The sequence below is a fragment of the Bombyx mori genome, chromosome 1 (assembly GCF_030269925.1).
Source record: "Bombyx mori chromosome 1, ASM3026992v2".
In the NCBI taxonomy this organism is placed as follows: domain Eukaryota; kingdom Metazoa; phylum Arthropoda; class Insecta; order Lepidoptera; family Bombycidae; genus Bombyx; species Bombyx mori.
The window spans coordinates 7,283,576-7,412,186 of NC_085107.1; the positions used below are offsets into that span (position 1 = coordinate 7,283,576).

Genomic DNA, 128,611 nt, shown 5'->3' on the forward strand with positions numbered 1-128,611 from the left:
GTCTATTGTCACTTGTTTTGGGCATATTATGCCGTATATTTAGTAGTAGGTATGTTGCTACATGCGAACTTCACCCTTGTCTCTTACAAGAAATACAAGAAATTAACGGATAAGTATTTTTGCGCCGTTTATGTACTGATAATTGTAAACTACCAGTAAAAAAGTCGACCACAATAGATATAGAATAATTCAAGATATTTTCCATGGTTATGATACGCTGATATGATTCCCAACGCCTCTTTGAAGATCTACCAGAAGATACCAGTCCATTATTTTTTTAATGAATACTCTTACATAGATAATTATTATTTTGATAGTCGATAATTAAAATAACTACCATACTTGACCTTTTTTATTTTTTAGGCAATGTTTATTATTTTCCTAATACTGTGGCAGATAACCTCCCGTGTTATTTCCGCGCCCTCACCCGCCGAGGCCGGCGGAAGCACTCCTCCCGTTCCGATTCATTTCTGGTTTTCGCTACTCTTTTGTCTTAAATTGTTTTTGCAACTTGTCCTTTCCTTCCACCAAGAAAACGTTTACTTATCTTTCGGCTTTAAGGAGGAAAAGAAAAAAAAATTGTATTAGCTTTAAATAATTAACTTTTGATCGAACTCACTCAATGAATAGTGATTAGGTAAATGTTTAGGTTTTATCTCGTTTATGAACTCATAATTTACAAATACAGCTCTATAGACTTTGACCTTCTATAAAGTAATAACTCGAAGCGAAACCTTTTTTTTTTCTCTTTTAAATAAGTAAAAACTTTGAAAGTTCGGATTAATACTAAAATACCGTTTTTAGATGGCACGGCTATGTTGATATGTTTCTCTCTTATTTCTTATAATCATCAGCTCATATAGGCTCTTTCAATCTTCGCCACTGTGGCCAGCCTTGTGCAACCCGCATATAGCGGATTCCAGCTACCTTAAGCAAGTCCTCAGTCCACTGAACTCACGACGCTCAGTCTACTCACGCTGTGTTTTTAGTGTGCGGTCGCTACCCGAGAGCTTTCTGGCCTCAGCCGCCACTTATTCTTCCTATGATGGCAAATGCAGTCAAATGTACTTTGCCCACTACTACTTCAAGCTCGTAATGTCGTTATCTTTTGGCTATGTCGTTATCTTGATTCTCGTGCGAATCTTCTCATTCCTGGTTCGATCGGACAGAGATCGCCTATTTTTGCCACAACCATTTGAAGGGCTTTAGTTCAAATTGCTAGCGGCAATTACGTGGTGTTGAAAATTTTTTTTAGCCACCGCTAAACATCAGACAAACCTACTACTACTATCCGTCCCTGTTCTCGTTATCTGGGGTCGGGTCTCCTCACTCTACGGCGCCAGGCTGATCTGTCCTGGGTTGTCGGTTTTGGCAATTGAGATTTCTTAAGGTCTCCTTCGATGTTTGACCACCAGGTCGATGGCGGGCGGCCTCTACCTTTCTTTTGTTCTGGCAAACTTAATAACATCAGACAAACCTATTTTGTAATTATCATCCATCTCTAGGAGCTACTATTGCTTTGTGTATTATGTCAGCTTTAATAGTAAGCTTCAAGTTAGCGGACTCTGCAAATTGATATGCTATTAAAACTTTTCTTTTCTGGTTTTAAATCATGCACTATATTTGTCATAAGTTAAGGAACTCGTAAAGCTATCTGATTAGCGTTACAATTTTTGTTAAGTAAAAATACCAGTTTGTTCACTAAATGTCTGTCAATTGTCTAATATATATAATTATAACTGGAAATCTACAAGAACTGAAATTTAACCACACAACTTTTGAATTGTCACTTATACTCGTAATGTTTTGCAAAAGCTTGTGTTCGTGAAAACTAAATATAAATCATACAAATATAGTTTGTAACATTAAGTTTTAAGTATGCATGGTCAGGATAGTCTAATTTTAGAAAAAGCCGTGCTAAAAGACGTAAGTACTACATTAGAGTGTATTAAACAAATAAACAATTGCAAACTAATCGACTGTCAGTTTTCATTTGTTCTATTCGATCCTCTACGCAATCCTATCAACGCTAATGTGATTTTACCACAAGCGGTGATTTCGAGAGAGAAACGCGCAGTCTCGTTATTGGTATTTCAGTGTTTAATCAGAGTGGTCGCAATTCGAACCGTTTCCCGACGTACGTTATTGATACGGGAAACCTGGCGATGTGAGCGCGCAGATTAAAACGCGAATGAGTTTGACGTATCCAGGATCCCACACCGGAGCACATCAGAGGTATCTCTAGCTAAGTATTTACTGGCAATAATCCCGCTTGCATCCCCCCCCGCGCCCCGCTCAAACACCCGTACACCCACGGACTCTGGGTCTCCTCATTTCGTATGCAATTTTATTCATTATTTGTAATCTACTTCAATCGAATAGGGGTCCCGGTATAAATCACTTTTAGGATTTGCTCAATAGGACGTATGTAGATTGACGCTTTTAGTGTGGTATTTAAATGTCTGTGACGTGCAGGGACGCTAATAAAGGCCACGTTTCCACGAAATCGGTATGTATGAGCCCGCACGACGCAAGAAACTCATTTGACTTGAACAAATAACGCTCGATTTTCTTTTATTTTCTTATGCGCCTTTTAAGATGCCGATGCGTCTTCCCGTTTAATTTCAATCTGTCGTCGAGGCTGTGGACTTGTGCGAGCGAATGACGCTTTATAACGCCGCAAATCACACGACCGAGCGCTGAAATCAAAAGAATACGATATAAATATATGTCGGGACGGACATGTGGTAATAATTTATATAAAATTCCGATGAATAAAATCGTGAGTCGGTGCTGCGGGCTATAAGTGTATTAGTAGCGCTATTTAGTTTTAAATTTACCGTGTTGTCACATTAATGATAGCAGCATGATGGTGTAGATGTGTCAAAAACGAATATTTATAAATTAGTCTAATTAATGGTCACGGTGTTTAGTGAATCAGCACCAGTAGGTAACATGGTTTTTTTTTATTGCTTAGATGAGTGGACGAGCTCACAGCCCACCTGGAGCCCATAGACATCTACAACGTAAATGCCGCCATCCACCTTGAGATATAAGCTCTAAGGTCTCAGTACAGTTACAACGGCTGCTCCACCCTTCAAACCGAAACGCATTACTGCTTCACTGCAGAAATAGGCAGGGTGGTGGTACCTACAAGTGCAGACTCACAAAAGGTCCTACCACCAGTAATACTACCACGTTTGCTATTTTTACCACGATGCAGTCGTGAATTTCGGTTGGAATCGCGAGACGGCCATTTTAAAATACTAATGAAGTGTTCAGCTCATATCTTAAGTTAGATATTACTGACTGAAAGATACCTTCATGTTAATACATATGTATATTAAATTTCTATGCATTCAATACCTGGTTGCTTAGAAATCGCGGCTGGCTAAAAGATCGTCCATCTTAGACACTCAATAGGATATAAAGTCAGTGTTCGTTAGTGGCTTATAATAAAATATAATAGCTAACCACGTGTATCACTTGAGAAGAATAGGACCGGTTGAGCTGAATTATTTGTCATTATTTGCAATTATCAAACATGAATGAAACAAATAATTGAGTTTTCCAACGATAGATTTTCATACAAATAGAGAAAGTCAGTGCAGAGTGACTGAGTTTCGGCGAACCTATAGATATCTCCTTACGAATATTGGCTGCGACGAATCTCGCAGCTTAGTTTCAATGGTAGAATAGCTTGTAAGGCCTTCCTCCAAAACCAAGCTATTAATGGAACTCATAGATAAGATAATTCCAATATTGTATCTAGTTTTAGTACGTACGATCGCTGTCACGATTATATAAGAAGATCGGCTATTCCGCCCATACCAAGTCAATGCTAGTAGCAAGTTCAGACCAGTATCTCATTTGAACGTTATTTCAATAAAATGTTGACTATGGAGAATATTTTTAAGATGTCTATCTTGCAAGAGATATAGCATTTTATGTTGTATATCCATTTGACATTAATTCGGATGAGAGCACATTCGGCCAGTTGCGAATAAAAAAAAGATCATATAACAGTGTTTTTCTTTTATTGCTTAGATGGGTGGACGAGCTCACAGCCCATCTGATGTTAAGTGGTTACTGGAGCCCATGGACATCTACAATGTAAATGCGCCACCCACCTTGAGATATAAGTTCTAAGATCTCAGTATAGTTACAACGGCTGCCCCACCCTTCAAACCGAAACGCATCACTGCTTCACGGCAGAAATAAGCAGGGCGGTGGTACCTACCCGCGCGGACTCACAAGCGGTCCTACCACCAGTAAAGTGTCTACATAAACTTAGCTTTTGCTTATTGTTTTACTGTCAACGGTGATAGAGTATGTTGGAAATACCTGGTACAGTGAAACTGCTTCGTACTAAGAACGAAATACTAGTTTAAGCCTCGTTTTGAAGTAGGATTTGTCATACCCCGTTGAACACTGAAGAGGCATTTTAAAGCCGGACGCTCCGTGGAAAAATAAGATCTTTTTAAATGCACAGTGAAAACCTTTTGAAGTCGTCGTTGCCTAAAGGATAAGACACCTGGTGTATTCGTACTGTATACCAATATTGAAATCCCGCATGTATTTACTAAATTTTTAAATAAAATACGTGCCTAGGTTTGCGAATGACTTCGAGGTCATGAATGATGATAACAGAAATTAAGCCGTCAAAAACCATACCATGTAGGTAATTACAATAAAATTGAGGCATAAACTTCGAATCTTAAGGAAAGAGCGTCAGTTACATATGTTGTCACGTACATACCTGCATAGTACATACCATTTGCACCATGTGGGCTGCGAAACTTTTTATCCCGTATATTGTGCGTAGGTCAAAAGAAGATGGACGAGATCATTTCAAACGATTGCTCAGATCACTTACCTTTGTACAAAACATAGAGCGTATTAATACTAAAGCCGTTAAAGATGTTCGGGCCTCATCTGTCTCTGTCTAACGGAAGTAACTCGCATTTGGGAACCGTAGCCCAGAGTTGAGAGAAGAATTCCATTCGTGACGTCGCGCTTATACTTTTTTGGGGTAGTCGTGCTGACCTTTACGGAGCATTTTTGTTCGAACTATGTTGATCCATTCTTTCCTGTCCTCAGCGCAGTGAAAAGCGCCCTAATTCCGTTTTACCGTCCAAACCACGTCGGTACTGAGCACAAAATTGATGACGCTTGCAGCGTGGCCCGTGCAAACTAATTAGCGTGGTTTGTTACAAGTGTTGACATACCTTGACAGTTCACGGACTGACGTACTCGATTTGCATGAGCGCCAACAAGGCGGCCACAAACAGCTGTTAGGCCTTGAATGCGTAAAGATAACTAAAGCCTTCAATAAGCGAAACATTTAAAAATAATTTTTTGATGAGATATAAATTTACTAGTGGAATTGTTATCTTTCTGTGTACTGCTACAGCGTAACGTAACGCGAGCCCGTGTGAAGAGTGAGATAGCGATAATAGAATACTAGAACTAGAACTACTCGAATTCTTGTCTCGATATGAGTAGCGGTATAGAGGATGGTTGGAGAGCTTTGATAACCGTTCGATTTAATGTGAATGAAAATTGAATTGACCGAGAATATTCAATAGAAGATATTGATTTATGGTTTCATGACATTATTAGAATGTAGAGTGTTCTCACTTAGTTTTACAAATTCGAAACGACTTAAGTGTCTGTCTACAAGCGTGAGTTGAAACTTTATTCGTATTTTGAAGGAATACTACGATCATTAGGTACGATGCCACGCTATGAGCTTTTTAAAAAAAAATTGGAAACACATATCGCTCAAATGGGACGATTGTATGATTCACACATTTGGGTGATTCTCTGCTACCTCGAACACTTAGCAACATCAGGCCTATGTAACTGTGCATTACTTGAACTAGACGGTTTTTTTTTTTATAACGCCATCTTGTTGTTTATTTAGAGCGGTTAGTTGCCCTCAATTAAGAAAAATAGTAGTATTAATCACCAATAGATGTCGGGAAGAGTCATAAAGTTGATAATTGAAAACACGAATAAAACAACATTTTCTGAAAATAAATCGTAGGTAGATCGATTTATCGCCCCCGAAATCCCCTGTATACTAAATTTTATGAAAATCGTTGGAGCCGTTTCCGAGATTCAAATTATATATATATATACAAGAACTGCTCGTTTAAAGGTTTATTATAAGATAAGCAATTAACGCGTAAAAATGATCTTCGCGCAATCCGACGGATTTTGATTTAATCAATTTCATTTAGAATCTTAAAGAAATTGAAGATTTTAACAAAACTTCAAGTCGCTATTGACTCCGTGAAAGGATTTCTGCAGCTACAGAAAGGATGATCCGATCCCAATCCTTTTTTAGACGCTGGCTTTCTTAGATAACACCATCCAGACGCTTCCAGAATAATCTTTTCAGTTCTCATCCTTTTTAGCACATAGACAAATGGACTCAGAGACTAAACCAAAGAACAAAAAACTGTTAACAAACTAAGTTTACGAGGTTATTCTCTTCGTAGTAGTGCACCAAGAAAATTCTGTTTTGATTTTAACGAAGCTTGTGTTAAAATTGTGTGTTAGTATTATTACTATTGAGATCAGCCGTTCTCAAATATGTGTATTTTGCGAGTTTTTGCGAGTGTATTTTGCAGTGAAATTTTAAGATCATTTTTAAATTCTTAACTATATAAATTTATTTTCATTCGAGTTTTTTTTATTATATTTATTTTTATACGAGCTCACAGCCCAGCTGGTGTTAAGTAGTTACCGGAGCCCATAAATGCGCCACCCACCTTGAGATATAAGTTCTAAGGTCTCAAGTATAGTTACAACGGCTGCCCCACCTTTCAAAACGAAACGTATCACTGCTTCACTGCAGAAATAGGCAGGGCGGTGGTACCTACCCGCGCGGACTCACAAGTGGTCCTACCACCAGTAGGTAATTACGCAAATTATAATTAAGCGGGTTTGATTTTTATTAGATGGAAGTCAATCGTGAATATTTGTTGAGTACGTATTTCATTAGAAAAATTGGTACCCGCCTGAGATTCGAACACCGGTGCATCTCTTCAACACGAATGCACCGGCCGTCTTATCCTTTAGGCCACGACAACTACTAAAGGCTGGGTGTATATGGTATATGTATATGGTAATAATGAGAGCTCATAAACAAAAAGCAACGCTGTCCTCCGTAACGCCTTCTAACTGGAGCGATTGACTAGGTACTTGATGCGGCAGAAATAGGCTGGGTACGTCCGGACTTGTTATCCAGTCGAGAAGTATAAGAAAGCGGCCAAAATCATTGAAGTTCATTTTTTTATTGCTCACATGGGTGGACGAGCTCACGGTCCACCTGGTGTTAAGTGGTTACCGAAGCCCATAGACATCCGCAACTTAAATTCCGCCACTCACCTTTATATATGAGTTCTAAAGTCTCAAGTATAGTTACAACGGCTGCTCCACCCTTCAAACCGAAACGCATTTCTGCTTCACGGCAGAAATAGGTAGGGTGGTGGTACCTACCCGTGCGACTCACAAGACGTCTTACTACCAGAGTTCCTCTAAACGTAATACAATGCCAACAACATACCATTTTCAAACTGAACACTATTACTAAAAACTTAAAACACATAAGCTAAAATATATTGCGAGATTAAATCATACAGGTATGTAGTTTTAATAATGTCTGCAACTTGTGAACAGCTAAGATAATACATCGTATTATTATGTTAAAATACACGAAAATCGTTATTGTACATTCATAACTACTTATTTTTTTACTACTTTTAATCTCTTGAACGCTAATTCTTCAGGTGTAAATTTATCATAATTTACTTATGTAAATCAAATGCAATGCTGTGTGTTATTATCAAATTGCATTACTCGTGTCGTGGTGTTTTTGTTTGTGTTGTAAAATACGTTTGGCAAGTACCTAATTGCAGTCAATCTTATACTTTTAAACGAGCAATTCTTGTATATATATATATATAATCTGAATCTCGGAAACGGCTCCAAGGATTTTCATAAAATTTAGTATACAGGGGATTTCGGGGGCGATAAACCGATCTAGCTACGATTTATTTTCAGAAAATGTTGTTTTATTCGTGTTTTCCATAATCAACTCTTCCCGACATCTATTGGCGAATGATAATACTATTTTTCTTAATTGAGGGCAACTAACCGCTTTAAAGACACAACAAGATGGCGTTATCAAAAAAAAAAAACGAGCAAAGCTCGGTCATCATCTCGTTATGAATTTATAAGGCAATTACAAAAAAGCGATTTGTATTCGTGTTTGCATTCTGATCGGCATGGGTGTAAAGGAAGTTCCATTGAAATCATTTCAGCGATAGTTCAGAGCGACTAAGTAGGTATGCATAATAATATGTTCATACATGTTTTAAACAAATCACAAGTATATCCTTAGTTATCAGTTTTATTTTTTAAAGGCATTGCATTCAGAAAAAAATTCCGTGCTAATTTGGGAAATCTGGTCACCCTATTTTGTAAAACGACTAAAATAAACATCAGCCTAAGTTCAAATGATGAAATTGTCATTGTATTTGGTTCAATCGTTGTCAATACTAATTTGTGTTAGTGCAGTAACACATACATATTATATAGGTTAACACTATTATAAATATATCCATATCTTGGCGCATTTTCGTTTTTTTCTGTTTTTTTTTTATTTATTTAATACCATAAATTTACTAAAAATAATTCTTCTTCATTGTGCCCGTAACACTTTACGGCTCAGGGTGTTTGTACGGTTTTTAGAAATTTTCATTAATTAATTTAAATTATTCCTTTAATCGCGATAATCGCGTCTACGCCTAATTTATAATTAAACGTGTAAAGAACATTTTTTGAAGAGCAGAAGCGAAAATCAACAATCAACTACTAGCATAGTATAAATAGAGAACAGTATATCAGGAGTAGATCTAATTTCGAGAACCCTACCTAGTATGAGTACCTAGTATGTCCGTCAATTCAAGTTATAGTGGAGGTACGCGACCCAGCTAACTTTACTGATTACCGATGCAGTCCCATCCTCTCCTTAATTATGTACACCTTTCCAAATTCTTTCAGCCACCACTCACCGTCTGGGAACCGCCATCTTACCAACTTATACCGTAAACTAATCGAGCATTTCGCTTAGACGGATTGGATATTAATTACAACTAGGATATTAAGGTATTGTAACTATTATTAATAGGTAGGATTATCTAATATGTATTTAAATTTGTTTAAGAGTTCCGCTAGCTATTAATAGTTATATTAATAAATAAAATCGTTTATTAAACTAGTATTATTAAGTTTTAGTCAAACCGCCATGTTGTAAGCAGGGTACCGGAAGACGTGATTTGTACTCGCTGGAGGCGATTGACCACGCGCTTTTTCTGATCTTTACATCGTGTACAACATAGAAGACATCAAACGATAATTTTACAACATAAAATTATAGCCTTATCGTATCATGGTAGACCTCTACTAGCTTCTATTCCGATACATATCCGTTTAATCGGATATTAATCAAATGAACTAATAATCTGATTTTAAATTTTATACACCACGATAAATATCAATACCTCTATTCCAGTAAATAATAATTCAAAAAACGAGTTCTTATGATGCGATCACGAATTTTAGGATATAAATCACGGTAGTTTTTTCCGTATGTTTTAGAAACTATTTAATATAATAAAAATATAATATAATTTACATAATAACAAATATAAAATAAAATTTTAATTATTAAAAAAATTTACATAATTATAGTTATGAATTGTCTTTATACTTAAGACATATTCAGTTGTGAAAATGTTTGTTTTTTTTTGTTACTTATACTCCGTTCAACTTGTCTTCCTTTTTATTTATTTATACAATTTTAGTTGAATTGCTACTGTTGCTATGTATGATGCGGAAATGTGTTATTTTTTATTATATTAGTTAGATAGGTGGACGAGCTCACGGCCCACCTGATGTTAATCGGTTAAAGGAGCCTATATAGAAAGTAAATGCAGCAACCCAATTTGAGAAATGAGTTAGGTATAGTTTATAGCAGAAATTTAGAATATTAACTTAGAATATAATTTAAATTTAGAATAAGAAATTTGTATCAGAACGGCTGCTCCATCCTGCAAACCGATATGCATTACTGTTTCGGGTTTGATTCTTATTACACGATGTGATTACCGCGGAAGTCGCTCGTATGAACATTTGTTATGTTTTTTTTTATTTTTTTATTGCCCTTGTAGGCCGACGAGCATACGGCCCACCTGATGGTGAGTGGTTACCCTCGCCCATGGACTTCAGCAATGCCAGGGGCAGAGCCAAGCCGCTGCCAACCGCTTAATACTCTCCATAAGCCTCTTTTAAAGAAGGACATGTCATAGCGCTCATAAAACACCGTGGAGGGGAGCTCATTCCATAGCCGGATGGTACTTGACAAAAAGTGCGTACTACATTACAAAAAATTGGCACCAGCTTGCGGGATTGGAATATCGGTACAGTTGCATTGCTCGATAGGTACAAGCATACCGACCGCCGTATCTTTTAGACCACGACAACTTCGAGTTATAATAAATGATCAAAGAACTTTCTTTGTATAATTATCGATCTGTTTCGGTTTGTTTACACGATATGATTACCGTGGAAGTTGTTCGTGTGAAAATTTGTAAAGTGCATATTACATTACAAAAATTTAGTACCAGCTTGCAGGACTAGAACACCGGAAAAGTTGCATCGCTCCATATGTACAAGCATACCGACCGCCGTATCTTTTAGACCACGACAACCTCGAGTTATAATAATTGAACAAATAAACTATCTTTGTTTAATTCTTTGTATAATTATCGATGTGTTTCGGTTTGATTTATTTTAGTAAGAATACTTTATCCAAATTTCACGAAACTTCTTGATATCTTTTCAATTCAGATTTTATTTATACCTACTACTGCTCTTCTCGTCATCGACATTCGGCTGTAATCACTAACGCCTAAAGATATATTCATAGTCTTGTTACATTCTCTATCTAGTTTTGTTATTGTGAAAAAAAGACGACGGCTCTCAAATTTAAATTGAAATTCGTCAACAAACGAATAGAAAAAAATTGGTTGAGAAAAATAGAGCAGAAAATAGCAACTACTCAATACCTTTTTTTAATATACTTCTTGAATTATTTTATTTACCTATAGCACTAAAGCTATTGCCAAGCTAGGTACTACTAATTTAGAGAAAATTTTAAAATTAGTTGATAAACAATGGAGAAAATAGTATTCGAATGTCTATTTATACATAGGTAAAATCTATCCGTAGAGTGGATATTGCCACCAGAGCTTTGCTGAATTGCGTAATGGCAGATCCACTCTTCCGGTTGCAATGCATGACTGTGTTCCACGGAAATAGACAGGGATTAGGGAGCCTAACGGCACAGACTGACACCACCACTTACCAACAGTAATAGATGTTACGAATTCAATTCGATAATGATATGAATTTTTACAATGTGCGCTTGTTCGTCAATAAATACCATTTACGTGTTTACTTGCGAAAATCGGTAGGTACTTGCACAAAGATATCGAATCCATGTCGAATCGGTGTGTATAAATAGTCAAAGATAAAACTGTTCGCTATGTATCTTTTCCTCTTGAATTTGTCAAACAATTTTAATTGAATATAAAAGGAAAAATTAAATAATCTAGGTTGTGGCACCAGTAGCTACGATCGAATTTTGACCGTTGGGCGGACAATATTGATTTTTTTTAAGGAACGGGCTTAAATTTTCGAATCCTTTCTACAAATGGATTGTAGGTAAATAAGTTGCTAGAATCGTATTTAAGCAATTATGTTGCTACTTACAAAAAAAAAACTATTTATACAATGAATTAATTTTAAATAATCATTTAACCGCCTAAACTAGTATAGGCATCTTTTTACGACTTGCGCTGCTAGTCTGTTCAGAGTAGTTTATGGGAGAGATTTTTATTTTTGTAAAAAGACTTTACGAATTAAACTTAGACAGGATCGATGATCAGGTCTTATGCATAGGAGGTCAAGTCTCACCGAGTCTCTTTGTGATTTGTACCGTGTTTCTTGCGGAGTGCTCTGTAGGTACCTATAGCTTTTTCCTTTTTTTATTGTGACACATGATATCGATGCGTTCATCCCTACTACTGCTATTTAGCAACATAGAAAGGCTGCGTTCTTCAAGATTGGTTCGCGACAATCATTTTAAGACGCGTTACCTAAAATCAACTCCCTTCTGTTGTGTTCTACATATCTATCATTAAATGTACTCCAAACATTTTTTTTCTCATCAGGCAGCGATTTCGCTGTGCCTATAAAGTATTCAGTGTTTATGGGAGACGGAAACCACTTAGCATCAGGCCCTGATGAGTTTGTCATTTTTGATAACAAAAGTAAGACTATCTGATTTGTTATTATTAGATTGTTTTAGATAATTCAATTCGATTATTTAATTGATCGTAACTTGCAAATATAATCGGGAGGAATTAAAATTAAAACAAAATAAACATTCAAAACGAGCTCCCGTTTTTCCCCTACCTAATCTTTAGTAGCCTAAGGGGCTATTCTGACTTCGCATGGACCGGTAGGTAAGCTCACGGGCTCAACATGAGAGAGTTGCTAAGACTGGCCCTAGCTAGAGCAGTGCTTCGTTGAATCTACTACTGGATCGGAATCGCGACCCACTGAGAAGATCCGGCGAGAAACACAGCGGGTGAGCTCTCACAATAGAACCAGAGTAGCTCTTAAAATGATGATCGCTAAATTGATATCCATGCTTAATGGGTAACATCCTATGTATAACAATAACGACCAATTTGACTAGTTAGTATTTACTGACACCAAAGTGCGTTTTGTAAAATTTTCTGACAGAGATGTTAGCTGGCAAGAAATGCAACTAATATCGTTTATAGGATAATTATGTTATCGAATTTTAAAGAAGTTTACCTATTTAAAAATTTGAAGTTAACAAATTTCTCATACAAATTGTTATCTATTAAATTAGCGTCGAAAAAGATGCAAAAGCTTTGTAATTTGTGAATTATTAATTTTTTTTATTAAACTTCAGATAGATTTTAAGAAAATCGTTCTAGAAAATCAACACAATCGTTGTAGATTAACTTAGATTGAGCTTCTTGGTCGTTTTTTGTTGTACGTTCATCCTAATAATCTTTTAGGAAGTAGCAACTTTACATCTTACATTATCATATTAACGCGGTGCTTTACATTAACGGCTTTATTGAAGAAGTAATGAGTTTAAGGATTAAGGTCAGGGCTTAGTGATGGACGGTAGCGGGGAAACGAGATTGCATGAACAAACGTCTGATTTCTCTGCGAGAGTGCTATGAAGTGACGGCTGGCCGGCGTCGCGCGCCGGTCGACCCAATTGGTCCAAAGTTGCCGGCCCGCCCAGGGGAGGGGGCAACGCACACAATCAAACCTTCACCTAAGATAATTTATTTTATGTTATACCGTTTGAATATTTTATATCTGTGTGAGTTTTTTCGGTCGGTATGCGTTCAGTGTGAAATATTCGCGCGATAAGAAACAAGAGGGGAACAGATCGATCGAGGACGTTGCGCTTTTTATTTGGTTACTTGATACGGTTATTGTCATTGTTTAATTGTGAATTAGCCTTAGAAAACTCATTAACGAGGCATCCTATATTACAACTCAGACTTAATTTAACCTATTATAGTGCTTACGTAATGCTTTAATGCCTATTACGAGAACTGCCCTATTTTTTTATTTGAAAAGTAGAATAAGTTTAGTTGCTGAATATAAAGTTTAATATTAAACAAAAATTCAATTACATTGTTGTTAAAATATCAATATCTCATTAATATGACTTGATATTGTGATTTGTTAATTGTAAAATAAAAATAAATTCTTCCCACAAAGCATTTAACAAAGAACACATTTCTAAAGACGACTATTTCACTACGTTTGATACTCAAGAAGTAAAACGTATAAAGCACCTTCCCAGTAGCCAAAACAATATATATTCAGAGACAGACAAGCACAGGTTTGTACGCAATACCAAGACAGTTGGGTGGAACACATTCAAAAGACGCTTAATACTGTCACCGCTAACATGTTTCCACCGCTAAAGCGACCCCAGTAATATAAGCTATCGAGTACACAACAGGCCACAACCGTTGATTCGACAACTATAGCTACCAAACTACGGTTCACATGTATGAAAAAAATAAAAATTACAAATGTCGTGGTTACCTTTAATCAAATGCAAAGCTATCATTAAGTCGACGCTTCGGCAAACTCGCTCGCCGTGCGCATCGTCACTGTTAATTATCACAATATATATGTATAAAATGAAATAAAAGAGACCGCTTCGTACCGATACTAACATAAAAAAATACGAGAAAAGAAAGAGAAGCTTTAAAAAAGAAAGGAGTGCATCTACCCCCACTTCGGTTGCCCCCACCGCGTCGGGCCGCCCCTACGGCGGGTGCCACCCACCGCACCGCAAAAATCGAGAGCGTCGACGGCGGCGCGGGGTCAAACGGCGACGCTCGCGTGAAAAGAAGGAGCGGTGTGGCAGCGTCACGCACACAGAGACGAGCGTGCGTGTGCGCGCCGAGAGGGACGGCCGAGGGGAGAACGAGACGGCGGCGCCAATTACTATCACCTGGCGGGCAGCTACCGCATTACCCACTGCCGCCGCGCGCGCGACCACGCGCCCGCTGCAACACGCGGCTCGCTCCGCTCCTGACTGCCTCCCGAGCCTCAACCGCAATCAATATTCGCAACGCCGCGATACCAACTATTCTTCGATCACACGATACGTTCCCTCGCTCCGTGGATGCAACGCGGACGACCGTAGCCCGCGCCCGGGACTAGTGCCACCGCACTACAAAATGCGGCTGTGAAGTGTGTGCGGACAGTGACTTTGCGCGAAACGTGATTTATTTACAAGTTCTCCAACAAGTTTCAAAGTGAAAAATGACGTCGCAATTCGCCTTCAGAGGATCGCCCCCGAATCAGGTAATTCCGAAAATGTTTCCACTTTGTTTTGCTCGCAAAATAATTCGGAAATGGCAGAGCGATGGTACAATTCATTAAATTTTTTTAATGTTAAGTGGTATGTTTTCTGGTAGCGGACACGGTATTATAATGCTCTCGGTCATTTTGTTAGTAATCAAATAAGACTAATAATAACTACAAGAAATTTTTAAATAAATAATAGGTAATTGAACATACAATCGCTGCAAAGTCGCGTGGATTTTAACGGAATAACTTGAATAATGAAACACGTTTTTTAATTACGGTAATTAATGAGATTCTATATTTTAATTAGCTTTATTAGGGCCCAGTATATAGGCTAGCTTTATTTTTTATTCAATTACATTATACAAAACTTTAAATAAATCGGCAAGCTTACACAGTAGTTAGTATCTTACTAGTCTAATTTTAATAATAAAAATATTATAAATTAATAATACGATTTTTAATTTATGAAGACGTTCAGTTAGTTTAAAACGATAATGGACACTACAATTTCGTCGTCATACTAAAGAAACACACATTGTTTGAATATGAATGAAGCATAAGTAAGTCTCCTTTTACATAGTAATTTATTGAGGATAATAAATTATCGATGTCGTAAGACTTTTAAACTTGTAAATTATTATAATAACGTTTCGATAGAGTGAATCGAGTGCCCGCCTCGATCTTAAGAATTAAACTTACATTACAACTTTCGGTTAAAAAAACTTAAAAGCCCATTCTGGATATTTAATTATCTAACGCCATTGTTTAATGTTGTTAGTATAGAATTGTGTTTTACATCATCTCTGATATTGTGATGGCTATACAACAATACGGATAATCAGCTCTTAAAGTGCACAGTCTTAGTCCTATTCAGAAACTATTGATACCAATCGTTATTGCATTTAATGTAATGAATACCTAGTATTTTTAACGTTTACGAAAGATATGAAGACAAATGACAGTCTGCATTTAAATATAAAACAGTTCATATCAAAATAAAATAACATTTTGTTTTACGATACAATACTGCGTAAGTGTTATTTAGTTACTGTCGTTTTTTTAATTAACATTTAAATTTAAAAAGAAATGTATTAAACCAAATCAAATCGATTGTATGTTAAAAATAATTTTCATTTTGTTCACTTTTTCAATTAAATATACACGTAATCTGATAGTAAGGGATTGTAGACAAAGTAATGGCCTAATTTAAGACAAGCTACATTTTTTTTCGACTCTATATTGCGTTCGTGAACATAATTCCACTGCCCCGTGTTATCGGATGTTAATTTGATTCAAATACTCAAAAAAGGTTCCGTCTGAATAGTTACAGTTTGTGGATAGCGTCACTTTAATATAAAATCATATTCGAAAATTCTCAACATTAGAGATACAAGGGTGACCATAATTTAAAATTTTCAAATACAATTACAATTACTTACAATTACAAATGCATTTACAATTTGTAACGTCTCATACACATGCGACAGCTTACTGAATGCAATAATTTATTTACAAAATATTTATACGGGCAGACAAAATGACTAGATATATACAACTGTCGAAAAGCTGTTTTAACAAAATGTGCATCTGATATAAAAAAAAAATACATGCGATAAAAACCAGAATATATATCAGCGGATCTTTTATTTTCAGCGTACTTAATATTTGATTTTCAATGAATTATTTGAAGATTATTTAAGGTACGAGAGTTAATTAACGCAACTGCATATATTTTTCCGACTATTACTTCTTTACGTTAAAAACTGTATCATGTTCATAAAGCACCAAGTAAAGAATTCTAAGCAAATTAATTTGCAAGTTATTAAAAACAACACAACCGATTTTTTCTTCATAATAATAATAATATCCAATAATTTAGTTGACGACAAATCTGTTCCCACAACCTTGCGAATATAGCATTCACTATTACTAAGTTAAGTAGTGTTAATGTAATTAGTTTGTTAATGTAGTTAATGTAATTGTAATGTAATTAGTTTAATTTTTTGGAAACTCACTACGTCAAAATAGTAGCCAAATATTTTTAAAACTAATACTCGTTTACAGACCTAACTTAAAGAATTCAGTGCAATCAACAACATTATAACTGCACGTGACTATTTTAGTATTAGATAATAATAATAGATCAGTTGTAAACTTATTTACAATGGTAAGTGATAAGTCGACTTGCTAAACTTGTTTTTTTTTTTGTAACTCTATTAAACTAATTGGTTTCTCTATCGAGTGCCATAAAATGTAGTATTTCAAACGACAGAATTGATGGAATAGAGTGATGTGCGTGGTGCTATTAAATAAAAATAGCTTCGTGAAGAAATGATGAAAGGCGATCGCATGCAGCAGAGATGCGAATGTTGCGATGGATGTGTGGAATAACGAGAATGGATAGAATACGAAATGAATATGTTAGAGGAAGTCTGAAAGTGGCACCTGTGACAGAGAAGCTGAGAAGTGCGCGTTTGGGATGGTATGGACATGTGATGAGACGAAATCAAAATGAAGTTGGTAAGAGAGTGTTAACTATGAATGTGGAAGAATATAGTGGAAGAGGTAGACCTAAGAAATGGATGGATTGCGTGAAAGATGATATGTGTAAGAGGGGAGTGAGCGAAGAAATGGTATATGATAGAGGAGTATGGAAGGAGAAAACATGTTGCGCCGACCCTAGGTGACTGGGAGAAGAGCAGGAGAATGATGAGCTTCGTGATCAAACGAAAAAGAGCTATTAGTTTTGACTGTTACTAATAAATAATACTTTTGTTGTTGAGTAGGTACTCTCGAGTAGGTACATGCAGTCCGAGAACTTTGTAACAAATTAAAAATGTTTCCTTATCTTAACATTCGAAATTCGTTATACGATATTATTACACTTTAATCGTTCTAAAACAGTAATAGACAAATTCGTATTCAAGAGAAACGAGTTTATTATAATTTTAGCGTTTTAGTCACTGATAAGAGGCTGTTAATATATTTTAAATATTGAATACCGCATTAATAGTAGTAGTTTATTACGATTTTTTTTTTTTGAAAAACCAATCAAAATTGAGTATTGTGAAATGAACAAAAAAAAATCGCGGTAATATTTTAAATATGGCAGGATATTTTGGGCACTGACAGGTCACCCACTAGCGGCCTGCTCCGACTACGTTCGGGTCGGTAGGCGAAAGACGATTTTAGGTATTTTTTTTACATCTTGGGTTACATTAATGGAGTTTCAGTAAGGATCCCTAATTTTTTCAAAAAAGATTATAGCCTATGTCATTCGGGAATAGTGTAGCTTCCAAGCAGTGAAAGAATTTTTCAAATCGGTTGAGTAGTTTCGGAGCCTATTCGATACAAACAAACAAACAAATCTTTCCTCTTTATAATATTATTATTAGGTATAGATTTTTTTACACCTTGGGTTACATTATTAGAGTTTTAATAAGGATCCCTAATTTCTTCAAAAAAGATTATAGCCTATGTCACTCGGGAATAGTGTAGCTTCCAGACAGTGAAAGAGTTTTTTAAATCGGTTCAGTAGTTTCGGAGCCTATTCGATACAAACAAACAAACAAATCTTTCCTCTATATTAATATTAAGTATAGATTTCTGCGTCTCAAGAACAATGGCGACGTTTACTATGTCTGAGCCGCTTGTCAGTGAGCCGTGAAACGGAAAAATAAAACAAATATATTTCAGGTGCACATTTTTATTTTATAATACTATTTATATCTAATCTAAGCAATAAAAAAAAAACTCTTCTTTTGTTAATTTCCTTGATCAATCACAATTTCAAGAACCTTTCTAAATTTCGTGCCACCGACGCTCTGTACTTTTAAGAACTGCACTAGCCGTTGTAATTATAACGCGGTTGAAAACAAAATGTCATTAGAATTGATGGTTCGAACAACTTAGCATATCCAAAGGAAATCGTAAACTTGAAATAGCCGAGAAGCACATTTAACAGTTTGTAACTTGTAAAACTCTTTTAACTAGTGATCCCGCAGTAGTCGAAATTCGACTATAATTAATTGAAATTGTAAGTTTGTACACTATTATGATTCTATTTTCAAAGACTATTATTCTATAATCACAAATTTTGTCAAATTAATAAAGACAAACAATATTTAATTTAATCTCAATTTGATCACAGACGTCAAGAACAAAGGTTTGACATTAATAAATAATATGCATGCGCGTGTGCGTCAAATACATGGTATGTAGTGTGTGTAATGTTTTCTTTATTGATTTAATGTATATTTTATTCATTATTTTAAAAAAATATTAACATTGTGCACTTCTTCTCTGTATTCTCTATAAGTGTGAAAAATTTCATACTCCTCCGTCCGCGCAATTTTCGTAAAAAGGGATACAAAGTTTTTGTTCACGTGTTAATATATAGATATATCGTTTACTTTTCAAATGTTGTATTCACAAAGACGTTTTTTGAGTGGGAGTTTGTGACTGATAATATCTAAGTACGCTTCATTGAGATAAGCGGATGAACGAAACGCGCGCTAGATAATAAACGATGGTAAATTAGGGGTGTATTGTGAGCGAGCACGATACAACTCTCGTCTGACTCTGCCGTGAAACCAGTAACGGTGTTAGAGTGGCCCAAAGATCTGTTTCTTTAAGACGTGCGACAATCATCACGTCAATATCACTGTAGGCGCTGGTAATCGCTCTATCGTCGGTCAAAATTTGCTACTCATTTTGAAAATAGAACAGATTGGCCTGCAAAAACAATGGACTTTATGTATGTATATTTGAAGACGCAACGATACACGAACTGAAGCAAAATTTAATGATGCCTCAATTAAAAACTACGTGCCTCAAGTGTTAAATTAATTTAAATTAGACTAATTAATGTAACGAATAAAACTATTGGCAAACATATAAAAATCATTCAACTAGATTAAAACGATAAAAACAAGATATCTATTTAATTATAAATTACCTATAGGTAGTTAGTGAATTAATGTTTTGCTTCTTCTTCGGTCGGGTCTGGTTACCCGATAGGTTTCATTTTTCGAATACCAACATTATTTAATTTCACGCAGAAACTTCTAATGCGTTCAAAAATTAAAACATTCGGTACTGCACTTTATGTTGTAGTTGTGAGAGTTTATTTTTCAAAGACTATTATGAACTGGTTGGTACCTTCGGCGACCGTCGAACCAATTCAGCTCAGGAATCGCAAACTGTAATTTGATTTTGAAATCAGCAAAACAGTAGGAGAAAAACGAGTTCAGATGCACGAATAAAATGGAAACCCTATAATGGTTCGTGTAAAATCTCATAAAGGTCTAAAAAGTACGTATACTTTGTTGTTCTTTCCGTTTGCATAGCATACATAATAATTAGAATTGACCCAGAATTTTTTTTATTATTTCAATTAGCATTGTAGAAATTGATCTCCTATCCTACGATGGTATACGTGATAGCAGGAATTTACTATCAAGCATTACGTTACAATTGCATCATCAAACATCACTAGGGAATGAGATGAAATTAATAAGTTAGTAACCTGAAGTAGTTTTATAGAAATTTTGATTCAAAACTGATAAAATACACCGTGAATCACGTTACATTATCATACGTATTTTTTCAATCGAAGGGTTGTATAATATAACGCTGACTTCTAATTCATGTCTCAAGGTATATGATGGTATTGACATTGTGATATCCCCGGTACTTAACAGCTAATCGAGCAAAAGCTCGTACATAAATACTATGAATTAAAATAATAAATAAAAACATTCGCTATCAGTACCCAAAGACTATGATTACAAAACCACATTTAATAAAGTCAAATTCGCTTTTACGATTTAACCTCGCGATTTTACGACTCGCGAACTCGCGGTGAAAATAAGTACCAAAATCGCATTAATCGAAAGAAAACCTGAAGTTCTAATTTTAAACTAATTTTGATGTATGTCGTTCCCTAGTATACGCGTATCTCTTCGATCAATAATAGTACTAGATTCCTTTCTCTGACGAAAGGATCTAAATAAATATATTTTGCAATGGTAATTAAACTTTATGTTTAAGCATTAACGTTTATAATAAACTGGAGTCGTTAACATTATTAAACTTTTTTCTAAGAAATGAAAATGTTTTCGTGTCTGCAAACGTGGCCACTCGGGCGTCTTATTTTTGTTCCTGATCCTTAATCTAGTACTATTATTGATCGAAGGCGTATCTGAAGTTATTCTTTAAATAAGTTTAAATGTTTGAACCACGATCGTATTTCTGTATTTGGCAATTAAATTTAAAAACCTAAATTCGTTTAGCTTTTGTAGGCTTTTACTCGCACGTAGTCATTGTTGAACATACCAACATACCAAAAGATATCTTTTAAATACCATGTACCTACATGTAAAAGTCAGCTCAATCCATTAATGTATTTCCTTCCATAGCACAGTAAAAGATATTAAACAGGAAGGCAACATAACAAATCTAATCATTATAACTTATTGTTGCAATTTTAAAACAATACTATAACTATACTATATAACTATACGATATGCGGTAGGCAGCGGCTTTTGCGGTAGACAGCGGCTTGGCTCTGCCCCTGGCATTGCTGAAGTCCATGGGCGACGGTAACCACTCACCATCAGGTGGGCCGTATGCTCGTCTGCCTACAAGGGCAACAAATAAAAAAAACTCAAATTCACATTAACACTAGTATTATTAAGGAGAAATTTATTACGAACAAGGTTAATTTGATTTTCTAATTTTTACGTACATTTATTCGAGAACATTCCTCTGCTGTCTAAATATTTGAATACACAAATTAAAAACGTTACTAATTTTATAATTAATAAGGCGTTTTATTTTTTATAAACATAGCCATGCAATGCAATTATAAAAAGTAATTGAATGCTACACGACACAGATCACTAATACGGGTTAAACGGCCTGATAAAAATTGTATTTAGTTGGTACAGCACATATTAATATAATACTGTTACTGTAAAATTAGCGATTGACGATTGAGAGTGAAAGAGTGGTTTTGATTTTTTTCAAGGGCTCCAAATTAGAATAAATTACAGGTTTCAATTAAAATTAAAAAACTCCTCCGCAATTTACTTAGTTAGTAATGGTTTTACGCTTTCTTTTGTTTCATGAATTCTTTCAATCATATTACCGGACGTAAAATAAGAAAACTTATTTGATGCTGTTCTCTTGAATATAATAACGTAACGGCGCGAATACACATAATATAGAGTTTAGGTAGAGCTTTTAATAGAGGTGATGAGTTGTTGGCAGAGTTAAAGGCTTTATGTAAAAAAGGTTAAATTATTCATAACGGTACTCCAACTAGACTTTTTATTGTAGTTAAATTCACAATGGCTTAATATACTTTAAGTATTTTTTAACATCAAATACAGAAGAAAAGTTAGGTTCCAAAAATATAATTAGTAGTTAAATTCGCCTAAATATATCAGTAATGCTAAATACTGGAACATTTAAAAGCATCAAATCTTTTGAAGCGTCTCACAGCGTTCGATATATGGCGGAGAGAATTCATTCCCCTCTCATTTTATCGTATGGAGTTAAATCGATATTTGAAAATTCATTATGATTGAACTTAAGGTACGTAATAAGGATAAACAGCATCATTGATGATTATTCCAATTGACATACATAATATAAATATAGTACAGACGTTTTTGTCGCCACTTAAATAAAATATAAATACTCTTCATAGACCAAGAGGTTCCAATGTACATTTAAATAATGTGTTTATGGCAAACGCTTTAGTTTATGACAAAAAAAAAACAAATGACTATTTACCAATACCGATTCAGTATACAATTAAGCACAATTAATTAGCTAGCAATACTCGTACGCGGTTCTCTAAAGACATCAGTCGCTAAATCAACATCAATCATACATTATTTAATTCAATTGACTTCTGAACACTATCGTCCTACAAATTAAACAAAAAAAAACTTATATTGTTGCGTATATAATTTAAAAAATGAACATTATCTCTCGAGTGGATGTGATTCATTAATAAATTATTAGGTTGACTGTCACCCTTATTTGTAGTTCGATAACGGCTTATTAAATTTCGTACACGGCGGTCGTAATATAGCGCCAATCGAATTTATCTAATAATACAATTCGGTAAGCTATAATTAAAATACTGAATCCTAAGTAAGTAGGCATGCCAATGTTAATAAAGATAATATTGTTGGAATGAATCGGGCGGCGTTCGGACGTGTGACGCGAGCGATCTACTTTCGCTATCTCGTTGATAAGAAGGACTCACTTGGACTCACTCCCTCCACTCATAGGGGATTATCCTCATTATTTCTCAGTTTCGTAGCTCACGTCTCGCCGGCTGTTACTCCATGTTACATTCGGCCAGAACACTCGCAAGTAATCTTTCTCGGCGCACACAATTAAGGCTCCCTTTTTCTTACATGTTATAATGGAACTGCTATGAACTTTATGTCGCTTAATAAGAGTTTGTCCGTTTGCTCTTTTTAATACGTTCAAGTCTCCGTTTCGTTCATGGTACGTTTTTATTTAAATAGCAATTAAGTACAAGAATGGGCTGTAAACGTTCCTGCGTTGTATCGGGCGTTTTAAATACTTCTCACTGGCTCCAGTTCAAGCTTCATCGTATTATGAAACAAAATCGTCACAATAGCCATACATTATTGACACACACGGCTTGGAGTGTTGTTTGTTGTTTCATATATAAAAATTCTTGTTTTTGAATAATTCGCATTCGTATCTTTTGTACTTGTAATAAATATCCATGGGCATATTATTTTATTATGAGACATTATATTGTTTTTATAGAGAAAACCATTTAACGTAACTATATCGAAATAGAACAATTAAAATCAAATAAAACAATTAGATATTAATCACACAATAAATGTTGAAGAATTATTTTTCAAAATTTTTTTAACGCAAAACAAAACAAAAATGTTAAACCAAAAACCGATTCTCAAATTCAAAATTACACATTAAATTGTATGCGTTCGAATTAATTGGCTCGCATTTCGCTAATCACATACAGTTGATGAATCAAAACGATCGTCTTAATAGTAAACGATCTCAAAACAAACCTATTGTTATCTTATAGAGTTTTCATTCGTTACATCTTAATTGAAATAAGCTCGAACAAAAGCCGACAAAGTTGTACTTATTCACGACGTACGAGCCTCGTCTGATTCTGGAGTTTCAAATTACAGTTAAAATATTATGTGAGTGCGGTTCGAAGTCTCTGAACGATTGACCATTACACAATTGTCGTGTCATGGAAGTGGAAGGATAATCCAATTCACATACACCACGGAACCCTATCATTTAACTGATGTTGAGTGGTAAAACGAGTCTTTCATAGACTCAAGTAAACTATTTTTTAATCCTTCCAATGCCAACTAGATTCGAGCCCATTTAATCCGTCCAATCCACAGCCAAGCTCTTGTTCAGCCTTAAAGAATTTTCTAAGCTCAACATAACCCATTTCTTGATTTTTTTCTTCCTTCCAACAAACCTGGAGCGTTGCAGAATATAAAGGTAATAAAAGAATTATAATTGCTAACTAGGTCACTTTAACAGAAACCTTATTTCATACATTAACTTTCGGATAGGATTTAATTAATAACACTCTACGTCGTTGATATTAAGACAGTTCATTGTAACAAAAAAAAAACTGGCACTGAATACGCTAGCCTAGCAGGAATTATCGTATCCTATGATGAGACGCAGCACTTTTCAACATCATTAACAACGCTATATAATGCAGCATTAAAGCGCTGAGGCTCTCATTGTGTGCTGATGCCGTACGATTTAGTTACCCGCTTTTCCTATTCATACTAAATTTACGATAGTCATTTCTATGAGCGTTAGAAATAATCGGCCTTTTCTTGGCCTTCTTTTACTGGTGGTAGGACCTCTTGTGAGTCCGCGCGGGTAGGTACCACCACCCGGCCTATTTCTGCCGTGAAGCAGTAATGCGTTTTGGTTTGAAGGGTGGCGCAACCGTTGTAACTATACCTGAGACCTTAGAACTTATATCGCAAGGTGGTGGCGCATTTACGTTGTAGATGTGGCTCCAGTAACCACTTAATACCAGGTGGGCTGTGAGCTCGTCCACCCATCTAAGCAATAAAAAAAAACGAGTATCCACGAAGCGTTTTCGATATATAGTTCTCTTTCTCGACTGCTGTTAATACGACTAACCGCAACCAGTTTCTTTGAGACGGTACTTGATCGCCGAGCCCCAACTTGTATCAACCATACGCAGCGACTTTACGAGGTTCATAAGTTCACTTATAAAGTGGCTGGACGTAAATCTGACGGCATAATGAAGTTATAGATAAAAGTGTGCGTTAATTAAATCAAGTCTTAAAATGTACATCTCTTGAAACGAGAACGATTTTTATGGATCGTGGACGTCGAAAGTTTGTTCGTTCGATGCGTGATTTCGGAAATTCGTTATTTTTGTACTTAGCCGTCTGTGTATCTTAAGGAATTCGTTTGGAATGTTACTCTACAAACGAGTCAGGTTTATCTATTGATGACAACTATTAACTTTAATCGACAGTAGAATAAGTTTATGCTCGGAGATGCAGAAAAATCGGGATAATTAAAAACGCTTGGTATTTTAGAACAATATATTTTGCGGTTTCACTACATAACAGTGCTTCTGTTTTATTGTTATTTAAAATTTTACTCGGGATAAAAATACAATGTAGAAAAGCTGCGATAAAATTTAAATAATTAATGTACGAATTATACTAACAGTCTTTTATTTGGGAGCACTAACATGGTTTTTAAAAATTATTTTATATGTATAAGTTAAAACGATTAAATATAAGAGAAATGTGATTTTTATTGTTTTGTTTTAATAAATATGAAAATTATCAAATTTTTTCTAATAAGCAAAGGACAGATAGACAAATCTCTTAATTTTATCGAACTGTATGTAATAGGTTTGAAAGTCACCTATACATTGATAGCTAGAAAAGTTTTAACGAAGGACGATGATCATAATACAATTTAACAAATGTTAAATTAATGGAGGACATAAAATTAGAATAAAGACGCAAAAAGATACAATAATTGTGAACGAAATGCTGACCTTTGTTATGGGATTGTTCAAATCCCAATTAATATTTTGATATGAAAGAAAAGTTAAATGCCACTCTCAAGTAATTGGGACAAGTAAAAATGCGTAGTTTATTTGTGCGCACTGCTTTGCAAATTTTTATTTAATTAAAGTATTCTAGTTCTAGTGTCAGTAGAAACAGCTTCAAATTTCGAATTTAAACTTTAAAGAACTAGAAAATTAAACTTTATTAGTAATTAATATTATACAGCGGATCAAGCCGACGTAAAAGACGAGAAAAAATCAAAATGAATGAAGTATAAAGTCGATACGGGCGTCGACGGTGGAGTACGCTTCGCGTTAACCAACAGTACCACCATTCATTTAAGTTTGTAATGAGCCGTGAACAATCATCGTCTTTTCTGCATTCGCCTTCGACTGGTGAACGTTGACCTCTTTTTATTTGAAATCGTTATTTGACTGTGGCACCCATTTCGAGTTTAATAAAGCGTACCTAATAAAAAACCGTGATTAAGTAAATGTTCGTACTGTGAGCTATTGTTCTTGATAATGAGCCAATGTTTAATGCGTGTGCATATTTTTACATTTGTATGTAACATGATATTATCGCTTCGGGAATTTGCTAATTAACTGATTTTTTTTTCCGTGCAACGACCTAGTGGATTTCGTAAATGCGATTTTTGTAGTTTGAACGCAAATAAAACGTGCTAGTTGAAATTTTATCTATATGTAGCAATTTTTTTGAAAATACAGCAATTTTTATAGCTGCACCGTGGCCGCAAAACTCGAATTAACATTAGTCAGATCTTGTATTATGTTGTTATTGAATACAAATTGCATATTACGGAATATCATTGATATCGGTCGTTAGCATTTATCACTTATTAATGTTAATCAAGTTGCAATAAGTCGTTGTAAAAAGCACTTTGCTTCAATAACCAATTTCCGCAAAATGGCATTAATGTGCGGAATACTCAAGTTAGATTATGACGTCATCGCCTTTTGTTCCACGCGAAGGAGAGGGATTATCCTCAACACAATAAAAATCGATATCTGGAATCTTTTGTCGAGTATCTCACCGTAAACCCGACACCGTATAGTATCGTTCTTGGGTCCGTTCCCGACACCGCCACGAGTGCACACGGCTCACCCTAATCAGATAGTTTCATAAGACGCTTGTTTCTCGGAAATTTTAATTAATTTCTCCGAAACGAAGGGAGTGCAATGTTCACGCGGTTCACTGTATTCTGTTCTCTCGTTACGGCGACGACGAATTTTATTGTGATAGTGTTTCCCATATTAAAATACAGGCGCAACCGGATTTCTGGGGCTGTGTGTGCGTGTCGCGTACGCCTTACCCATGCCGTGGAGACACACTCGAGCGTACCGATTAAATTTTTCCGACATATTACGTCTTCCTGCTCGGTGATAAGGTCTAATGTTGTCGGCGAAATCAGTCGAACGGAACCACGAGCAATTTAATATTGTTTTGATTTTAATAAAACCTTTCGCGTTCATACACAGCTGCGGAATATGATTCGACGCGGCAAACAAAAGGTCAAGCTATACATATAGTAATCCTATAATATTATTTGAAGGAGATGTTAGTTAACATGTGTCAAGACATAGGAGGCTCCCCTGTTATGCTGACGAGCTGTTATTACGTCAGAATTTATTACACATTACGCATCCATAATAAACGACTAGAACATTAAAGAGTGACATGAGTGAGCGTACGCTTTAATTTTAACTTTTTTTTTATTATATTTATAAGAATTATATTGTAATTCCTTCACGTTAACGCCTAACAACGGGACTGTAATAAAAATTCGACCGACAACTTTTTGTTAACGCATTGCCCCGTTTATTTAGTTAATGAGCTACGTTGAGTGGTAAAAGAATTAATTAGCAGTAGACAGTTGTAATACACATATAAAACACGTTCGTCCGCGATCACAGACAGATCTTTCGTTCGTCGCGCGACATTTCGGCGACTTGTGAAAGTTTATCACCTAAATAACAATATCGTGTTCTTAATAAATATTAACACGTAAGCTCCGGAGTGCGATCGTAATTAATACTGAACTCTAGAATGAAACAATTACTGTTTTCTTAGTTTACATTGTTGTATGATTGAAAATTGAATATAGTTTACAAACCGTTAAATTCAATAATAATAATTATATAATATATTTTTTTTATTCTGATTTGCTCTAGTATTAAAATAATTGTGATTTCGGTTCTTTATAACGTGTGCATATTTTCAAGTTAATTCAAGGTCTTGATGTTTGTGAAAATTACTTTAAATTGTTCCGTAACATGGATAGAGGTCAAGCTAATAAAGGCGCTTAAAAAAATAATTGTATTTCTTGTATGTATTTCCCGAATTATAACTATATTATTGTGAACTCTGATGAGCTTAAAACGTATTTGAGGTTAATTCCTCCGATGCCTGCTTTATTTATTAAATTGAAATCACGGTCACGGTAGACTGAAATTAAAATCAACATGACAATACTAAACAATTGTAATATTATATAATAATATAATTTCATATTAACCTTTCTGTTTGCGGTAAAGTATATAGGTAATGTAAGAACTCTGCAAAACAAAATAATCTTCAAGTGAATACACAGTTACCTTATAAAGGTCAATTTTGAAAAAGCGACGTAAAGTCACGTACGCTGTGTTCCGAATTCCTTTGAACCTATCACAAAAATTCAATGACTGTTCAATCAATGTTTAATTAATAAAACGATTGTGATTGTCATGAATTAGCTAGTGAGGCGTGAGTGTCCTCTGACGATTTCGCCGAATTACGAGTATGTTTAAAACTTAGAGAACAAATTTTTCATGATATTATTTTTCATATACCTAATATAGTTTACTAAATAGAACACCAGGTGTATCTGGATCAATGAAACTCGTTAATACCTGTCAACATCGAACGTAACCTGGGCACTATACGCCTTATTTCGTTTGTTATATAAGACATCTATCACAGTCTAGTAGATTAAAATTCGATATGAAACAAACTTACGAATATGGAGTTACACATGTATGACAATTACGTTGTATGTAGCGAGAGGGACATCTGTGTGCGAGAGAGGTGCTCGCATATCATTAGTTCACACCTCGTCGCCTCCGAGCCGTCGCGGCATCTGCAGACGGCGAGTTTAATACACAGACAGAAAGATTGAACAGCTAGACACTGTACATGTTGCATAACTTACGCTTAGGCGATATTAACTGCACGGTGCCAGGTGATGTATCATTTATGAATTTTAGGAAATAATGTTTGTGAGCTAAGGATTTTATGTATCTATATATTAATACGTGAAGCAAAAACTTTGTATCCCTTTTTACGAAAAGCGCGCGGACGGAGGAGTATGAAATTTTCCACACTTATAGAGAATATAGAGAAGAAGTGTACAATGCTAATTTTTTTTTTAAATAATGCATAAAAGATACAGTAAATCAATAAAGAAAACATTACACACACTACATAGTAATACCATGTATTTGACGCACACACGCATGCATACTATTTATTGCCAAACTTTTGTTCTTGATGTCTGTTGTCAAATTGAGAAAAGATTAAATATATGTTTGTCTTTGTTAATATTTTTTATAGTGTAGTCTTGGTGAAATTTGTGATTATAGAAGTATAAAATACAATCATAATAGTGTACAAACTTACAATTCCAATTAATTTTAGTCGAATTTCGACTACTTTGGGACCTCTAGTATTATTAAATTCGAAAAAGCGGGTTCGGCTTATCGATTGCAGAATGGCAGTAGTGACTCCTACACAAGTCCTCCTTATGCTAACGTTTCTAAAACAAGCTGCATAGTTACAGAGAGTCAAACTACATTCACACTTGAATAACAATTCAAACAAAAAATCAATACTTATTCGACTAACCATGACAACAGCTGTGTACTCCACGTATTTCTCGGACTTATAATAAATTGTTTTGGTGAATTCAATATTTTTTAAATATCGAATTCTTTATTTAACGCATTCTCTTCTGCGTCTCCCTGGTGTAGAGGATAAGACGCTCAGTTTTTTCCGTATCTAGATCGATACGAAAGTGTCAATGTTCAAATTCCGCAGATAAGTACCGTTTTTGCTACGAAACAGTAATGCGTATCAGTTTTAAGGGTACAGCAGTTGGTTAAATCACTTGAGACTTTGACGTCATATCTTAAGGTGGATGACAACGCTCACGTAGCTGATGTCAATGAGCTCCGGTAATCACATTCCATCAGGTAGTTAGTTGATGATCTCGTTCAACCAGCAACTTAATATAAAAAAATAAAATAAATCATCTGTGTGTCAGAAATTTTAAGCGGATTGATTTTCTTTCTTTTATTTTTGTTTGTAATGGGATAGGCTACTCAATCTTCAGATACAGTCTTATATTTTTTGCGTGCAACTTTATCTTTTTATTCTTCTTTTTTTTCGGATTTTATTTTGTTTAAATCATCCCTATTTGAACTCGCTCTTCAAGCTAATGCCCTTTCTATATATATAAATATATGTTTACGGAATACTCGTTAACTACCTTCTTAAATATTTAAGAGTTATTTAAGCTTAAATAAATAAGCTTGTATTGACTGCTGTACGAGTATATATATATATATACATACAAGCTGTATCAATACATGGGATACTATTTGTAATTGAAAATGACATATGACATGACCCTTGTAATGCCAGATATATCTGCTATATTTAATAGGATAGTGTGTTCATGTTCATGTTCATGGTTGTAGGTACCAACGGATCTGTGAATCGACTGAAACCTTAAACATTGTTGGTTTCATGTGTCACACACAGAAAACCCAATAAAACTGGAATATACCTACAATTTTATTACATTATTTCTGTAATACAAAATTATTGCGTGCCAAACCGTGAGTAATGTCTTTTATTTAATATAATGGAAGTGATTAAATGACAATTTTAAGAAATGTTTTCATTGGATAATTTTCACGACCGTGTGTACGTATTTCGTTTGACGCTTTAGAAATGTCCTGTAAATGGAACACTTTCGCACCAAAATAGCCGTGAAACTGTTGAATTTTCTAATTAAAATAAATTACGAACCAAAAGTAAGTAATTTAAGAAAAAAACAGTTACAGCTTAGCCGTTGAATATTTGTCGCTGGAATAAATAATTTCGAGAGTTTTCGGTGCGTTATCATTTTATTATATTGTAACATATTTATGAATTACAACAGTTGATTATAATGTTTCATTGTTTAAAAGAGTTTTACGAAACACATTATTTTATGTGGTAAGCCAAGTAAAACACGGAGCACGCGTTCATAGCATTTCGAATAAAAAAAATGTTTCTACTGAGGAAGTTAGAAGACTTTACGTACTTAATACGTGGCTAAATAATGAAGAACGTTAATTATTTGGTCCTTTACATTAACCACGGCTTTCCATTTTTTAATATTAAATTTACTCATTATAAATAAGCGGTCGCTAGTTCACTTTCACCGAATATGACAAAAGAATGCGTAGAAAGTGCTTCTAATTGAAGTAGCAACAGCAAACTCAGCAGGCCGCAATGAGCATTAAATATTAATAAAAAAACTGATAGTGGAGACGAAATAGAAATACCACGTAAACTCGTATGCATAATAATAAAATAATTAGAATTAATTTACGGACAATTTACGATTTCACATTTTATGTGTATTTTTTAGCCTCGTTGATACAGAATTAAATTATAACATCATAATTCTACGACGTTCGTTTTGTCTTTCTGTTTTTGAGTGAATTAAAACAAACCTTTGACAGGTAATTACACAAAAAATATAAAACCCAATTATTTTCAGAGCAAGTGTGCTTATTGCGGAAAATAGTAGGTTTTATGGAAAATTGACAGCGTGATGATTGTACTCATTTAAAAAAGAAATAACAAATCTCTGTTGACATATTAAAAAATTGACACGGCTTTGAAAAAAAAATTACTGACACTTTCCACACTCGATCACAATTTGAATCGGACGGATCGCGCAGCGGGCAATTTTGTATGTGAAGTTATTTTGGTAGCACAGTTGTCGATTAGCGGGTAACGACAGGGAGTGGGCAATAAAGGCTGGATGGGGAACTGTACGGGATGTTTTGCATCGCCACGGGTTTATGGCGGCTGTATTAACCGATAATTCAAAATTCGATATTCCACTGCCGGTTCTAAACACAACCTGACACGGAGGCGGTTAACGCGAACCATCGCCGTAATGGAATATCGTATCCGCCTAGTCAAACAGAAATTGATTTACACGGTGTAATCGAAATAGCGCTCGGGCTGGTCTATATAAATTGTTGCCATATTATTAGGACAAAACGATGGCTACCACAGGTTCTCAAATTAACAACAAATTTGAAAATTAACTTATTCAACATATGTGATGTTCCAATATATTGTTACGGCATTTCTTTGATCTGGAAACGTTATTTAGAAAAGCAGTTGCCTGATTAATGCTTAGTAGTAACGTGACTTCGATAAGGAAAATCAGATTCTTGGCAATCTGTAATCGTACGAATTACTATTAATAATTAATATATCAAAAGTAGTAACTGCGATAAAGTACCTAAACTATGGAACTGATACTTGGGATATCGCTTATATCATTAACGCTTCAGGAGATAAGAGTGGGCAGAAATTTAAATTATTTGTAATGAACAAACACGACATAGCTCGACATAGCTTATATTTTATTGGATTTCATAAAATAACTTCTCCTGGAAACCAAGATAACCTAAAGTTCAAGCTAAAAAATAACAACAAGCTAATTAACATTAATAACAACAGCAAGTGCAACAACTAAAAAAATTGGAGAATAATTTTAAAGTAGACGAACACAGGAACTAATTTTTTTAAATAAAAAAATGTGTCAGTTCTTAGAACATTTTTTTATTTTTTTTTATTGCCTTTGTAGGCAGACGAGCATACGGCCCACCTGATGGTGAGTGGTTGCCGTCGCCCATGGACTTCAGCAATGCCAAGGGCAGAGTCAAGCCGCTGCCTATCGAATACCTCTAAAAGCACTACAAACTCGAATACCTCTAAAAGCACAAATGTTCCGTAGCGCCTCGCCTCGTAATGTTCGTAAACTCATAGTGTACGCGATCACAGGGCTATTAAGCAGAATAATTGCTGGTTATTAATAGACAAGTACTCGTAACAGGAGCACATGTTGATTCCATAACACGACCTAATAAATCTGGGTGAACAATCAGAAACAACTTCATTAATGAATTCAGATTTACATTTACGATCACTATATTGATTCACAGATACTTGTATAATGAGTATGTATATAGATAAGGATGTTGCAAAAGAAGAACTCATTGATTCAGCCGTGTGTAAAATTACAATTTTTTTTCCACTTTCAAATTTAATAGGACATGACAGATTCCATGGTCTGTTCATACCATTTTATGAATGCCCATCCGAATTGGCACATAAAGGCAATAAATTTGTTATTAACAATACATTAAAGCATTCTAACGTCGATTGAAAATATTCCTTTCGCGGGGTCATTATTAAACAACACCGACTTTTTAAGTATCGAATTATTTTAAACATGTAAAGTTTTGTTTCGAATCTTTGCACACTCGATGGAGTGTATCGAGAAAGTCTCCGGTTGCCCTTAAAGGACTTGCAATTTTATGAATGAGTTATTTGAATGAATAAAAATAATAATCGTTTGCGAGGCGAAGAGCGGTGTGCGTCGGAATAGCCATTTAAAACGAATATTCGTTTGGAAATAAAATGTTTCACCTGCCCATAAAAGAGTTGATCATATATCGGCTAACAAAGTACAGATTTAAAATTATTGTTTGTGAATTGTAATTCTGTATTTATTGCTATTAAGAATGGATTTATTGGTTTTAGATTTTTCCATTATTCGATCTTTCATTTCTTGGTAATAATTTACAGTACCTACAAACGACTAGTAAACATAATCGTGTTAAGGTATTAATGTTTAAAGGAAGACCATAATGCTTTTGAATTATTAAAAAATAATTAAATTACAAAAAAACAATACGACATCCACATTATTCAACATTTATTACTATCATATTATTATAAGTAGCTATTACTAGGACGTTAATTAAAACGAGCCTAATTCTCTATTGAATGAAAAAAAAATACAGCGATAAAAGTAATTAAATTATAATTTCTCGAAAAGCTTGATTATCTGTTGCCCACACTCGCTGATGCGTTGATAACAAATTCCTGTTACGGATTGCCGACACCCGTCGCTTTTTGTGGACACGGAAATTTTGACAGAAAACCGCGCCTAAACGTACACGTAGTTCTAACTTGTAGTTTTTTAAGTTAATAATAATAATATTAATGAAAGTTTAATATGTATTTTCTTTCAAAACATCCAAATTCGACATTAAATGTAAATATCACCCCATAAACTTAAATATTTTAGACGGAAAATTATCTTAATAAAAAATATACAATATTCTTTCTAAGGCTGTCTCGTTATTATTTTATCAGTCGAAAAAACATAATTCAACCGAATGATGTCCGCCCTCCAAACTACGAATAAATTTAACGACATTAAAATATGCACGCATTTTAATTTATTTTATACACCATTATTACGTATTTATCTTCACATTTCCACTTTCGTAGTGTTTAAAAACGATGTGTGCGGTTCGTTTTTGGTATTTATTCTACCCTTAATGCACCCTAATTAAGTAAGGTGTGATATTCTTTAAGGCCGCTTTAAGGGTGGGCCGAACTCGAGTTTTATCAGTACGGATATCTAAGGCAGGATGCGGTCGAGTAACTCTTTCCGATCTAAATGTAATTGTCCAATTAAATACGAAATTTTATGGAAATTTGTTCGACGCCGAACTTGTATACAACACTAGTGGTATGGTTCAGCTTTCAAATTATATTGCGTGGTGTACAAAAACCATTTATTCCGTTATTTGTATTATTATTCTGATTTTTAAAATACTTGTATTTTAAGATAAATTTTATTAACCGATTACAACGTACTGTATATACAAATTTCAAACCAGAGTACATTATCACTATACATATGTACATATATGTATTTATAATCACTTTTAATACTCTGCCAATTTAGATACAGTTTCCAACAGTGGATAATTCGGCTAACATTTATGTATTAATAAAGGTGGAGCAACTTCTAATTAGTTAGCTACACCGGATCTTGCTTTTTGGATATCACGTCAGCGTTCCAATCGTCAGGTATCTCCGAGCCTGATCGGAAGAGACCAAACTTAAGGCCTTTAGTATTCGTTTTATTGTAAACAGTTGACACCTAAGTGCTCTCACTCTGAGACAACTAACAAGTTATTGTCAACGTTTTTACGACTCGTAAAGATCCTTTTTTCAGTGCACAATAATAAGCTACATAACTCCTTTATCCGGAGTATGCGTGACATACGATAAAAGAAACAAGACCATAGTATACTATTGTAAAATAATGGTAGTTAAAATCTGAAAAGACACGTTTTGTTAGAGCCTTAATTGATACAATTCTACTGAAGGCAGCCAAGTAAACTCAACCGACTCAGACTAGATCGATAGTATCATATTTTTGGATTGTCATCAACGTTTTCCAAGTTTAATAATGTCTGTTCGAGAAAGTTTCGAAATACGTATAGTTAGTAGTTACAAATAAGCATGGATCGTGCTTTTTGTGAGCCTACCAATGAGAATAATCAAATAAAATTGCTAACATTAATTACTGTGGTATAATTGATCAAAACTGAAGTTACTCAATATTCACGTTTCAATTTCGATTTCACACGTTATTTTTTTAATTCACTATTGCGACCAATTGAGTTATAAATAAAACGCAGTGTGGAGTCTTCGTTAATGTACTGTATTGGTATCAAACGCTTAAGCAATATTAAGATTGACAAGTCATGAACTCACGGTAAACTGGTCCATTGTGACGGATATACCAGAGTACCTAATTGTAATCTAAAGTAAAACAAAACATTTTGATTAATGACTACATTATTGTTTTAAATGGTTAAGGTTACCCACGGTGCAAGACGATGTCTTTTGGTATACCACAAACGAGCTAATAACTACATATCCAAAATATAATATAATTTATATAAGTACTAGTTGAGTCCCGCGTTGAGTCCCGCGATGTTACCCACTGAGCCTTTGCTCGCCCACCTGTACTGGTGAAACTGGGAAGGTCTCCGGGCCACCAGTAATCCTACTATCATAAAAAAAAAGATGTTACCCGCGGGGTATTTGTCGTACCGCTAGAGAAGTCACCGAGCGAAGCTTGTTTAAAAAAAATAGCCTAAGTTACTTTTTATATGATCAATTACCTATAAGTGAAATTCCGGCAAAATAGGTCTACCCATTTCAGAGATTAGCCGGAATAAACTGACAGACAGACAGACAGACAAACAAAAATTGTAAAAAATGTTATTTTGGTGTATGTACCATATACATATAAGTATATTCATGTGCATATAGTAAAAAGCGGTTATTTCAATATTACAAACAGACACTCCAATGTATATAGATGACTCTTAATTTCGCTGGCGCTAAATTTGTTACACAGATCGAATGAAACGCTTTGCCTTTTCCCGGGATAAAAAGTTTCCTATGTCACTCTCTGATCGATAAACTACAATTCGATTTGTAGATCCGTTGATAGAAGAAATCGCGAACACGCGAACATACTACCCCTATATATTTTTGGAATATATATCTATATGCTTGACGTTGTCTAGGTCAAGTCACTATTAAAGATATCCTAAATAATAATCAAGGATAATTACCAATCTTTGTATATATCTGTATTCAGTTATTTTTTAATGATTGAATAACAAGCATACAAACATAAAAACGACCAACCTGGCGAGGATCACAACGTTAACTCGTCCCACGTTAGGACAAGATTGAAGTTAAAGTTATGCACACCGGCTGCCTTATCATTCGCGTCAGAATTAATCAATTGGCGGTACCTTTAAGACAGAAGCTGTGGTTGACAAATGACAGATATCGAAAGTATCCATGAACCGTGTCATTGGCCGCGACATGCATCCTTTTCGGTGATTTCGTCCCTATGCCTTCTTCTTCTTCTCTACGCTCCCTCATTACTGAGGATCGTGACTCCGTTCCAGCTTGTCGACTGCCCGCCTCCGGTCAATCGGTTCCGGTCAATTGCCTGGTGTAGTGCAGCGCTAAGTGGTCTGCTGGTTTGCTCGGAGTTCTGATCGGACCAACGTTTGGGGCTCCGGCCTCTAGGACGTTTTCTTTCTACTTTTCCAGTGACCATCAGACATTCCAAGCTATCTACACCTATGCGGGCAACGTGGCCAAAGTAGCGCATTATGCGTTGCAGACAGGTGGTAGACAGGCGTTGAGCATTCTCCAGGTTAAGCTGCTGTAGGGCCGAGATGTTTGTGCGGTGGGCTGTTCATGGAATCCTTCTCAACACCTATGCCTACGTTTGTATAAATTAATCTTGCCTTCCAACACTCAAGGCTATGTGTATTTTTATTGAAAGAACAGTAGATGCCACCACTTTTAGAGCGGAAGCTTGCGAGATTTTGACATTACTTAATTGCCAAAACAAATACATTAAATCTATATCTACATTCGAGTATGTACGTTAATCTTCGCAATCGCTCAAACAATACAAAGACGGTTTTTACAAAACATCACAAAACTTGTGTGTCTTTACAAAAGTAAACATTCGTCTGTACTCGCACACCTAACATGTACTTAAATATTCAATTAAATGTACGAATAAAACAATTAATAACACAATTTAATTGCCAAAAACATAACTAGTAGTGTTTATAGCTGAAATGACCTTTGAGTAGTTTTTCGAAATAAAACATAAACAAGACAAGGCAAATGACCAAGATTAAGAAGAACCAATTGGGATTCACAAAGCACACAACAAAGATTAAAAACGGCCAGTTCGGGTTCAAAACAATTCAAATTGTATCAATATATTTTCTCTAGGTCATATCTAAGTTTTACAAAACCCTTAGCGCATCGTTAAAGTTAAAAAAGGGGATGATAAGAAGGCGAAGGTAGGTGTCAAGATCATAATAAAACTGGTAGTAAGGTGCTAAGGATGTTGGCTCTCGCAAGCGATTTTTTCGCATAGCTGATTCACACGATAATCTTATAATAAGCAATGGTAGCAGTAGTATCAGCGGTAGAAGCAGTAATAAACTGAGTAATATAGAAATCGGATGTTGAAAAAATTTACGATTCAAAATGTAGCTACAATTAAATGTAAGCTTCGTCTTTCGGCCAAGATACGCAAATAAAAAGTGATTATTCTTAAACTTTGAGAAACTTTACATTCAATAAGTCTTATAAGTTGACAGTTTTTATTATTATTATTGTTTAATTTTTTTAACCTTCATTTTTATTTGTAACTACTAGTATTGACATCTGATATATAGCTGAACCGGAAACTTCAGAGCAGTCTTACGTTCTTCGGCGGGCTAATAAATAAAGCTATTAAATATATCCTTTTATTAAATTCTAAGTCTTAACCACTGACTTACATGCAGTTGCCGTGCATAAAGTCTGGATCACACGATACATTCATAACGCATTGTCTTGAATGATAATTACGATTTACTCATCACTCATACTGTATTCTAAAAGATTTTTGCTTGTTTTTATTAAAAAAAAATTTAAATGATAACAATAAACCTGTTTTCACATCGTTTGTTTCAATGTAAAAGATCAGATTTATTTGAATATGGCATTGTAAAAATTTAATTTTCGTTTTATGACTGACGTGCTCTTTTGAGTTTTAATTTATCATTATATTTCGTATAAATCAGAACGAGTGATGTTCGCTGCATTAAAACCGTTTTATTTATAACACGATCTTTTAAATTTAACGATTTACGTAAATTCTGTAATGTATATTATTTAAAAAGAAAAAGAGAAATGTTTATGTACTATTTTCTACATTCACTTAGAACATTTTGTGCCAAGTTATTGTCAACGTTTTTACGACTCGTAAAGGTCCATTTTTTAGTGCACAATATTAAGTTACTTAACTCCCTTTATCCGGAATATGCGTGACATACGATAGAAGAAACAAGACCATAGTCAATTTATATCATTTTATTTGTAACTAAATATATTGCGGATTATCTGTTTTAACTGTTTTGTAAAGTTCCTTTATCGAAAAGTAGACAATTCGAAAATAATATCAAAACTAATGACCCTTGTATTTATTCAGAGAATTCACTTTGGGCTTAAATTATTGTGGCATGCGTATTGGAAAGTGTAAAAACAGCGGGCGTGCCAAAATATGAATAAAACAATCGAGTGAATTTTTGTACTAAAATTCAATAGGTCAATGAAATGAAATGCGTTTATTTCAGGCAACTTAAGCCCATAAAATGTCACATACAATTACATAACATCTAAATCAAAATACAATAAAATTAAAATTACAATTTATCAGAATGACTAAAAATGATTATAAATAATAAATACCTACATAATATATTATTATAATAATAAACTAAAAACTAAAATTTGCAATAATGCACAATACTTTTTATATACGGGAAAAATATCCAATACCAGGTCTAATATAACAATGATTGAAAATTAACCATAACAAAATCTTTAACGTACCTACTTAAAATTGCCGCAAATCAAAAACCTGTAATTTATTAAAGAGAGTTAACGTTTTTTTTTTTTTTGGATTGAGGGATTCTTTTTGAACGAGGTTGACGAACTCGAAGGAAATTTTAATACTCAATCCTAAATACTGATTACTGTTATGTTACAATAGAATGAAGAATTTTACTGGTCGTAGGGCGTTTTGTGAGCTCACACGAGTAGGTACCACCACTCTGACTATTTTGGCCGTGAAGCAGTATTCCTGAAAGTTGAAGGGTGGAGCAGCCGTTGTACTGTAAAAACGGAAACTTAGAAGTCATGCCTCAAGGTGGGTTGCAGTATGTACGTTGTTGATGCCTATGTGGCCTCTGTGACCACTAATAATGTGGGAAAGCTCGATCATTTGAATGAAGAAAAATAGTTCTACATAAAACAAAAAAAAATATACAAAAATTATCAACTTAACATTCCAAGCCCTCTCATTGAAATTTTATAAACAAAACACATTAAAACGTGCTTAGTAACACATCTGGCCAAAATACACAAACACTATAATTGCCGTTACTTGGTAACTGTAGAAATTTAATAATATTATCATGAGCGATTGTTGTTAAGTTGTTTTTTATGAAAAAAAAATTTATAAACGGTTGAAACTATTCGCACGCTTTTCACGACACAAGCTAAAAGTCATCCCAGCGTGACGTCCGCTTATCTCTCGCCTTCATCGTAATGTAATGCTACTTTTTTTTCTCCCATTATCGTTTTACTACGTAGCATGAAGTGAAGTGGTTAAAACAAAACGAGCAATAAGGATCTAACTCGCGCGATATGTTAGCACTAGCACTCGTGTCTTGTTTGAATGCAATTACTCGCAAAAACTTTTGTAGCGACTCATAAGGAATTATAAATTTGAAACATATTGATGTTAAAGTTAAGTAGGCACTTCAAGAAATATGTCTGTCAACGCTGTATACATTATATGACATACAGGTTATTTTTTAAAAGAGTCATTCTAAAATTGTTTCTACAAAGTAATATATAAAATGTTTCTGAAAACTTTAGATCGTATCTAGATGGATTAGAGTTTAAATTTGGTTGCATTTGCATATTAAGTATACTTATTTGGTACCACGAATGTCGCTCTTTCATTATTTTTATAGGAATACAGCGAATCGATTGAAATGTTAAATCTATTCTTCGACTGTAACTTTTAATGTGTTTATTGATGAGGTTGTTAATTGTGTTTTCGTCTTTACCATATTTTTCAGTGTAATGTTTTAAGCCCAATATTTGGGTAAAACTAATAAATAGACCAAAATGTGACATGTAACAAGGTTTAGGTAAATAAAAAAAAACCTCAAAATAATAAAAGCTGTGATAGTAAAAATGATTTCGGTCGTATTGTCGAAATAATCCAATTATCGTGTCGCCGTTGAGGCAATATCAGGTGAAAGACTAAATAGAATGAATAATCTTCAAACATAATACTTTAATGAGGCCGTTCTGATGCCGAAATTAAGAGAAAAAACCCGGTTTTACCTGGACAAAGGCTCTGGCGTCACTCACGGTTAGCTAACCGGAGTACATGTCATCGATATTTTTTTGCTCGGCTGATGTCTTTAACGAAATTCATGTCATTGGGTCCGATTTCTCTAAGATTAACGTTTTTTACGTTATTTAACAAATAGATCGGACCTCTATACGTTCGAATATTCAGTTACATGGTTTAACACTTAAAAGGGCTTAACGACTCTAACACATCCTGCGGGTTACGATAAAAAAATACGACAAAAAGAGAATACTCCTCGTGTTTGTTTTTTAAAAGATGTCTTTCTGAGATAAGGTGCAGCGGCTCTTCAGTCCTCGAACCGTTCGATATTTGAAAAGGATATGATGACAACGTTTTTGTGCTCTTTATCTAATAAGCAAGAACCAATACTTACTTAAAGACGTACTTATTTCTGAAGTTTCGTCTACACGATAAATAAGATCAAAGAGTTTATCTAAGTTATTAGTAACAGTAATCGTTTGGCTCATGCTCCGAAAATGTATGAGAATTTGTTTTTATCTTCAGCGTTTACATTGTGTATGTTTTGTTGTACATAGCCCCCACGACATTGCGTCTTACGCATTAAACCTGTTAAAACAATTATCTGTACAAAAACTTTTTGTAAAGATTACTTTGATATAAATTTAAATTTTTTTTCTTCCATACTTCACAAAATATAACAGTGGAATTTTAGTTTTTACACTTTTTAGCTTAAAGTTCTCAGGACACCGGCCGATACGGAAAAGTACAACTGTACTATCACGAAGCAACTACACCTTACGTTTTAAAGACAGAATATTCATCGAATTTCATCTTATCTCCATTTGAGCGGCTTCATTCACATCAAAGTATCTTAGGGTCTTGTATCGTGAACTTGTTAGCTCTTTTAACAGAACAAAAAAATATATTATTTAGAATTAATTATTAAAACGAGAAACAAACCATTATAACATTATAAGTTTACACGAAATCAATTATTTATGATTGCATTAACAGAAATGACATTTAATTTCGACCCCACAACTACTATATAGTTTTCAAACAGATTCACTGTTGAATGTATTGAATCCCTTAAAGCCACGGCGTCGATTTCAGCATCATTCCCCTCGTTCATTCAAATATGATCCGTATGTACATGACCGTTAGAACTAATGGGGCATGCGCCTACATCCCTGAACGTTAGTGGCAAGGATTAAATAAGTATGCAGTGTATGTAATGTAGATAATACAGGGGTCCGACATTTAACGGCTTCAGGATTACCTTAATAATTCCTTTCACACAACAAATGGTTTTTAGCCTACGAAGTCGCAATAGTCGGACTGTCGAAATGTTTCTAGTGCGCCATTCGTGTTAGTGATGTGTGTAGTTAACATTCACGGAAACCTTATATGCGACGGGGGGCTACACAGAGTCTAGTTTACATTGTCACTTTTGTATATATTTGTATTCGATTTAAGTAATCCTGTTTGTTACAAGCGGCATTCCTTATATTTTCCGTTGGCTTTTGATTAATATGAAACTTTGAATGACGAATTTTTAAATCATTTCATACTGCGTTTTAAAATAAAACACTACTAAATAAGCAAGTAATCTTACATTGGAATTTTAATAAACGTTTAGCAACGTGAGAGACAGTCCAGAATCAAGTAAAATTTAATTTGGAATACGCGTGAAGCACAATGAATTATTGTGGCCAGCACAAAGCTCGATTCTAGCGGAATTTCTGGGTTTCTAATCCCATTGAGAACACAATGGATCTCCGAACGGCTGTGGCTATATTTCATTCCAATGACAAATATTTAGAAAGTTATTTATCCACGTACGATTCTGCAGCGCTCAATTAAAAAATGTCGATCTTTATTCGTTTCTCCCACTTTATGATCGCACAACGGACGGATGTTTGTTCGGTGACCGCGGTATTGATTCAGGTAGTCAGAAAAATGAATCCACCACGCCAACAATGCGTCCTCCGATACTCCTGAACATCGTTCGTTATTGTAAAAACTCTGAACCAATTACACGGGCGTAACTGATGAATCGTGAGATATATTTAATGCATTACACGAAAAGGGTTTTGCGAAGTTTTTAAAATCAGGGCTCCGTAGCCCTGCCGATGACACTGATGACGCAGCAGACACGCCCAAGGTTACGCTGCTCTTCACCCTTTTCGCGCAGTCGTTAAATGCATATTTCACATCCATCAAAGTTAGTTAATTTATGCTAATGGCATTATAATGTCGTATGTATTTGTTAATACGAAGCCGATATACCGTGAAAGCGTACCACTCGTTTTGTGCTGAGCGAATGCAAAGCGTCGGGGGGCCCTCCTAATTATTGTTGTTTTGCCAAAGCGAATGTGGAAATCCGCCATAAAGGCATTTCAAAATTTACAACTTACAGAGCACCATATCGACAGCCTCCAACAGTCCGCCGCCGGCGCAAGCGGGTATGAGCGCGGGAGCGGGTAGCGCGGCTCGGCCTAGCTCGCCCGCCGCCGCGCCTCGCTGCTGTGACACCGGACGCCCCATATTCCACGACCCGATCACGGGCCAGACGGTCTGCTCCTGTCAATACGAGTTCCTAAACTACCAGAGGCTAGCTTCGGGCATGCCTATGTCTGTGTACAGTGCCCCCTACTCCGACGCGGCTGCTGCAACGGCAGCCGGCATGGCAGCATACTTTCCTGCCCTAGCTGCCGACCAACCTCCATTTTACACAAACGCGGTAAGCAAAATCGTAACTTACGTCATTACTGGTGGTAGGACCTCTTGTGAGTCCACCCGGGTAGGTACCACCGCCCTGCCTATTTCTGCCGTGAAGCAGTAATGCGTTTCGGTTCGAAGGGCGGGACAGCCGTTGTAAATATACTTGTGATCTTAGAATTTATATCTCAAGGTGGGTGGTGCATTTACGTTGTACATGTCTATGGGCTCCAGTAACCACTTAACACCAGGTGGGCTGTGAGCTCGTCCACCAATCTACGCAATAAAAAAAAAACAAAAAAAACTACCGTATCCATCCGTCGAATCGTTGGCAATATAAACTAAATCATTTTTACTGTGCATTTTTTACATATGTAAATACTCTATATATACGTTTTATATTATTGTGACATCTAAACCAGTATTTGTCCGAACGGCTGCGGTAGGGTCAAGTCACTCGTTTCAATGTGGTAATGTAACATGAATTAGGACGGCGTATTCAGTTTTAATTCCAAATGATTTAAATTAGTTTCTTTAGCGGCTTTACTTGTTTTTTAATAAAGTTAAATGAGATAGGCTGTTCGAAACCTTATGTAAAAAGCAACGCACCATTTATTCTCCATTAAGATTCTTGAATTGAAACGCCGAGGAGTAAAATGGGAAGGTTTTACTTTTACGATTCTATAGATAACGTACCTATTCGTATCTACTTGAATCATTACGTGGCTCGCCGGTAACACATTTCAGAGGTATCACCGATATAATTGGCCAATTCCGACAGCTCATTTATAATGAGTGAGTCATATAATTAAATTTTATAGTTATAAAATTTACGGACACAGCAGACCACTTCATGCGGTTGTCGTTTATAGCTCTTTGACCAGATCAAAGCACGTACTTACACTAAAATAAGGTTGACAGGTTTCCGCAGCCTAGACTCTTAGTTAGGAACCCGCAATTTTATACGCTAACGTTGTGAGGTTAGCGGTAATGTTGTAAAATATTATTCTGTTAAAGTCATTGCTACGATTTATTAAAAACTAATAAAATACATGCAATTTCTTTCAGTAGCTAATTTATGTTCTTAGTATGAACATTCATTTTTCTTGTGTAAACATCTCAAACACGTGTAGTACTTTGTAAAGTTTCACGACGATACTTGTCGCGTTGAATAATAACTTATATTTCGTAATATGCGAGTCGATCGATATAATTCTAAATTAATTAGGATCAACTTGACGTTTGTTTGAAGGATATAATTTAAGTGACAGATTATCAACGACTCCCGCAGCCTTGCTGAGGCCTATTCATTTTTTTTGTCTAGCTCCATTTACAAAAGGTATTACGTTAAAATAATTAGGATCCCATGTCAAAATAGTACCTCAGAAACTCGGCTATAAGAATCTTTCACCGTGTTAAGTAGCTATCATAATACAGGTAACGATATAAAGCTATACATATAAATTGGAATCGTAATCCGATGATGTATGTTCTTTTGTCCATAGCTTCAAAAAAGTTGTTCGCTGCCTCAGTCCCTTTTAATAACTTAATATGTTTAACAATTCCATTCTCAGGATTAAATATATCTTCGAAATTCCTCAGCGAGCACACAGTAGGATTACTTTGTAGCCATACGTTGACTGATTGATATTTATTTGATTAGAAAAAGTCTTGAAATTTTAATTCTTAGGGCGCATGTCAAACTATGTTCTTTTGCTAACAAAAAACTGGATCGGTACACTTAGTGAAGCTACACACATAAAAGTAATAGGAAAGTGTGGAGCCATAAAAAACACTCCCTGTATTAGAGTGTGCCTCGCCGAAAGCCATGTGTGTGGGTTGTGACTTTGAATGATAATGATCATAATAACATAAAAGTAGCCACGGTCCGTAATATATGACGCGTAGTAAAACTTTTGGAGGAAGGTGTTAAAAGGTGGACCGTGAACGTGTCCCGGCAGATGATTCAATCATTCATGGAGATATGATCATACATCATCTGTGGCGAAAGTGTTAACTTGAGCTTCATCTTCAATGGAGTCCTGCCCTAACACCGTTTTTTTTTCTTATTGCACGTCCTTTATTTCTTCTGTAATGTTTCATTTGGAGCCGTTGGATAGGAAGCACGTATAAATAGCTATATAGTCGCTTTTTGTTTGATGTTAACTTCGGATGTCGGATTAAAACGAAATGACGTGTTTGTCTTTTTTATTGTCAATAGACAACGTAAACAAATATAAATAAGATATTTGTTGAAAGGAAAACGTTTACGAAGAAACGGGCCAGTCGCGTGAGGATAAGTCTCCATTCGCACATATGGCGTCGACGTCGCGCAGGAAACGGAGGTTATTATTTAAAAAAAAAAAACAAAAATTTATAGTTCGAGTGAAGTGTTCGATAAATCATCACCTCGCAGTACATTTTTAATAGACTCCCGGCTGTAGTCATAATTCAATTTAAATATAACGTTTACGAATTGCATTCACTAATTCGTTGTTGTTAAACGATTGTTTTTTATATCGGTCATCGTTCTCGTCGAACCCGTCGCTTGCGACGAAGGGCTCGACGAGTAAATTAACCCACAGACAAAGCTCACTGAGTTTCTCGCCGGATCTTCTCATTGGATCGCGTTTCCGATCCAGTGGTAGAGTCTGCGAAGCACGGCTCTTGCTAGGGTTCGTGTTAGCAACGTCGTCAGGTTTGAGCCCCGTGAGCTCACCTACTAGTTATGGTTACGCTGAAATAGCCCCTCAAGGTAAAAAAGAAAGTTTTTTATAAAATCACGCTGAGCTGGTTCTCGAGATCGCCAAAAAAGAATCAAAAATTATAGGCCATTGTTTTTTTTCGACTATGATTGTTAGTTTAATTAATGAATATAGTAATTTTTGTATCATGCCGTCTCATTTCCTTTGAACGACGACTTTTAGTGAGCTACCTGCGTCTGCGTGACTACGGGCCCCAACCGCGGATTAAACTTATTTCTCCTATAAAATATACGTAGCTATTCAAACACGTTAATTTTAAAATAGATAACTTATTTCCATTAAACTAAATGCTGATATGAATAAAGACAACGATTCGGTTTTACTCATTCTCAAAACATATCTGAGACACAATCAATCATAGTTGTGGTTATTATTTACATTGAGCATATTTGAAAGATAAAGGTGAATAAATGCTACATAGTAATATGAGCATAGCTGTGACGTATTAATATAAATGTGCCCATTGATAAACGTTCCTTAGTTTATTTCGTAGAAAACAAAGAAGCATTTAAAATACAATGGGTTTTTAACAGCTTTTCTATAATTCAGAGATAAACGTACGAGGAATTCTTATAATAAAATCAAGCATATGTAAATTGTGTTACGAATTAGTTTTAATGGAATAACCTAACAAATATTGCAGCTGTGTCAGAGAGGTCGAGTCAACAAAGACCAGAGAGCGACTGGATTACGCTGTCGTACTTGAGTTAAATTTATTATCGGATTTTCGATTCGGCCACCAATGAAGTTGTTGGACAACAAAATCTTTTGATAGATTTATCCTGGCTGACCGTATTAAGGCTCGCTCCTGAGTTATTTTTAATGCAACGCTATAAATTTATGGACCCTTAGCGACTGTAAGACTTTTTATGCCTTTTCTCTTGAATTTACAATATTTTAATAATAAATTATTTTATGTCAGATCAACGGAACACGCTTATTCGCGCTCGGAACGTAAGGCGGCCAAACAAAATGTCGTTAGATAAAATAAAACGTATCGTGATTCATTTGTTTAATCTTGAAGACATAAAGAAAGCAAAGTTCAACAGTCCCCCCAATGAGTAACAAAAAAGATACATTTGTCGAACGAAAGATGATTGATGCACGCGGCTCGTATCATTGCCCATTAAATAATAATAGTTAAGACCAAAACGTTGAAGCGATCGATCAAGAAATCAATCCGTCGAGGATCTTTCTCGTAATGGATTACGTCGGAGCTACCGGAAACGGTACAATCACTGTTAATGACACTGTTTAACATGATTATAATAAAAAATAAATTGACGAAAACATGTAAATGTATTATTGTATAGCAGCTGTCCACGCGGATGCATCGCTCACTCGATTAGGAGAGAGACAGATGTCGAACGCTGCCGAACGCGGAGGCCGATTGTGCCTCTTTGTCGCTCGTTGCGAGCTCTCGCTTGCACTTCAAACCTTAAATAGAACGCCTCAGAGCGAGGTAACGCCGCATGAGTCATGTTTTTTCGTGCGTGCATCCGGCTCCATCGAATTATAAGACGTTGTCACGTCAAAATATTGCCAACGATTCGTTATTCCTAATGATTTCTATAAAGACGTGTAAACTTATATTTTATGGCTTACGCTGACAGGCAGCGGGAATCGAGCTGAAAGAAAATTTAGCAGCCAGCGCAGCGAGCTGGCCTTATCCTGCAGTCTATCATCCTTACGATGCGGCTTTTGCTGGATATCCCTTCAACGGGTGAGTTTAATTATAATTTTCAAATACCAAACTAGTTTCAAGTATTTTTAGCTGTGGGCAACAACGGACTAAAATTCGGATAATAATATAATAACGAGACGAATTAAAAAATCCACGACCGAAATCATTGAGCTGATGCTAAATTTTTCTATCGCATTAACACAAAGCGGAATGATGTTAATTAGATTACATTTTTAGCCTAGAATTACTACTTACTTAATGTATAGCACGTGTCCGGTATATTTCCTATCTAGTACGTAAAGCTGGCGGTCCTTTACCACTGGACATCTCTCGAGCACTATGACATGTCTTTCTCCAAACGGAGTTCAATGATAACATATGGCCTGGCGTCTGTCTGGCCTAGACTCGAAGAAAAACAAACATGCTGAATGGTCTCTTAAGCGGTAAACCAGCAGTCAATGGATCGTGAAATGCCTTGAATACGCCGTACCGCATTTTCTGGCATCACGCTGTACCTATCTACTCAGTTAGAAGATAAATCCTTGATGGCTGTATCGACAGAATGGACGCGAAAATCTCTAAAAAGGAAGCAATCGATAAAGCCGGACCAGACTTCTCTGCGCTGTCGACTGTCACTCTTCTTGCCTGGACCACTTATTCGTTTTGTAACCGGACCCCGGCACGTCTGTACAAATTGACAGTATTTTGTGGGTTCATTTTCGAATTGTTTATATTGTTGCATTTCAAAAAATACTATCTGCTTGAACGTTTCGACTGTAGTATATAGCGGTGAAATTTAAATAGTACTAACACTTAAATTTAACTTTATATTGCTCAAATACTTAGTTCGATCAGAGCTAAACATTCAAATTTAAATCCGGCAGGCTATAAAAGCAATATATACACGTTTTTTTTAATGCATCAAATCATTCGTATTGGTAAAGTTATATTATATACCAAAAACATATATGAAGTATTCTCAAAAATTTTCAGTAAAGAGGGGAAAGGCTTTTCTAACTTCGTAGTTACATGGATTTATAACATAGCGGTGTGAAACAAGTCACGGAGGTGTAACCAGATCTTTCAGTAAGGGGCAAAGTATTATCGACGCGTCCCCCCTTATTAAGGGGTCGCACACACACATACGGCCAGAGAAAATCTAATTTATTTAACCTATAGATACTCCACTAATAGGTACTAATGAGATTGTGTTAAAAAAGTCAGTAAAGATTTAAAGAGAGCAAATAGTGTTGCGGCTCTGAATGAATATTTTAACAGTAGTTGCTTTTCGAAAGCTTAATACAAACCTACTTAATAAATACAATTTGTCGTATTAAACTTCTAAGAATTTAAGGTTACCATTATATTTAAATTCAATATAATTTTCTTAGGTTTTATGTCATTAAATATACTTATATTATTACATAAAACGTCTAGAAAGGTTTAGATTTGTTTTTTATAGAAAAATAGAGGGTATTTAGTCTAACTAGAGGTCCCGCAGTAGTCGAAATTCCACTATAATTAATTGGAATTGTAAGTTTGTACACTATTATCATTGTATTTTCAACGCCAAGACTACACTATAGAAAAATATTAATAAAGACAAACAATATTTAATCTATTCTGAATTTGACCACAGATGTCAAGAACAAAATTTTGACGATAAATAAATAGTATGCATGCGTGTGTGTGTCAAATACATGGTAGTGTGTGTAATGTTTTCTTTATTGATTTAATGTATCTTTTATGCATTATTTAAAAAAAAATTAGCATTGTGCACTTCTTTATATTCTCTATAAGTGTGGAAAATTTCATACGCCTTCGTCCGCGCAATTTTCGTAAAAAGGGATACAAAGTTTTTGCTTTACGTATTAATATATAGATATTGAAATATCGACGTAGAGTAGGTACCTTGGTCGTCTGTGACGCGGAAAAATGTAAGCTATTCAAATTTTCGATACCTAACGAATAATATAATGATAATAACAAATGCGAGGATAAAACTTAAAAGTAGTTTTAATTTAAAAAAAATTACATGTTGCAAGTTTCACATATTGGACAGAGCAATGGCATTCTGTAGAATAATAACATTAGAAGTGTCTGTGTAAATTAAAAATAACCGTATTTTTAAACTAAATATTCGTTGCCTTCTGGTCCAAATGATATTCAGATACATTTACCGGAATAAATATTCGATAAATTCGAACAAATAAATTTTAATTACGTCCGTGCGGTACCCAATGGATGCGCAGGCGGCTTTTTCTTTTGATATAATATTTTATTTTTTTTCTCTATATCATTTTATTTTTGGAGTCTTTGATGTTTAAACGTTATCTAAATCGGCACATACGTACCTATGTAGATAGGATTTGATTTAGTCAACACGCTTATGTAAACTGATAGCGGCGCACTGTAAAGGTGACCAAACACGAGTTTATTAGATAATTATGAATGTCGTATCCGATAATCGGAACCGCGTCTGTAATAAGCGAATAGACTAGAACGGGCGCGCTGTGTCACAGTGAACGAACAATTGTGGGTCTCAACCTCGAATAGCGGAACTATACGACAAAAAAAAACAAAACAATGTGCTTTAGAAACATCAACAACATTACATCGTATAAAACAAAGTCGCTTTCTCTGTCCCTATATCTGTCTATCCCTATGTATGCTTTAATCTTTAAAACTACGCAACGGATTTTGATGCGTTTCTTTTAAATAGATAGCGTGTAATCGCAGAGTGTAATGTAAAAAAAAAAATGTAGCGAATAATAAATTATAGTTTCCGAAGCGAAGCGAGGGCGGGTCGCTAGTATTTATTATACCTACAAAGTTCTGAAAGCACTAGTTTTGTAGGTATCGCGGGAGAAGAAAAAGGAACATTAGTTGTGCAGTCATTTAAACGGTGTAGATTTTTCTTTATTTCCAAATTTTTTATTTATTTCTTAGATAGGTGGACGAGCTCATAGCCCACCTGGTGTTAAGTGGTTACTGGAGCCCATAGACATTTACGACGTAAATGCGCCACCCACCTTGAGATATAAGTTCTAAGGTCTCAAGTATAGTTACAACGGCTACCCCACCCTTCAAACCGAAACGCATGACTGCTTCACGGCAGAAATAAAGAACTAAAATTGGTTGCATTATTAAATCTAAGTATTTTAGTTAACTTTATTTAAATAAATATTTTCAAGTAAATTGACAGAAATTTGTATATTGAGCCTTACATATATTACCTATATGTACGTACCTACACCTTCGCTTTAGGTAGATCGATAAGCCATGGCTTACCTGATTTTAATTTTTACCGAAAGCACATAGACATATAATAGATGTCAAATTTAGCGCCACTCCTTGCTTGAGACGTGAGAAAATTTAATGGTAATGGCGACTCCAAATTATAACTTACTAGCGGACCCGGCGAACTTTGTTCCGCCACACGGTTTGTTTCAAACACATCAACCAGTCAACTTCAAAATTGTACTATAATTAACACAATTAACCATAGAATATATTACGTTTAGTTGTCAGTTGCGTTTTGTTATAGTTACCACGTTTTATGTCAAGTCCCACGGGAATGTGATAAAAAGTATCCTATGTCCTTCTCCTGGTTCTAAGCTACCTCCTCACCAATTTTCAGCCAAATCAGTTCAGTCGTTCTTGAGTTATAAATAGTGTAACTAGCACGACTTTCTTTTATATATATAGATTATTTCAAAATTGCTATCAATCAGCCCACACTGTGAAATATCAACAAAAGCAATTTCACATCGATATTAATAATCAACGCTTCAATTTCATATTCAGCCATCTTTCTTTTCTTTTTTTTATTGCCCTTGTAGGCAGACGAGCATACGGCCCACCTGATGGTGAATGGTTACTGTCGCCCATGGACTTCAGCAATGCCATTGGCAGAGCCAAGCCGCTGCCTATAAATTTTGTACAATAAAATTGAATCTTCGAGATCGCATCGCAAATTTTCGGTAGATTCCAAATCCAATCCAAACAGCATATTATTATACTGAATTTCGAAATTAATTATTGCGTTATTCTAGAATGTTCTGCGGTTTTTGAGAGAAATAGTTTGCGATATCCTTAATGCGGTATATGATATAGTTCAAGTAATATTATAAAGACTTAGTCTTGTTTTTGCAAGTATATTTAAATTCGTTACGTTTAATTACCTTTATAAAATCTAAAAGCCATTGTTTACTTGAAGGGTGTTCCGCTTATCATTAAAAATACATTAAGTTTGTTCTGCTTTTATTTAGTAAAATACGAAGGATGCATATTATTTTTAGGTGTATTTTTTACGAAGTGATATTTGGTCTTCCCAAAAACATACTTGCGATGGTTCGTGCCTTCATCCTCACAGTTTAGTTAGTTGAATATTTTAATTACTTCCCAAATCACTTACAAGTTAAAGAATTTAGTGAAAGTACGAGGTTAGTACGTTTTATATTATGGAAATAGTTTAGTGTATAGTTAATTATGTATGTGGCATGAACATCGTCGCATCATGGACGTTTATTCACTGAACTTGTTTTGCGCTTAAGTTTGATTTTTATTTTTTTTATTGCTTAGATGGGCGGACAAGCTCACAGCCTACTTGGTGTTAAGTGGAGTCCATAGACATCTACAACGGAAATGCGCCACCCACCTTGAGATATGAGTTCTAAGGTTTCAGTATAGTTACAACGGCTGCTTCGCCTTTCAAACCGAAACGCATTACTGCTTCACCGCAGAAATAGGTGGTGGTGCGGACTCACAAGACGTCCCACCACCAGTAAGTTATATACATTCACAGCTATCTGTTGATCTGTCTATCGAACTGATGTTAAAAAGAACGTCGATTTCAAATAATTGTTGAACATAAATATTACATAATATAAAACTTTATGTATACAAAGTAGGTACGAGACTTAAAACAGAAATGCGCATTTTACACATTTAAATAGTAAATTCTTCTTAGTGATTTTACAAAACTTACACCGACAAATGATCACAATAAAATATGTATTAGATAGGTAGTGCAAGAAAGAGATTTTTACAAAACGCTCAAACACATTTTTACTGGTGGTAGGACCTCTTGTGAGTCCGCGCGGGTAGGTACCACCGCCCTGCCTATTTTTGCCGTGAAGCAGTAATGCGTTTCGGCTTGAAGAATGGGGCAGCCGTTGTAACTACACTGAGATCTTAGAACTTGTATCTCAAGGTGGGTGGCACATTTATGTTGTAGATGTCCATGGGCTCCAGTGACCACTTAACACCAGGTGGGCTGTGAGCTCGTCCACCCATCCAAGCAATAAAAAAAACCATAGAAACGTGAATCATAGAGTATTAATAAAAGCACGTTCGAAATGAACATTAAAAATAAAAAAGGTTAAAACAAAACAAAAAAAAACCACAAAACCTTTTTTCAATGTTGTTTAAAATTTACACTTTTTGCTCTGGAAACACTTCATTTACTTCACAACTTGTAGTAAGTTTTTGTACGGAACGTCAGCGTCGGCATTTTACCATTGATATGCGAATGTTACGGCAACCATGACAGCTATCGCATGTTTTTATGATATAGTTTCATCCTGGCAACATAATTTTCATAATAATTAGCACCATGTCAAAACGAAGATGATACCTTGTTTTTACAATAAGCATTTGAATTTTCAATACGTTTTCTTTGTTATAAACGTTCGCATAGTTTTATGTGTTCGATACACATAGACAGGAACATGGGATTCATATATTGTTTATTTTTAACTAAATGCGAGCTAGGCACTGGTCTGACCGTGTTTTTCAATTCATTTAAAAATACACTGCTAATTCTATACTTAATAAAGAAAAGTTTCATAATGGCCTTATTTTTATCATAGACTAGCTGACCCGGCAGACTTCGTAGTACCTAAATCGATAAATAAAAGACCTAAACTTTTGTATAAAATAAACTTAAAACAAACAAAAGGAATCCGTCCGACGGGGGACACATCAAAGGAAAAACAAAATTGTTGTTTTTATTTAATTCCATATTACATTTTCATATTTATCTACCTTTTAAACCTTCTCTGGACTTCCACAAATAAATCAAGACCAAAATTAGCCAAATCGGTCCAGCCGTTCTCGAGTTTTAGCGAGACTAACGAACAGTAATTCATTTATATATATATATATAGATAACAGTTCATAACTGCATTTAGGATTTGTAAAAGTTACAAGTTTCTCAATTCAGTTATTCTGTTTCTTTATTTACTCTATGGACTATTACTCGCGCAGCTCTCATGAACTCGATTTATTTGTGTGTTTTGTCCGAATTTGCAGTTTATACGTATTTGTTCAAAGTCCACATTGAGTCAAATCTTGAAGAAAAGTAAAAAGCTCACCATGATGCATAGCAAAATATATTGATACTTGTGAAAATGTATCAGAGTCTTGGAGAAATCAGACCCAAATGAAAAGATTTATAAAACTACAAACTTACATTTAAAAATTTAGCTATGAATACTAAGCATTTACTACCCCTAGTTCCAGAAACTATTTCAAGAACAGAGTCAAAAAGAGTAGAAAAGTGAATGTAAGCTAATTTAAACAGCAGTACGTATATAAAATATTATTATTAGTTAATACAAATTTTGATTTCATGAAATATAAAAAAAAAATTGCAAGTCGAATGCTTCTCGAAAAATCCAAAGAAGCAATATTCAAATTGTTCTATTACGTACACAAACGGAATTTTTCCGGTGCCGCGATGCTTAGCGGGCTTAAATTAAAAACTTAACAATCACGATTTTTAAGCATTATATTATATAAAAATTAAAAGTAAATTTTATCAAACCAGTAGGTATGTAAAACATTGATAAGTCGAGGCACCTTACTTTATCTACGAAGCGAGCCCATGTATCAGTTAATTAATGAGTTTTAAGGTGTTAACATTTCTACCGTCTCGACGGAAGTTCGTTATAAATCGTTGTTGAATGAATTCCTTGATTTATATGATTTTAATTGCACTTCACACTCTGGCGCGGCTCTGAACTTAACATTCGATGAATATAGATTACACAATTGCAACTTGCCTCGGACGTACTTTTAACCGAGTGCCTCATTACTATGAATCGCTAATGTCAACTTTTGTATTCTCCATTAGACGTGTATTAGAATATCTATTAATGGAATTATGAACCGTTATAATATGTTTTACGATTTGATATTCCTTAATGTACTCGTTGCGAGCGTTCGTCACGACTTTTATATAAATTGGTTATTCGAATTGTTCCTAGAAGTCTTAGGCGTCAACTTTAAGCCGGATACGAGCTAATAAGAGCCGTCTTGAATTGACTTGTCATCATTATTGTTAAAACAAATACATATTTATATATAATTCATAATAAGATCAATAAATACTACTATTATGTCATGTAACATGTAACTCATGTATATTACGAATGTTTCAATACGAAATATAAAATGGTAAATATAAAATCTCTGTTCAATATACGACACTAAGGTCTATATTTGATCCATACATATTTGGCTGGGAAGTGAGTGCTCACAGTGAGCGCCGACACTCTCGAAAGGTGGCTGGCCTGCCTATTTACGCCGTTAAACAAACTTGTGTTTCAGTTGGAAGGATAGGCAGCCGTTCTTAAAACCTCATATCTCATCATGGACGGTAACGCTAACGTTACGACGCCTATGTGCTCCTCCTGTAACAACTTAATACCCAAAATGCCGCATATTTGGCTGCTCCTCTAGAGTAACAATAAAAAATTATCCTCAGAAAATATTCCATTTCGCTGGCGTTCGTTTTCTTTGTTACAAATTCGACCGTCCCGCTATAGATGGACAAGTCGTAATAAACCGCCCGGTCTTCGCTTCCTGGTTGAAATTGATTCAATTGTAGACGATGGACATTTCTGATTCAATAATAACATCATGTACTACGTAGGACCGTATGACGGGGCGTTAATGTACCGTATTTGTTTTAAAAGATTACGATTTGTAGCCGGTTCGATTGATTTAAAATAGGAAAGACTTCTGGCGCGAAGTATCGATTAATTGTTTCATTTTGTTAATTGAGTATGTTTTCAGATTTCGAATGGTATTGATGGTAGCCTATTAATCGTTTGCCATTAGTGACATTTAACTATTTTTTTTATTTAACTAATTTAATAGCTGAACGAGGATTCACGGGTTCTTCAAAAAAGTCAATTGAAGTCTCAATAAACTCTCCCCATTTATTGATAGGTTATTTCATTTCGATTTCACTTTTCGTACAGCAGACATTGCCCGGATTTGGTAACAAAAGATTTTACCGCATGGGCTACGCTCCGTTTGCCTGACCAATTGAAAAAGAAACAAGAAAATTGGTGAATGATAGTTTGAATGTTTGGCGAATAATCTAGTTCATGTTTTGTATTTGTTTCTGATACTCACAACATATTTAAAATGCCTCACTCTTTGAATCATTTATATTTTATTACCTTTTTACGTAAAGGGCGCGCGGGGTATGAGGGACTGCAGATGTTGGGAGCGGACTGCGGGCCCAAGGATGGTATTTATAACCCTACCCACTAAACGACTTCCCAACATCTCGCCCAAGGGTCTAATCCCCCCAGGGTGAGAACTCGGGCGGGGTAAAGGATTACCGCGGTCAACACTGCAACCAGACACGCGGCTGATCCCAAAGACGCCCGACCGACGGAGCCTTTGAGTTGAAAAAAAAGACTCTAGAACGTCAGCCGTCTCGGTTCAGCGGCTCATCAGGCTGCCCAAGCAGTACAGCTGGTATCCTGAATACCCTGTTGGGTTGGAATACACCGCCAACCGGTCGCTATTACATTGTTTATCGGAGTGCAAGAGTGATGGTAACGCACCGCGCAGCCTCAACACGCTCAGATTGCCCCGTGACTTTTATAGGGGCCGGGCCTCGTGCTCGTATAGTCTCCTCTGGCTACGGCTCTCCGGTGACGGAGCAGTGCGGAGAGGGAAGAGCACTCTCTCTCTCTCTCGTTCCGCTGCCTCCTTCTGCTTCGCTTCTGAGCATCGTAGTCACGAAGGTCAGCAGACAGGTCCTTACCTATAACCGCGACGAGGGTGGCCTGCTGCTCCGCCCAAGCAGTGCAGCGCACAAGCGTGTGATCCGCGGTGTCCTCTTCGTCGCGGTCGTTGCAGTGGTAGCATTGCGCATTGGTTCCCTTCGACATGGTGCAAGTACTCTGGACGACTCGGTGCAGACACTACCCAGGACAGCCGTAACCGGTGAGCACCTGCGTCAACCAGAAGGTGAGGTGTCCTCGGTCGCGGCCCACCCAGTTCACGAGGACCGGGTGAATCGCTTTAACAGTGCGTAAGCCGTAGGATGGGCTCACCAAATGACGAGACCACGCCTCCAGCACGGACTGCCGAAATTGGAGCCTCCGAATCACTCCTTCGCCGGAACGCCGTTTCCCTAGGGTGGAGGACGCTACGCTATGCATAATGCGTGGCAAACGCCTCTGCCTCCAGGACCCAGGGTACCGGACCCAGCTGCCCCGGCCAGCACGCAAGCTGTCTCGATGGAGACGGTGCGGTATCGGTATCCACGGATCGCGCGCTGCCAACGTCGCAGCGTGGCCACGTTTTCTCCGGTCAGGACGCGGTACAAGACGCGGCATGGTGTACCGGCACCATACAGTGCCATGAACTGCACCACTTCGCCCCATAGACACAGCCCACTGAGTTTCTCGCTGGATCTTCTCAGTGGGTCGCATTTCCGATCCGGTGGTAGATTCTGCGAAGCACTGCTCTTGCTAGGGTCAGTGTTAGCAATACTCCGGTCTGAGCCCCGTGAGTTCACCGTGTAGGTGTGACGTTAGGGTGAAGCTGAAATAGCCTCTCAAGGCTATCAGCATAGGTAGGAGGAAAAAACCACTTCCATGTAGAGACGGCACATGCTACATCCCCAACTTTATGTTTTTCATGTTCAATACGAATAATGATATTGTGTTAGTATGTATTAATTTTGCAATTTGTTGGTATGTGTTAATTTTTGTTTTATCGCATTTATTTGTTTTCTGTTCTTGAAATAAACATTTAATGCTGCAACACGTAAATGAGATAAGGATTTTTAATTCGAAATTCAAGATGCACCTGTATTGGTGCAAGGTAAAAAACTAAAAATAAGTTTCAATTATTATTTAAATATCGGATATTTACTATTTACTAGAAGCTCACATTTATAGAAATATGTGTTTTTTCATCAATAATAATGATGTACTAAGCTAATAATACTACCTTTGTTTAGAAGTCAAATCGCCGGAAATGTTGGCAAATGAGTGTAATTAATATGCACATAATTATGGTCTGGTTTTCGAACTGTCATAACTTTGTCTTTCTCTTCATTGTTGAGTCTGAAGGTATTTGTGTTAGTATAGTTCAGTATTTGATACTACAAATAGAAAATTTGATTGGGTTATAAAGAGATGGAGATAGACAATATAGTATGATATTTTGTTGGTATTTGATATTTTAAAACAATTCCATGTTAAAATAACGGAAGTTAGTTTAAAAAAAATACAATTATTTTCTCAAAGCAACTGATATTCAAACACAAACTCGAAATCAGTGCAAAAGACACTAAAAAATAAACGAAGCAAATGAACAAATATAATTAAGTCAAAAACTTAAAAAAATAGATGAAATGTAATCGGAACGTAGTTTTCGAATTCTTAGTCACAAAAAAGTGTTCAATTAAGCTTATTAACCAATACGTATGAGTTAAATTTTGAAATTATGCTTATATTTTTTTTATATAAAACAGCAAGTAAATACATTAAATGGACAATATGTAACATGTATTTATTGAATCTTATGAAAAACAGGCCAATTTTGATGCTTATATGAATATTTCAACCTTGCTGCGTGCAGGGTTTTGAGACATTAGCGAATATTTAATTTTATATCTCAATTTTTTTTTGTTGCTTGGATGGATGGACGAGCTCACAGCCCACCTGGTGTTAAGTGGTTACTGGAGCCCATAGACATCTACAAAGTAAATGCGCCACCCACCTTGAGATATAAGTTCTAAGGTCTCAAAAATAGTTACAACGGTGCCCCACCCTTCAAACCGGAACGCATTACTGCTTCACGGCAGAAATAGGCAGGATGGTGGTACCTACCCGCACGGGCTTTCAAGAGGTCTTACCACCAGTGCCTATATTCAAGCGAGAATTTGACTTAAATTAATACTTTTCCCTTACTTGATACGTTGTATCTAGCCTTCATCAATGGGTAGCTAACTGAGGCGCTAAACTATGCAAATGAACCAAAAACAGTTCATGTCAAAAAAAAACCGCCACGAATAATTTACCGAACGCTTCCCAATTCAATGCACCAGTCGAAATGACCGTATCTATAAATTAATACGTGAAACAAAAACTTTGTATTCCTTTTTACGAAAATTTCGCGGACGGAGGAGTATGAAATTTTCCACACTTATAGAGAATATAGAGAAAAAGTGTACTAATGCTAATATTTTTTTAATATAATGCATAAAAGATACATTAAATCAATAAAGAAAACATTACACACACTACATACCATGTATTTGACGCACACACGCATGCATACTATTTATTGTCAAACTTTTGTTCTTGACGTCTGTCGTCAAATTAAGATTAAATATTGTTTGTCTTTGTTAATATTTTTTTTAGTGTAGTCTTGACGAAATTTGTGATTATAGAAGTATAAAATACAATCATAATAGTGTACAAACTTTCAATTTCAATTAATTATAGTCGAATTTCGACTACTGCAGGACCTCTAGTAATAACTAAATTCGCAACAAACCGCTTCTTATACGTACATAAATCATTCTGTCGATTCGGAAACAACAAGCGTTAAATAACACAATTAAAATGTTGTTGAATGTCGAGGGGGTGTCTTCATACTAATAACAACATAATAGGTTTTGAAAATGGTCCGACAAGACGTAAGGCAGGTGCTATCCTCGCCGACGGTCCCCCGATGAATATCACACTTTAATCACTTACCTCGGCAACAATACATAATGATATGCACTAAATAAACACGAAAATGAACCGTAATTAAATGTAATTAAGTACGATACGACGTTTGAAACGTTCTGCGGTAAACGTTCGTTTGAATATGAAATGAGCAGAAGTTTTTGTTGTACTTAAACGTGGCCGAGTGGATATTACGTAGGGACTGAATTAAGGATAAGGCTTGTAAGAAATAGTCCACCACATGATACTGATCCAGGGGTCTCATTAAGGTCAATTATTTCAGTTATAACACCACGCCGACTTTAGACCGCACTAGTAAATTATTTATAACAAAGAAACCAATTTAATGAGGAAACAAAAAAATTAAACTCTTAAAAAAACGTAAAATATCTATTATTTCTTGACGACAAGTAGCTTTATGGATGTAAAAAAATATACGAGTACTTAGGATCGCTTTACAGCCGGAGGGCACAAAGAGTAAAACCACAGTGTTGCACGCTTAGAAATCTCACGCTAAAACTCAGTAGAAAGCTATTTTGAATTAATTTTGTTCATTATAGTTTTTGGAACGAAGTTCCTTATGGGACGATACGGAGGGGTACCCTAACCGGGAAAAAACGTCCGTAACGTAAAATTTTTATTAGTAATGTACACAGTGTATGACTTAACTTTGTAATAACGTACAAAAAATAGCATATATTTTTATCACTCATTGACCACGATCTCAGAGCGTTCGTTTGCGCAATACACTAACTCTTATGCAAACAACCGTGAATGAAGTGTACCACAATAAGTTCGCACGTTACCGAATGACCGTGGGTTGTTGCGAAACCTCCAGTTTTATTTTCTTTACACCTCAAATAGAACTTAAAATTAATATTTTTATAATAAAGAACTTCGTTCCTATCCGGTGTCCCATCCAATCAGACACCACACATCTTTTTTTATTGAGCTAACTGCCAATTTGTCGTTATAAATTGTTTACTTTATAATTAAGAATTTTTATAATGACAAAATGAATTATATTTTAACTTTTAAAATTAGATTATGATAGTTCTACTAGTTCTGATAGTTCTACTAGGTATAAGGATGTTGAAGCAATGAGTATATTTCATCCGGTAGCCTGCACGCTAGTCTGACTTCGAAGGCAATGAATAGAGTAGATCTGTAAAACAAATAAAAATGAAGGGATTGTGATTCAGTATTGGAAATACGCACGGTATCTTTGTTACATGATGCTCCAAATATATGTTTATGGTAAACTACAATTACATTGGTAGTTGCTTTTAAAAAATTACGAAGTAGATTTTAGTAGTCGTCGTGGCCTAACGGATAAGACGTCCGGTGCATTCGTGTTGAAGCGATGCACCGGTGTTCGAATCCCGCAGGCGGGTACCAATTTTTCAAATGAAATACGTACTCAACAAATGTTCACGATTGACTTCCACGGTGAAGGAATAACATCGTGTAATAAAAATGAAACCCGCAAAATTATAATTTGCGTAATTACTGGTGGTAGGACCTCTTGTGAGTCCGCGCGGGTGGGTATTTCTGCCGTGAAGCAGTAATGCGTTTCGGTTTGAAGGGTGGGGGAGCCGTCGTTACTATACTTGAGACTAGAACTTGTATCTCAAAGTGGGTGGCGCATTTACGTTGTGGATGTCTATGGGCTCCAGTAACCACTTAACACCAGGTGGGCTGTGAGCTCGTCCACCCATCTTAGCAATAAAAAAAAATAAAAATAAAATACAAATTTTAACATATGATTATATTTGTTCCTGGATATAGAATATTTATTACAGAATTATTGACAAGTTTCAAGTGCATTTTCTATAATCAGTGAAAATATATGAAAAGCCAGACAGACATATTTATTAATAGATTTTTCATAATGAGGGATAAATTATTTGTTAGTCACATCATATAAGAACCGGTATAATGGGCGAGTGCATATAAAAGATTTAAAAAAAAAAAAAAACATTTAACATGGAATTCGTTTTTGCTTATCAATTAATTCGAGATATTTTTTTTCTCTTACATCCGTTGAATGATTCTCATTGGTTTCTTAAATTTGCAAATTAATTTTTCATCACTAGATTTTTTTACTAAAAGAAGAAGGAACTAATAAATAATATAATATATTATTATCTCAATTCAATTTTAATTTGTGTCCCAGTATTCTTGAATTATGTTTAAAATACATACATCGAAACCGGATGATTGAAACGCGGCAACGGTTCTTGAGGCTTAGTTTCTAGACGCTTTAAAAATTCAAGAGCGAAGAAACATTTTTCGTCCCTTATGTGAGTCGTCGCGTCTGAGCCCAAAGGCGGTTACACGGCGTCGCTGCAATCGGCGTGACCAGTGTAACAACCATCACGCCCGCTTCCGTCCACCGGCGTAATTACAAACGGAAAATTCAACCGTACATAAACTGTAGACGAATTTCTTCGAACTGAACTTTAATACGTACAGACCGGCCGATTCAGCTCACGTAACAATCTATTTGGCCCCCGCCGATATTGAATTTGTGCACACAAAGTAATGATTACTCATTCTCGCCGAAGTTTATTTACGACAGGAAGAAATTGCGATTGTATTCTGTTAATGGTTATAACTTCCTAATATGATAAGTCTTCGGCACATGCCCGAATGAAACGCACATCGCACCTAAACTGTTCAGTCATTCGTGGAATTACAGAACAATTATATATATATTTTTTTTTAATAGAGTTTTACTATTGAAATCGATCTTTATTAGCTGGTATCAGATTGTAATCCAATAGTCGTCACCACAATTCTGCTTATCTTCCCTTCTTACTGGTGGTAGGACCTCTTGTGAGTCCGCGGGGGCAGGTACCACCACCCTGCCTATTTCTGCCGTGAAGTAAGTAGTAATGCGTTTCGGTTTGAAGGCCGGGGCAGCCGTTGTAACTATACTTGAGACCTTATATCTCAAGGTGGGTGGCGCATTTATGTTGTAGATGGTTGTAGACGTCATGATCCCACTGCCCAAATATCTAAATTAAAGATGTGTGGTGTCGTGGGACACCGGATAGGAACGAAATTCCTTAATATAAAAATATTAATTGTAAGTTCTATTCGAGGTATAAAGAAAATAAAACTGCAGGTTTCGGCAACAACCCACGGTCATTCGGTAATGTACGAACTTATTGTGGTACACTTCATTCACCGTTGTTTGCATAAGAGTTAGTGTATTGCGCAAACGAACGCTCTGAGATCGTGGTCAATGAATAATAAAAAAATATGTTATTTTTTGTACGTTATTACAAAGTTAAGTCGTAAACTGTGTGCATTACAAAAAAAAAGTCTTACGTTACGGACGTTTTTTCCCGGTTAGGGTACCCCTCCGCATCGTCCCCATAAGCAACGTCGTTCCAAAAACAATGTAATAAAAACTAAATTCAATTATTGAGCAATTTCCCATATCTCAAGCTGTCATTACGTCTCGAACGCACGAGTACGTTAGATAACCAATTACTGAATATTATCGTTGGACAGTGCAGGTCAATTTCATAATAAATATGAGAGATCGAAGGGCCATGCGTCACCCGTGGCCGGTGGCGCGCTATGGACCGCGCATCGGGACACGTACCGTCACGTTTTGTGTGTGGCCAGTTCGTTCCGGACATGATGTCATCGATCCACAGCCGAAGCGCGGGCGGCTTGTACTGACACCTAGCCCGCTCCGACTATGACCGAGCACACAGTTAATCGTAGAGACGTGTACAGACAACGATTTACAGCACAAAGTGCCAGTCCTCCCGTGTATTACCAATCTATGGAACAATAAAGAGTACGCTTCGTAGCATATAAATGAGCGGTGCCGTATGCAGGGTATGCCGCTCGTGCCATTAGTAAGCGGCACCGGGCGCGGAGTAATTGACCGGCAAGCTAATTTTATTCTAAGCGCATTGCTCGCTTCCTCTTTCCTTTTTCCTATCGGTCAGCACCGGCCACGAGGCTCTGCTCGACAACAGCGTGCCTTACTGAACAGGAAAATAATGTTCTTCACTTGAATATTAGTACGGGTAGTAAATATTGTGATATAACAGAACATGCACTCACGACTTAATTTGCTTAGTTTATATGTACTACCTAGTATTCTTTTGAAAGTGTGATTTTTTATTATTTGTTCATTTAGTTGACGCGCTAAAAGCGAATGCGTATCCCACCATCCTCTTTGAGATGCGATTTCGAAGATTCAATTTTATTGTACAAAGTTTGTAGGCGCGGCTTGGCTCTGCCCCTGGCATTGCTGAAGTCCATGGGCGACGGTAACCACTTACCATCAGGTGGGCCGTATGCTCGTCTGACCACAAGGGAAAAAAACACAAACTGCTAGAATAGTGGAGTGACCTAATTGCCTAGACATGTCAATCCTAATATTTTTAATATCAAGCGTAATAAAAAATTTGTAAAAAAAGGTTTAATATTAATTCGTCCCACAGTGAAAGAGGAAATAGTAGCTTACAGCAAAAAATATCAAGCCAGGTTATCGACACACGTCAATAAATTGGCGTCGGACCTAGGAGGCACAGGAGCTGTGCAGTTTACTAGATTAAGGAGGCACAGTATACCTACATTACAGAACAGAAATTAAATCGTACAACAAAAGATGAAGATGTCACTGGACAACTGATTCTGTTTATATCACTACTAAGATTAAAATCAGCCAAAGGAATAGCTCATTGTTAACTGAAACAGATTGCTACGAGACATTAAAAGAAAAGAGAAAAAAATAATAATATTCGTACTCTATTCGAACCTTTATTAATGAAACCGTATCCCAACTTCTGCTTTATCTACCACTAGCCTCATCAGAATCGTTTCGTAAACATTCACAAAGTATCACATTTCAAATTATCATGACGTAAGTCGCCATACATTGTATTCCTTCTAACTCTATCTACGCACCCCTGATTCTTAGACAAAACAATGTAATCAATACCTGCTTTTGCGTGTCGTCGTGGCCTTGTACTAGTTCAGTACACGGTCTAGACTTGATCGTATGTTGTCTTCATTAATGATACTGGTTACAGGAGAACATGCCTGCCCGATTTGTTACCTCACAGCTCACTATGAGATTTTGTTTTACATCTGCACTATGAACAATTGAATAGACTTTGCTGTTTTGAATCTTAGTTCATTAAATACAACGCCTAAGTACTTATTAATCTTAGAACCGGAACGTATGGCCGGAACGGAAGTCTGCAACCGGTCGTTTGTAGCGTAGGAGCTTGCGACTCGCCCTACCAACACTGATTAAAACACTACCGGTATTTTTTTAAAATTACAATCGTTTCATCGTGCAAATTAATCTTGCACAAGGACTAGGTGCGTATTTCCTAAGAAAAAGGGTGCGTATATTTATGTACGCGCGTAAGAAGTTATACTTCATTTTTATTAATTTTTTTTTTTTTTTAAATATTAAATAATTAATAATAAATATTTAACGTTAATAATTTAATAATATTTAGTATGAATAATATTAAAATAATTATTTTGTCATTTATATTACTAAAAAAATATTATTATTATTATTATTTTAATGCCTTTGTAGGCAGACGGGCGTACGGCCCACCTGATGGTGAGTGGTTACCGTCGCCCATGGACTTCAGCAATGCGAGGGGCAGAGCCAAGCCGCTGCCTAATTAATGCTAATAACACTTTTTTTACGAGTGTACATGCGCGAAAGTTCACCTGCGGCTATATTCAGACTCGCCAAGTTACGTCGGTCGTATTGTAATGAGCGATTTAGTGGGCAACTTCATTTCTGTTAATTTTGTGTCACGGTGCGCGTGCATCGTAAAATTTCACTCTCATAAATTTTTCATAACGCGCCTAAAGGAGTATAACTTCAAAAAACTGGTAATCACATGTGGGATTTGAACACCGGCGTAGTGGTATAGTCGCGCTATGGCTACGATTTCCACCGGTCACCGTCCGAGCGAATTAACCCATAGACACAGCCCACTGAGTTTCTCGCCGGATCTTCTCAGTGGGTCGCGTTTTCGATTCGGTCGTAGATTCTGCGAAGCACTGCTCTTGCTAAGGCCAGTGTTAGCAACACTTCGGTTTGAGCCTCGTGAGCTCACCTACATGTTAGGGCGAAGCTGAAATAACCTCTCAAGGCTATAAGTATAGGTAGGAAAAAATGCCTACGACAGTGGATGTGGCAAAGAAGTTCACGGTCAACTATGTTACCAGAACTTAATGTGAGTACCACCGCGAATAGTAAAGTCGCTCCCTTATTTTAGGTTTTTTATGGCTTTATGCCATCAACGCCTTTGCGCAATGTCAATCAAATTTTGATTATAATAACTTATTATTAACCTTGTTAGTTATAATAGTCCATAAACATAATAGTCAATGAAATCTCCAAAAATACACAAGGTTAGGTTTGGATCAAGTTAATGATAATAATGAAAATGCCGAAATCTCCAAGAAGCGTTTTAGCAGATATTGGATTGACGACGACTTTTCGATTGACCACATCACGCCAAGCTGACCTACTCTCTACGGCGAAATCGCATCACAAAAATAATTCAAGACTGCACAAATCCGGTCACACCATCGGAAACTACTTGAGATTTTTTATATTTAAGTTATGGTTTACAAAGAAATTGGTATTACCAAACAAGCATACACATTTATTTTGCACAAGAATATCCCCTGACAAATAAATAAACCATTTCACCAGAAAAATCAATTTTAAATGTTTATTTGAACACATGTAGTGAAAGAGCTCATTTTTATGCAAAACTAACACACGCAAATAACTCATATGAAGAATAAGAGTCTTTGTATTTCGGACAACAGATCATTTAAAAACTGGGTCACTGTGCATTCGTTTGACAATATTTAATTGTCAAGATTATCAAGTTTATCTGGAAGTCGGCACCTATTTTTACAGACAATAAAAATATGAATACCTTTCACCTGTCAGGTAGTTAATATTTACATGTCATGTAAAACTCTTAGAAATTCTAGGAAGGTTTCGTATTAACAATATCTTAGTGTTTACGAATATTTTTTTATTGCTTATATATGTGGACGAGCTCACAGCCCACCTGGTGTTGAGTGGTTACTGGAGCCCATAGACATCTACAACGTAAATGCCACCACCCACCTTAAGAAATGAGTTCTAAGTATAGTAACAACGGCTGCCCCACCTTTCAAACCGAAACGCTTTACTGCGCCACGGCAGAAATAGCCGGGGGTGGTGGTATCTACCCGTGCTGACTCATAAGAGGTCCTACCACCAGTTACCAGTACCATCTTGCAAATAGGTCCTAGGCTTGATAAAAAATCACCATGAACCTTAAATAGTCCGGAAATAAATAAATAGACAGCAGTAGACATTTTTGTCTGAATCATCTTCAGCTGATGGATTGTGGAGACTTCAGCCGCATCGAGCTTACTTACCCTATATACCGCTACTTATCCTACTGATATCTATCCTGCCGTTTTTCCTGTATATGACGCGAACAAAGCACGTGTTCGGATTTATAGAGTAGGATAGTCATAAGTAGGATAGTCGTGGTTTCAGGAGTATCGAATCTTAGAATTCTAATTTTAGAGTGGGCGTCATTCAGTTTATCCAGTTTATGGGCGGTTTTCGCACCTAATGTTAGGACGTAAGTTCATTTGCTAACTTAGGTTTATTTGAGAAAGATTCGACCTTTTGGCTCTGATACTGAGATAAACTGGGTGTTCGATGGCCCGAAAAGTGGAGAGCCAAACGCGACACTGTATTAATGCGGGGCGTTTTTAAGTGGATGTTTTGGCCACCCTCCTCGCCGTCTGGTGCTTACCAGATGATCATCGGAAAACATAGAAATTAGGACGTGAATGCTCTCGCTCTCCTCGAGACGGGAGATCGAATTTTCAATTAAATTGCATAGTGGCTGTTGAACTTTTTAACCCCGGAAGCAAGACTTCTATGCGACGACAAAATAGAGATGTACAATTTCTAGAAAATTTAGCTATGAACAAAAGTGTAAGCTAAAAGTATTTTTTTATTAAATTACTAGCGACCCGCCATCGCTTCGGTTCGGAAACATAAAATTTTATTATTGATAGTTGAGTCACGTGATGTTACCCGCGGTTATAGTCGTACCGCGGGTGACGCCGCGGGGCGAACCTAGTCTAAAAAAATAAAAAGCCTAAGTTACTCCTTATATCATCAGCTACCTGTCAGTGAAAGTCCCATCAAAATTGGTCCAGCCGTTCCGGAGATTAGCCGGAACAAACAGACAGACAGACAGGCAGACAAAAATTGTAAAAATGTTATTTTGGTGTATGTACCGTATATATATTCATATGCATATAGTAAAAAGCGGTTAATTCAATATTACAAACAGACACTCCAATTTTATTTATATGTATAGATAATCAAGTAGGTAGGTATTTGCAACTGTTGTTGAATTAACAAATTATTGTTAGCTCGGCATGGAATTATAAAGTGAATTTTATTACTTTATAAATATCAAGTCTTAATTTTCCCGCAAAGTAGAAAAGGTAGACGTGATTTTCAATATTCACCAAAATCAGCTGATGCTATACGAAGTGCATAGTGACCATCCCATATGAGTAGCTGATTTAGTTTTCCGTTACATTTGTGTCTTCGTCGATGGGTTCATCAGGTTCTGGAGCACACTGTATTTTCTTTTTTAAATACAAAGCGTATTCCCATTTATACTAATATATTATAAATCTACAGTGGTTTTTACGGATGTTCCGTTATAAATACTGAACCATGCATCCGATTGACTTGAAACTTGGTATCCATGTAGAAAATACATGTACCTAATGGATAGGTTAATATTTATATGAGTGTTGGACTCCCTAATAATAATGACAATAAATAACAATGTTAATTTTGAATGCCCAGCGAAGTGGCCGAGTACGGCTAGTAATTTATATTTTGACGATGTTTCATCGCTTTTAAAGCAAACAATAGCATATAACTTACAATTACAAACATACAGCGAGATTTACGTAAAGCCCACAAGTAAAATGTGTATTTTGTGAATGATGAAACAGCAGGTTGCACAATACGCACACACAATATTATTATTCTAATCATCGTCACCCATTTCGAAACAGCGCGTCGAGTAAAATTCAATGTTCACATCGATATTAATATGTCAGTAATAAAATGAGACGTGACCTATGATAACAAGTGAACCGTGGACATGACACTTAATTTTCACTAGTTTATTCGTTCTACATACGACGTCTTGTGAGGTCTGAGGCGACATGTTATTATCATGTCGTCACTGGCGCCAATGCCGAACATAGACGAGGTACATATTATAACCCTCGAGATGTGAACGTTGATTATTATAGCATAACATTATTATCCTTTTTCAGAAAATAATCAATTCACCATTCTCGGCTGCCATCGATCTTAACTTAACGAGCATAGAGTGTTGAATGTCATAATTTTGTGGTTCTATAAAATTGTCAGTCTTCTCACAGTTTACTCGCTATTTTGCTAACAAACAGCTTTGTCAGCGTTAATTGCGTGATGCGTTCACCTCGTTCGGAACTCCGATCGTCATCAGTTCATCATTATTAAGCAACTACGTAAGTTAGCTGACATCAAATCAATTTTATTATAGACTAAATTTGTGTGTGTTTTAATAAGTGATATTTTAATAATGCTTAAATAGTTATAATTCACGGAATAGTCTGTGTACAAAAGTGGACCGTTTCGTGCAAGCGTATCTATGTATTTATTATAATTCAACTAAATTTAGCCACTATCACATAGTTGGTTACTGTTTTAATGTTATTTGCTATAATAATTAGATATTAATACAACAGATAATTAACCGTAAGTAAAAAAATTATGCCTAGAATCGTAATTATTTACAGAAGTTCACAATTATTAAGCAACTGCGTAAGTTAGCTAACATCAAATCAGTTTTATTATAGACTAATTTGTGCGTGTTTTAATAAGTAATATTTTAATGATGTTTAAATAGTTATAATTCACGGAATAATTTGTGTACAAAAGTGGACTATTCCGTGCAAGCGTATCTATCTATTTATTACTAGCTGACCCAGCAGAGTTCGTAGTGCCTCAATTGATAAATAAAAGTCCTAAGCTTTTGTATAAAATAAACTGAAAACAAACAAAAGGAATCCCTCCGACGGGGGACACACCAAAGGAAAAACGAAATTGTTATTTTTATTAAATTCTGAGCATTTTCATATTTATCTACTTCATATTATCATATTTTTAAGCTTTCTCTGGACTTCTACAAATAATTTAAGATCAAAATTAGCCAAATCGGTTCAGCCGTTCCCGAGTTTTAGCTAGACTAACGAACAGTAATTCATTTTTATATATAGAGATAATTCAACTAAATTGAGCCACTATCACATAGTTGGTTACTGTTTTAATGTTATTTGCTGTAATAACTAGATATTAATACAACGTATAATTAGCCGTAAGATAGAAAAAATTCATGCCTAGAATCGTAATTATTTACGGAATAATCCTAATTAGCGCTCACAATATTATATTATGCATTTAAAGCCTGTTCAACAATTACAAGGCGAACACTTTAACATCTTAATAATTTTTTTTAGTAATTAATTAAAGTATTATTTTATTTTTTTGCGTACGTAACGTACACGTAAGCTGTAAGCACTTATAAAGCTTACCTATAACAAAACCATAGGAGCGAACGAATAATTCCTTCTTTTTTTTCCTGACCATCCGTCTATGACCTGTATTATAACGCCAGGTGTTCAAAAGCTCACGCAGCCTTACTTCACTCTGGACATTTTTTTTTTATTTTTTTTATTTTTATTAAAAAATAATCCCTAAATGACGTTAATAAACATATTCTCGGTCCTAGTCGAAGCAAATAAGTCACTATGAGGTCGCATCTCGGTAAAATTATAATTGACAGTGACGTAAATTTCCTGATTCATAAACAGTTTGTTTTCAATTTGACAGTAATTTATACTTGTTCTGTGTCGTATAAATCGGACATCAATTAAACAACAATTAAAATCAGGGATGAGTTAAAGTTGTGGAACATTGTTTTCTTGCAGAAATATACAAAAGTTTTAGTGTCCGTTGATGTTATTACATAGTTTATTTAGCTTAGCTTAGATGTTTGGACGAGTTCACAGCCCATCCGCTGTCAAATATCCACAGTTAGCGAGCGTTTCTATAAGTGTACGACTATTCGTACACTTCTTGCAGACCATCCGACGAGAGGTTGCAAGTTTTTTTTTTTTTTTTTTGCTTAGGTGGGTGTACGAGCTCACAGCCCACCTGACGTTAAGTAGTTACCGGAGCCCATGGACATATACAGCGTAAATGCCGCCACCCACCTTGAGATATGTGTTCTAAGGTCTCAGTATAATTACAACGGCTGCCCCACCCTTCAAACCGAAACGCATTACTGCTTCACGGCAGCAATAGGCAGGGTGGTGGTACCTACCCGTGCGGACTCACAAGAGGTCCAGCAGTAATTACGCAAATTATAATTTGACATTGATTCTTAAAAATTTTTTTTTTTTTTTTTCAATTTACCTAGATCTATTGAATTCCCAAATTAAAACGGAAATAGCTCTACGAATAGAATTCTTTTTTTTAGATAATAGTATGTGAAAAGTAAAGCAATATTTTCATTTTATGTGATAAAAGTTTGTTGTTATTAAATACACAAATTTAAATAACTATGTACCTACTATGAATAACATATAACGTTCGTTTATTATCTTTATTGGTAAAAGAGAAATGTTATTTAATACTTTTTTCAGTTCATATCGCTTTGTCATTTGCCGACACGAGCACATGTTTTTTTTTCTTTTTCTGTATGAATTAATTAAACAATTCAATACATACAGAGTATATTATTACTTTATCATTTGTGTGTCGCTGCCGAACGGGTTCAAATCAGTTGAACAACAAAAAATAATTTGCTGTAGATAAGCTTCACAATTTATGTTCTTTTCTCATTTAGATACGTTATACAATATTGATTCATAATATTATATTTTTGGTCACGCTACATTACTGGCTTCGGTTTTTTTGTCATTGCTCGATAAACATCGTTTGAATGTCTGTTGTCTAAGAGTTTGCTCAAGGCCTGATCGGATTTTCGTTGATTTTTTTTTTATTGCCTTTGTAGGCAGACGGGCATACGGGCCACCTGATGGTGAGTGGTTACCGTCGCCCATGGACTTCAGCAATGCCAAGGGCAGAGCCAAGCCGCTGCCAACCGCAACAACAACAGCTTTATTGTAAAATAAACAATACGAATTTCAAAACGTATGAAAAAATCAGTATTTAGTGCCGCCACAGTGCTAATTCGTGTCATAGAATTGGAGTTGTAAAAACAACGCACATGAGATCTATTGTGCGTATTTTTTTTTCCTTCTTCTTCTTCCAGTGCCTCTTCAATCCTGAAGGTTGGCCGTTAGCTTTCTGTATTCCTTTCTGTCAGCAACCAGCCGGAACAGCTGTTCGACGGAGGCAATACCGGTCCACTCCCGGATATTCCGGAGCCATGACTTTTTTCTTCGTTTTTTTTTTTCCTATTTAAATCAATAATAATAATAATAATGTGCAACAATGAAAAACATTGTCTTTAAAGAGCAGACGGTCAATTATTGATCTATATGGATGCAACCAATTGCGTGGCCTGCAAAACCCATAACGAAACCGTCGTAATTTGATACAAATGTGCTTCTAGTTACTTAATTTCAGCACGAAACGAGATACGTAACTCGAAACGCTTTAAAAATAATTTCGGAACACACAACCCCAATAAAACAAAAAGCAAAAATGGCGTTCCGAGCGAAGCCTCGTGGTGGTGAATTTACGGTTCGTTTGTCACGTAATATGCACCGCCCATGGATCTAGTTAACACGCCCTTTATACCAGCTTATTTAACGATTGGCCCTCATATTACAAATTTTCACCGCACGAAAATATACCAGCCTCGTTTGCTTTCTAACTTGCATTTATTCACGTTTTGAGCCGTGAAAAGGGCTTCCCTTCGCCGCAGTTGTTACTGTCAGGGGTTTTTGTGTATGGAGTTGACCAATTAGTCGTCGGATAGCATGTTCGGGTGGCAGCTATCGGCTAATTCGGACGCGTGCGGTTGGCCTTAATAGCGCGTTGCCGGCTGGTAATGTCCTTTTGGCGTGCCGCGCCCTAACCGCCCTATCTACCCACCAATATTTAAGGCCTGTAACGTACCTTTTAAAACTGCGTCCATACCCCGAGATTGGCCATTGCGTGAGTCCATTGCTACATTACGACTTCGAATAATTAGCCTTATCTGATACCATTTTACGAACACGGTAATTTAAATGAAGGTATGGCATTAGTGTTGAAAACGCTACCACATTTTCGGTCTTCTGAATTTTTTCTGTTAGTATTCACGATAAATTTAAATTCTTGTAACAGCATTAAGAACCTTAAATAAAATCTATTGTCCTACGATGTTGAGCGTAATGTAAAATATTAAACGACATCTGATACCAGCTTTCGAGGTAAACTCTCAGAAATGTTTCACACAAAAAATGTCATAGTGTATTAAAAGCCTCTTTCAAATGTCATCGCAAGTGGACCACAATGTAGACAGGGCCGGTGAAGCGTGAGGCAAAGGTGTACATCTATTACTTGACGAAACAACGAACTGTGTAATTTTATATGGGTGTGGACGATGTCATTGGTAAATTCGAACTGTTCGTAACATTATATCTTCAGGCGTGTTCCCTACCTGCGTGGCGGCTAGCGGCATGATCACTCACACAAAAACACTGGATATTATTACCTCGCTTTGTCTATAATTGGTACGTTTTGTCACATTAATCGAGAAACACGTTATTATTAGATAACAATAGTGTATCATTCTTAAAACAAATGAAGAACTGCCTATCTGTTAGCGAGTGCAATATCATCGGTATCTATATATTAATACGTGAAGCAAAAACTTTGTATCCCTTTTTACGAAAATTGCGCGGACGGAGGAGTATGAAATTTTCCACACTTATAGAGAATATAGAGAAGAACTGCACAGTGCTAATATTTTTTTTTAAATAATGCATAAAAGATACATTAAATCAATAAAGAAAAGTTTACACACACTACATACCATGTATTTGACGCACACACGCATGCATACTATTTATTGTCAAACTTTTGTTCTTGGCGTTTGTTGTCAAATTGAGAATAGATTAAATATTGTTTGTCTTTGTTAATATTTTTTATAGTGTAGCCTTGGCGAAATTTGTGATTATAGAAGTATAAAATACAATCATAATAATGTACAAACTTACAATTCCAATTATTTATACTCGAATTTCGACTACTGCGGGACCTCTAGTTTTCCTAGATTTGTCGTCGTCTTTTATGCAAATTGTCTAATAACCTAACTCTCTACGTTAGAACCATTTTTCTCTGAGTAATTTTCACGAATGCTTTTACAACGTTATCTGATGCAAATCAAACATTAATCTTTAGTCTATATATATATATAAAAATGAATTGCTGTTCGTTAGTCTCACTAAAACTCGAGAACGGCTGGACCGATAGGTATGGCTAATTTTGGTCTTGAATTATTTGTGGACGTCCAGGGAAGGTTTAAAAGGTAGAAAAATATGAAAATGCTCGGAATTAAACAAAAATAGCAATTTTGCTTTTCCTTCGATGTGTCCCCCGTCGGACGGATTCCTTTTGTTTGTTTTAAGTTTATTTTATACAAAAGTTTAGGTATTTTATTTATCGATTGAGGCACTACGAAGTCTCCCGGGCCAGCTAGTTATTGATATAATTATTTAATCTTCCTCTTATGCAATGCAATTTAAAAGGATTGAAGAAAAGAAATGAAAAACGAGTAAAGATTCGATATTGGGCGGACTCGATGTAAAACGGAACTATATAGTTCGGTACAATACCGAGAGTCCGTTTTAATTATGTGCTTGACCAATACGCGTTAATGAATCTCGTTTGTCTAAAACAAGATTCCATGGTTACGACACGCTTAACAGTGATATAACGCGTGGCTACAGAAAGAGAATAACACTTTTAGATGCTTCTTAATTTTTATAGTATAGCCAATAGATAGTAGGTAAGACGAAAAACATGCTTACGTATTATAATTAAACATGTTTCAAGGAATTTTAACATCAATGCATTATGAGAGCTCTTTTATTGGCAATTAATACATTTCATTAAAGAACGATAAAAAAAAAAAAAGAAAACGTTTAGAACACTTAATTTGAAATGAATGGAGAACGTTTGAATAACTTATAGATTCAATTTGAATCACAGTAATAATTATTAAGATTATTTTATTTAAATGTATCCGATTACTAGTATTACTCAAACGTGCTTATTTATTGAAAATTGATATTGAACTCCAAATTGACAAATACAAGCATATTATTTGATGAGTTTAAATAATTTTATAACTAAATGCAAAATGAATGAACGAAATAAGGTTTCACGAAATTATTTCACACTATGAATTTTAGATCGTACGACAACCGTGTATTACGTGTGTTGCTCAAGCACTAACATATTTCATGTCTAGTGCTATTTGTACCGGTGCAGGCCACACGTTCTCACCTTTATTTCACGATTATGACTCGATTTAGGGCCGACCCGGTCCGCCCTGTTTTATTATCCGACCGGGGAATGCATTAATCTATTGCCTCCATAAGTCACCAAATTATAACAACAATTTTCGCCGAATAATTCATCAACGAATAAACTCGAATACGACAAGGCGAGAACCATTAAATTAACCGCAGCATCAACATTTTAATAACAAAGACGGGGAGTGCCAGCGATATTTTTGTGTTTATCTCATTTTTATGATTTTAAGTAGGAAGCATGAGGTGGCTGCAAAGATAGGGATTTAATTGAAGGCGAGGCGGCATAGGTACGATAGGGGTGGGAAGCCACAACCGCCTGTCGGGGAGAGGGCGCTCCGCGAGGGAAGCGAAATAATAAAAAAATGAACCGACGCGACGCTCCCGCGAACTCGGATGCTGTGAAAGTGGCACGCCGTGGATAAATGAAGCTTTTTTTTTCTCTTTGTAAAACGCCTAAGCTAGGCGTCGTCCCACTTCAGTATTGTCATTTGAATTCTATGGATGTTAGGTTCATTCATAGCGCCCGTTTCGTCGGTGCATCATTAAATTTATGTCTGTAAATTCTCAGCTCTCAAATTGCCATATTAGCTTCGGGAAAAAGTTTATTTACACGCTTCAATTCTATGGAGTGCACTAGGGAAATGACAAAAAAAAATTACTACAACACAGATTATATGCTCTTCTTTAAAATAAATATAATATTTTTGTTTACACTATTTATATTTTGATCATCATCATGATTGTCCTGCTCTTCTCCCAGTTACCTGGGGTCGGCGCAACATGTTTTCTCCTTCCATATCCATATCGTATTTCACGCAATCCATCCATTTCTTCTTAGGTCTACCTCTTCCTCTATATTCTTCCACATTTATAACATTTTCTTACCAACCTCATTTTCATTTCGTCTCATCACAAGTCCATACCATCCCAAACGCACACTTCTCAGCTTCTCTATCACAGGTATTATACAGGTGTTATATTTTGATATCAATACTTAATTGTAAAACAAAAACCTAGTGACTGGATTAAAAAAACATTCGTAGTCTTCTAGATTAATTTATTTATTTTCTAGATATTAATCCGAAATTTAAAAGGTGAACAATAACTGGTTTCTAACTGTTAACTTGACAACGGAATAGGGTGAAAAAGGAAAGAGCCGATATTTCCAACAGTAAAATATGGATACAATCCAAAAGCGTGAAACGAATTCTAACTACAATCGTAACAGCTATGATTCAAAATCGATTGCACGGTCGACTATAAGGGGTATCTCCCGTCTCTTGTGCTATTTAAGTGACAGTTTTATTAATTTCTCATACTGCTCATCCCCATTTTCCACCCCAGCCAGTACTCAACAATGCAGCATTGGCAGCATATGGTACCGGCAACACAAGCAGCGTTTCATAATCGATTTACTATAAAATCTTATGCGGTAGTCAGCTACTATTTTTGAAGCTAGCTTTTTGTTAGTAAACATGTAAATTATTCGATTAAAAGTCTAAGCGATAGAGTAAGTCAATTAAATAGTCACACATAATATACGTCTACGGGTCCGGGAAAACGATAAAGATAGGAAAACCTAAATACAGATGCGTCGATCACTGAGTGCGTTGGTACGTAACTCTATGTGAGATAAGCTAGAGCTTAACTGTAACACAACAGTAACTGGCTTATCTCGATTTCAATTATTATACTGGCGATTCCATTGGCTCAGTGTGGCGATCACGAGACCGGGAGGGCACGTTCCCGGGATAGGGGCGGTGTCGAATCCCTTTATCTGGAATCTCGTCCAAATCAGACTTCGCCATTTACGCTTGATTGCACACTAAAATTTTAGCGATTTAGCAGAAACGTAACCGTTTTTCTTTTTTTTGAGAAAGAATCTTGAAGTCATGATCATTTCCTTCCTTTAATGATAATTGTTTTATTATCAGGTACGGGATGGACCTAAACGGAGCGCGAAGGAAAAATGCTACGCGAGAAACGACTAGCACGCTCAAAGCATGGCTCAACGAGCACAAGAAGAATCCTTATCCAACGAAAGGGGAGAAGATTATGCTTGCTATCATTACCAAAATGACGCTTACGCAAGTTTCTACTTGGTTTGCGAATGCGCGTCGTCGACTGAAGAAAGAGAACAAGATGACGTGGGAACCAAGAAACAGGGTTGACGATGATGACAATAACAATGACGACGATGACCACAAAAGTAATGACGGCAAAGACGCTTTAGGTATGTATTTATCATTCATTTGTAAGACACCATGCGAATTCTTTTTTCGTGTCCTGTGTCCGTGGGAGTTCGATTTGGAAAATAACAAGTTTTATTAATTTTAGATGGTAAGGACTCCGGCACAGGTTCGAGTGAAGACGGAGACAGACCTCAGCAGAGGTTGGATCTTTTGGGACAACGAACAGAATCAGAGTGGTCAGAATCACGAGCGGACAGCGGACCTGAGTCACCTGAGCCGTATGAGAGACCGATACATCCGGCGTACCAACATTTACCTTCCCGCGCACCACCTGGCAGCACCCCTGCATCGGCCAAGCCCAGAATATGGTCGCTAGCGGATATGGCGAGCAAAGACGGTGAGTCGCCTGCGCCTCCGTCATCGGCTTCCGCTTTCTACCAGTCAGCTGCAGCGGCTGCAGCGGCTGCGCGATTAGCACATCCTTACGGAAGGCCCGAACTATATCGAGGGCTATATCCTCCAACTCACCCCGCTGACGTGGCTCTGTTGGAATATTCTCGGTCTTTAGCTCTCGCTAATCCAGCACCTGCACCGCCGGCTCCTTCACCGTCGTCTTCATCGACATCGTCAGTGGCCGAGCCGCCACCACCGCCCCGTGCCTGACCGCTAGCCCACCGCCCGCCGTTGGCGCATCGACAATAACCGCGATCTCGCCTGACGAGTGCCACGAGGGCCTTCTCAGCTTGTAAATAGCAATAGACTTAACAATATAAATATGTATACATACGTATAAATACGTGATAATTTTAATGATGCACCGGTAGAGAAGCTTAGAGATGTGATAGTGGACACTTGCGTCGCTGCCACCGTGAGGTTGACAACTCGCAAATGACGTCATTGTCGACGCGCCCCCGCGGTGCGTCGCTTTGACTGACCGACAATACTAGGTGCTAATACAAGTTGGACCTTGCGACATGTTGCTCTAGTTATTTTAAAAAGTTGGTTAAACGAAGTGATTTATTTTTAAATAGGTTATTAAAAGCGTTATGTTTCTTATAATTAAATACATCTTTGTTCGAGACTTTTGTATGTAGTGTAAATTATTATAATTTTAAATGTCTATTCTTTATATTTAGAGCCTCTAATTACGTCCAGTGTTTTTGTTTGATAGTTTCACAAAGCTGTCATGCAGAATGTATTATTTATTGATACGAGGTCAGTAGTTATTATAACATGTCATTAGATGTACTAAGTTGTTGTAATGCATATTAATCAGATTTGTTGTATGGTAGGCACCTATAAAATCTGTTTAGTTAATTTCTAGTCAGAAGACTATGATTGTCTGTGTTACAGCTACATACATATCTAGTGAATAAAATACCTACCATAATAGTATTTTTCCAAAAACTTTTGACGTTATTTTTATTCAAAACGGCGTGGGCTTTAAGAGAGTTATCGAAAGAACCATGTCGCTTCTGTGAAATACTTTTAGGATTCATAACGACTACGTTTATTTAAACTTTCTTTTTCCGAATAATAATAGGGACCACTGGAATTCCTCAATATTTCTCGAATCATATTGTTGAAGAATTTTTTTAAATGATAGTTCAAATAAATAGCTTAAAAAGCTTACAAAGTTGCCCCAATATTCTGCAAGTACAAAATATTCGATTGAATATTGTAGGTTTTTCTGTCTATAGGCTCCGATGAGCTGCGGTTACCACAAACGACCAGCCGTGCCGATCTCGTATGACATCGATTTGAAAATAAATAAAGAAATTGATTCCATAAATGTTTTGAGCCCAAAAAGGATTTCATGAAGGATTTTATGTTAATTTGGTGAAGTCCGCGTCGTAATTAATTAGAATTAATGGAACTATAGGTACTTAAACATTGTATTTTTTTTTTTTTTCAAAAAAAAACTCGATGTAAGTATATGAAAAGGCCTTGTATAATAAGTATAACAGTCAAATCAACTTTTGTATTTGTCGATTTGTTCTCTAAACACTGTAATATATTTTAGGTTTTTTTTTTTACATTGTAGAGACTGAGAGTCCAAAATTGAGTCTATAGTTTTGTACATACGTCACTGTTGTAATTATATATTGTAATTATTGTGATTATTTAAGTGGTGAATGCAATAAATTCTCTGTAATAGCTGTCTTTTCGATGTAAATAAATACGGATGGAAGACGTTGGGTCCTGTAGTTTGTTTACAACGAGATACGTTCGCGAATAGTGGTCTTACTAGAGATTTAAATCGTTTAATGATTTTACATAAGAAACGAACTGTTTAATATCTCGATCCACTTAAGTAAATGAAGTCTATTAAAAGCAATAATCCATTTAAAACGTAGGTAGTCGAAGCGGTACTGTGTAGTTGACGGGATTATAATTTTGTTAACTCTAAAACGTCTTTTAACCGTTAACGAGAAAGGTGTGTGAATAGATGCAATAAAATTTAATACAGAAATAAATAAACGATCATTGGTTTGATTATGTCGCCTGTTTTTTTCCCTATAACACTTAAACTTTGTTACAGCAAACCTAAACGAACCGAAACTCAGGTTAATATGTTAAAGACGAGTAAAATTTGTTTAATAACACAAACCGATCTAAAAGCATTATGTTTTTAAATGCACGACTAGATTCCTCTTTGTGATGTGCAAAAATGAAGTATAAAAAGAGATGCTTTTATGATTTATTTTTTATTTTATTTATTTTATTAGGCTCACAATACACATCACAAGCTAAAGAAAGATACATAAAAAACACAAATAAAAAGAAACAAAATCTGACTTGCAACATAAGTTATGTGCGCACGATCACTTCGCAGACGTCACTGGTCGACATAGGCCTCCTCCAAGATTCGTCCAAGATTCGCCATAAGGACAATAATCCGTGTACAGCGAATTCAAGTGACCTCTAGCAGATCGTCGCTCCACCTCATAGGAGGCCTACACACGTAAAATTTTTCAGTGGGGGATCACCACTCGAGATCTTAGTGGCCCCAGTGGACATATTTTCTTTAAGAAATGTGCCCTGCCCACTGCCACTTCAACCACGCAATCCGAATGCGAATATCATAATTCCAGATTCGATTCTCAGAGGAAGCCCTCTTCATTACTCTTTGGGTGACTTTGAGCCTTCTGATAAGGTCCATTGTCAACAGTTACAAATTACAAGATGCTTAGATAAATATGTATAGCAGACTACTGATGTGGACATGTAGCTAGTTTTCAATAAATGCACATTACTCACTTTCAGATATAAAACCTTTGAATTAATTTTGGCATTCCAAACCGGAACTTATGATTGCATAGCCGGTGAAATAGGTAGAACAGTTCAAATTGGAGTTAGCATATCGAAGGGTAAAATGGTATTTGTTTTAAGCGACATTTTTACAACTTTACCGTAGAGTAATTTAAAGTTTAAACTGGTGGTAGGACCTCTTGTGAGTTTGCACGGGTAAGTACCACCGCCCTGCCTATCTCCGCCGTGAAGCAGTAATGCGTTTCGGTTTGAAGGGGGGCAGCCCTAGTAACTATAGACCTTAGAACTTATATCTCAAGGTGGGTGGCGCATTTACGTTGTAGATGTCTATAGGCTCCAGTAACTACCTCACACCAGGTGGGCTGTGAGCCCATCCGCCCATCTAAGCAATAAAAAAAAAAAGTTTAAATTTGGAAAAAAAGATCATATCAAAAAATCTTCTTCAGCTATTGGAATGGAATAAGCTTAAATGACGTTCAATTAAAAACGTTGAACTGTTGATGCTAATACCAAATACTAAATAGGTAAATATGCTAATACTTATATACGCCCCACTTGACGCTTGACCGACGTGGATTATAGACCGTAGCCAGAGCCTCAGACACGTCGCTCTTTATCGCTGAAGACTTGCTTTCAATCTCATCTGAAAAATAACATAATATCACGATACAATATATTTCTAGTCAGCAAATAAAAAATATCAACAAATACTTTGAAACGATCTATTAAGTTTACTTCGACTTTTTTTCGATATGCACCCCTTGCGGTCTCTCAATTAGGTCTCACCGGAACATTCATGTTCGGTCACTCGAATAGGCGTCTTTCACTTTTCATATAAAGCGCTGAAACGTGAATAAAAAACATGAATTCCAACTCACCTACAACAAGCTGAGCGCATTTGTTAATACTACTGGTGATAGAACCTCTTGAGAGTCCACGCGGGTAGGTACCACCACCCTGCCTATTTCTGCCGTGAAGCAGTAATGCGTTTCGATTTGAAGGGTGGGGTAGCCGTTTTAAGTATACTTGCGACCTTAGAACTTATATTTCAAGGTGATTGACACATTTACATTGTAGATGTCTATGGGCTCCAGTAACCACTTAGCATCAGGTGGGCTGTGAGCTCGTCCACCCATGTAAGCAATAAAAAAAAACAAAAAAGAAACTAAAAAATAATGTTCGAAATCGTAGAGTCGTTGCAATGCTTTGATAATTAGTCTGATGTTGATATGAATACTTAACGATGACCTGATATGACCGAACAGATAACACGAACGATAACCAAATAGACTACACTTATAACCTGTTAGAAATATCTGCATCATACCGAGGTCAAAAAACTCTCTGAGCTCACAACAAACTCTTTGTTGACTTATCGACGTGATGTAGATTACTTGTCGCGTCTAGTGCTAGTAAATTAGTACTATAGACTAGCATTCAGATAGTGTATGTGGAGCCGTTGAAGACTAAAATAAAATCAACTAATTAACAACTAAAAGAGATACATGAAAAAAGAAACACGTACCGATTTGAGAACCTCATGTCGAAGTCGGCTATTATTTAAAACTAAAAAATATCGCTGGATAGTTAGTACCGACTAAGGTGGATGAAACACGGAAGAAATCGAAATCCTTACAAAAGTAAAAATATAGATATTTTAAAATTTAGAATCTCTTAAGAGTGTTGTGTCAGCAATTAATTAATAAAATATATGTACCCCATTGATATATGTGAGAGAATGATAATTATTTATTACCGATACAAGGTAGCTCTCATGTTCGAACTTTTTTTGTTTGTTTTCAATTCACTTGTAACAATTTTAAATAAAATACCAGTGTTATTTTAACGCTATTCTGAAATCTAGTTTAATACACACCGAAAAACATCGTAAAAATTACAGATACAACCATTGGTTAATTACCTACTACTCAAAATCGACAAAGTTCACATGAATGGGATTTTCAACAAAATGTATGGAAACATATGGATGAAGCATTTCTATCATTTTGACTTATGTCGAGCATAGTATGGTATGGTTGGCGTCAATATCACCAACCACAAAGGAAAGATCCCGTGCGTAATTATGAATCCGCGCGTCCAATATGCGTGGCCGAGTGAAGTTTGTGTAAAAACAAAACCTTTTTAAACTATCGATAGTGCGATGTAGGCTTTCACTAGGTAAAGGACATTTTTTTTGTAGGCGGTTTACCTGTTAATAAAACGGTCAGAGTAAAACACAATAATAACGTGTCTGAAATGAGTTACGCAACGGTGAGCATCCAAATGACTCGCGGCAATCAGAATACTGGATACAGAAGGCTGAGGACCATTCATTGTGGCGGACTATGGGAGAGGCCTACATCCAGCAGTGGAGAGACACAAGTTGATGATGAATGATGATCCTCCAGCTACTCGTGCTCTGACCCACCCTTCAGACGTGCGATATTTTAATATTGGTTGGTAATTCACGATACGAATTCCCACCTAATGCGAAGGGATTACCGGAACCCATCACAACTTGAATGACGCTGCCTACAATCGTACGATATAATATATATGTTTTTTATTTATTTCGGACAAGGCGTCCGAAATAAAAGGTCCACTTAAGCGTGGACCTCCTACGAGGGATCCACGCTTAAGTGGCACGGGGAATATATGGGACTTGACGGTCTACAGATGTAGGGAACAAGTAGCGGGCCCAAGAATATTTTAGGGTCCTACCGCACCAAACGACTCCACCTTGCACTCTCTCTTATGACCTCCATATAGGTACATAATTATATAAATATTCACCTTCCCTGCCTATCCTAATATCTTATCCTATCCCAAAGCCATATGGCTACCTATCCGTGCCAGTGGTAGTAAGTAAATGCCGGTTGGTGATGGCAGTACGCTGATTAATAGATATAGAACGCCGCAGCTCATTCTCAGATGAATCGTTTACTTTTATTTCACCCACGTCAACAGATAAGATAGTGTTATTCTGAATAAAACACAGCCAGCGAATGCTTCCTTTCAGAAATTGGATGGTTTTATACAACAGTGCTTTCTTAACACGTTGACTGCGGGACCATATTTGAAAGACTTTCAACCGGTGCGTATGAGGTATTTTCGAGACAAGAAGACTATAAGCCTATAAGCAATAAGCCTCATAAAGGACCTGCCCACACCCATAGAACTCTGGACATAGTCGCCTCCCGTACTGAGCGAAAGAACACGGGTATAACTTCCGCATTAGAGGACAGTCGCGCATGGAGCTTTTTAAGCCGTATAACGCAGTCAACGTGTTAAAGCACGATCTCCCAGAATATTATAATCTGTCCATATTACTGGTGGTAGGACCTCTTGAGGGTCCGCGCGGGTAGGTACCACCACCCTGCCTATTTCTGCCGTGAAGCAGTAATGCGTTTCGGTTTGGAGGTTGGAGCAGCCGTTGTAACTATACTTGAGACCTTAGAACTTATATCTCAAGGTGGGTGGCGCATTTACGTTGTAGATGTCTATGGGCTCCAGTAACCACCTAACACCAGGTGGGCTGTGAGCTCGTCCACCCATCTAAGAAAGAAAAAAAGAAAATTAGGCTATGAGTTGATTAGCATGCAGTTTTGTGACCGAAAATCTAACATCGATTTCTACTGTTCAGATTGGCTAGTCAGGCTACGGTATTGTAGGACTTAAGTTCAAAAGGAAACGAAATTAAGCAGTACACAGTGCCTGAAGAAGTCATTCACTGATCACTATTATTATTTACTTATATACCACTGGAACTTGACCACTAGACCTGTGATAACAGAACTTAAGTTCGATTATCACCCGGAACCGTATCTCTGTTAAAAGATTTTTATTATTTCAGGGTCTGAGTGTCAGTTCAGTGTCTAGTTTGATTGGTTAGCCATGATATCCGTACCGATATAATAAATACAAACCCATATATTTTGTCGGTTGTGTTTTCACGCACATACGACCGAACTGTTTTTGACGAAATTTGGTATGAAAATAGTTTAAGTCCTGAGAAAGAATATCAAATATCAGGAGCCACTTTTCATTTCACTGCAAAGTAAGTCTTCGCCCATGTGATTTAAAATATAGTTCACTTAGGCAAAGGTTCGGGCGGAATGCTAGTTTTATGATAAAGTATATTTAAGAGTTTATATTTCTTCTATGAAATACAAACGTTACAGTAACTCTCATAAGTCACATTCAATAAGTACTGAAATATATAGTACAAAAGTGTCGTTGTATGAGCTCTGTCTCATTATGAATACATCGACAAAACTTAACATCCAACTTTCCGCTGGAAATGTGCCCCTTAATAAATCTATCATCATTTACCGGTGTGTAAGTATTTCAGCTCGTCTCGCCATCTACCTAATTAGACATCAAAGATCTTCAACGGTAAACACTATATAATGAAAGTGCACAAATTTTCGAGAACGTAATTGGGCCGAAGTCTAACAAAATACGCATAAATCATCGATGTTGATATGTCTTTGATGTGGCCGTGTCCGGAGTGACGTCATAACGCTCTGTGATATGTCGTACATTCGTTATTTGCTCACGTATACTAGATGAAAGGCGACCACAATATAAATAAACAAATCGTGTGAAGCACGGCCTATGACGACTTCGAAGGGACCCGTGACGGAATAATATCGTAACCGTGAGAATAGCCGCCTGAAATAGCTGACAACTGCTTAACTTGACTGTGAGAAAAATTGAAAAGTCATCAAAAGTCGTTTAGAAAATTTACTATTTCAATACCAACTTTCGTTTCAAAGCTCGAATGTAGAAATGCAAAAGGTTTTAGAGCGTAAAAGAGCGGGATCCAAAAATGTCAAAAGAGTTACAAAATAAATTAAAACAAGACAAGGCTTCCATCAAAAACTCGGCGTGAAAATTTGAAAATTTTACCTCGCTGTTTTCTAACTTGAAAAGAAGCATTTGAAAGTGTCCTTTTATTTAATTAAATCACAAAAGACATTTCAAAAGACATGATTTCGTAAAAATTCTAAACAAGCTAATAAATTGCGAATGAGATGAACAACTCAGTTTTGTAGTAAAAATGTAGTATTCACATTATAATAGTAAAAACTTAGACAGTCTTCATTTTCATTGCAAAGCAGAACCTCTTGTTGTGTTAAGCTTAAATTCAGGACGAGTGATTTACACAAAAGTCTTGGTGTCTTCACATCACACGCAGAAACGTCATGTAATATTGCCATTATTCTGTGCTCACAAAAAAATAACAACCTTTGCGTTTCATAGTAGCCTAGAGCGAAAAATGGGACAAATGATACAATCACTAACTAGAGAAATAAATATGAAGTCCGCCATTTTAGTATACCATGTAAATAGAAATTGATGACTGACTTCTATACAACCCAAAATTCAAATACTGTAAGCAAGGTTGCGCGTTACAGTCCCAAAATTCTGGAACAGAAACATCAATGTCGTATGTACATTCAAACTCCAACTTTGTTGACTTTTCAACATCATTTATAACTCATAAGCGTTCCCAAGGCCAATCAACATTTCTGTGCGATGAATCATTTACTATTAGGTTCATAATTCAATTACAAAGTCTCACGCACCAATCACGCGTCATTGTCACCTCGAGATGCCAGCTTTGTTGCATCTTTACCAGCTTGTATCGCCGTCATTCGATAGCATAATAAACCTATCGAAACGATTCATTATATAAAAGCAAATTCTAACGTCGCATCACATACACCACCGAGTGACTTGAAGATTTCATTCAAAATCGTGAGACTGATATCAGTTGGTCGACAAGAGCGTACGGAAAAAAGACTTAAGTTATTTTTACGAAGCCGCTGTGAGGGCAACGTGTTGTGTAAATAGTCCAACATGTTTCTATAACAAAGAAATCTTAATAGCCGATGACGGGCAAAAGTCAACATAACAATCTACGGGTTGATTGCTCATAATTCCATGTGCACACTGAGGCGTAGGTGCCTTGTAATAAAACTCGCTTCCTTCTGATTCAACTTAAAGCGTTTACGAAGGCTCTCGAAAATTTGTAAATTATGTTTCTGTTTATAAGATTAGCATAAGACACGGTTATCTATTGCATACCTGGTTGCTAAAGCGTTGTTCGAATGTTTCGATACAGTCTCGTTGAATGGAAGGTATGACGTTGGAATAACAACTTTAACTTTATCGTCTTATAGATCAGTTTCGAAATGGCGTTCTGGAAAGAATCCTTGAAGTAGGAATTCCGATTTCGTTGCGGCGACTGCTATGCCATCTAAAATATTGGACATCTCCATCTTGGTTACTGTTTTGTTCTTTCTTTGGTCGCAAACAATGAGTCGGGATCGTCAAGGGAATTCAAGCATACTTTGAAACGCGTAAGTGTAGCCTCCACGTGGCCTGGAACAATTTCATATATGTGCTTTACCGAAACCAAGATGTAGAAACTTATATCACCGGTTCGTGCAAAACGAAACCAATTTTACCATACGATATCATAGGTAGTTAAAAACAGATCTAAATTTATTAATCATTATTTTTCGTAAGTTTTTACTTCCTTAATGGATCTGGTCGTTTCTCTTGTGAGTGACACAGCCTATATCACATACTGTAACACAGAAGAAAATAGAGCTAATTCGAGACTGGTGTATGTGGAATATTTATTTATTTTATTATAAATTACGTACAGATTTCACCCTTGTCCTCTAATATGAGGTGAACTCCCACCCAATCTTAAGGAGCATCTGAATGATCGCTTGTATTATTTTTTGTAAGCATACCATGTCATCGGAACGACTGTAGTCGGTTCCCTATGATTTATCGATGTCCATATTACAAATACGACATTATGCGATTCTTTATTTCTTCTTTAAGCCATATTAGTATTCCGGCAACAAGCCTGTCCAACGTTGGTTTTGTCATACCGACTAAATGTTATTTTATTGGAATTTCAAATAAACAATCGTTTTTTTTTTTCATATTCATTTGATTTATTTATAATATGAATTAATTCAAGATTCAATCAGACCTGACCGAGTCCGCTGGCATATTTAGGGCCCTCATGAATTAAAACCACGTAATTATGTTTTTGCGTATACCGATACAACTTAATTTGTACACAATAATTAATACAATTAGGGTCTCGTCCACGAAATTAAGCGATGGAGATGTTTCATTTTTTTATGGGCCATCATATATTATCTACCTTTTGAGTCCATCCATTGTATGTTCAATTCTCTCTCGGTGACCAACAGATTGTCATTCAAATGTTGTGCATATAAATTGAACTGTTTTTATTTCATGTTTGACAGTAACGTGCTTGAGACAGTATTATTTACGTTAATCGATAGACTGGTAGATGTTATTGTGATTCCAAGTGACTGAAAACTTCTGCGGTGAAGAAATTTTGAATTTTTACTCCAAATATTCTCCTCTAAACCAATTGAGAATTTTGCTTCTAGGTCCAGAGTGGGATTCGCTTTGTTTTGTTTAGGGGCGAAGGTGATCATAGACTTAGAAAGATTCTGATTTGCCAATAAATACAAAGATTATCGCATACAATATAGTATAATTTTGATAAGATCGTTATAGTTTTTAGGGCTGTTGCGCTGACATTTTTTTCTCACCGTGCTAAGTGATTACCGAAGTTCATAATATGTAGGGGAAAGTGGGGGATATACGAACACCTAAGGGAAAACTTAAATAAAACAATGGAATTTAATCACAGATTTTTGAATTTTTTTTTATTATAAAGTTTACTTATCTGTCTAACTTATTCACTAATCATCATTTATATTTTTTTAATAAACTGCAACAATATGAAAGAAAAACAAAACCCTTAGTGTTCGGCTTTGCCCGACATCAGTCGGGTAAATACGAACACCAAGTGGGGTGATTACGAACCAACATTATTAACGACATAGATCACATTTAAAACCCAACGATGTTGACTGTCCGTCAGTACAACTCTCGTGAGCCCATTTTTTGCACACATAGCACACAATCTAGTCTTCAACGGGAGGATCAATATATTTATTTCTACAAAAAATACAAAAGTAGTATTTATTTTCTTTTTCGCCTTTTTCTTTTTTTTTTCGTATTTTGACTAGAGTCACTAAAGTCTTTGTTTATATTGTTCAAATTCTTTAATAATATTTCATACTTCTTGTTTGAAGGTGTTCTCTCATTACATTTCAGTATTTTTATTTGGGTTCCTTTTTTGCCATCTTTCCGTTTTCTTCTTGATTTCTTACGTTTCCTGATCGTCTGTAAATAAAGGTTTTCATCCAACCATGGCTGTATTAACACTTCTTTCATTAGATGGTCAAAATTAGTGGTTTTTGGAACATTATATGTTTCTGCTGCTTTACGCAGGGAGAGTTTTTGGTTTTAACATCGTCTATAGCCTTTTTGAGATCTTCTAAACTATACTTCAGTTCGGTCTTTCTTTTGTAAGTACAAGGTATCTGTAATAATATTTAAAAAAAAGTTGAACGGGGTACTAACAAACGGGAGTGGGGTAACGGCGAATGTTCGAGATTGCCCGACATGGAGTGTTCGTCTTTACCCCGCGGAATCGAAAATAATTAAAGGTCAAAAAACAATTTTGGTTAAATTTATTTTGCCTACTACATCATTATCATTTAGCAGAGTAATATGTGATTATTCCACTATGTAAAAGCTGAATTATTATTTTAGATAGAAATAAAGTTACATCAACTTGAATTTACCAAAAAATTACATCTAAAACATACAAAATATTGAAAAATGCATACCTTTTTAAGTACGTGTGTCCGCGTCTCCCGTGTTATTGACTGGCATCAGTGGTGGCGTGATCTCCGAAATGGCGGCAAATAAAATTAGGATATATCTTTCTAACATATTAGAACCATTGAATTCGGCATTACCCAGCGTTCGCGTTTCCCCCACTTTCCCCTAAATCAATATCCAAATGTAAATGCCGCCCTTACGACGACTCATGAGCTCAAAGTTTCACTTTGTATTTTAAAACTGTTGTCCCACCCTTCAAATCGAAATGCATGAGTTTTGGGTCAATAATTTATTCCTACTATACCCTATCCCTGGTAATTACCTATGCGTCCGTGGCAGGAGTATTATCACCATACACCGACCTATACACTTCACAGCATAATCCCTCGGGTACCACCATCCTACCTGGTTCGGTCAGAGTTTTGACTTTCTTATTTGTTTTACTTACAATCTTTTCGTATTTCATTAAAACTATCATTGCATCTGATGAGAAAATGAGCGAATATTGTATTATATTTTTATCGCTTTTCGCGTGTTACAATAATTAAAATAACTTTTACCGTTTAATCTCTGTGCAAGCGTCGAAAATAATAATAATACTATAATGACAAAACAAAAGACTCAAATTTTAACCGTAAAAGTATTTTTTATTATATAAACTAACACTATTATGATGCCGTAAAGCAATCATTTGATTTAGAAGCTGAGATAGCCTATACTATTTCACAAAAAAATCTCAATATTAACAGCTAAATTCACGTTGTGGCTATTGTTTACGGTGAGAAATTAATATCAGCAATACCGGAAGTCAGCCGAAAAGCTTATAATAAAATGATTATGAAACTATCAAATTCAGTCGACTTCAAGATAAAAATAAATTATGGGAATAGCATTATAAGAACATTAAACACAATAGATCGATAAGTTGTGTCAGAGAAACCCGACAAGTGGATCGTAATAAATCTATTTCAGCACGCTAGGGAATTAATTGGCGGGTGACACTCTCCATCGCATTGCTGCGAAGTCTTTATGTGGTCAAGGGGTAATTTGTAGCAGCCATGCGTTTGCTACCAACTGTTACTTCACATACTGTACGTGATTGTACCTATATCAGCATACATATGTATGTACAGTCGATACGAACGATATTATACGTAGTACGTGCTAGGGCGGCGACTGCTATTCACGATTGGTTGACATGTTATAATGATGTTTAATTCTGTTAATCACGACGTAAATTCAATCATGAAATATAATTAAAATAAAATATTTAAATGATTTAGCAGTTTTTAATTAATTGCTATTTCGCATTCAATTAAACCACATGCCTATCTACATGGTTATCTTACTCGAATTACAATAAAATAGTAATTAATTAAATTACCGAGGTAGGCACCTAATTACATGCGCTGTTCTCGAAAAATATAATGTTCGCGAACGTACACATAGTTACACGGTAAAAGTGTAGTTATCTTCTTAATAAGCTAATGCGGACAGTAAACACTTTTATGTCTCCTTTTTATAGTCCACTTGAATTAACTAACCAGTGTAACACATTATTAAAATTTTAGTTCGTTAGTTAGGTAGGTATACATTTTGTGCGCCACGAATTTCACGTATAATCATATGTTAATGTATGTACGCAACGATAAACTAACAACAAGTATATAATCACGTAATTATGCTAAATCTTTTAAACGGGTCCGGATAGAATCAGGGCATGAAGTTCCAATTTCGTTTAGCCGGACTCGGAGTGCGTTATTTGAAAGTGACCTTAAATCCCGCGTCGTCCGTACAGATAACTTTTAATTTGCATAGTAACGAGAAACTTTGCATCGGCGTACCGAAAAAAATCCCGGAGTTCGAGTGTGAACGGGCAGGTGGTCTGAATGAGGCCGGAATATCCTCAAATGCTATTAATTTAAGCGTCAACACCTATTTCGATTTCGCTCGCATATTTCAGCCCCGATATAATTTTCATTGCTCGGTCCGGGGAGGGCGTTGCACTAAATTTCATCTAACCAACTTAATTTAGTCTCAATTTGTAATAATACAAAAATAAAATCAACTCATTCTAAAACATCAATAAAGAAAACAAACATTCTACGGGTGAGAAATTTTAATAAGTTAATTACGTAAACAAAATATGAAAATGAAGACAACAGACAATATTCGAAACCGCTCATTAGATCTTCAAGCTGACAGCTCCGTAAATAGTAGACGAACGCGTATTAAGTGAATAAAATTTTTGTGTTTATTTTTAAGCTCCCGAGACGAAGAGACGGCGTATTTGTAACGGAAAGGTGGTGTGATGATAAAACATCTGTTCGGTGTGTGCAAGCCTTCAAGCGATATTCCTACTAAATCGTTTACCGCTTTCACGACACCCAGTAAACGATCTTAATGCGACCCCCGATGACAAATATAATCTACGCTTTAAGGCGAGTTGACTTGACACTGTTGTTATTCCGAGAAATGGAAAGATTTATTTTTACTCAAAGAGCTAAATATTCAGGTGAAAGATATCTGTGAGGGCGTTGTTTGGCCGACTCGTTAAATCTGTCGACGGTGCCGCATCTTATGTGTAATCGCGTCAGTGATACCGAAAAATCTGCCCGGATTTCGTGGCTTTGATATACGAATCAAAGAAGGAATAACATTTATTAATATAAGCGTTAGAGAATCACGAGATTTATGTCGCATTTAGTTCATCGCGTGTGCCCGATCTGGACGCTTTAGTAAACAAGACGATTTTAACCCAGGTACGACGAAAAACAAACTGCCTAAGCTCGTTAAACAAAAAAAATTCCACAAATGATTTTTTTGCTAGATATCAACAACAATTTAAGCCAATTATTACGACGTTCGCTCACTTAGTTGTACACATAAAGAAATCTCTATTTTCATTATAACGATCTTGCTTATATTACTTCATTATTATCACGTTTTAGACATTATATTTAATATACAGCGTTAATTATGAACGAGTTCTTTATTGCAGAGATGGAACGGTCGTACAGTGATTCTCTTTGAGGAGGTTCATCGCCATTGTTATTTCTATATTAAATTTAGAGTTCCGCGTGCACAACCACAAATAATTTAATTAAATAAAAAAACTAAAACAATACTTTTATATGAACTTCCAAAGTACTAATTAATATACACCACTACTGTGATTCTTTAAATTATTATTTTTTAGTGCATACTTGGGTGGGCGAGCTCACAGCCCACCTGGTGTTAAGTGGTTACTGGAGCCCATAAACATCTACAACGTAGATGCGCCATTCACCTTGAGATAAAAGTTCTAAGGTCTCAAGTATAGTGACAACGGCTGCCCCACCCTTCAAACCGAAACGCATCACTGCTTCACGGCAGAAATAGGCAGGGTGGTGGTACCTACCCGCGCGGCCTCACAAGAGGTCCTACCGCCAGTAAGTAAGTAAATACTATAAGTAAATGTCATCATCTCCTAATAATATTGGGTTAATGGTGCACAGAGAAAAAATTTTTATTCAACATAAATGAAAGTACATACTTGTTGAACGTCAAAAGAACTACCGCCAATTCACAAAAACTAGCCTCCGTCCTGAGAAGAATTGGCAAGAAACTCAGCGGGCATGTATTTTTTTTTTAAATATTAGATAAATTTTTTAATATTAGATTTTTTTTAAATATTCATTGGTTTTGGATTATACCAACGAAACCCTTCGTTTACGGACCGGTCCAACTTGCCTTGGTTTAGACTAATTTAATTAGCATAAATGTTAAATTGTTGCTAGATAAACGCATTTGAACATGTAATTTTTTGGTGTAGGTTAAATGACGTGTGGACGTTGTCTTGTTCGCCTTTATTTGCCATACAAAAGCACGAGCTTTTATTTCTTACGAATTTTCCTTCCGGAAACGGGGACCTCGTTGTGAAATGATCGTGCAAATACAGTTATGAGCGATTGTGTGTTAGGTTTTGACTAGGTTAAGTATCTCGCTTAATTACCTTTTAAAAAAATTCATCATGAATTCATGTTCTATTTTCTTGTAATCTGTGTTTTCTATTAAGCACATTGACTTGTGAAATTTACGTAGGTATATCGTATACTTAGGTGAGAAATGAAAAATGAAATATTAGAATACGGTCTTTGTAATATTCTAGACGCATTAAATAAGCATTCGCAATGGCTACCGCTTGACCCCAAGTGAACTTTAAGTTAGACTGTTTCGATAATTAAAAAAAAATGTAAGTTTATATAATTATCTCATATAACATAGGCAGGATTTATTAAGTTTTTTTTTCATTGCTTATATGGGAGCCCGCCTGGTGTTAAGCGATTACTGGAGCCCATAGACATCTAGAACGTAAATGCGCCACCCACCTTGAGATATAAGTTCTAAGGTCTCAGTATAGCTACAACGGCTACAACCCACCCTTCAAACCGAAACGCATTACTGCTTCACGGCAGACATAGGCAGAGTGTGCCTACCTACCCGTGCGGACTCAAAAGGTCCTACCACCAGTAAAAATAATAGTCATAAATCTAATTCGTACAAGCTTATTAAAAACTCAGATGAGCATTACATAGATTTCGAAAACATGTTAGCTTCCGATCACACGTTTAATGTATTCCGGCGATGTATTAACAATAATACAAGCTTTATTAAAATGCGTATTAAAACATAACTCGGAATGAAACAAAGGTCGTTCACACCACACCGAGCCGGTCCTACGAATCGTAGTTTTTGACCTTCACAGCACGTGTTCCTTGATATATTTTTTTCTTGTTAATGCAACCGTATACTTTTCATAATCGAATGAATGAAGTTTAGATAAGTGTGAATGTTTTGTAAAGAAAAGCGAACTTACAACGTTTTGCATAAATAAATAATATATAGACTATATACATTTACAAATGAATTTGGAAAAGCATTTTTTTTTTGTGATTGAAATATTACTGGTGGCCCGGAGGTCTTTCCTGCTTCACCAGGACAGGTGGGCGAGCAAGGCTCAGCTAGGAGGGGGGGGGGGGGGATTTGCTAACAACTGCCGAGCGCCTCCGAAGAAGACCTAACAACTCAAGAGCAACTGCTTCGCGAATGAATGTACCACCGGATCGGAATCGTAATCAAATTACAAAAATTTACATTTCCATTGGAACATTGACGACATTTAATATTCTTGTTAATAAAAAACTATGTTCGTTGTGCGGAAAATTATTTAATAAAGTTAGAGTAAACCGACTCCAAGTTAATCTATATATTAATACGTGAAGGAAAAACTTTGTATCCCTTTTTACGAAAATTGCGCGGACGGAGGAGTATGAAATTTCCCACACTTATAGAGAATATAGAGAAGGAGTGCAGAAAGTTTTTTTTTTTTTTTTTAATTATGCCTAAAAAATACATTAAATCAATAAAAAAAACATTACAAACACTACCATGTATTTGACGCACATACTATTTATTTATTGTCAAACTTTTGTTCTTGACGTCTGTGATCAAACTGAGAATAGATTAAATATTGTTTGTCTTTATTTCTATTTTTCTATAGTGTATTCTTGGCGAAATTTGTGATTATAGACAGTATAACAGTCTTTGAAAATCGAATCATAATAGTGTACAAACTTACAATTGCAATTCATTATAGTCGAATTTCGACTACTGCGGGACCACTAGTACTAATAATAAGTTAACAGTAATATTCTAGTCAAAGAACTTCAATCTGTGGTTTCTCAGCCACGCCTCACACATTAGTCGTCGAACGGCTTGTCTTCGTAAAAAATGTCTCCGTAAGTAGGTAGTTAAGAATACGCTGTACCATTTATTTACAAGAGTGAATCCGTCTTAGAAAAACCAGCGTTCAAAATTATTAATGATTTGTTTGAATGGCGCTTCATTGTTGGCGCGCTCTCCGTCCGGATGCGCGGTCTGACACTAATTATTCTCATAGTGCTTGAATGATAGATTGCCCTGGACAAATCACTGCTAGCTTCGCTCCTAAAAAGCAACAAAAAAACGCGCGACATTCGTTTTTTTTTAAGCCGAAGCCCACCGATTGTAAAAGAACGTGGGCCGTGTTGTAACGTTTGTCTAAAAAAGCAATAAGTTATTGTGAAAACCAAGAATACCGCGATGCTATCTCGGGTAGACTTCTGTCAGATTAGTAAAATTAATCCCATTCAAAATTATGTACCAATACAACGTTTTGATTTTTATTTTCAGATTCCCTTTTTCTAATTTATTACACGCTAGTCTTCGTGTGAAACGCGCTTGACTTATGCTTTGCCACTAAACGAATTATAAATAACGTATAATATGCATGTTTATAAGTATAAAATTTATACATATTTACTTCGGATCTTATGAACTGATTGTAACATATTTTTTTTGTTACCAACACGGCAATAAACGTTCGACAATCAACATTCAATGAAAGAGTCATTCGGAAACATCAAAGGCGCATGTAACAGAATAATTATTGTGTCGTCTACGTAAAAATTATTACGCAATCGTACAGTACACAAGTACGGGTATTAAGCAAAGCGTCAAGTGTAAAGGTTTACGTTGATTCCGTGAACGATACCTACCGCAACGTTAACCTATCCACCTCGTACAAAATAACGGAGATAACATAACAAATCGCTTCGGTAACTATGATACTAACTGAAACGATAGCGTCGGTCGGAGCCCGCGCCGTGCCCAATGAAATATTATCTTTTTTGTGACTTACGAGTTCCAGCCATAATGACATTTTAGTATTACAACATTTTATCTACAAGAGATGAAAACTTCCGAGATAACTTAAACGGCAACTGGTATATTGTTTCAGAAAGTTGACAGCCGATGTAATTTGTTAATGTCAAACGGCGTTTGCGAGCGGCGACGAGGTTACCGTGGCCGCAGGGCATTCTGACGTAACCTAAAAATACTCGGCGCTTCAGATTGCTTCAGACGTTTGTCTCGACGCATCCTTATCTGTCGCTCTCTCTTACATTAAGGGATTTATCGATTCTGTATGCACAAAAGCGTTTGATTATCTAACTTTATTAACTACTATAACTTGACAAAGCTTGAAGGTCGGAACTATTTTTTGCATTGTAACGAATTCGGATTTTTTATTTGTATTTTACAACTACTAGACTAGATAATTTTTAGATCAATTAAATTACTGATGGGGTTCTTATTTTAAACTTAGTGGCGTGGATCGTCTATAATTCATTCTATACTATTCTATACTATTATTATAAAGCTGAAGAGTTTGTTTGTTTGAACGCGATAATCTCAAGAACTACTGCTCCGATTTGAAAAATTCTTTCAGTGTTAGATAGCCCATTTATCGAGGATTGCTATAGGCTATATAAAATCATGCTAAGACCAATACAAGCGGAGCACCAATAAATAATGTTTCAAAATCTGGGTTATTTTTACCTTGAGAGCTTTTGAGAGATTCCGCTGCGTGCGTTGCAGAAATGGTTAAAGTTTCGCTAAAATAATGTATGACAAAATTGTTCCCTTGTAAAAGATTTAAAAAAAAAATCTGAGACAGCATATGTCTATATGTTAAGGTTGGCTCACTATAACGTTTTATATGCTAACTAAATTTGTTCAAAAATAAAGCATTATTTGTGAACTATTCCACGCAGACGAAGTCGCGGGCAAAAGCTAGTTTGATATATATAATATGTAGTTAACAGTTGAAACTAATATACTATGTCACTAATTTCGAGAAATTGTATCCTATCAAATAAGGCCACGATAATAATATCCACAAATTGATCGATTAAGAAAAAAAAAACGAACATCTACGTATAACATAAAGGTTTAAATAAAAATATGAATAACCCATTAATAATAGCTGCTGCGGTAAATGTCAGGTTAATTCCCGCCTACTCGCATTGTCCATCAGACACGTCTGAATCCAAGCTACAAAATATTAATATCTATTAATTCTTTTAAGGATTTTAGATTTGATACTTACTTACTACCTTTGATAATGATTCTGATTGGGAAATGAATATTTAAAACGCAATTGGTTGTAAATGTGTTATTAAATTATTGAAGTGAAACTTCTTTAGAATCGTTGTGATTTCAAACTCGATGAAACGAAATGAAACGAAACGAAAAAATAAGTGTGCCGCGATTGGCTTACCGAAGCGGCTCCGAGCGGCGCCGACAAATCACGAAGCGCTCCACACGGTCTCGCGTCACGATACCGTGATCATGCAGGCGGTTCCCCCAGGGTGAGGCTGCTCCATTGCTCTGCGGAGTTACTCTTGCGGTCATTCTTATTTTTTATAAGTTTCACTTCTACCGTGTGTGACTTGCACACACACACATTTTTTTTGTAAGTGATTTTGATAGCATTCGCGAGCAACTTTAACTACTTTTGTTTTTATTAGTCCAGGCTTCGATGAAACTTTAATGATCAATTAAAATATTCGATCATTTTCGTAATCCTTGGGACTGATGAAAAGCATTTATCGCTTGTTTTACGAAAATACCTAATCTATTAATACTCTGGACTTTTTATTTGCATAGACTGGTGAATAAAGATCACAACGTAAATACCACCCTTAACTGTAGGGCATAAGGTGGAAGTCACAGGATTGTATTGTGTAACGGCTCGCTCTATATCTCTCTCTCTTCAAACCAGAACGCAGGACCTTCAAGTCAGAACCCTCTTAGGTTGAGTACTGTGACCTACTAGTCCGCGTGTAGCTGGAATAGCCCTTAGGCTACTAACAATTAGTAAGGGAAAACAAAGGCAGAACCTTAATACCAACCACGTAGACTTAGAGTGCCGCTATAGTAAAAATAAATTAGATAGAAGATCAAATATTCTTCTTCAATGACAACGGATTCTAACCTATTACGGATTTATAGTATATTTAATATTTTTTTGTTTATAAGAATTTTATAAAGTGTTTTTAAGGAAAAAGCACTCTATTCTCCTTATCTTGAGAATTAATAGTGAAATAAATATTTTAAAGAGATTTTCGCAGCAAATAGTAAACTTTCACACGATATTTTCAATAATAAATGATAAACATATTTTTTTTGTTGCATATTATTTATTAGCAGAACACTGCCGACAACATTATTGTCATAAACATGCACTTAATAATGTTAATGTGATAATAATTTTTTTAATGCTTTCTCAGGATAGGCGTCAAGGCATTTAATGTTGTAGTGAAAAGATGTTGTAGCAAACGCTAAATAGGTGAAATAAGTACGTTTGTCCATCCCAGTACAAAAAGGTGATATCGTCATTGAAGAAAGATAAGTTTATGGATCTCTTTGGAAGCCAAGCGAGCTTAGGCTCAATTTGATTAGCAGTGGATATGGGCAGTCATGGATATCAACAATGCACGGGCGTCACAGTAACATATACGAGTCCGTCAAAAGTTAGCCTAATTAGTAATTACTACTGGTTGAAAATCGAAAAGAATTTCATGAATGTAAACAAATAACAGAAGCACTCATATTTCGGCGATTAATTCGTGAAAAGATTATCCGTATCATCCGCGGGCCCTAATTCCCGGGAGCCCATCCCTGATAACTCTGTAACGCAAGCGCTCTCGTTTTCAAATAAGTAAATTAACGTGGTATTGAATTAAGTTCCGTCCCGAGTTGAGATTATAGCGATTTAGTGAGATTATCTGAATGTGTTAAACGTCGCTGTTGGGTTGTAATAGAAGGGCGCGGGTCGGGCCCATTGTTTAATTATAGATAGTGCTTCGGTACGCGGTCAGTTTCAACTTTGTTTATTTGTTCGGCGATACCTACCGTTTTTATAACCTTACTGTATATACGTTTTCGGATCCGCCCGAGCAATGAAATTGCGTAAAAGTAACGGTGATTACTTACGTTGATTTTATTTGGGTTGCCGCGTAAAGTTTTTTGCGAATATCGATTTAACCAGAAACTTATCAATCAGTGTTTAGTTATCGATAGTAAAATCGATTTTGAAAAATTCGAATTTGTCACAGATACCAAAATGGTCATTTTGAAAAGCCAATTTTTCTGATGTTACTGTATCTTTTTTTTTTTAATAATTCATCTATTTGTCAATATTACATAATAATATGACTTAGAAGTCGAGACAGAAATGTACTTTTTTCCAACCTATAATAGAGTAGACGTTACGTTTTTAATCTCGAGAATGAATACCTTTTCATGATTTGTTCGTCGAGTTCTTCGCGAAAAAAATAAAAATTTTCGCCGAGGTTCACGTGCAGGCGTGTTCCTCCCAAACAAAATGCTAATTTCAACCACCCATACTTGACCACACAGTGTGCACCTTTGTAGCTACTACTACGTTCAATTTCAATGGAAAGCTGAACAAAAATGTCTGTATCAAGCGTATGCCTGCCTCTCTTGTTCCGTTACGTTTGAATTAATTTTATTTGTACCGTCAAATGCCGTAACCGTTAAAATTTTAAAACTATTTTATTAACTGAAATTTTATTTATAATTAAATAATTTTCAGCAACCGATTAGAGTAATAATTACGTTACCTTGATCTGAAATCCTCACGAATAACCCTAAGATAAAAAATAATTATACGAATTTCTAGTACTGATGTCGCCATGGCCTAACGGATAAGACGTCCGGTGCATTCGTGTTGAGCGATGCACCAGTGTTCGAATCTCAGGCGGGTACCAATTTTTCTAATGAAATACGTACTCAACAAATGTTCACGATTGACTTCCACGGTGAAGGATTAGGATCGTGTAATAAAAATCAAACCCGCAAAATTATAATTTGCGTAATTACTGGTGGTAGGACCTTTGTGAGTCCGCACAGGTAGGTACCACCACCCTGCCTATTTCTGCCGTGAAGCAGTAATGCGTTTCGGTTTGAAGGGTGGGGCAGCCGTTGTAACTATACTGAGACCTTAGAACTTATATCTCAAGGTGAGTGGCGCATTTACGTTGTAGATGTCTATGGGCCCCAGTAACCACTTAACACGAGGTGTGCTGTGAGCTCGTCCACCCATCGTACCAATAAATAAATAAATAATGTTTTTTTATTTATTAAAATTCCTCTATAGAGGAATTACCGGGATTAGATGAAGATTCATAGGATAATGTGTCGTATATACGTATAAATGTAAATAAAGCTAAATTGAAATCCTTGCTAACAGTCACCGAAAAATATCTAAGAATCGAATTAATATTCCATGATAGCATTTTTAAATGAACGAAAATAAAAATTCAGTGTAAATGAAGTATCATAATAATTCAATGCTGAAATGAAACAAAATATATTTAAATATAATTCACGAGTGTTTCTGGTATCCACATAAAATCATTGGCCGCGACTATAGTTGCTTAGCTTTCATCCACACGCGAATAAAATCTGGATTTTAATTCTAGGGTCAGCAGACTAAAGCACATAAGTCAAAAAACTCGACTTTACAGGAATTAAAAAAAACTATTTAGAACCTTATACATTAACAAACTTAATAATGTTTATTTGAATTATATAAGTCTATAACACTAACTTATTATTAAAATTAAATATTTTAAAGTAAATGTGATTATTTAATAATTAGATGACTTAAGTTATAAGGAACACAATAATAGTATGAGTTAAGTGAAAAAGATCAACAATTAAGATATATATTATAATAATATAAGTCATAAATATAAATATAAATATCAATTCAATGTTTAATTAAAATTCTTCTTCTTCATCGAGTTCTAAAATATCTGGATCAGTATTTCGTAAAGTTTCCAACGTGGGAAGACTTATGTAAAATTCATGGAAAATATCTAGTATTAAAGGGAGCAGCGGAATTAAATCATTTTTTTTCTCGATGGATATGGGTAATGGCTGTATAGATATTATATCATCAGTTTGAGAACCTCCTATGGATGATCTCCTTTTCATAGCAACTGTCTTTATAAAATTGACACTTTCATCTAACGGTTTCATTAAACGTCCTCGGCAGACAGGTTCACGTTTACCCTGCACAGTAAAAAAGTATTTTTATGTCTTCATTCTAAGCTTTTGCTTTTCAGGTTCAATAGCTCGTATTCTTTGCTTAGATTTATCTTGAATTTCCATTAAAGACGCCAAGTATGCAGATCTTTTTACATATGACCCCATTTGCCAATATTCTGTAAATATGGCATGCCTATCAGCTAATGGTTTACGTTCTTTACATTTCATTCTGCAAACAGGTAACTCTTTCAAATTCAAAATCATTTATTTGAACTTAGATGTCAGTATAACACACTTGTTGAATGTCAAAATATAAATAACAATGTAAACTCTACCACCGGCTCCAAAAAAAGCCACAGTCTTGAGAAGAACCGGCGAAACAAACTCAGCAGCCTTTTTTTTTTGTTTTTTCTCAAATTTTTTTTTCATAGTGCGATCTGATATACATTTTCCTTTTAAAGTTTTGTATGCCTGTCCTAAGTTACGTTTTATTTTTTCTCTTTTTATAGTACGCAATACTCTTTTTTGGAGACACATTAGGATTCATTGAAATTTCATCACAAGTACTTGAACTTGATGTGATTGGAAGTCTCGGTAATTCATAACATGGATCTCGTACAAAATCATCACTAGAGAAGTCAAATACAGAATAGTATGTTAAACTACTGACTTGACCTGATGATGTTGACGGTATAGGATCGTCTACTACTAGGTTCTCTGTGTTCAAAATCGACTGTTGACTTACATTTTCTAAAAAAGGACAAGACAATTATCTATTTATAATGATATAATATTGATATAATTACGTAATTTGCAAATCATAATTTAGAAGGTATGTGAAAATATACCTTCATTGCTTTCCAGATGAGTGGATAACGTCATTTCAACTAATTTCTTGCCTCTTTGAATATTCATCTTAAATAATTAAAATACTTAAGCTACTACTGTGCACAATCGACAACATTAGTAAATTAAAACCACTTACCGAAGTATTGTTTACGTTATAAATATTTTTAAGTAACCACTTTCTCTAAAGAAATGTTACATTTTGATGTTCTTTATAACATAAGTCAAACTTCTTACGTTAATAACTTTGTACTTATGGTGTTCCTTAGAACATAAGTCCAGTTATGTTTTTTAGTTCGTTTGATTATATTAGGATTTGATAAGGTTGATACAGAACGCCGCTTGAATACGCCATGAAATACTTGACTTTGATTTATGTGCTTTAGTCAGATTGTGTGTTGAGCAAAATGTAAACCGATGATGTAATAAAAAATAAATTGAAATTTTTGACTTATGTGCTTTAGTCTGCCGACCCTAGAATTTATGTTATGAATAAATTTACATTCGTGTTTATTTGTTTGAAGTAAGTTTGTCTAATTGATTTTTTTTGCGTGAGGTTTTATGGAAGCAGTTTATTGTTTCACCACACAGTCGTCTGTCTGTCTGTGTTTGTTTTAAAACATTTCGAGCTCTCAGTTGGATTATGATTAATTAATTGGATTCACTAGCATTACCGGTGACTTCTTTCGTGTTTTTCGGAACTTTAGTGTTATACAGTGCAGTGTAATAGCTCAGTTTAGTTAATGTTACAATAATACTTAACAGATAAACTTTAATATATGTAGGTACAAGCGTAACTATGTACAAAGGCAATAAAATACATAATAATATATTTTTTGGCATAAAATAATGTTAAAGTAACCAATAGATAAGCATATAGAAGTATTATCATTTGGATTTATAACATTATTATATTGTTTAAATAGTACGTGATTTCACCATATTTGTGAAATATTAAACTGGCGTGGTCATGAGTGCTCATCACTGACTCTATTAGCAATGTTATAATTGCGTCGATATTGTTATTGGATGCGATTTTCGTATTAGGAATATTTTTATTTATTACTTATGTTGGTGGACGAACTTACGACCCACCAAGTCCTTACGTACGTGGTTAAGTAGAATCCGGAGCCCATGGACATCTGCAACGTAAATGCCAGCACCCATCTTGAGACATGAGTTTTAAGTGTCAGTATTATAATACAATGGCTACCCCGCTTTCAAGCCGAAACACACTACTGTTTCACGGCAAAAATAGGGCGGTGGTACCTACCCATGCAGACTCACAAGACGCCCTACTACCAATAATCACGCAAATTAAAAATTTTGCAGCTTACATTTTTATTATACGTGGCTACTCCTTCGTCGTGGAATTCATTCGTGTCCGTATGTCAAGTAATTTCATTGCGGTAGGAACTGACTTGGTTATGCCGCCGGCGATGCTTTTATCCATTAAAAACAACGTTTTTTTTTCATTCTAGGCCGACATCACGGCCGGGTGGAATATCACCGTCCCCACTCTTCCCGTGAGCGTCGTAAAAAAGCCACGATTCACCAGAGAATGGGCAGTAGTGTTTTTATTTATTTATTGTGTAAATCTAGTGATTACCGGAACCCATTCTTTTTACCTTCCAAATTTAATATGGTTACTTTTTAAAATTCAAAATTATTCCTCTTTGTTTATTATTTATTTTATTTTTTAATTCTTATCCGATTCCGAATTCTTGACGGAACGCATTAATACTTAATAGAAACTTGAAACAATAGAACGAAAAAGTTTCTGAGAGCAATTAAACAAGCGACCGTTCGATTCCGTGGCGACGTCGTTTTTTGTTTTTTTTGTTTTTTGTTTTATCAAACCGAAGACGTAACTTCCACGTGTTCGAAGCTCGGTAGCTATCGCGAACCCGCGTAGAGATCGAGACTGATAATTGAAAAAGGCCTTGCGACTGCTGGATCTTAACACCGATTTAAAACGGCAACGGATAAATTAAAAGAATCCGGTCCTCGGTGATTGTTTCTCTTTCCGTTTCCACGGCCGAGATCAAAAAGATAAGGTCGCCGCGAGCGAACTTTATGTTCCGTTTGTATTTGTGTAGCTCGTGTAGGTGGCGCTGTGTCGTGTCTTCATGTGTATTTAATTAAAAAACAAAACGAATTAACGTTAATGCGTATAAAGCCTGCTTGATTAATGCTTTAGTTGGACTGGTTTATTTTGTTGTATGCTGTTTCTTTAAACTCCCGCGGAAAGAGAGAGCGAAAATGGAATGAAGTGCGCTAATTTTTTTTTTATTGTCACTCTTTTTTTTTCCAGACATTATAGTATTATATTTAACGAATTTTAAATTGATTTAGAGATGAAAAAAAAACATAAGAAATCTTGTTAAGTCTAATATTTTAGGAATAGCACAAAAATAATCTCAATGGTCTATTATAATACTACACTAAGGAATGAACTGGCGCGAAACAATCACAGAACTCAAAATAACAGCCCAAGTCAGAATTCGGGAAATGGCGTCACAGAACGCGGGGCTGCACGGCCGAAACGATAATTCACAAAAATTGTGAGCAGTTAATGTCCTCCCGAGCCTGAGGGAGACATAATCATCCGCAAAACTAAATTTAATGCTAATAGCACTTTTTAAATAAAACCTCGGCTGGGTCGGGCGCTTAGTGGCATTATTTAAAGTGATTTTAATTATGTTGAGAGCAGATGACACTCGGTACCCTCCTCTTCATAGTACGCGGTCGGCCATCGCCAACAAAACCAACTCCAATGAGAGAGAGAGAGCTGACATTCTACATCGATATTTCGGTTTTAACAAAATAAAAAATTTAGATTTCAATAAATTTAAGACATACGCAGTGCTTTTGCACTTTTATACGATAGCACGTGCTCATAGTTTTCGCATTAATATAGTATTTGCAATGATGATAGTCAATCTATACTAACTAGAGGTCCCGCAGTAGTCGAAATTCGACTATAATTACTTGGAATTGTATGTTTGTACACTATTGTGATTGTATTTTATACTTCTATAGTCACAAATTTCGCCAAGGCATACACTATAAAAAAAGATTAATAAAGACAAACAATATTTAATTTATTCTCAATTTGACCACAGACGTCAAGAACAAAAGTTTGACAATAAATAGTATGCATGCGTGTGTGCGTCAAATACATGGTATGTAGTGTGTGTAAAGTTTTCTTTATTGATTTAATGTATCTTTTATGCATTATTTAAAAAAAATATTAGGATTGTGCACTTCTTCTCTATATTCTCTATAAGTGTGGAAAATTTCATACTCCTCCGTTCGCGCAATTTTCGTAAAAAGGGATACAAAGTTTTTGCTTCACGTATTAATATATAGATATATAAATCTACAGTGGTTTTTACGGATGTTCCGTTATAACTACTGAACCATGTATCCGATCGACTTAAAACTTGGTATCCATGTAGAAAATACATGTACTTAATGGATAGGTAAATATTTATATGAGTGTTGTACTCCCTACATCAGTTGCGGGGGCGTTAATGATGAGAATCTTTGTGGGGGTGAGAAATAATAATGTTAATTTTAAATGCCCAGCGAAGCGAACGGGTATCTGTAGCTAGTCGTTTATAATGTGAATATATTCATCGCGAATTAATATTTATTTTAGAACTTGAAATCTTAAAAATATTCGAGACATTACAACGTCTAGGTACGTAATTAGCAAATTTGATGTGATTGCGCGCCATGATTCTAATACGAAGGGAGGGTGTCAGTAATAGGCAAGTAACACAACACCACATCATCGCTGGGAGCCGGCAGTGCGTGTCTCTAAATCCAACGAAGCCAATAAATCACACGAAGGCAAACATTACGAGGGCTCTTTGTGTATACGCGTATTACTGTTACGCGCCGTGGCCAACGCTCAGCGCTGGAAACGACTGTTGTCAGTGAGCACGACAAAAGCGATGCGCGGACATAAAGCGAGCGATCCGATTTACAAACGTACGTGTCAAAGCGGTGACAATACGACATCGGTACGGCGCGACGATTCGTTTGAATTTAATTAAAATCTGTATTTTCGTGGCCACAGAATCAATGGATGCCAATGTAACGCATTGTATTTTTTTTTGTTTGTTTATTTTTGCACCAAAAAATGCGAAAACTTTTTTTTTTATTGCCTAGATGTGTGGACGATCTCATAGCACACATCGTGTTAAGTGGTTACTGGGGCCAATAGACATCTACAACGTAAATGCGCCACACACCTTGAGATATAAGTTCTATGGTCTCAGTATAGTTACAACGGATGCCCAACCCTTCTTAACCGAAACGCATTACTGCTTCACGGCAGAAATAGGCGGGGCGGTGGTACCTACCCGTGCGGACTCACAAGAAGTCCTACTACCAGTAATTACGCAAATTATAATTTTGCGGGTTTGATTTTTATTACACGATGTTATTCCTTCACCGTGGAAATCAATCGTGAACAATTGTTAAACACGTATTTCATTAGAAAAATTGGTACCCGCCGGCGGGATTCGAAGATCGGTGCATCGCTATATACGAATGCACCGGACGTCTTATCCTTTAGGCCACGACGACTTCGCTGAATGATTCCCGTTGGATGCTACAATAAATTATGTTAAGAGCGTGATTGCTCTCCGATATCTTTGTTATTAGTGCGAATCGTTTTAGAGTATTTAAGCTCTTTGATCATCGTTAAATGTCGATTTTAACAAGTGAAACTACAACGATGTCCTTGATACTCAACTTCAAATTTATTACATCTTCTTTAACCTCCCCTCTCTTCTCTTCTTCTTCATTACAAAGGGCTGTGATTCCCCCAACGAGCGATGATACTCCTCCGTCTGCGTCTGTCCTTGGCATCATGGGAAGCATCACTTAATTCACACATATCTTTCCAGTAATCCCGAACTGCTCTAGGCTACATCCATCTTCTACGGGCGACGAGACTGATGTTAAAGAATACATAAATAACAAAGCAAATTTTGTGAAACTTTAGTAATCATTAATATGTTCTCATTTTACACAGTTTATTATTTGTAAAGTAAATGAATTACAACTTATTTATCTCTTCTTACGGCCTCATAAAATGAATCCATTCATGTTCAGATGACCATTATTTTTGTTAACGAAATTAGACCGATTAAGATAATGCCGTAATATTAACCTACATTAGCGAATATTTGAATTGATATCTGTTATTGAAGTAAGTGATTGTTATTTAGGTCACAATATGGCCTTTAAATACACATTAAAGTTTGTGACAAAACTGTGGCTCCAAAGCTGTGTAAATTATTTTATGTAAGAATCAAATCATACGGATATAAAATATTTTATACTAGACTTTTATTCTATGTGATCATTTAAAGGCTTTTTTCCCATAATCAAAACATTTCAAAAAAATAGTCCAATGGACAAAAGAGAAAAGAAAAAGGAAAAACCTTCAGACATATCTATACGATTTTAGGAAAAAACCTTCACACATATCTATACGATTTTATGTATCAAATTTAGAATTAATCCTTGCTTCGTGTTATACTTTTTCGATGCAATTTTGTTTTCAATAGTACTCAGGGGAATCTTCTATTATTTTAAATTAAGAGTTACAAGACGCGTCAAATATGTGGTTACACACACTCGAATAGGCTCTCTTTCTAGAGTATTTTGAAATCAGTCAATGTATTGATTATGATGATGTAAAGGCAATCAATTCTGCATTTAACTCACACTAATTGCTACAAGTAATTTTGGTGTGAATATTACCAACCTATTTATTTGGAATAGAATCTCAAGTTGTTCAATTGTTTCCACTTGATTTTTAGTAAAAATGTGTCAAGAGCGATATTGTAGAGAGATAAAATTTTGAACCGTTCCAAACATACCAATAAACCTTTCAACACCATAGGCTTAATGAAATCGTTTTTTTTTTATGCGCAATATTCAAACTAACAAACAGCCAAACAAGCAGACAGAAAAAAAGAAAGACGGTAATTGTTTTTTTTTTTTATGTTCATTAATGTATTTTAGAATAACATAGACAATATTTTTATTTAGTTAAAAAATATATTTAGAACTGTTTCGTTGCCAGCATCGATGCTCTATATTTAAAAGACTTTTTCACAACAACAACAAGAATCTATTATAGTTCAATATCAAAACAGCAATCCATTGTTTGTAGTAACGTGATATGTTTTAAGTCACTTTACGAAAGGTTCGTTCTGAAAAGCAACCTCGCACAATATTTAACCGAAGTGTTTAATTATGGGATGACCTTAGAGAGTTTGTGACAACGTTGATCCTTCGGCGTTGATAAATCACACGTAACCTATACAAACAATTTGGGCTGGGTGTATCGTGTAATCTCACACCAGAACCAGCGCTTGTACTTTACGAAGATTCGTCAGAGTGATGATTAAATGAGACTTTTTGAGATTAGTCGACGGTCCTATCTTTAAATATGTAGCTACCGGCTCCCCTATATTAGGACACGAAATCGAAATTTTTTCACCGAACCAACACGCTAGCTTCGCAGCGAAAACGGACAAGACGGTTCCTATGTACACTACAGATTTGCAGGTTTAATTTTAATTAGGTACCCGATACCGTCTTCGTCGTCAATATACTAGGTAAGGCTTGCTAGGTACGTGTATTTCAAAAGATTAACACGTGTCCTTCCAGTTCGAATCTCGGATAGCTGCAACGTTCGAAATAAGTAAAGTAGCATTCTTATCAGCTAAATGGGCTTGGACGAAAATGGTCTGCTCTGTATCCGTATGATCGATGACGATGAATATGTCGTCCATGCACCAAAACCAAATGTTGCTCCAATACCAAGTTTTGTTTTCCTCAAGACTCAGCACCGTCCTTAAGTCATGGTTGCATCAGTTACTTACTTCATCAGAGATGAAGATAGGCGGTTATCTAATACGCTTCGTTATTCTGTAGTCTTTCAGCGCGTGCTTTGGTGGCTACCATAATTTGAACTCCCTAAACATAGACTTTGAAGATGAAGACCGGTCCGCTGTGAGGTGCACCGCCTGTTGGATGCTGCCTCCAACTGTGCTCTTTATAGTGCTCGACCATGTTGGTTGTGCTCTATCTTTGGCTGGTTTTCCCTCCTCTTGACCAAAAATGACAAGCTTTTTCAGATTCTGCCTTGGAGACCGCATTATATTATGTCCGAAAAAGCTGAGTGTTCGATCATGGCAAATGTTGGAGAGCCGCCTTGTGATCTTCACAGAAATACTTACATACGTGTTCGCGATCTTCAGCTATGAGGAAACGACAAAGAAGAAAAACACAGACTAAAAACGAATTTTCTCAACCCAAACATGAAGAAAGACATGTCATAGCACTCGCTAAATACCGTAGAGAGACCTAATGATAACATTACTTTATAATCAATACTTTTTTACTTTTCTTAATCTTAGACGGGTGGATGAGCTCGCGGCCTCACAAGATGCTTTTCTCTCCTATCTTATGTACCAATGGTACCACTGCCTTGCCCTGTTTCTGTCGATAAGCTAATAAAGAAGGCCATATATGCGTACATTAGCTCAGCTATGAATGTTTGTTTTATTACAAAACGAAGACGCGGGTGTAGAAGAGTTCTTAAAGGTTAAAGCGTTCTTGAAATAGCAAATACGCCGAGTAAAAGGGAAATATTCTCGCAAAGGGAGACAGCTGGTAGTACCGGTGATTCTTGAGGCGATAACTACAAAAAAAAAAAACGTAATCGAACCAATTATTTTTTACAAATGTTTTTTGCAACGCACGTAATAAGCCGCCATTAAAAACAGATGACAGGCGGCATCCACATTCACTTCAAAACAATTCGGGAAATTGAAAAATCGTTACAATTTCCATTTGTAAAATTCCAATTTATATTTGCAGCATATTATAATAAAATTTAAGTACTCCACAAATATTACAAAAAACATCAGGCTGCTATTTAGGTGATGTAAAATAATTTCGTGTTACGAAATACTAGACTATCTGCTGTAATAATTGACTTCTGAAATCCATCAAAGCCACCACGACGTGACCGAATAACAAAAACACGATTGTTTTATCGCGCAATTCTTTCACATTTAGTGACTATTGAGATTAATATAAGGCGATAGCTGTTAACTCGTCTATCAGCAAGCAGTTTAATAAAATAGACCTTACGCATATTGTAGTTGAACCCACAAAATTTCTCGCCGGATTTTCTCAGTGGGCTCTGATTTCGATCCAGTGGCGAGGCACTGCTCTTGATAGTGTTAGCAAGTCCTTCGAATTAGAGCCCCGTAAGCTCACCTACCGTGCGTAGCTGTAATAGCCACTTCTGCTAGCAGCTATTACGTACCAAACGATATATATTTTACTGAGCTTCTATACAAAGTCGCACTATTTTTATTTACCTGTAAACAGACAAATAGACAAACGAGTTTACCTATGTACTTTAAGGTAGACTCATAGACGTAACGTGAATAATTATCTAATCTAATTATCTAATCCTTTGAAATAATTATCTAATCCTTTCAAGCCGAAAACAGTGATTCTTAGTTTCAGCGCATGAAGACTTAATAAACAAATGCATATATTCAATCCGCAAAATGTAGCGAACATAATCGATAAATGCACTGATCCGGAGAAATACGATTCGCCCGAGATGATACCTACTTGTATGGTTTTAGTAACACACAGTTGAATTGCAGTGAAGGCGTAACGACACGACTTTCACTGGTCCTTACAATTTTACTGGTAGTAGGGCCCCTCGTGAGTCCGCACGGGTAGGTACCACCACCCTGCCTATTTCTGCCGTGAAGCAGTAATGCGGTTCCGTTTGAAGGGTGGGGCAGCCGTTGTAACTACACTGAGACCTTAGAACTTATATCTAAAGGTGGGTGGCGCATTTATGTTGTAGATAGATGTCTATGGGCTCCAGTAACCACTTAACATCAGATGAGCTGTGAGCTCGTTCACCCATCAAAGCAATAAATAAAAAAAATCAAACATTCGAAGCCATGAAGGGAGCGATAGGCAAATATTTTTGGCTAAGCCGGCATTACCGACGTCCACAAGAAATAGTGATCACTCATCATGGGGTAGGCCGCATGTTCTTCCGACGGCAATGATAAAAGAAAGCTTTCATACATTAGGTACATATACTGATTTTATTAGCAGCAAAGTATTTGCCTTCAATCGTTCATATATCGCTAAAGATTTTAAAACTTCATTTTTCTAGATCTCTTCTATGTATGAAACTCTAAGGATTCCCTGAAAATAGCTACGAGAGCGATTATGATAATAACAAATAATATACATTTTATAAGACTCCATTCTTGTATTTAATTGATTCGTTCGAGAGATTCACGCAACATCGCCTTCTGACGTCATTATTAAATTTATATACCTACTTCAAAATCTATAAACAAGTGCATTTCTAGCTACGACGGCCCAAGACGGATGTGTGTAATAGTAAAACGACGACTTTTCATAACAAAGTGTAACCAGAGCCGGGTGTGAGATAACCATTATCGAAGCCGATAAATGAACGGAATATGAATATCTCGATACCCGCGACATACAAGGCATTGGACGCGCGTCAGCGGTTTTATGTTTGCATTACACTGCGGGCAAATAAAAAATAAAACCAAGCGATTGTTCATAATACTGTCTAATCAAAATTTGAAATCACGACGTTGCCGTTTCAAGTATATTCATATTGTTGAAAACAAACATTATACTTGCGAGATAGAGTAAAGAGAGAAGTCTTTTTTTTACTAAAAATAAAAACTTGAAGAAGTTGCTTTGGCTGTAGCTACATTTTGGATCATAGAATTTCTACGTTATCGTTCAACTTCCTGATCCATTAACGATGCTTTTAGGTACCACAAGCACCGGTCACAGTCCTCGTCGAACCCGTCGTTTGTGACGAAGGGCTCGACGAGCGAATTAACCCACAGACACAACGCACTGAGTTTCTCACCGGATCTTCTCAGTGGATCGCGATTCCGATCCGGTGGTAGATTCTGCGAAGCACTGCTCTTACTGGAACCAGTGTTGGCAACACTCCGGTTTGAGCCCCGTGAGCTCACCTACACTTTAGGGTGACGCTGAAATAGCCCTTCAAGGCTATCAACAGAGGTAGAAAAAAAGTTCAACTCCTAATACTAGTGGAAATAAAAGAAGGACGTCTTATATAAAATTAATACAAGACCATTGATGTACGTATGTATCTGATCTAATAGATTTTAAATTATTATAATAGGTTATTTTTATTGTTTACTTTCCTATTTGTTCCCGGTATATAATAGTACTCTAAAATCAGTTTAATAGGCGTGCCTCTTTTCAAGGACATAAAGAAAGATATAAAGTAAAGAAATAAGTGTTCATATTTTTAATAGTTACAGACCGTCTACTTAACATTTCCAGGTGGGATACATTTATTATGCAGTTTTAAATATGTCTACAGGCCATGGTAACCATTTAGGACCGAGTGGATCATGATCTCATCGGATTAAGCCTAAACGAAGTAGCTATTGGCTAGCTAAAAAAATAATATGAGGTTTATTAATTTATTACGTGTTGATGGATTACCGTAATTATATTTAAAATAAGTTCCATTCACGTCACAGACCAAACACGAACTCGTGTTTGGTCTGTGACGTTTATTAGTGAGTTTATTAGTGAAAAGATCATTTTTGCCTTTTACCTGTAACCGAAGGCATGGACTTCTATCGTTAGTTGCTCATTAACGCGACAATGGAAGGCGGTCCGCGTTTAGACATTAGAAAGCCAGACGCTCCTTAATGACATACCCACTTATAGCCCATATGATTGCTCACTGCATTTAATGATTAAATAGAATAATTCAGTGTAAAGAATTTCGCTGAAATTATTATTGAGTTCGATTGAATGCGACTTAGAACGGGCGATTAATGAAAAAAATAAAATTCTGACTAGACTGAACTAAGCCGGAAATGTATTCAGTTATAAACTAGCTCGCGAAACTAAAACAAAACTCGTTAACACAAGCGAGTAGCTAGGTAACCGACGAACTTTTGAATTAAATTATAAACTGTGGTTCTATTAGCGCCATCTAGCGTTGAAGTGAGACATCGCGCACCGGCTGCATTATTCCGTCTACACCGGTGGGACGTGTCAAATGCAACGGCCGACAATACCGCCTAAAGTCAATATTTACACAAAATCCCATAATTTCGACCGCCAGGCACACAATAGATTTATAATATAAACACAGAGTAAAATGTCTGTAAATAGGATTGACAACATTTTAATATATGGTCTCTTGTGTTTACACTGGGTTCGTTCGGCTTTCTGTTATGCCTACATGCGTTAATACTGTACCGTGAAATCATTGTTTTTTGTAGACTCTTCGGAGATTAAACACGAATAAAAGGACAAAAGAGATTTTGTGCTTTTTTAGCGTTGACTTAGTAAGCCCGGGATTTGGTGTGTCGGATTCTCTTGTTTCGCGCAGTGAAACCGTCTGTATATTACAATTGTTTGGTTTTATTAAATGAAAATATTCGTACGATATTTTTTTATTGAACGTAACTACATTCGTTCAGCAATCATCTGCACATACTCATACATATATTGTCAGTTTAACTTGCATGGTTTCCTTACGGATCCATCAGATCAAATAACCTTTGCATTAGACGCCTTCAGCTCTAACACTAGGAGCAGGCTTAGGGACCCCGGTAACCGTACTCGTCGAACTCGACAAAGAGTTCGCCGTGCAACCTAACCCATGAATCAGCTCGCTGAGTTTCTCGCCGGATCTTCTCAGCGGGTCGCGATTCCGATCCGGTAGTAGATTCATTCGCGAAGCAGCTGCTCTTGAGCTGTTAGGTCTCCTTCGGAGGCGCTCGGGTAGCTGCTAGCAAATCCCAACCCTCCTGGCTGAGCCTTTGCTCGCCCACCTGTCCTGGTGAAACTGGAAAGGCCTCCGGGCCACCAGTAATCCTTCAGTCATAAAAAAAAAAAAACTTGCATGGACTTTTTTTTAAAATGCAATCGTTGTCAATTACAACGAATCAAGAATTACGGTTGCATTAATTAATTGGCTCTATTGACCAATATTTATATTCAGTCGGGTTATAACTTGACGATTGTGTATTAAATCTATTCAATCAATATGAGTAGGTATTCTTATTTGAAAAATAAATCGAAATCCTTTAAAACCGCCAATCGAATTTCAATTTCAACCGATTTAATTCGATGTGACACTATAATTTCGGAGTCTCAAAACGAAACCGATAATCTGTTTAGCGTTCATTTTAAAAACGTCAACGGTTTAGCGAAAAGGACGTGGGTTAAGGAAGTGACATTTGAGAGGCATTTATACCCGACCATAATTTTTGTAAAGGGTTCTCTTCTACACCTGAGCAAACTCGACCATCGTCAAAGAGAGGATTTTAACAGTTTATATTTACAGATTACCCTATTGACAAACAAAGTTCAAAGCAGGTAATCTCTATTGGATATTAGCATTGTGCCAAATCTCACCGGATGTATATGATCGGCGTCGCCTTTCGCTGTCCGTGATGTGAATAATAAGGGTTTGCGATGCGTGATTTCATTTACGATTACCGTTCACAATTCATAATGTCATTGTAAAATGACAAACCCGTATTGTGTGTACGATAATACCGGCCATAGGTGTATACGAGATCTCATCTGCGGTATACGACTCTATTTAAATAAAAAATATAAGAAGAACTTAATTTAGATTGTTTTTTTTTTCTTTTTTTTTCTTAAATGGGTTGACGATCTCACAGCCCACCTGGTGTCAAGTGGTTACTGGAGCCCATAGACATCTACGACGTAAATGCGCCACCCACCTTGAGATATAAGTTCTAAGGTCTCAAGTATAGTTACAACGGCTGTCCCACCCTTCAAACCGAAACGCATTACCGCTTCACGGCAGATATAGGCGGGGCGGTGGTGCCTACCCGCGCGGACTCACAAGAGGTCCTACCACCAGTAAAAATTTCAATTATTGTATTTAATATCACGTGATTAACGTAATATTAAAACAAACGTGCAATTCTAATGGCGCGTAATCCGATCAGTGTAGAAATAAAATTAATAATAAACATTAACAATAAATTAAGCACACGAAAACAAAAACCCTGGCGGATCCATGGATCCGACCCTGACATGAGATTCGAGTTCCCGAGGGATTCTTATGTAATCATAATGCCTTTCCTTACATTGAATTTTGGAATGTTCGCAAAGGAACCTACACGAGTGTTTATATTAACATACAAAGTTTAGGTGCTCCCTATTCGAAAGGAACCACCCTATAAGGGGTGGTGTTATTAGTATAAGCAAAAGACATAAAGTTCCCCCTTTCGAGCAGACGTGGTGTGCATACAATGGAGTTGGGCATTGATTTCGAGTTAAATATCACCCCTTTACCTCGGCTTTGTTGTATGTTGGACGTGTACAAACATACTGACATGAATTATCGTTTCTAGTTTTTTATTCATTCGTTTACTAGTCGTTAATGAAACGATGAGAATATTTAGAAGTTCTACTTAATTATAATGAGGTGATGGTCGTGAAAAGTTTTACATCAACATCGTTCAAAACTTTAATTTTTTTTTAAATGTATTTCAGCACTTCGTTAACACGGACTTGCAATGTATTGTTTACAATTTATGCATTATATATATTCGTATTGTTGATTCGATATTAATGCAAACGCGCATTTTGCACTTCCAATAACGATGATTCATCTAGAATTAAGACGAAAACAATTCTTGGTAGGACTTCTAGTTGTTGAAAGCTTATCAATTTTCATTTGTAAGCTTAATAACATACGATTTGATTCACGAATTAAATAACTATTACTATTATTATCATGACATTTATGTCTCATAAAATTAAACAGGAATATCCAATGAAAATGTACGAACACTTATTTGAATAGAATAAAAATGAATTTAAATACAAAACGGAACGAAGTTCTACGATAGTTTTCTTCTAAAAGCGTATTTCTCGTAAAAAACCCGAGCGGAAACAGGGGTTGGTCTACATCGAATACAAAAATATTCCTCGGCTCATGTAAATACAGAGTGGTACAAACTCTGTATTCGGCAAGAGAGAACCAAGATTCAGTTCAAGAACACATGTAGGAAAGCGGGGCGGCGGCGTCGCGACGCTGGGCGGACACGTGTAGCCGCCTCTTTCCATGCTCTCATCGTAAGGATATGCCATTCGCCTCACTGTGTCTCCGGTCGACTCCGGCACCCACTTAAATTTGTATGCACATTATACATGAGGAGACATGCCGACCGATCATCTTTATATTACTGCCACTTCAGTCGGCGACACTCTGTAAACACAGTTAAGCCTTAGGCCCTGTTTGTTCGATATCGAGTTCCGAGTAATTTTTATTCCGTTATGTGCGTGTCTTTGAATGTTTTCTTATAATTTTATTGATGAAAAAAAATGTGCTTTTAAAAAACTGGTAGGCGATTTTCAATATATTTACTTTGTTTTAATACTACAGGTTTGTTTGTGGGCATTGTTATATTAATTTAAAAAAAGCGACAAAAGTGATACACAAAATTGAAATGTCGCATAATATTTTATTAATTTGTATAATCAATTATTTTCACAATTTATGCATATTATAATAAGTTCTTAAAAATATTAGGTTTCGATAGCATTATTCCAATGTTTTCAGTATTATCTCAAAATAAAAGTAAGATTGTAATGCCGTAGATTCGTGACACGAAAATAATCGTAATAAACTTATTTATGGTAATGTTTGCAATGTTAACTAAAAATCACCTGACACTCCCGAACCGCGGTCTCGTGTGATACTAGGCCACGTCCAACTTTGCTTTAGTTTGCGGGATCTGGAAATATGAACTCACTAAAACAAGAAGTACTTCTGCTTGCTGTTGCCATCTAAAAGTATCATTTTTCTATTTTCGTCTTGAGGAACTTTGCAGATACGTAAGCTCTGAAACGTGTTGTTTTAGAAAAAAAAAAAAACTTTTTTAAATTCATCCTTTACGACGTCGCAACGGGTGTGATTTTAGATCAGACTTTGCAGACAAACAAACAAATAAACAAGCAAACAAACGTTCAGACAACAAAGAGAATTTGCTAATAGTTCTTCTATACAAACAGTTATTGACAGTACATTTTACTGGTAGTAGGACCTCTTTTGAGTCCGCGCGGTTAGGTACCACGACCTTCCCTATTTCTGCCGTGAAGCAGTAATGCGGTTCGATTTGTAGGGTGTGGTAGCCGTTGTAACTATACTTGAGACTTTAGAACTCTCAAGGTGGGTAGCGCATTTAAGTTGTAAATGTCTATGGTCCCCAGTAACCACTGAACACCAGGTGGGCTGTCATCTCGTCCTCCCATCTAAATAAAAAAAAAAAAACTTTACGTTTATTCATAGTGCATTGTGTATATTAAGAGAGAGAGAAGTGAAAGAAGAAGCATACTTTCTAACCTCTGAAACAATTTTATGAACATACTACACTTTTCTTTACACTTACAAGTATTATGTAATGTTGAAAATTTCTGCACACCCTATCACAACAGTCGCGAAACAATTTCGAACCAGTTGCGAGAATTTTCATTTTGAACGTTAGACCCAGTTTACACTGTCTGCTTGCATTGTCTATGTACACAGCCTGTTTCACAACTGAAACTTTTACGTATGCGAACTGCAACGGAGCTTATGTTTGCACTTTTAAAGTTCAGACAGTAGAATAACACGCTGCAGTGTTTACTACGTTTTAGCTTCTTTTTTTTAAAGTTCATATTCGAAGAGAGATTTGTGTTTGCACTTAAATAAAAAAAAGAAATGTTTTGCTAATTTAATCTCAGATACCGATGTATAAATGACTCGCTAATTCCTTAACAGATGCCCTACACTTAATTCGGTTACACAGCTCAAAATGCAATATACACTTTTAGCAAAGAAACACATACCTATACATATGTTCAAATATCAAAGGTTTTAGAAAATGAACTAAGCCATTTTATGTAAATTCGTGTTATTTTAGATGCATGCGTGGCCAAGTGTAGTCCTTGAGTAAATACAAACCAAATAAGTCTACTATTGATAATATCATTAGCTTATATACAATAACGACATAAATGTACCTAATTATTTGGCTAAGAGTATTCGCATTTTTCATGATTCTATTGTTAAATATTTCTGTTAGCGAGATATTAGATGATTTTATATGATATAAAAATAAATATAGTACTTTTGTTTTTTTTCCTTCCCTAATGGCTAAAGGGGTTATTCTAGCTTCACGCAGGTAGTTGAGCTCACGGGTCCAACCAGAGAGGATTTGCTAACACCAGCCGTAGCAAGAGCAGTGCTTCGGAGAATCTAAAATCGGATCGGAACCAAAACCTACTGAGATGATCTGGCGAGAAACTCAGTGAGCTGTGTCTATGGATTAGTTTGCTTGTCGAACTCTTCGACATCGACGTTGACATGACAGTGACCGGTGCTTGAAGAGCCTAAAATCACTGAGAGTGGATCATGGGGATCCAACAAGACATGTTTCCAGCTACACTGGCTTTACGTTACCCCGTCGCTTGGATCGGTAATGAAACAGTCTGTAAGCCAGAATGTATACGACACCAAGAATGTATATGGCCGGTCCATAGAACGCCTCGTTGTACAGGGAAGCGTTGATGGTATAAGAACGCGCGGGAGGCCACCAATGCGGTGGACCGACCAAATTAAAACTGCAGTGGGAGGTCCCCTAAATGAGTGCAGTAGAATGGCCTCGAGCAGGGAGAGATGGCGCAACATCGCAAGACGCATCAAGTCTGCCCCTTCCAACACTACATGACGATCACGACCACTCTGTCAAGAGTGACACGACTATGAAGAAGAAGAATACGACACCAAGACAAAATATTGATTAAGAGTCACCGTTATGATCTTGATTGCATTAAACATATTTGGCTTGAGTGTCATCCAGAACATTTGCATGGGCCTTTCGTGTCATGCGTTCCGGTTCTTTACCATCAAGTGGATAAATGATAAAAAAATCTGTTGCTGAATTCAACATAAGCGATAAGGGTTGTAATCAGATGATGCTAATCATTGCAGCGTGTCAGGTTTTTAATAGGAATTGACTCTTGGTAAGCCAGTGGACTTAATGGCGGGTAAGAGAAAAGAAAAGTTATTGAAATTGTTTTACTGGTGTTGTTTGTTATGGAATTGTTTAAAGTTATAAGGGATTGTTTTATTTTGTTAATTTAGTGTTCGTTCAGATTCAAACGTAAACTAGTTATGGTCTCTTATAAGTCGCTTAGTATCTACAAAGCGGTTACATATTGGGAAAATGAATCAAATTAACTGGACGTGGTTTCTAGAGTCATTGCAAAATCTCCACTGAAGTCTTAGTAAATTACTACCATTTTATTAGGACCTAATTTAATTTCATCTGTTCTCATTTTAACACACACACACATTACGATCTCAGACAAAATCGATACACTTATATAATTGAAGATTAAATAACAATAATTTAATAATGCCAAGCGCGGAATAATGCCAAGAAACTGATTGCTATATTAAATAAATAAAAAAGAATGAGATAGCTTCCTTCTAGCACTCTAGAACTTACCAGTAGTATGGTCTTGCCTATCTTTGCCGTAAAATAATTATGCAATAAATATACAACGAGGAATTGATCGAAAAGAATACCCAAGTTTAACAAACTAACTCTAACTCATGTTTCTTCTACGAGATATTGCATGACTGGAACGTCTATGAGATTAATCAATTCATTATAATAAACAACTTATATATAATATATTATTTATTTCACTATTTTACTACGGCAGCGTTACTCAATGTATGTTCGATTTTTCGGAACATTCACGTAAATTAACACGCGGAATACTTTTTAATACGGACACCTAAGCTCTTTTAGCGCGTTTAGTATCACCGATTCGGTGCTCATTGAGCCCGAATTGATCCTGGCTAAATCCCATTTCTCCCTTTTTCATTTTTACGGCCGTTCCAACACCGCTCAGATACTAATGAACCAGGGTTATTGCTTTTGTTTTCTTTTTTCATTGAAAACGGTTTTTTGATTAAAAGACTCTTTGTGGCTTTAGTCTCTTAGGTACATGTTTTATTCATTTAACATTTCGAATGCTTGAAAATTTTCGTGGTCACGGAAAAAGAGGTTTAAAATCTTTAAACTAACTAACTACCTAGGAGCCGTTTTAAGCATTCGTGAAACCTTCAGAAATACCACACTATCATCGTATAAAATGATACATTCAATATATATTTAAAACTTTTTGTTTATCTTCACTTGCATGTATCTATCAACGTGATTTTCTCAAACTTGAAGATGGCCGATTTATTTACTACGAATTTGCACTCGTATCAAGGACGACAATGACAATGAAATTATTCTATTAGTTTTTTTTTAGAGCTTAAATGAGTGGACGAGCTCACAGCCCACCTGGTGTTAAGTGGTTACTGGAGCCCATAGACATCTACAACGTAAATGCGCCACCCACATTGAGATATAAGTTCTAAGGTCTCAACGGCTGCCCCACCCTTCAAACCGAAACGCATTACTGCTTCAAGGCAGAAATAGGCAGGGTGGTGGTACCTACCGGACTCACGAGATGTCATACCACCAGTGGGAGGCGGTAGGACCTACCTACCTATCACCTACTTATCTAAGTTTTTCTTGTGTTGCAAACGCTGAAAACACGGAAGAAAATAAAAACGTAACGATCCTGAAAACCAAATATCTTAAATCTTAAGCAATGTATTAACACGAATTGAACCCGTGCCGCTTGATATAGTATTTAGGGTCACTACTAGAAAAAAACAAACAAACGAAGCTCATGAGATTTCAAAAAAATGTATCACTCAAATGGATTATAAAAGTAAATAGTTTTATTATTTTTCTAAATAATGCGCATGAGATAAATCTTATATCTCATCTAGAACACATTGCTATCATACAAAGCACTCGGTGTAGCGAATCTCTGAACGTTGTCGCCGACATATAACTGGCGAGGGGACATTTAATATTTTGTAGTCTGTTTCTAATTGCTTGCCAACACAATTTTTAAATGCATTTTATAAACAGGCTCAGAGCAGTTTCGCATTAATATCAAGACAGGGAGGGGTAAGTAAAGGGTGCGAATTCGCCCTCGGCGGTCTATTTTCGCGCCTATTCGAATACTCATTTAAGTTTTTACAACTTACGTTTTCATTACTTTTTTGTTAAAATAAATGTGATGTGATAGGTAGGTTGACTGATTATCTAGTGTCAGCGGTTTTCGCACCTCACCAGCGTAATGTCAATATTGGTGGCTAATTTCAGACTAACGACCTTACCTTGACATAACGACAATTTTTTATTATAACCTCTGAAATGGAACGTATTATCGTTTCTGGGTAGGAATAGGAGAGATAAGGCACTCACACGGTTGGCCTTGTAAAACGCCGTGGAAATAGACTTTACTTAATACAAAAATTAAAAAAGTTGGGTATAATAAATGGGGATACCAACAAAGTGCTACTATGTAGTAATATTATTAAAAATAGTAGAAGAAAACTCGAATGATTCTTAGAAGTCCAAGACATTTACTTGGGACCCTAACAGAGCTCCTCGGTAATTTCGAGTATTCAGATTTGGCAATGCAGAAGAAACGAAAACTATACATCAGATACTTTATGAGTGTACATAAGTATGACTGCAAGCATGATGACCTTGTTAGGACGAGAGTCATCTTTGGCAATTACACATATAGGTACGTGCTTATCTCCAAAATCTCGTACAAAATTCAGCGGTATTGGGAAATAAAGAGTGGAGAGCAGGAAAATGCTATAAAAGATCCCAAAGGTTGAAGTATCGCTAATGCACAGTCTTCAAAGATAATAATCGGTTAAGACTCATTGAGTGCAAGTACTTTCTGAAGCAACTGTAGTCGGTAGCTACCGGCACCAACCGAAAAAATGAAGCGTTGTCAGCTACGTAATAGCAACGCAAATGCTAAAGCATAACTATATTTTGCAAGTGAGGGTAGACTGTTCGTCAGCATAGAGAGTAGGTATACAAACATAATGTACAGGACAAATTGACATGCCGCATGAGGGGTAAACAAACGATCGGACAGTCCATCAACATCCCACTGCACGTAGGGTAATGGAAAATGATAATGCAGCACACGACACACCGTGACTGTGTGCATTTGCCTTTAATGTCGTATGATTAAACATGAACCGAGGACTTTATCAAATTTTGGCACGCGTCTGTTCGTTAGGGACGGGGCGGTGGTGTTTGCGGACCACGTATGCATCGGCTGCTTCCCGATAGAGCCGTCAATACGTCGACTCACCGACAACCCTGAGTGATTGCTTAATAAACAATTCGTCAGATTTTATTTTTAGATAAGCCATCTAATATTCAATGTTTTGTTTGTCCTCTGCTTATTAAAAAATAATTGGATATCTCCCTTGTTTAACGGGAATCACTTGAACAATATACGAAAATTTCATAAAATCAGTGACAGTATGTAGTATTCACCGTTATTGTTATAATAAATAACACAACACCTATTTAACAAATAAAACGCATGGCATACGTAATTATTTTTTTTTCACAAAGTTTCCTCTTTATTTGTAAAGATCTCGAAAATAAAATAGTGATCAAATCGAAAGCATAGAGGCATTCACAGAATTTGGTTAACTTTAAGTGGAATCCCCAGAGTGTCCCTATTTCTGGTGAATACACAATAAGACCGATTAAACCTTTAAGTGCTTTATAGATCGCATTTTAATTGTTGATTCGAATTAATTATGATTGTTAATCTGTTATTGATGTGACTCACCAAGAGAGAACCGAATTTACGTAAATAACTTAGTTCTGTTTCTAAATAAGTTGATCTCAATTTGCTAATGGAAGATCGTTTCACACGTCAAGAGGTATGTACTTTAAGCCGTCTCAATTAGATTTTGAGGTAGATTCAGGTTAAGCTTAGCGTACCAGGTTTGGATATGTTTAGTATTTGCATTGATACTGCATTGAGGTGACGTCACTGTTCGAGCCACTTTGGGAACAGAGCAGGGGATTGAGCAGGACTTTACGGATTACCGTTGCAGAACGAAAGTTAGATTTTAGGATATGGCATTTTACGCTTACATTTTTAATAACAATGTAAATTACGTACACGATTTCTTTTACGTCGCTTTAAATAGTACATTATTAAAGATCGGGCTGCTAGTATAAAGATCTACAGTCAAAACTGAAGTAAGTATCAGACTTCGAGTCTCATCCGCGTGATTACTCCAAGTTTCAACTAACAGGGGATGTATTTTTTTTCTTAAGCAAACGAGCTGTCGACGCACCTGTTCTTGAATAGTTACTCAAGACTAAATAAATCCTAAATTCCTACAAAGTAAAACGCTAAGATAGTTAAGTGAAGTTACCAAAGCATAAAAACGCCAAACGTGAATTCTAACATCCAAATGAACACATTCAACATTTACTCCAATGTCGTGCCAAAGTTTCCTATTAGATATACTCGGTTTTTATATATTTGGCTATCAAAGGAAAGACACAAATTACCTACAACGCATACTTTTCATCGCTAAAAGTCAGTCACTCTTATGTATCTAAAAGAAATATTACTAAAATGTAGCACAAGAGTAGGTAGGTATATTAGCAAGTTTATGGTACTTGGAACGGCCTTGTTGCTCATGGCTGCTGAGTAATAGATTTAGAAACTGAGGATTGATTATCATATGCACCAAGGTGATGGGCATTCGGTTTGTTTATACTTATAGACACAGGTTACCGGTCAACATTAGACGATCCTTGCCCACTGCCACACCCACTGAGTTTCTCGCTGGATCTTATCAGTAGGTCGCGTTTTCGATCCAGTGGTAGAATCTGCGAAACACTGCTCTTGCTGGAGCCAGTGCTAGCAACACTGTTTGAACCCCGTGAGCTCACCTGCACATCAAGAAGCTGAAATAGCCTCTCAAGGTTATCAGCATAGGTAGTAAAAAAACGATGCTGGAGTTGAATTGCCATCAAAAAAAGAACATTAAGAGTATTGAATGTCGAATTTAATTTTGTCATTTCGTCATGTCGTCTTTTCGCATTAAAAGTGTAGAATTTCCAAATATTCGAAATTGAGTTAATATGCGTAACTATTTGGTATCACTAGTATTTTGCTCACAAATACCGTCAAAAGAGCGTAGTTTAGTTGGAATTTTTTTTTTTAGTTTACTTATATTTTGACTACTATTAACAAAATTAATAATACATAATTTTATCTTACTTTAAAAGACAGATAATGTAACTGGTAAAAACTAAAAAAATATTGTTGCAAAGATGATTAATATTAAAAATATCATATTAATGTCATCCTATTAATGTCAATTAATATCAATTATAAATATCATTTAAAACACTCTCCTGTAAAATTTAGTAAGTTTTGAGATTATACAGTTTTAATGCGAGAAGACGATGTGCGTTTCAGTTTAGTGCGTAAAACAAAAGGTTTTATTCGTAGCTGATTGTCTTGAGCTCATGGGCCGCCAAGATGCGACGGGCCCCATTCGCCATCCGTCAGGCTGTCGTGCGAACGCCGCTACACGGCTCTGCACTTAACTTGCCAACCGTACATGTGTCCGCAGAAAGAGGGGCTAACTCGCAACTTGTTAATAGTTGTGAAGGGGTCACGCGAAGTGGTCATCCCACAGACACCCAATTATGAGACTGATCATGACAGATGGCAATTTCACTCTTATCCGCCGCCTTTTATTTTCCTTTGCGTATTTTTGTGTTGTTTTTTTCAAAGTTAAAGTTCCACGCGTTATTTTATACGGTGCTAGTACATAAGCATTCATCAAATAATTATTTAGTAATTATTAGGTGCCTACCTGCCTTGTCTTGTCAATCTTGTAATTGTTAGTTACACTTCGAAAATATCGTTCTATTTTAGTACATGAACTATTTAAACTTTATTTGAATAGTATAAAAAATGTATTTAGCTCGATGTCTAGACTGTGTAATATTTATTAGTTTTTTAAATTTTTTTTTTTTGGTAATCGTAAGCGGTCATTGTGTCGGTTAGACACTGATTGAGCACCTAGGATATGTCTCAAATGAAAACTTACCTCTAAAAAAGTCATAGTCACTATTTTGGTGCTTTACTTCCAATACAGCTACTTATCAAGTGGCACCACCATTACTGCGGATATGTAGGTACTGTGAGGAACTGGACACAATGATGGAGAAGCTCGCGAATCTCCCGCCAGCCTTGGTTAATCTCTCGTCCCAGCTACTCCAACACGAGAACGCATTTATAACATATCGACGCTTGAAAGGCAAACGTGACTAAGCGACAAAGCGTGAACTTTACAGTAGACTAATTCAAAGTTGAAATACTTGAAAACAAAATTTATTTTAACGAAACTAGCTGTAGTAGAATCTAGCTAGTAGCTGTAGGATTGAAATGATTTTAATAGACCTAGAAATATATATTTTTTGCGCATCGAATATTGTAATTGCCTGTCATTTATGTACAAAGCAGTTATTGTCGCTTAGCCACGTTTGCCTTTCAAGCGTCGATATGGTTTCTAAGCTACAAGAGCTGGGATTGGAAGTTTTGCGTATCCATTCCTTAAACACACGTCCTTACGTCGACAAACTTCTACTTTTTTCAAAGTTTAGATAACTTCTTGTCAGGTAAAGAATTCAATACCCGAGAGACAGTACAGTACAGCTGACCTCTTTAAGAAGGATATTGAAAATTGCCATTGTGCTGGCAAAAATGCATCGATACAATGGAGTATATTTTGATTAAAATAAATAAAAACATTTATAAAAAATACTTTTACTTTCTGCATACTAAGCTGTAACTTGCCCAATTTCTCGCAGTACAAAACCCAACAGATGGTAATATTAGGTGCTAATATTAGGTAATACTTTAGTATGAAATTGCCGATTTGTACTGAAAATTTTAAATTCGTTTTTTTTCATTTAATCTGTTTATTCTATCAAAATATCTACCATTTTTATCTATACATTGCTGCCATCTAATAGGAAGGTCATATTTTATGCCTTTGCGATAGAACTCTGGTGATCTAAATTCTACAAGCTGTGTGAAAGCATTTTGTACTGCCTCCTGGGAAGAAAACTTTTTATCACGCAGAAAATTGTCCAAATCACGAATAAAATGGTAGTCCGTTGGAGCAAAGTCTGGCGAATACGGAGAGTGACGAATAGTTTCTAATTGCAGTTCCTGTAGAGTTAAAACGGTTTCTCTTGCTGTATGAAGTCTCACGTTATTATGGAGATATAATGGTGAAGATCGATTCATGAGTCGGGGCTGTTTCACTGCAAGTATTGCTATCATTGTTCGGAGTTCGGCACAGTAGACATCTGCCGTTATGGCTTGACCAGATCAGAGAAAGCTACAGTAAATAGCACCATGCTGAGACCACCTTTATTGCATTGTAATTAATATTAGTGTTTCGCAAAAGCAATGCTTTGTAAATCGACCTTATGATAAACGCTCGATATCAGCCTGGATGCAATGGATCTATCTCGGATCCTGAAATGTCAGTGGAGTCTCATCTTTTATTTTATGATTTTTTTTATTTATTGCTTAGATGAGTGGACGAGCTCACAGCCCACCTGGTGTTAAGTAGTTACTGGAGCCCATAGACATCTACGACGTAAATGCGCCACCCACCTTGAGATATAAGTTCTAAGGTCTCAAGTATACTTAGTTACAACGGCTGCCCCACCCTTCAAACCGAAACGCATTACTGCTTCACGGCAGAAATAGGCAGGGTGGTGGTACCTACCCGCGCGGACTCATTAGAGGTCCTCCCACCAGTAAATTAATGAATGAGAGATTACTGTTGGCCCGGAGGCCTCTCCAGTTTTACCAAGACGGGTGGGCGACCAAAGGCCCTCACAGGAGGGTTCTCAACGCTAAATATATCTGACCATCTTCATAAAAATCTTGGTCGCTTTTAATGGTAGTAAGTATCTATAAATATACCAGGTGAAATATTAAAACTACTGCGGTAATTTTATTTTCAATTTTATTGATATACCTAACCAACAATGTAAGCAAATAAGGCAATCAATTTAAATTCTATTCAATCACTCTGTACTAATACTTAATTTAATTTATATATTTTCGTTGCTTTTTGAAGTAAAACTTCTTTATGCGCATGAGGGTAAAATTTTTACAAAACGTCACGTAGGTATGCAACGGAAGTGACATTTTTTTTTTTTTTTTTTTTTTATTGCCTTTGTAGGCAGACGGGCATACGGCCCACCTGATGGTGAGTGGTTACCGTCGCCCATGGACTTCAGCAATGCCAGGGGCAGAGCCAAGCCGCTGCCTACCGTAAAT

At 36.1% G+C, this 128,611-nt stretch overlaps 1 protein-coding gene and 2 long non-coding RNA genes across 4 annotated transcripts; 1 reads left to right on the plus strand and 2 right to left on the minus strand.

Moving 5' to 3' along the window:
* Positions 1–337: 337 nt before the first annotated feature.
* Positions 338–14,406, minus strand: LOC134199759 (uncharacterized). Its single transcript, XR_009974383.1, has 2 exons — positions 14,248–14,406; positions 338–2,699 (listed from the first exon to the last, which is right to left on the minus strand). It is a non-coding gene; the product is annotated as an uncharacterized LOC134199759 (long non-coding RNA).
* A 116-nt stretch (positions 14,407–14,522) lies between these two features.
* On the plus strand, positions 14,523–80,839 carry LOC101740424 (homeobox protein caupolican). 2 transcript variants are annotated; one of them, XM_012693445.4, is made up of 5 exons: positions 14,523–15,018; positions 43,739–44,062; positions 48,419–48,528; positions 78,083–78,381; positions 78,486–80,839. In XM_012693445.4, exons 1-5 carry the CDS (start codon positions 14,977–14,979, stop codon positions 79,001–79,003), a joined length of 1,293 nt encoding a protein of 430 aa, XP_012548899.2. In that variant the 5' UTR covers positions 14,523–14,976; the 3' UTR covers positions 79,004–80,839. The 2 variants fall into 2 exon arrangements, with proteins under 2 accessions (XP_012548899.2, XP_021206050.2); XM_021350375.3 differs by having other exon boundaries at positions 14,876–15,018; positions 43,755–44,062.
* Positions 80,840–89,319: 8,480 nt separating this feature from the next.
* On the minus strand, positions 89,320–90,547 carry LOC134199763 (uncharacterized). The gene is made up of 2 exons (XR_009974387.1): positions 90,379–90,547; positions 89,320–90,069 (listed from the first exon to the last, which is right to left on the minus strand). It is a non-coding gene; the product is annotated as an uncharacterized LOC134199763 (long non-coding RNA).
* Between the last annotated feature and the right edge of the window lie 38,064 nt (positions 90,548–128,611).

Bases quoted from the DNA above. Each gene is read 5' to 3' on its own strand.
- LOC101740424 (XM_012693445.4), top strand. From the start codon at position 14,977: ATGACGTCGCAATTCGCCTTCAGAGGATCGCCCCCGAATCAG. The intron at 44,063-48,418 runs GTAAGCAAAATC...TTACGCTGACAG, and splicing joins CTCCATTTTACACAAACGCG to GCAGCGGGAATCGAGCTGAA. The intron at 78,382-78,485 runs GTATGTATTTAT...TATTAATTTTAG, and splicing joins TGACGGCAAAGACGCTTTAG to ATGGTAAGGACTCCGGCACA.